At 46.6% G+C, this 132,048-nt stretch overlaps 6 protein-coding genes and 1 non-coding gene across 10 annotated transcripts; 2 read left to right on the plus strand and 5 right to left on the minus strand.

Moving 5' to 3' along the window:
* Nucleotides 1-5,355: 5,355 nt before the first annotated feature.
* Nucleotides 5,356-73,221, plus strand: USP24 (ubiquitin specific peptidase 24). 2 transcript variants are annotated; one of them, XM_061344743.1, is made up of 68 exons: nucleotides 5,356-5,829; nucleotides 19,573-19,738; nucleotides 20,694-20,761; nucleotides 22,239-22,382; nucleotides 23,242-23,364; nucleotides 24,233-24,268; nucleotides 24,840-24,905; nucleotides 26,370-26,435; nucleotides 27,072-27,146; nucleotides 27,900-28,058; nucleotides 28,942-29,056; nucleotides 29,567-29,670; nucleotides 30,812-30,919; nucleotides 31,966-32,061; nucleotides 32,163-32,324; nucleotides 33,535-33,579; nucleotides 34,129-34,236; nucleotides 34,863-35,012; nucleotides 35,707-35,838; nucleotides 36,626-36,737; nucleotides 36,996-37,072; nucleotides 38,207-38,347; nucleotides 38,495-38,548; nucleotides 38,737-38,852; nucleotides 39,484-39,550; nucleotides 39,719-39,829; nucleotides 40,228-40,326; nucleotides 40,408-40,578; nucleotides 41,194-41,279; nucleotides 41,428-41,521; nucleotides 41,774-41,929; nucleotides 44,230-44,327; nucleotides 45,686-45,781; nucleotides 45,938-46,166; nucleotides 47,036-47,195; nucleotides 47,463-47,618; nucleotides 48,147-48,217; nucleotides 48,923-49,083; nucleotides 50,255-50,316; nucleotides 50,661-50,852; nucleotides 51,145-51,262; nucleotides 52,590-52,734; nucleotides 53,120-53,239; nucleotides 53,479-53,604; nucleotides 53,807-53,905; nucleotides 54,107-54,189; nucleotides 54,360-54,501; nucleotides 54,906-55,025; nucleotides 55,409-55,629; nucleotides 56,041-56,165; nucleotides 56,842-56,983; nucleotides 57,300-57,450; nucleotides 58,772-58,867; nucleotides 59,528-59,631; nucleotides 60,239-60,352; nucleotides 61,099-61,195; nucleotides 61,888-62,004; nucleotides 62,605-62,697; nucleotides 63,227-63,329; nucleotides 64,119-64,240; nucleotides 65,394-65,507; nucleotides 65,791-65,856; nucleotides 66,130-66,196; nucleotides 68,236-68,314; nucleotides 68,905-68,980; nucleotides 70,045-70,131; nucleotides 70,454-70,564; nucleotides 70,733-73,221. In XM_061344743.1, exons 1-68 carry the CDS (start codon nucleotides 5,521-5,523, stop codon nucleotides 70,793-70,795), a joined length of 7,842 nt encoding a protein of 2,613 aa, XP_061200727.1. In that variant the 5' UTR covers nucleotides 5,356-5,520; the 3' UTR covers nucleotides 70,796-73,221. The 2 variants fall into 2 exon arrangements, with proteins under 2 accessions (XP_061200727.1, XP_061200728.1); XM_061344744.1 differs by lacking the exon at nucleotides 33,535-33,579.
* A 1,292-nt stretch (nucleotides 73,222-74,513) lies between these two features.
* On the minus strand, nucleotides 74,514-81,071 carry PCSK9 (proprotein convertase subtilisin/kexin type 9). 3 transcript variants are annotated; one of them, XR_009724121.1, is made up of 13 exons: nucleotides 80,341-80,527; nucleotides 80,040-80,228; nucleotides 79,830-79,953; nucleotides 79,579-79,712; nucleotides 78,954-79,095; nucleotides 78,682-78,878; nucleotides 78,332-78,515; nucleotides 77,491-77,661; nucleotides 77,061-77,209; nucleotides 76,798-76,963; nucleotides 76,395-76,576; nucleotides 75,603-75,895; nucleotides 74,514-74,525 (listed from the first exon to the last, which is right to left on the minus strand). XR_009724121.1 is itself a non-coding variant. In XM_061344742.1 (12 exons), the coding sequence occupies exons 2-12, from the start codon at nucleotides 80,061-80,063 to the stop codon at nucleotides 75,728-75,730; spliced, it is 1,641 nt and encodes a 546-aa protein (XP_061200726.1). In that variant the 5' UTR covers nucleotides 80,064-80,228; nucleotides 80,955-81,071; the 3' UTR covers nucleotides 74,928-75,727. The 3 variants fall into 3 exon arrangements, 2 of the variants coding, with proteins under 2 accessions (XP_061200726.1, XP_061200725.1); XM_061344742.1 differs by lacking the exons at nucleotides 74,514-74,525; nucleotides 80,341-80,527 and adding an exon at nucleotides 80,955-81,071 and having other exon boundaries at nucleotides 74,928-75,895; XM_061344741.1 differs by lacking the exon at nucleotides 74,514-74,525 and having other exon boundaries at nucleotides 74,928-75,895.
* Nucleotides 81,072-82,359: 1,288 nt separating this feature from the next.
* Nucleotides 82,360-82,430, minus strand: TRNAG-CCC (transfer RNA glycine (anticodon CCC)). Its single transcript has one exon. It is a non-coding gene; the product is annotated as a tRNA-Gly (tRNA).
* Nucleotides 82,431-84,269: 1,839 nt separating this feature from the next.
* Nucleotides 84,270-87,683, minus strand: BSND (barttin CLCNK type accessory subunit beta). The gene is made up of 4 exons (XM_061344717.1): nucleotides 87,341-87,683; nucleotides 86,275-86,354; nucleotides 85,649-85,888; nucleotides 84,270-84,961 (listed from the first exon to the last, which is right to left on the minus strand). Exons 1-4 carry the CDS (start codon nucleotides 87,515-87,517, stop codon nucleotides 84,700-84,702), a joined length of 759 nt encoding a protein of 252 aa, XP_061200701.1. The 5' UTR covers nucleotides 87,518-87,683; the 3' UTR covers nucleotides 84,270-84,699.
* A 1,405-nt stretch (nucleotides 87,684-89,088) lies between these two features.
* Nucleotides 89,089-96,731, minus strand: TMEM61 (transmembrane protein 61). The gene is made up of 3 exons (XM_061344718.1): nucleotides 96,619-96,731; nucleotides 92,322-92,735; nucleotides 89,089-89,452 (listed from the first exon to the last, which is right to left on the minus strand). Exons 1-3 carry the CDS (start codon nucleotides 96,729-96,731, stop codon nucleotides 89,164-89,166), a joined length of 816 nt encoding a protein of 271 aa, XP_061200702.1. The 3' UTR covers nucleotides 89,089-89,163.
* Nucleotides 96,732-109,217: 12,486 nt separating this feature from the next.
* Nucleotides 109,218-120,181, plus strand: DHCR24 (24-dehydrocholesterol reductase). The gene is made up of 9 exons (XM_061344745.1): nucleotides 109,218-109,550; nucleotides 110,797-110,952; nucleotides 111,466-111,571; nucleotides 111,859-111,977; nucleotides 112,068-112,331; nucleotides 113,116-113,259; nucleotides 114,733-114,930; nucleotides 115,710-115,888; nucleotides 118,062-120,181. The coding sequence occupies exons 1-9, from the start codon at nucleotides 109,320-109,322 to the stop codon at nucleotides 118,213-118,215; spliced, it is 1,551 nt and encodes a 516-aa protein (XP_061200729.1). The 5' UTR covers nucleotides 109,218-109,319; the 3' UTR covers nucleotides 118,216-120,181.
* Nucleotides 120,182-121,627: 1,446 nt separating this feature from the next.
* Nucleotides 121,628-129,038, minus strand: CIMAP2 (ciliary microtubule associated protein 2). The gene is made up of 9 exons (XM_061344719.1): nucleotides 128,929-129,038; nucleotides 128,523-128,615; nucleotides 128,314-128,427; nucleotides 128,105-128,233; nucleotides 127,879-128,019; nucleotides 127,311-127,469; nucleotides 126,521-126,649; nucleotides 123,391-123,521; nucleotides 121,628-121,881 (listed from the first exon to the last, which is right to left on the minus strand). Exons 1-9 carry the CDS (start codon nucleotides 128,938-128,940, stop codon nucleotides 121,758-121,760), a joined length of 1,032 nt encoding a protein of 343 aa, XP_061200703.1. The 5' UTR covers nucleotides 128,941-129,038; the 3' UTR covers nucleotides 121,628-121,757.
* Between the last annotated feature and the right edge of the window lie 3,010 nt (nucleotides 129,039-132,048).

Consider the following 132,048-nt stretch of genomic DNA (forward strand, 5'->3'; position numbering starts at 1 on the left):
GAAGTTCAGCCCCAGCTTTCATTTTCCACAGCTTGTTTCAGGAAGAATGAACAACCTCCTTACAATTGTTTCATTTCCCAGGCCAGAGCCGAGGAGATGTGTTGTGAGACCCATGAAACGGTCTGAGTTGAAGAGCTGAAAACAAACCCATACAGTGAAGCAGAGAGGGCAGATCTGCTCAGCCCCTGGAGTCAGCTGCTCTCTCCTTTCAGTCCTGTTTCCTTTAACATACTGTTCCACTCTTTTCACACTCACATCATGCTGTTCCATTCAAGGGAAACAGCATGAAACTTCATTTCTGTATTCAGGAGACTAGCGGGTACGCAGCTCCTGCCACAGAAAAAAACAACAGTCGTGGTTCAGCTCCTGTTCCCTTTGGGCACAAGAATAACAACAGGGACAGACTTTCTGGAGGAGGCACATCAACACCACGAGATCTGTTCACCTTTCTTCTTTCCCTTTCAGCCCCACTACAGTTTGAAGCAGTTGTAAAAATCAATGTTGAGGAGCTAATGATACTCCTCCATCCTCCTAGAAGGCTTGTTAGATATTCATCTCATAAGCACTGAATTAGAGCTAAATATTATAATTATGATTACTAGTGTACATGAATCCCAGCTTGAAACTAAGGTAAACTGCCTCTTTGCAAATCACTGCTGACAGCAGGCTTTGCCTTGGCTGTTACCCCAACACAAATCTCCTTTCTAGCAAGCCAAAAGCTGTGAAGGCAGCAAAAAACTCCTAGCATAGGCAAGTCTAAAGGTCTGTTGCATAAATCTGTTTAGCTGCTGCTTGTGAACAGACTCACACACTTCTTGTGCCTGCTAAAATCTTTGTTTGGTGTGAAGCTGCACAGCTACCTGAGGAGTTGAATGCATCAGTGCATCTACTTAGTTATCAGTCCATTGCAGCTGTGCTTTTCAGGTGGGTTACATAGTTCTTTACACACACTTTCAACCCTTCTGCTAAAGGCAACCAGACACCATCCATCAATATGCACAGGTAAGAAACATGATTTTCAGTAATTCAGGGGGATATACACTTTCTTAAAACCCACCTATTACATTTAGCTATAAATAAATCAGAAGCAGGAAGAAACTGGGTGAGGCAAGGAATAACAGGAGGGAAGGAAGGAAGGAAGGAAGGAAGGAAGGAAGGGAGGGAGGAAGGATAGATAGATAGATAGATAGATAGATAGATAGATAGATAGATAGATAGATAGATAGATAGAGTCATTCCAGAAAACCTAAATGAATTCTTCCCAATACTGTACAAAAGCTGGATTCTGTGACATCTCAGATACTCTTTCTTCAGGCAGTAAAGAATTCCTTTGCCCTGGCAGCCTGCTAAACCAAAAGAAGTGCCTTGCCCATCCAAACCATAAGATTAGGGAAACTTTTATAAACTTGTTCCTCTGTGCTTGGCATGTTTAGGTGGGCAGGGACCTGAGATCCAACTATATCAGGTGGCTAATCCCAAACCACTGACATCAGTGAGAGTGCTCTTGTTTCCAAATGAAGGAGCAGGGTTTCACACAGGCTCACACCCACTCCTCTTTCATTCAGCAACTGTGAAGGAGTTTATTCTAGCTACTGCAACACCAGTTTTCACACAACTCCGTGTTTATGTACCATATAGTGGTGGAGCCCTGTCACTAAATTTTGTCCTCATTTCCCTTTTTAGTTATTATTTATAAAAGTTTTATGAACAGTAACTTTTATATCCCACTAAACTTTCCTTGATAGTATATACCTATGGCATTTCTAACAAAAAAGGGAAAGACATGATAAAGACACTCCTTGATTTGGTGGCAACATAATAAACTACATTCTCTTCTATGAAAGTCTCAGGGTATACATGTAACAACTATGGCTACGAAGTTACAGCCAAGTAGGATATAAAATCAGGGCGGCAAAGGATGTTTTCCAATTACATCTTAGATTATGGTTAGAATTCCCCAACAGCTGTAAACAAGAAGGGAAGCCTCCAAGTTCAACAAGCCACAGAGTCACCTCTTAGTTTGGCTGCATCTCTATGTTCCACTAGAATAACACAGCTGTTTCTCTTTGAGAGAAAATGCTGTTATTTGCTGTTTAAATAGTGAGAGCACTATAAACACAGGCTGGCTTTAAAACAGGCTTAGGAAGAGAAGCATGAAAGCATTTTCAGCTAAAAAGACAAATTAACTGAACAGTCCTCCTGTAACATCCCTGCAAAAACATTACTGTAATCCTCCATCAAACCCTATTTTTAGGCTAACTGACAACACCACAGTCAACCCAAAGACCCAGGTTTGATGTCCCAGCATGACCACTTACCGAAACAGTTGTTTCTGTTCCAAAATGTCTCTTTTCTGTAACATGGGGGTTTCTTGTGTCCAGACACGCGTCAGGATACACATATGATGCGTTCTGTACAAAGTCACTACTTTCCATGAAGTGACACCACCAAGTAACTAGTGATCCCAGGCCTATGTGTCATATCAAACTGGCAATCACACAGCACAAACTCCAACAGCAGAACTTGAGGATCTTTGTTCTCCACTTTCTGTCCTTCCCTTATGCCTCCTCGTGCCCCACAAGGAAAGTCACTGCTTTTCTTGTTCTCTGTTAGACATGTTTGCTGTGCTCTTCCCTGCATCTTTTCTTTAAGTGGCAATGCAGGAAAAACATTTACAAACTGGGACTTCCAGGCTGAATAACTTGTGGAAAAGGTGCACCTCCATTCCTTCACTAAGCTGGAACATACAATCTTGTCCTTTAAGCAGTCTCAAGAGAGTTGCTGTCAGTGAAGTCGGCACAGGCTGATTTTAGGACCAGTACCCCTCACTGTCAGTTATGCTGAGCTGTTGTGTCCAAGTGTTACCCTTAAATATTGGCAAATTCAAATTCCCTTCAAACTTTCTTCAGAACAGCTGGACTATAAAGCACTGGTAACTCGATGTTATAGCACTCTCTTCTTTCTTAGCCACCTGGGATTACAACCAGTTCCTCCATTACTTTTGGTATGTTTTCATTAGTTAGCTCAGCTCAAATTTACAGGAGCACTTCCTTGAAATAAAGCTGAAAGCAATAATGACATCTAATAAAACATCTTACTTTTTCCTACAAACTTTTCTTCCATTAGCAAGGAAAAACGATGCCAACTGACTTCATCAGGCTGTGAGGATTAAACCGTTATTTATGATATGCTACAAAAATGAGAAAGTGTAATTTAAATGTGGGTCACGTGGGTAAGCAGTGAGTCAATATTCAGCATGCTAACTGAATGCATTTGAAGGGCTGGAATTTTGCTGAAGCCTGCCAAGCTTCAGCCATAACAGATTCTTGTTTCTTTTATAACTGGAGATCAGCGTGAATGAAAGGCCTTCCGTAGATCCAGAAGCTGAAGTTCAGAGTCAGATGTGTATTACACTGAATGCCAGCCTACCAAAAAACAAAACAGAAAAAGATCAATGAGCAAGACGAAGGAACTGTGGTTATTTTGGGGGTCATTATATGAGGAATATGAGACCACCAGTGGTATACTACAATCTGAAAGATAACCCATAACCCTGCCAGTCCAAAGTGATCCATCAGTTTTCTCTCTTTCCACAGAAAAATTCAGGAGCAGAGATAGAGAGACACTGAGCTCTGACAGTTAATGTAGGTTAGACACCTAAATACTATTGGGGTCGCCTACGCTTGAGTGTTTCCTTTACGCTGAATGTGATTTGTATCTAAGACTTCAGACAGCTTTCTAGACTCCTAACCCCGGTGCTTTTAGTGTTGTCAGCCACTGCTAACACAAAATAATTTACCAGAAAACATGAACTTCTGAAGACAAATGCATCCATGCAAATAACAGCCCTGACCTTGACAAATCTTGACATGTCTCCTCCTTCCCCCGCTTCTCTGGGCATAGAAAACACATTGTTAAAATGAGGTGCTAAATTTTGCCAGGGAGTTTGACAGAGATCCAGATCTACCAACTCTTGTGCAGTACCAGAATCCACTAAGTGTACTTAAGAAATATACAACTTATATTCTGCATTAGGCACTACAAATTTTTTATTTTTATAATATCTGTTTGCAGTCCATTTTGTATGGATTTACAATCACAGAATCCCAGACTGGTTTGCATTGGAAGGGACCTTAAAGCTCATCCAGCTCCAACCCCTGCCACAGGCAGGGACACCTTCCACTAGAGCAGCTTGCTCCAAGCCCCTGTGTCCAACCTGGCCTTGAACACTGCCAGGGATGGGGCAGCCACAGCTTCTCTGGGCACCCTGTGCCAGTGCCTCAGCACCCTCACAGGGAAGAGCTTCTGCCTCAGAGCTCATCTCAGTCTCCCCTCTGTCAGGTTCAAGCCATTCCCCTCGTCCTGTCCCTACAGGCCCTTGTCAAAAGCCCCTCTCCAGGTTTCTTGTGGCCCCTTTAGGCACTGGAGCTGCTCTAAGGTCTCCCTTTCAGGAGCCTTCTCTTCTCCAGGCTGACCCAGCCCAGGTCTCTCAGCCTGAATTCAGAGCACAGCTGCTCCTGCCCTCGCAGCATCTTCATGGCCTCCTCTGGAGATCTGCGTCTCGACTATATTGTACGTTTAAAAGTCACATTTATACAAAGAAACAATCTGGAAGCAGGCAGTGACAGCAACATTGGGACTGCAGCCAGAACCCAGCTTCTCATTGCACCCCTGTGATCCGTATTCTCCACTCGGACCAACCCCGTAGGCTACCACTCACCTCCTCCATCCCCAGCCCAGGCAGCAGGAGCCTTAAGCAGCAGCCAGCCCTTAGTTTCTCATTAAACCCCATCCTCATCACCTCAGACGGCACCTGCTCACCGCCCGCCCAGTCACCTCCGCCTGCGCCAGCCACTGCCTTCCCGCCTTCCCGCTTTCCCTCCTTGCCCGGCCTCCCCTCAGCAACCCCTCCTCCCGCCCTTCAAGGGCCTGTCGTGATTCGCCGTGAAAACCAGTCACCGCCCCGCCTGCCGTGCCCCTGCGGGGATCATTCCCTAGTAAAGACCGCAATTAAAGGAGGAACTACAGGCAGCGGGCAGGAGGCCGGCGGGGCCGCCCGCTCGCCGTTCCCTCTGGGCGGGCTCCGCCGCACAGCCCCGGGCCCAGCACTGAGGCACCACCACAGACCGCAGCGAGGGTCCCGTTCCCCTGGCAACACCGCCCCCCCTCACGTGACTCTTGTTGCTATGGCGACGGCCGCTACCGCCCCTCGCATCCACCACCCACCCCCCTTGCCAGTCCATTCATGCCCTCGCTGCGCCTCCAGCCCCGCCCCTGTCACGTGACGCGGGCCCGGCGTGCTCTCCCCCAGCCGGGCTTCGCCGCCGCTTCCGGGGCTGAGGGCGGGGCTAAGGGGGCGCGCTCCGGGGGGGGGGGGGCCGGCCGCGGCGGCGGTGGCGGCTGAGGGGAGAGGCGCGGCGCTCCCGTCAACATGGCGGCGCGCGGGGCGGGCAGCGCCTGAGCCCGGCCACCCTCGGTTCGCGGCTCCGTCCCGCTCCCCCGGCCCGGCCCGGCGCGGCCATGGAGAGCGAGGAGGAGCAGCACATGACCACGCTGCTCTGCATGGGCTTCTCGGACGCGGCCGCCATCCGCAAGGCCCTGCGCTTGGCCAAGAACGACATCAACGAGGCCGTGGCTCTGCTCACCAACGAGCGGCCCGGCCTCCACTACGGCGGCTATGAGCCCATGGAGAGCGGGCAGGGCCCGCCGGGCGGGCACGGCTCCCCCGCCGGCGGGCAGGGCCCCCGCGGCGGCGACGGGGACAGCGGCGGCGGCGGTGGAGGCGGCTTCGACCCGCCGCCCGCTTACCACGAAGTGGTGGAGACCGAGGTGAGCTGCGGCCTGCCCCGGGGCTGGCCTCCTGTCAGCCCTGTGGGAGCCCCCCCGGGAGCCTGCCTGCCTGCCTTAGGGGGTGCTGCGGACACGTGTGGGTCCCTGGGGTGTCCCCTCCGAGCGCTCCTTGCGGCTGCTGCAAGGTGAAGAGCACCCGGGCTTTTCTTTGGCATCCTAGGAATGTGTGGCTACCGTCAGGAGCACGGTTCCCCCCCTCCTCCCCTTGTCTTGTGCCGTCTTGCATAATCCGAGTGACTAATGACTGTCTAATTTTTTTGGGACTGTTTGCACAGTCTGGGTGTTACTTTGTATACCGTTTTATTTGGGTAAGCTGAGTATAAATTCTGCAGTACGGGTGCAGCCACTTCAAATATTGCCAAAATGCGGGCTTTAACTCATAAAATGTAGCTCTGTTGTAAGCACAGTAGAAAGATGTGAAGTAGACAGAAATGCTGCAGAACACCAGCATTTCCTGGGTTTTCTCCTTTCTCCTTGCCTGCCTTTCTCTATTCTCTCTTCCATCCTCTCGCAGAACTCTGACCTGCTCAGCCAGCGGATAGACTCTCGGTGCTTTCCCTGCTGCTTGGAACAGTGTTGGAGTGCTTAGCTGTAAAGCCTTTTCCTCCTCCAGGCCTTTTCCAAAACTTCCCAGAGTGCTCACATGGGAAGAGCTAATTAATAGTGTGCAGTCTATGGAGCTCATGGGGGTGAGAACACAGGAGTGGCCCTGCTGTGCTGTTCCAAAGGTCCACCTTGCATAGGCTCTGTCTCAAGTAGTGGTCAGTAATAGCAAATGCCTAAGCACGTGTCTTATAACCAGGGAGATTGATGTACCCTTCCAGGCTTCAGTGAACAGTATCCTGATGATTTCCTGTGCCAGAAATGTCATCTTTCTGTGTACATCTGTGCATGTATCTGCAAACGTGGATATGAAGAATACATGCACGTATCTTCGTCATAGCAGCACATGCAGAGATCATGCATAGCCTCATTGTATTGAAATCCGGTCTTGCAGAATAAAGATCCATGATCCTGTTTACTGAATTAACTGGGCTAGTCTCTTAGCTCATAGAAGCTGATGTGTGCATGTGGAGTAAGGTGATCTGCAGGATGGCATGTGTGCTGTGCAGAAGAGGAATCGCTGTTTACCTTCAGTGATAGAAGCAATGGGGAGCTGGTTTCTAACCTTTCCAGGGAAGGGTTGGGAATGAGTGAGAGTTCTGCTTGTTTGCATTCAGATGTCTGTCCCCACCAAGAGGGTGGATTTTCCTATCAGATCTAGTTGATTGGGACAATCTGGGTTGTCAGTGTGATATTTCAAGAGAAGCTGTCAGTGTAAACTTCAGAGAAGTGCTTTCTTCTCCCCTCTTCTTCCTATTACAAATGACACTTTGACAGCTCTGACTAAGAGGATTTTTTCCCCCCCCTATTATTTCAGCTTGTATGTCTGATCAAACTTAAGGCTTTATAGTTTCCTTTGCCACTCATGTTCTTTTCTGCTTTGACTCGTGTTCTTGTTAACCCATGGGAGGGAAACCAAAACATCTCAGTAGAGGCAAATGACTGCACAAAGATGGCATTTCAGAAGGACTGAGTGTTGAAAGCCAGGTTGGATGGGGCTTTAAGCAGCCTGCTCCAGTGGAAGGTGTCCCTGCCCGTGGCAGGAGGTTGGAACTGGATGAGCTTTAAGGTCACTTCCAACCCAAACTGTTCCGGGATTCTATGATTCTATGTTGTACATGAAGCTATATAAATTCAGGCCTCAATTTAGAGATTGGATTCATTGCATATGAGCATCTGTCAACTCCTGCACATGTATGCAGAACAGTATTTTTGTAAGAGTTATACCTGTACAAATCTTAAGACCTGGGGTTGCTTCCTGGGCTTTTTTTGGCTTGATATTGCAGTACAAGACAACAGCTTTTGATGTCTAAAAGAGAGAAAAATTATATATTCTTGGGGGGTTTATTCTGCACATAAATCTAGAACTATTTTAATAAACTACAGCTATTATTGAGGTGGTTAAACAGTAAGTAGTTTTCCATTTGACAGAAGCTTGTGGCAGATGAAGTGGTACAGAAAGCACAAATAGCTGTATTATTCATTGTAGTCACACACATTATGTTGAAACATATTGTACCCCGTACTAGCCTGTGAGAATTCAGATGTTATTTCTGGTTTTCTCCCTCTCAGTATCATCTCTCTTTTTTCTAACAGCTCTTAGAGCGTGTATTCCTCCTTCTCAACATAGTACCAGTTTTAACTTTTAGTCTGTGGGGAGATGTGTTACATTTTTGGTTTGGGGTTTGGATTTTACATATGAGCAACCCACATGAATGTGAGCCCTGCCTGTGGCAGGGGGTTGTTGGAACTGGAGGAGCTGTAAGGTCCCTTCCAACCCAAACCAGTCTGGGATTCTGTGATATTAATCAAAATAACACAATTATTAGAAATTATTAGAATGTTTTCCCCTAAGTAAATTTTCCCAGTCTATTAATTTTCTTCATGAACTGAAGTTAGGATCACATTTAAGTTAAAAATAACAAGAAAGCTTCAGTCGTTCTCAAGACATGTGTAACAGGTCTGAACTTTGTATTTACATTCTTTTTTTGGCTGAGTACAGTTTACCATGCATGTAGGAATAGATTGATGAATGATTAAACACTTTACATTTTCTCTAGTCAGTAATGAATCCATTGTGTCTGCTTATGTTTATTTGGTTTCTATTATATAATGTTAGAATCTGTTCAGTAAGCGTGTTTGATCAAAGAAAGGCTTGTCTGTTGGTTTCCTTTGAGAACAGCACAGCGACTAGATGCATATCATACTAGTAAAACCATGTTTTCTTTAGATAGTACAGTAAGATCTGTGTGAATTCTCTTTTCAGTGATCCAGACTACTGGTCTTCAGGGGTGTCTGGGAGTGTTGCAGAAGCCTGAATTTGGAGTAACTGGCCCAGAAGCAAGAGAGCTTCTGTGAGCTGGCCCGGCACACACTGTGCTTTCTCTGTGAGACTTGACATGAGCACATACAGCAATTGATTTTCACGAGGGCTAAAACTTCAGTTTCAGCAAGCTCTGATGTCTTCAGAAGAGCGTGTAATTGATGCAGTTATAAGTTAATAGCTGTGGTGTGCCTCTGGTGTTGGTGCTGGCATGACCATGATTAACTCAAAGGAAATGGCCAAGCAAACTTGGAAACACAAAGGGGGCTTCACATTCGTGTGAAATACCAGCAAGTTCAGCTTTAGCTTTACATTAGTTTTGAAGTTTTACCCTCCATAGTGCCAAACTGCTTTGACAGGCTGAGATCACCTGCTGTGACAAGAGGCACCTTTGCTTGGTTGACATAACTTCTGTCTTTATGTCTGTCAGCTGAGGTGAATCCGGTACATGCATTTTGGCAAGCAAGAATCTGGGATTTTTGTGCGTTCCTTTGACTTTTACAGTGTGGTTCTTTGATGAGTGGGGGCTGTGGAAGGGTGGTGTGTGCTCATCTTTTCCTATGACTGACAGATAAGCTGGTTTATGAACTGTTGCTAATTCCTTATGGTTTAAGACTATAAATGAACGTGATGACAGTGTCTGTCAGTGTGTCCGTGAATTGCCATGAGTGCCACAAGTGCTGGCTTTCACCAGCTGGGGAGGAATGGGATGGAGAAGAGCAGGCTAAATGAATGCGGGGATTATGACCAGAGAACCTAGAATTGGAGTAAGGGGTAGGAACCCACTTACGCTAAAATATTGAACATATAACAGTGGTTTATGTACCCTTTACTGAAATAATCTTGATTGGTTTTTAAACAGCTTCTGAGAGTCATTACTGTGACCTTTTGGGTAAATTGTGATGTATGGATTGTATTACCTTCCAGATATTCCTGTCTCCTTTAGCATATGCTCTTTTGATTTGTTTTCTTAAGATAAACTAGCTCAAAAGGCTCTTATACACCAGATTTTACAAGATAAAGCTTATAATAAAACTTGTTCAGGATTGCTTTTGAGGTGCTGTTTTGGTTTTAAGAGAAGGGGGTTTTGTAAAAGGAACGGTCCAGCAACGGTAGTAAGTAACGGTGCCAGGAACATTCTCACTAGTCATGCTGCAGAACTACTATGCTCAAAACCCTTCCTCTCCTCGTTATTAGAGCTCAGTACTGAAAGTGGCTCTGCCACAGATGTGCTGCATCATGGTGGGTGTGCAACAACCTCTGGTTTACCTTTTAGTGTGTAAAACAGGAATAATGGTGTGGGCCTTATTACAAATACCACAGACTTGTGAAGTTCTTTGATCCTTGAATGAAAGGAGTGGGATTTATTTAAAGAGAAAAATGGTATTTAGCCTTAAAGCAAATGAGATGGATCTCACACAACAATGTTATAAATTGAAAGCCAGCCTCTTGTTTTGTAAGTAGTGTTGAGCTTTGCAAAAGTGAATATTCCTGGCATTCTCATGTGGAAGTTTTACAGTGTGGCTTGTCTAGGAATTGGCCTTGTGAAACAATTAAGCAATCAAATAAAGCACTGTGGTGGATTCTGGCATTGAATCCCTGGCTGGATGCCATCAGAATGTCAAGTGGAATGAGTATTTTAACACTGCTGGTTTTCAAGCATCACTGTTTTCAAAAATCAGTGGTCCTGGTGTGGAACCTCTTTTTAGAGTCTGGTTATCTTAATGCTTTCTTGGATTTTGAAAGAAAATACCCTGGGTTTCATTACTGGTGTAACACAGGCTAATAAAGATGCTACGGGAAGTTAGGGAAAATAGGGATAATACTGAGAGGTGCAGTGGGTAAGCTCTGTTTCAAATAACTTGTTATCAGATAATGTGATAGAGTGTTCTTCAGGTTGAGACAAGTACTCTGTCTTTACTCTGTAATTACAGGTTCATCAGTGAAGGTGATGCCTTTGGGGTCATTGGAGGCAGGAGACAACTCTGTATAGCCAGCATTCAGCTGGGCAGGAAGTGTCTTTGGTACAATGTTCTCTGGAGGCATTTTCTGGTCATCTTCCCAGTTTACAGTGCTATTCTGTGGCAGCTGTTTAATAAGGAAGTGAAATACTGAGGAAGAATGAGAATAAAAACAAATTAGCCAGTGTTAGAAGTTAATTCCAGCAAATCATTTGGATTGCTTTTGGATTAAGGAACAGTAGCTCTTTGTACGAGGAGGGCAAAGATGCAAAGGAAGCGTCTGATTCTTTTGTAAGCTCTTATTTGGAAAAACCTATGTATTTGTTCAGCCATAGGAATGCTCTTTGGTGTGTATGTTTCAGTTATGCTTCATGGGCCAATTTAATATTAATTAAAATAAAGCCAGTGTGCTCAGTGTTTCTTGCCACTTGATCTTCCTGCTCACCGCTTCACAGCAGCTCTGGCTTCTCTTGTTCTGATGCCCAGCAGAGCAGTCTGGAGAGGCATGTGGAGGTTTTTCATCTTAGTTAATCACAATTTTGTAATTACACGTTGTAGAAGTTGATTTCAAACTCATTGTCGGCTGCTTTGTCGGTTCTGGCTACTGTCTCTCTGTAAATCAGTATCCATAGAACAGAAGTATAGATGAGTGCTCAGCAGTGTTATTGAATTAATCATCCCTTCCAGAGCCTGACCTTTGGTCACTAAAATGTTATAATAACTACTTTATTGTTTCTGCAGCACTTTTCTATTAATGCCTGTACTTTGGCAGAGGGAGCTGGAAGTATTGACTTAATTTGAAGTACTAAATGCTAAGCATTTGTGATTCATTGTTTTATTGTATTAAAGCACAGTGTTTATCTGATACCACACAAGATTATTGTGAGTTACTTGGAAATAAGCACAGGGATTTGTGCTTAGAAAAACTCAAGGGTTGGAAGGAGTATCAGAGTCTGGCTGTTTGTAGTTAATGCTGATGGATTAGGGTTTTTAAATATATCCACAGACAATACTGAAAACACATGGAGATAAGTATGTTTTCTTTGGTTCCTTGTGAATGGCATTCTTAACAGTGCTTTCTGTGACCTCTCCCTCACCTGCAGCTCGTTATCAACCTTTAAAATACCTTGCCAAAGGTGGTTGTAACAAATCTGTCTCAGATTTTACTGGGTGCAGTGGTAATAGTACTATAAACAGGCAAAGATATTCCTTTTTTAAGTTAAATGGATCTTTCAGTTCCAATCTGATTTTCACAGAGCCTCAGTTACTTTGTGCTGCTGTAATGTTTAGTACTGTATTTGTCTCGGAGCAAGTAGGCAAGTGCATAGGGGAATATTGCTTAGTAACATCACACCATCCCCCTGGAAGCCCGGGACACCAGTGCATACAGGGGCTGTAGAAAATCCCTAGTTAATTTCTAGCTTTGCTGACTTAGTTTTTGACTCTCCATTTCATACTGTGTTCTTATTCCCAGTCTTACACAGTTCTCAGTTGTGAGAGACGAGGGAAGGGGGGCAGGGAATGGGAGCCATGGGGTTTTGTGGTTGATAATATAATCCCTCACAGCTACTGAGAAGAGTTTAGTCTAGCCATGCATTCTCCATAGTGCACTTGCGCTGCTCTCAGTTAAGGTCAGTGTCCAAAACTCTCTGTTGAGAACATTTGCTGAATAAATCAATGTTCTTAGGACATCTTTATGGTCAGGTGAGTGTCAAAATCAGCTTCAGTTAGGTGGAATCTGTACCACAGGATTTATTTTCCTTTAGTGATAGACTGGTACCATCCCTTTATATTAACATGATGAAATACTAGTATTTTTCTTATGACAAGACTGCATTTGCTTGTATGAAGTAGTGCATAGTAAAACTGTGAACTAAATAGTTTAATTTCTGTGCAAAAAGAATAAACCATCCATATATTTCCCCAACAAGCTTACTTAGCAGACCAGAAATAACAAAAAGCATTGCTATCTATCACTGTAGGTGGAAATGTTGCATCCAGATCTTTTCCTGGAGGTGAAAATGTAAGGGCAAGATGCTGCATCTGTTTAGCACTTAAAACACTTAAACTGTTACTGTACTTTACAAACAAATGTCTCTTTGACTGTAAAATGTTTAGGAAATCACAGTGGGTTTCTGATTGCCAAATAACAAACATAATACAGAACTTCCATATATGACACCATTTTCTGAGGCTTACTGATGCTGTCATGCTCATAACAGAATACCAAGCTTGCTCTTTGCAATGTGGGTTTAGTGAGTTTTATCTGATGGCAAGAACAGGCAACTGGGAAATACTCTTCAGTTTTGTTCCCGCACTGCCACTTAACATGAGTTTAGAGTTCTTTAAGCTCCTGGAGGAGCAGTTTAAAAAAAGCACATAGGTTACAGGTATGAAAATGTACCAGTTTTTCCTCACCGTTCTTAGTGTCTTGAAGTGGTTGTCCGGTGGTCAATGGCTCAGTGTCCGGCTGGAGACCAGTTACGAGTGGTGTCCCTCAGGGATCGGTGTTGGGACCGGTCTTGTTTAACATCTTCATCGCTGACATGGACAGTGGGATTGAGTGCGCCCTCAGCAAGTTTGCCGATGACACCAAGCTGTGTGGTTCGGTTGATACGCTGGAGGGAAGGAATGCCATCCAGAGGGACCTTGACACGCTTGTGAGGTGGGCTGATGCCAGCCTCATGAAGTTTAACCATGCCAAGTGCAAGGTCCTACACCTGGGTCGGAGCAATCCCAGGCACAGCTACAGGCTGGGCAGAGAAGAGATTCAGAGCAGCCCTGCGGAGAAGGACTTGGGGGTGCTGGTCGATGAGAAAATGAACATGAGCCGGCTTCAGTGTGCGCTTGCAGCCCAGAAAGCAACCGTATCCTGGGCTGCATCAAAAGGAGCGTGACCAGCAGGTCGAAGGAGGTGATCCTGCCCCTTTACTCTGCTCTTGTGAGACCTCACCTGGAGTATTGTGTGCAGTTCTGGTGTCCTCAACATAAAAAGGACATGGAACTGTTGGAACAAGTCCAGAGGAGGGCCATGAGAATGATCAGGGGACTGGAGCACCTCCCATATGAAGATTGGCTGAGAAAGTTGGGGCTGTTCAGCCTGGAGAAGAGAAGGCTGCGTGGAGACCTCATAGCAGCCTTCCAGTATCTGAAGGGGGCCTATAGGGATGCTGGGGAGGGACTCTTCATTAGGGACTGTAGTGACAAGACAAGGGGTAATGGGTTAAAACTTAAACAGGGGAAGTTTAGATTGGATATAAGGAAGAAGTTCTTTACTGTAAGGGTGGTGAGGCACTGGAATGGGTTGCCCAAGGAAGCTGTGGATGCTTCATCCCTGGCAGTGTTCAAGGCCAGGTTGGACGAGGCCTTGGGTAATATGGTTTAGAGCGAGGTGTCCCTGCCCATGGCAGGGGGGTTGGAACTGGATGATCTTAAGGTCCTTTCCAACCCTAACTATTCTATGATTCTAAGTGTAAGTGCAGGGTGGTAGCTTTGATTTATTTGAAAGCCTTTTAATTCTTACCCTGTGATTTAGTTGTAGGTAAGAGAGTATCCTTCTCCTAGGAGTTAAAAGACTTGGTAGCAAGGCGTGAAAGTAGAAGCTGCTTTTAATCAGCAGTCTGCAGATGGAGGGGCTGTCAAGTCATGACTTCAGGATTCTCCCACAAATTGATGGACATAATAGATCAGAGAGCAGAGAAATGCTGTGCCAGTTTTTATGGGTATTTGATGTATTTCTCTTACCTTGCCTCCACCTGAGCATCTTGCAGTCCTCTGCAGACACCAGTGAATGGTTCATCAGCATGCTGTGGCAGAGGGAAGCATCTCTACTGACACTTTACAGCTGGGGAAGCTGAAGCATTAAGAAGTCCATTTTCTCCTTATTGCTCAGTATGTCTGGGCTAAAAACTGAAAGGTGCCCCTAGAATTTTTACCTTCTACTTCTGCCTTTAAGCATTTTTGTTGTTATTACTGCTTTTCAGAGCACTTAAATTTGGTCCTGTTACAGGTACGAGGTAACAAAATACAGTTGGGTTTTTTTTATCCTAACAACACAGTGAAGTATCAAAAATCAGTTTTCTTGCCTAAAAAAATGGTAGTCAGTTTGTGAAAATCGCTTATGAGAGGCATGAGGGAGAAGGGAACTGCTTGGTCTGTCTCTTAGAAAGTCTGATTCCATTGCTTGTTGAAAGAAACACAACACTGGGGTTTCTGTTTCATAAGTTATACTGCATTCAAGAGCAGACAATGGGACTTAGCCCTGGTGATAATAAAGCCTGCTGGTAGCCTTCTATCAAAATCAAATTCACAAATTTAAATGATAATTTGACTGTAATTTCATTACTAAGACTGCCAGTTAGCATCAAAGCACTCTCTTAAATTGCTTGTTATTTAATGTCAAGTGCCTGCTATGGTAAAAGTCAGTGGCTTTAGTTAAACAGTGTCTGACAGGTTCGTTAGTGAATACTGCAGGAATACATTTGGAAGCTTTGAATTGTGACCTTTTTGGCAATTAAAGTTAATTTATGTTTCTCTTTTTGTGTAAGGGCTAGTCTTTGTTCTGTGTTAGTCCTCCGTGGAAGGTTTTGTACTGCAGATTTAAGCAATACTTTATTGGTCAGATATCTAATCATTTTTGTTTATTTGGCCTTGCAGAAAACTATGGGAGGTGCCAGGTCCCCAGCGTGAGAATCTTGACTCAGTGCTTGAGACTTCATGGGAGGACAGGACTCGTGGGTGCCTGTGTGTGTATGTTTAGACATAACAGTGTTTTCACACCTTGAAAATAAGCCAAAAAAGTCAAGACTGCAAGAGTGGCAGGATCTTCAGGGCTTTTGTATAATAAGAAATACATCAGAAGGCATGGGAAATGATGTTAAAGGTTTGCTAGCAAATGTTTTTTGATCTCAAGACTTCAGCTGCAGAAGGGAGAATAGTCACAGGATGTGTGATGTGCACCATGATTCCGTTTCAGAGTACAGTGGATTCTTAACAGTCTTCTAGGCAGTTAATCTTTGGATGACCCATTGGCTGCCAGGCATAGGTTGGTTTTTTTGCTTTTCCCTGTTCTCTTGTTGAAGAGTATCCCTACAAATCCTTAACACGTCAGTCCAGTGTTCAGTCTGTTCAGCCAGAATTGCATAGTCAATGATTTAGGTCATCATCCACTGGCAGACATCATTCTGAGGTCATCTATTTGAGGAGAGGGAGGTAATTTCTAAATATATATTAAAAAACAACCAAACCAAACCTGTAATTCCCCAAATAAGAGACATAGAAAACCACCTTTTGGGAGGCTGTTGAGATTTCTTTTCATGCACAGCATACTCTTCACTAAAAGCTTTTATTTCACCTGTGTCAGTAGAGTCTGTAATGACAATTCCTGGCTCCTCAGTTACAAAGTGTGAATTGTGGCTATCTCCTCAGAGCTGTGTTGAATTTGTGAATGTCAACAGAGCAAGCAGGATCATCAGCCTGTGTTGGTTAGTGAACCAACATGAAATTATGCAAGAGCTGAGCTGACATTGCACCTTGCTGCAGCAAGTGCTTGGAAGAGCGCTACACAGATCGATTTCAGAGTTGGATGGTGAACAGTTTGGGATTTATCTTATAGAGAAGGATGAAAGAGCAGCTCTTCAAAGAGACTCATACTGGGTATATTGTAAGAAACAAAACTCAGTCTGCAGTAATGTAATCTGAACACTGCAGTAGTCTTTAAGAAAATCAGGGTATTAAATGTATTAATGGTTTGCAGGGGAAGTTGAGTTTTAAACTGTTCAGCCATTTATTTGAGACTGCTTTAGGCTTCACAGTAGCTGTGAAGCTACTTGTATGTGATGCCTTCTAAAATTAAGAAATAATTAAACTTGATAGTTGCTGGGGAGGGTTTTTAGTAGCTGAACACAGACAAGCAAGACTTGTTGCCTCTAAGTAGCAGTATGTGCCAAAGATGTGCTCCTTCAATGCAAATAGTTCCTATTGTTAGAGCAGTATTCGGATATCTCACACGTTATTTCTTGTTCAATAAAACATCTTTTCATTACACTGTTTGTAGACTCAATCCAGCAGTAGGCCAGGTGTGTCCTTAGCACAGTTCATGATGATGCCTCTATTTCTGGAACCTGAATATACAGTGAAGAACATGCCTCACTTCACTCTTCCCTGATGAGTTTCCGTATTACAGCCACTGGCAATCGCTTGTGTGGAAAGAGATAGATAAAGAGCAACAGTGCTTAGATGCAGCTGGGGAAGCAGAGCAACAGGTTAAGTTTTTCAGCAACAGTTGAAGGTCTACACTGATAATTGACTGCACCGCTTAAACTGTCCATTGCTATTACTGGTTAGTGATATTATTACTTAATGGGGATGCTTTCCTACAGGAATGGAGCAAACATAGCTCAGCTACTGTAGTCATTTGTTGAAATGTTGCTGTCCTTTACTGCAGGTTTAAGCAGAACCAAAATTGCTGAACATCTTGTAATTGGGGTTTATATTATACTCGGTCTACCTTCGTTAGTCTAATCATTGTATCCTACACTGTCACTGTAAGGGCTTTCTTTATAACTTCACATCTAATTTCTGCAGGAAATGGTTTTGTGTTCCGGATGGGTGTTCTTTACAAAAGCTGTAAACATAACTATTGTTTAGTTAATCAAAACAACAGGATAGTTCCTCGAAAACTTTTGCTTTTAAGCACTTTCAGTGCTTTTTCATTTAAACCATCAAACATTTCTTCTCCAGAACTTCAAAGTATTTAAAGAGGGCATGATTTGCTAAGCGTGAATGATAGGCTTCTATGCATAGTGCTGGATCAGGTGACTGCAGTTTCAGAAGTTGATACTCAGGTCTGTTAAAGTACAACTTCCCATAATGACAGACTTAGGACTAAATGTTTAGCAGAGGATTGGGAAAGGTGGCACGTTACTTCCCAAGCACTGACCTGTTGTTTATTTTCCTGAGCACTATTTTGTGTTCCATTGCTATGTATTTTACTGCTGCTCTCCAGAACCTGTTAGTAGGTCCAGCCACTGTGTGCTGTCGTCACCTGCACCACTGAGCTTTAAGGGGTAAGCTCTATACAATTGCTGCTTCCTTGGTTTAATATTTTTGAACCATTATGAAAGTGAATATGATACATTTGCTTTCCAATAAACAGGTCTAATCCTACAAAGAGCAAGTGCAGCGAGCTGGAAGCACACTTATCTGCGTACACTGATTTCATTCTTTGCATATCATGTTCTCATGAGTTCAGTCCTTTTTTTTTTTTTTGCTTTACTCCTTTCTGTTCTATTCACTTTCTTGACACTGCCTGTTTAGGTTTTTTTCACTCTTGAGTGTGTTTCCTGCTTGTCCTTCCTCCCTACATAGAATCAAAGAATGGTTTTTGTTAGAAAGGGCCATAAGATCATCCAGTTCCAACCCCCTGGCCGTGGGCAGAGACACCTCACAACTAGACCATGTCACCCAAGGCTCTGACCAACCTGGCCTTGAGCACTGCCAGGGATGGAGCATTTACTGCTTCTCTGGTCAGCCCATTCTGGTGCGTCACCACCCTCACAGTAAAGAATTTCTTCCTTATATCCAATCTAAACTTCCCCTGTTTAAGTTTTAACCCATTACCCCTTGTCCTATCACTGCAGTCCCTAATGAAGAGTCCCTCCCCAGCATCCCTATAGGCCCCCTTCAGATACTGGAAGGCTGCTATGAGGTCTCCACGCAGCCTTCTCTTCTCCAGCCCCAACTTTCTCATCCTATCCTCATACGGGAGGTGCTTGATCACCCTCGTGGCCTCCTCTGGACTTGCTCCAGCACATCCCTGGCTTCTCTCTCAGGGCGATCTTGTTACCATCACTGTGCTTCTGTTTTTGAACTGTTGTCTCTGACAGTTGCTCCGGGTTGCTGCCAGGCCTGATCCAGCCGTTCTGTCCTTCCTCTTCTTTGAGTTGTCAGCTCTTGTGAAGGCAGGCAAAAGGAGGCCATGTGAACTGCTTGACACCTCGGGTAGCTAGCGTCTGCGTGAGGTTAAAAAATAAACAAAAGGAAATAAATGGATAACTTGTCTGCTCTTTTCAGCTGAGGCAGTTACCTCATGTGGCACTGAGCAAAGAACATGGGGCTAATTCTGGGTGCTGCCTGTACGCAGAAATAGCTGCTGTTCAGTGGCGCTAGCAAAGAAACCAGTAAAGCTTAGCTGCAGGCATCTGCTTGCTTTTTCCCCTCTGCCTTCCAAAGCATTTTCCAGTAACGTAGTTTGACTTAGGAGAAGGACAATTGGAGTTTCCTTGTTGGAAAACTGTATTTGAGATGTAACTTACTCTTTCAGTAATCAGGTAGCAAAAAGAATCTTGATGTACTGGATTCTGACTTGTGTTTCTTAATGCGATGGGGTGAGAAGGTGATGAAATTGTCTTCCTTTAGAACAAACTATTCCATATTCTACAGCAGTTGCTGAACAGAGGATTAATATGCAGATGTCTGAAGATCAAGGCTTGTACTCTAGAGTCTCACAGGGACTGGAAGTACTTATCACTGGGCTCTAGGATCGGATATGCTGAGGAGCAAGATTTGCCACCTAAATAGAAATTGGTTAGCAATTAGTTATGTAAACACAGTAGTTATCACCTACATTAAATACATAAAGCTATGAAATCCCTTTAATTAACATTGAAATCTTAAGTTCTACTTTGAAAAACACAAGCAGCCTCAGGGCTGTTGCGAATTTGACATGCTTGTTAAAAGCACAGTTGCTTTTGCTGAAGCAACTAAATCCTTTAAAGCATCTAGGATAGAGAGAGCGATCAAATTGTTTCACTTGAACTTCCTTTTGATTCACAGAAAAATGATGAAAATGGGAATTGCTCCGGTGAAGGTATTGAGTTTCCAACAACAAACTTGTATGAACTGGAGAGCAGAGTTCTAACAGATCACTGGTCCATACCCTATAAGCGGGAGGAGTCTCTAGGCAAGTGCCTGATTGCATCCACCTACCTGGCAAGACTAGGTAAGTCCTCTTACTACATGTATAGACTATCTGTTCAAAGGATTTCACAGACAGTATGGGGGGCAGTTATGTCTTCTGTATTAATCGCCCATTTGTTTACTTGGCACCCTGCAGAATGATCACGTCTCTGTGGTTAACAGTGAACTGTTCTACCCAATGAACATTGGTTTCTTTTTCTCTAAAGTGATTTGTTTGCTTAGGCTTTTGAAAGAAGTGGAGCACATGTTTCTTTATGTTCTAATGGTTATAGGAATTACTGTTTTCCAGAGCTGAATTACTGGCTCTTTTTCCCTTTGTGCTGGTTATTTTCCAGTTGTAAAAACAAGCTGTCATCTAAATCCGTGCTGTACCACGCTTGTGTAACTGGTTGTTTTTCCCTAGTGAAATGCTTATACTGCATTAGACCTGAATGTGGCTTCTCTGTATTCAATACTTTGGCTGGAGTTACGAGTGTTATGGAGGCATCATGCCCAACAACTGGTATATAATGACTGCAAGGTAGTTTTTCCGTCATGCCTGATAGCAGACTAAAGGGATGTGATAATCTGTTGGAAGAGTGGAAGCTCTTAGATCTGGTTTGCTTCTTTGGTTCTCATATGTGTCAAAAGGCTGTGCTTATATTTGGGTTTGGCTGGAGACTGTGAAGCATCAGCAATGATCTGAAATTAGCACAAATTGTAAACTTGGGAGAAATATGTCTGGTACTAATGCTTGAAGACATTGTAAAAGGTGTAACATTGCAAAACTTGTTTCTAAAAGGCAAATTCTTTTAAGTCACACTTTTTTGTGGCTGATAAAGCCAGTTATGAATGAGCAATAGCATATTTATTACTGCGGGGTTTGGTTGGTGTTCCTAAAAACCTGCAGTGAACTCCTTAAGGTAATCTTTAATACGTGTGTGTGTATGTGTATATATATATTATACTTATAAAAAAGCATTCTCCTTTCTGTAAAGGTCTTTCTGATTCTGATGAGAATTGCAAGAGATTTATGGACAGATGCATGCCTGAAGCATTTAAAAAGGTAAGTAGATACAGTGGACCAATTCAGTGTTTCTTTGCATTGTTCATGGCTGAAATAGTGGCTTGTAATCAAGACATCAGAAACTATGCTAAGTAGTGAGTATGTTCTTAGATTAAAATCATGCTCAAATTACTTTCCTAGATAGCAATCACAGAGAGTTCCAGTTCTGCAGTTCTGGCCAATTCTGCACATAGCTTGTGTTGGCTTTTTGTTTGTTTTGTCCTTTGTACAATGGAGAGCTCTACAGTAATTTGCAGAGCCTAAAGACAGATATAAAGACCCTTGGATACATTAGAGGCACATTGGAATCAGATTTCCTTTAACTTTGTTCTTTCTGCTCCTTCTTTGGAGGGTTCCCAGATTCTTTCTTACCTCTTTTCACCTTCTGTTTAGAATTTGTCTTTCCCCTCAGTGCTTAATGCCTGATGGCCCCTGTGGCTTTTCTTCTCTGCCTTGCTGTGAATTTTCTCTGCAGAGCTCCCCAAACTTAATTTACTTCCCACTATTCCATACACTTTGGATACTGCCATAATTCCTTGCCCAGTTTTTAGACCATATGTATAAAAACATATGTACACCTTTATAAACTTAGTCCTAATCTTAAAATGCTGAGAATATATTTAAGGAAGATAGGAATTTAAGGGAAGAATTCTTTTCCTATTTGGCTGTTTGTGTAATAACCTTACATACAATGCTTTTATCTCACTTTTTTTGCATATTAACTAAACTAAAACTAAACTACACTGAAGTGTAGATTGCTCCTCCAGAAGGATTATCTCTAGGAATCCAAGTTCAGAATGTGCTGAATTACAGTTTGCTGAAATACTTGCAAGAAACTCTGCTAATGGTACAAAGAGCAATTGTATTTGAAGTATTAAGCTTTTTAACTGCTTATATTCTTACACAGCTAGCAGGAATTAAATTAACTTTGCAGCTGGAAGCTTAATGTCCTTTATAAACAACCACATTAGACGAGACATAAAGAACATGTCGCAGTAAGTGTGAAGGCAGCATTAAATACCTCTCTCTTCATGGTACATGTTCTTTGTTTTCCAATAGAAACTGCTCAGAAAGTGTGACTTGGTAAATGGTTATTATAGCTGAATCAGTGCAGCTTTGTGGCACGTCTCCTTGAAGATTTAATAGTTGCATGTTCAATCTGCAAACAAATTACTTCCATACTGGTTGTTCTTTGCAAAGGTTACAGTCTTTACTAGTGCGTGGAAATGGAAAACAGTTTGACACATTTTATTTTCTGTCATAAACTGATTTAAGGTGTTCTTCAAGGAAATTACAGATTTTATTAACTCTTAAGCCATTAGAGCATCTGAAAACCACACCAGACTGTGAGTAGTACACGCTAAGGAAACATTTGCTCTGAAAACAGTCTCTGGGGTGGGGGGCTGATAAATTTCTTCTGTTTTGTGATTGTGCTCAAACTTCAAAAAAAATTACTTCTCTTTTATTTTCTTCTTAGTTGTTGACATCCAGTGCCGTTCACAAATGGGGAACAGAAATCCATGAAGGAATATACAACATGCTTATGCTGCTAGTGGACCTGGTTGCAGAAAGAGTAAAACAAGATCCTATTCCTGTGGGCCTGCTTGGTGTACTTACAATGGTATTTGACTTTCTGGTGCCATTTCTACTATTTGGGTATTTATCATTTCATATTTGTGCTGCTGATGCTTTTTCTAACTATTTAACTTTTAGTGTATTGTCTTACAACCTGCAGCTATTGCTTGCTGCAGATTTTTAACATCCAGTATGCAATTCATAAAGGGGTGAGTGCTGTTCAAAAGTCCTTAAACCAAAGCTCTTAAAAAGAAAAATAACATCTGCTGTCATAGAATCACAGAATGGGTTGGGTTGGAAAGGAACTTAAGATCTTCTAGTTCCAAACCCCTGCCATGGGCAGGGGCACTTCACACTAGACCATGTCACCCAAGGCTCTGTCCAGCCTGGCCTTGAACACCGCCAGGGATGGGGCATTTACAGCTTATTTGGGCAACCCATTCCTGTGCCTCACCACACTCACAGTAAAGAACTTCTTCCTTATATCCAATCTAAATTTCCCCTGTTTTAAGTTTAAACCCATTCCCACTTGTCCTGTCACTACAGTCCCTGATGAAGTGTGACTCCCCAGCATCCTTGTAGGCCCCCTTCAGATACTGGAAGTGCTGTCACTCTGTCACTTCACTGTTTGTTTTTAAAACTGGTACTTTGAATTCATCTCCCCCTTTTACAGATCTCTGGCTCATGTGTAGTGAATGTTTCCTATTGAGTGGAAGCTTCAGGATGCTTTATACAGTCAGAACCAAGAGGCAGAATCAGGGGTCTTCTGTTAAACTTAATCGTTTTGCTGGATCTTTAACTGTCAGCCAGGGGAATACTCAACTGCAGAAGTCATATAGTATCAAGATATGCTTTGAGATTGGCATAAGCCATGCTGTTCATTGCCATGGGCTTTTTCTTTCAAGGCATTTAACCCTGACAATGAATATCATTTCAAGAACCGAATGAAGGTGTGCCAGAGAAACTGGGCGGAAGTCTTCGGGGAGGGGAACATGCATGCTGTCTCACCCATATCCACTTTTCAGAAGGTGAGTATGGCCATGACCTGTGTTTAAGTTAGATGTATTTGTTACAGGAACGGTTGTTTGGTTAGTTGGTATTTATAACATAAGAAAGCTTAAATGTGTCACCAAGAATTATAGCAAGTAGATCTTCAGATTATGTTGGTCTGTAGCAATGTATTTGTCCTCTTAAATTGTCCCAGTTCTCTCTTAGAGGCTGGATTTAGAAATTGGTGTACTTTCATGTCTAAAGTAGCACAATAACCAGATGGGTAGATCTGTTGCATCACAGGACTGACATCTGTTTGGCTGTTGAGTGTGAAATGACCAGGATAACTCAAAGTGTACAGTTCTAGCAGAGAATTTGTGCTTTTCTGGCAGGCAAGGATAGGATATCTTCAAGTCAGGCACACTACTGAGGAGGCAGTTCTTGAGGTTTGCACTGTCTTGTCACAGTTGTTCCAAATGGGTGGGTGCTAAAAAAGCATCAGTGGAGTTGATCTCTCCTTCAGGAAACAAGTTTGTGGCCATAGAAAGAAAATTCTACCTCTGCTGCTCTGGGAAAGGTCCTTTAGAAAGGCTCCACACTGCTAACGTGCTATAAATATAATTGATGTGAGTCAGCAGCCACAGTGTGTACTGTTGCCACAGCACGTGGTCAGTGATGTCAAGCAGAGTCCAAAAACAGATGATGCTAATGAGAACTAGCCAGAGCTGCAGCTACACGCTTGGTAAAGGAGCTGTTACAAACACATTGCTGGTTTCTTTGAAATCATAGTGCATGTATTTGAGGTGTTAGTGGGCTGAATACATCTGTCCAAATCTCTGTTTCAGAAGACAAATGTAGAGCATTGATGTTTCAGCTACTAATTTGTTAATGTTTTAATTGTTCAAGGAACCTCATGGCTGGCTGGTGGACCTGGTAAACAGGGTAGGTAAATGTAAACTGAGACCTGTAATTTGTCACCTGAATTCAGTGCTCTTTCAGAGGTAATTTCTTCTCCCCCCAGCTTGCTTTTTCACTCTTCACTTTTCTAACAACCACAAAAACCCCAGGTTTTTTTATCCTTCCTACATGTAGAGAAGGAGTCTTGCTAAATACATCTTGTTGAGTTGCTGCCTTCTCCCCTGAGCACCTCACCTAACACAATAGCTGTGACTAGGGGAAGTTGAGAGCTCAGCTTAGGTTGCAGTGCTGTTTCCCAGTCAGACATGCCAGGCCAGTTGCTGTATATGGCCTGGCTTTCTTCCCTATATCAATTTTTAACCAAAACAGAGTTTCTAGCTTGTTGTTTGAATAGGTACTGGATATAACTGCATTGCATTCCCTAGTGTGCTTCTAATTCCCATGGGAACATAAAGCTTGTGTTGAATGTGATGCTTCACAGTAAAGAATACTTGTTGGCGTCCCAGGAACTGTCAATCCCATATTTCCTATAATAGCTGATTTTAAAGATAAGCTACTGTAGTTCACTAACATAATACTGATGATTTTATTTCAGTTTGCAGAGTTGGGTGGATTTTCAGCAATTCAGTCCAAACTGAATTCAGAAGATATTGAACTTGGGGTAAGTTAATCTTCTGTCAGAAGACTTCTTCCTTTCCATTATGCATTCATGTAGAATTAGAAGTGTCGCTTTTGGCAGTGCTCTTACCTTTGATTTGGTACCAGAGCAACACTCCCACAGAGCCCTGGAGAACTGCTGTCAGACTGGAAGTTAAATGAGGTTGTGCATAAGAATCCTGACACAAGAGCTTTTGATACCACAGAAAAGAGGAGGGATTAGTGTATCTGGCTAACAGTCAGCCTTCTAGTTAGACATCAATCAATCTAGTTTCATTATACATTTGCCAGCTTGTCCCTGGTTTTCTGTTTAATTAATGTAGCTGCATTTAGCTTCAAGTGAGTTGACTTCTATCATTTATTACAGAAATCATTGTTAAAGGAAAAAAAAACCTTAGGAAGACAGACACTGTCTAATCCTGAGCAACTGTTCAAGAGCTGTGTCTAAAAACTGACTGGTTCAGCAGAGCTAAACTATATTCGGTGACAAAGCTTAACTGGTTCATTTTTTAGCTTCCTAACCTATATTCAAGAGACTTCAGAATCTTTCAAGCTTTGAAGAGCAAGGAGCTTAAGGGAAAAGATGTCATTTAGAATTTTGTCCCACAGTATAAAATCAGTCTGCTTTCAGTCAAGCACCATTTGGTGAGAATTCAACTTCTTTTCTTGGGATATTGATATTTGCTGCTTTATAAAGAGATAGGCTTATACATGAGCCTGACAGCAGAATAAGGCAACTCTGTTTAAGTCCCAGTCCTGCAATAGAAACTTTGACTTTGTTGACCCATTAATAACTGCTTGCTTAAGGAGGAAGTTGTGGGTCAGCATCACTCAATTCAGGCCTTTGACTGCAGTGGTGCACACTCAGTTTCACAGCTCTTGATCCAGTGTGAGAAGACGCAAATTTTGGTGTTATTTATTGGCAGACAAATGCCTTTATATGTTTAATTTCTTGATAAACATCACTTGAAAATCATGCATGGAAGAGATCTTGACATGTATCTGACACATTTACAAAAGTTTTCTCCCACTTAATGTTTTGGGAAAGAAATCTGCTGTATGGCTTTAACCTTAAGGCTTGGATTCACACGTCTTTTTGCTATAGAGAGCAACCAAAATGTGATGTGTCCTTTTCAATCTGTTTATTTCTGTCACTGAAACAGGATCAGACAGAGCAGACTGAACAGAATAGTGAGAGGACCAAGATCAGTGAAAACTGGGAAGGCATTTTTTATTTCAGGCAAAGACATATAATACATACTGCATGCCATGGAGTAAATCTGTTTCCTGAGCCATGTGTTGTTGTAAAGGACTTGCACACCAAAATGAATTTGTAGTAAATGACTGGGAACTGTTGTCTGAGATGAATGATACTTACTGACCTTAATTTGCCTTTTGTTACAGATCACTGTCTCTGAAAAGGTCTCCTATATGTGCACCTAAATACTCACTGTAATTTTTTTTTCAGGCAATCTCTGCGTTAGTTCAGCCATTTGGAGTTTGTGCAGAATATCTTAACTCTTCTGTAGTACAGGTAAAATGTCTTTGTTATGAGTTATCAGAGGACTGAAAACCAGTTTACAACTGTTTCGGTATGAAACTGATGACTAATTCAAAAAGCCTACAACTCACATTGCATGAAGTGCAAGAACCATTTTGAGCATCCTGAGGGTGATGGATAGAGGACAGCTATAGTGTTCAGATTCATTTTCTAAGCACAGTGATCCGTAGTCATGTATCTACATCTGCAACAGTGAGAAGCTTTGCCTCTGCCATTAGTAAACTGCATCAGTGTAAAGCATGTGGGAAAAGAATTTAGCCTGATGGGTGAATTATAAGTGACTGAAAGGCTTTATTTGAAGGGGAGGTAGTTTAGAAGCCACTGGGAGTCAGAGAGGCCTGTGCCTCTGATATGTTTAGAAAGGTTGATCTGTCCACCTTTTTTTGCAAACCCATATTATAGTGGTCTGAAATGGCTTCTTAACTCTAATTGCTTCTTTTTCTGGACTTAGCCAGCTGGATTGTTTTATGTATGTTGTAGGTGTTGCTTTCTGCCTAAGATAATTGTCACCTTTCAGCTAAGTATTTCATTTTGCTGAAGCCAGATCTTGTGAGTATTGTGATTGATTGCAGGAAACACGATTGTCATGCCTTTTCTCACATTCTTTAGCCCATGCTGGATCCAGTCATTCATAAAATGATTAAGTATGTGCAGAATGTAGAAGAGAAGGACTTGAAAGACAAGGTAATGCTTTATACATTAAATATTTAAGAACTTACTGTGTGTTTTGGCAATGTAGACTAGAACAATAGCTTTATTTTCATAAGCAAAAATGCAGCCTGTTCTGAATTCTGAATGGCACAGAACAAAATACATCTACCCAATTCCATTCAGCCCCCTTTTCCGTAAATACCTCATGTTATGACCCTTAAAGTATTTTACCTCTGTTACTATCAAATATGTTTTGTTGGTCCTCTTCTGCAGCAAGCTGCTCACTTCTGTAATGGATTTGAAGGTGCTTACTATCTTGCAGTCTGTTGTATGCACACAAGTTACAAGACTTTGAGTGTTACATTAGCTGTTTGCTTCTGAGAATTCAGCAATTCCTGATATTTTATGTCCATGTAACTTGTGACTACTTCCTGTGTTACCCTGAATTTGGCATTCAGGTCTATTAAGTTTTTAAGTGCTGACTTTTTACTTAGACTTAAATTGTGAATTGTAAATTGTAAAGTCTGCATAGTGGTGTAACTACATAGGAGCAATTTAGTGTACCAGATCTGCAGCAAAAAAAGTCCAATTTAACCAAAGCTTTTGTTGTCTTAAGGTGTCTAATGCACAAGTTATACTTTCAGATGTACATGGTACTGCATTTCATAGATTAAACAGTCTGTATGGGGTCACTAACCCTCCTCTTTGTCAGTCATTGAAGTCTGAAACAGAATAGCAGAAATAGCACTGCCTCTATTTGTCCTTTCTGTGTTTTGTTTTAAATAGAGACTAGTCAGTATCCCTGAGCTCTTGTCTGGTATCAAACTGCTGTGTATGCGCTTCCAACCCGATTTGGTAACGGCGGTAGATGACTTACGGCTGGACATCCTGTTGCGCATGCTAAAATCTCCTCACTTCAGTGCAAAAATGAATTCCCTCAAAGAAGTAGGTTTGCTTTTTTGGGGTGTGTGTGTCTGTGCATGTGTGAGGTGGGGTGAGTTGTTAAGAAGCCATTGAAACAGCAACCCTAAAAAATGAAATGGTACATGAACACTGTAGGAGCACCTAGGAGCCTGGGGCTTATGGACCAGAGCTCTTTGTGCTAAAATCTTATATCAAAGCAGAAGAAAACAGTTTCTTTTTGATGGCAGTTGTGGTTTAAGTGTAGTGTTGTTCATTCATCTCTTCCTTCAAGAATTTATATAATTGAATTGTCCCCCCAAAAAGAATGCATTGGTTTAGTGTGCAGCCATTGTAAGGCGTTTTAGAGTCCCTCTTTTGTGCTTTTATTTATGGGAAAACTGAAATGTTAAACCTCATTGCTGTTTGATTCTTAGTCATAAATGCTGTGTATCCTTGGTGAAGTTCTAAAAGTGCAGCTTTTGAAGGCTTTAGCAGAAAGGTACTCTTTCTCCCTGTAGTGAGGAGCCTGTATTGGATAAAAAAATAGGACACTGATTTGAGTGTAAGATGCAGAAGCCTGAAATAACCTACTTCTGGTATATCTGTAACTATACCTTGCAGAAATATACCTTTTCTGTGTCAGAATGAGAATAAGAATCTGCTGCATCAGAGGCTGATGATAAGGAGATGTTTCTGGGTAGCAGTTTGTTTTTAAACAGGTTATTAGAAAACAAAACCAAACACACACACACAAACCACACAATAAGACACCAACCAACCAAAAAAGCTCCAACACTTCCTGTGCTCAAAATATGTCAGGATTCACACCTAAGCTTCACAGTCAGCCTTTTGAATCGATTTCCATGTGTGCAAATGAAACACCTGTGGGAATCATTGTTAGAATCTCCCATTTTGCAATTTCTAGGTAACAAAATTAATAGAAGACAGCACTGTATCCAAGTCGGTGAAGAATGCAATAGATACAGACCGGTTACTAAACTGGCTGGTAGAGAACTCTGTCCTGTCCATTGCTCTAGAAGGTAAGCACTTTCAGAACGACTTTTGGGTGAGCTTTCACTGTATTTAACAATTTCATCTGTCCCTTTCAGTGCATCTTAATTAACAAAGGAGTTGAAGGGTTTTGTCATCTTCATATTGGAGTAAGGAAAACCCTGCAAATTCTGCTACTATCATCTAGTTCTATATTTGACATCTGCAGATGTCTTCTGTACCTGGGGATTTTGTTCTCAGTTTATCTTTGTATATTGTTAGGCTCTAGGAAATAGAAAAAGGACTTTTTTTCCAAGTAGTAATGTCCTGTAGGTGTGAACTGCTATAGAGGTATGAAGTGAGACAATATAAAAATAGAAAGAGCCTTGTTCTTCTTCTTTGGACTGATAAATTTCTTTGTAGCAGTAGAGAGAGAATTTTCCAGTGAAGGTAGAGCTTTGTTCTTCTCCCTTTTAAAATAACTTGTTTATTTTTAGGCTTTTAATGTCTCTAATACTGTTTTAAATCTGTTAACTTGGTTACCTTTCTTTGTTTGATAGGTAATATAGACCAAGCACAATACTGTGATCGTATAAAGGGAATTATTGAACTGCTGGGCAGTAAATTATCTCTAGATGAGCTCACAAAAATCTGGAGAATTCAGGTGAGCAACCAAGACTAGGCAGGTGTTTTTAGACTGTCTTACAAAAGCAAACGTTCTAATGGTGGGATTTTTTTAGCTGATAATATATGCACCTACTGCAAAGTGGAGGTGTTGAGATGTTAACAGTATAATTAATGCACAGGCTTTCTTCTGCTTCTTCCTTTACCATTTAAAATCAAGTGTTCTGACAATTTCTTGTAATACAGCTGTTAAATCTTACAATGAAGTTCAGTTCTTTGCAACAAGTGTTAAAGGGCTGTGAAAACACTTGGCTTGGAATAAGATGTTTTAAGCCTGAAACAGGTGATAGAGTGTTTGTCTAGACCAAAGACCATGCCTAAGGATATTAATTTTTATGACTGGAGGTACACATTTGAATGCAACTCACAGTGTGACTTTAAAGAGCAGGCTCACGAATTCCTGTTTAACTCCCTGTACATACATAGAATTGACTGACAAGTCATCTTTTCATATTCACTTTATTCGTATTCAACTTACTGCCGTGTAGGAAAGGTGGTTTGACTGCTTAATGCAAACACCACATGGAAATTTTGACCAGAGCCATAATGTGCTGCAGGAAATGGTTTTCTTCTCTGTGCAAACATTGAAGTTTTAGACTAAACTCACTTGACTCTGTCAGATCTGTGGTATATGCAGGCATGGCAGCAAGTTTTGCAAGCTTGGTAGAGCTGAAGTATAATTCTAGCTCACTTTTGTTCTTCTGGCTGTTGTTACCATGGTGCTCCCATCAGTGTGGGAGGAGATTTTGTATTGCTTGCTTTTGAGTAAAGCCTTAAAGGGTGTCGGAAATGGAGCACCCCACACATGAACTTAACCAAGAAATAAAAATGGTCGTGTCTGTGTTCCTGGCACCATACCTTACAGTGGTATGTGCAGCATCTTGAAGCTGGTATAATAATGGCAGATTAACTTGGTCTTTTCTGCTTTAGAACTACTTCCAAAGACCTCTCTGTCAGTGAAATGGGGAGCAGAGACAGTTACTCTTAGCTTGTGTTTCTGACATGTCATAACCTGTTACTCATTGTCATTAGTGTGAATAGCAGGGTAATGCTTACCTGAAGATTTTTCTTGATCTTATTTGGGATAAAGACTCCCTTTCTTGTGTTTTCCATCTTTTCAGTCAGGACAATCCTCCACTGTGATAGAAAACATACATACCATTATTGCTGCAGCTGCTGTGAAGTTTAGCTCTGATCAACTCAACCATTTATTTGTTCTAATCCAAAAGGTAAGTTTTCACATGAATTTTTTCAATTCCCTCCTTAGGGAATTCAGTTCCCTTAGGAATTGATAAGATGTACTTTTGCATCCAGCCTACCAAGAGGCAAATACCTTCAATACATTTATATTTTCTATATAAATATAAAATTGGCTACAAAAGTAACACTTTTAATACTGAGGTTTTTTGTGTGTTAACCTGAAGTCTGATCTGCTACCGTATTGCTGAGTGACTTAGATTTTAAGTACGTTGTTGTCAGGGTTTAATCCCAGCTGGCAGCTAAGTACCATGCAGCTGCTTGCTCACCACCCTGTGGAGGGATGGGAAGGAGAACTGAAAAAAGGTTGAGATAAGAACAGTTTAATAGGTAAAATATAGCCATTTAATAATAGTAATGAAGAGGGAGACAACAGAGAGAGAAATAAAACCCAAGACAGACAAATGATGCACAACACAATTACCTTCCACTGACCGATGCCCAGCCAGTCCCTGAGCAGCGATCTGCTCCTCCCAGCCAACTCCCCCTGGTTTATGTATTGAGCATAATGTTCTATGGGATAGAATATCCCTTTGGCTCATTCAGGTCAGCTGTCCTGGCTGTGCTCCCTCCTGGCCTCTTGTACTCCTCCTTGCTGGCAGAACATGAGAGACTGAAAAGGTCTTGACTTAGAGTAAGCACTACTGAGCAGCAACTAAAACATTGGTTTGTTATCAGCATTGTTCTCAAACTGGAGCCAAAACACAGCTACTAGGAAGAAAATTAACTCTATCCCACCTGAAACCAGGACACATATAGGCAGTGCTAAGGTACTTAAAGTGAGGTTTTATTATTATATTTAATCTCATATAGTTTATATTTGGAAAAAAAAAAATCATTGGGCAAATAAATACTTTAGCTCCCAGTAACAAAACTAAGGAAATATGCCTGGTGGAGACATCCTTGGTTGTATTTTGGTTTTCCTGCAGTAAAACAATTGTGAATTATCCCTTTTGTGAGACAGCAGACAAACAGTGCTTGCTGCTTTAATAGTGGATATTATTTCTTTGCTATACAGAGCTGGGAAACAGAGAGTGATAGAGTGCGGCAGAAGCTGTTGAGCCTCATAGGACGCATTGGTCGAGAAGCACGGGTGGAGACGACCACTGGAAAGGCATGTGAATGTTCTTTGTTTGGGGTTTTTCTTCATTAAACATCAGGTTGCTGGACTCTCTACTTCCTAGGTCCTGACTAGTCTTGCACTTCTTCCTCTAGGTGCTGGAGGTGCTTTGGGAGCTGGCTCATCTTCCAACATTACCATGTAGTCTTATTCAGCAAGCTTTGGAGGAACATCTGACAATCCTCAGTGATGCCTATGCAGTGAAAGAGGCAATCAAAAGAAGCTACATCATCAAATGCATAGAGGATATTAAGAGGGTTGGTTTATTATTTATCTTTTCCACAATGAAATGTTATCTAGTCTTGATGTTGCCCTTCCTTTCAAGATGCTCAAATTGCGTGTCCCATCTGTAAGTTCTTACCTTGGGGAGTCCACAAGAGGGGTAGGCTTTGTGTGAGCCCGTTTGTTGACCATGAGACTCAAAGTAAGTCTCTTGCCTTTGTTTTAAGCAAATTTTCAGCACAAGGAGTGATCAGTTTATGGGAAACTACCAGGATGGGCCCAAGGTTAGAATTTGCAAATGGAACCACTATAAAGGTATGTCAGTATTTTAACTGTCCCTTTCATGTGAAAATCTAGATTAGTTCTCTTTGAGCATGTGTTCTGGCATGACCATTAAGTCTCAAAATACAAATTGATAACTTAAATCCTAAGAGTTTTGTATTTTAACAAATACTTTAATAAAATACTTAAACTCTTTTCAGCTAACATAAAGAAGCCATTCCCGCAGCTACCTGTGCTAAGATGTTTCCTGGCAGCAGCAGCAGAGATGTGTATGGCTTAAAAAGACTGCATATATTCTCTCCTGCACTGCAGGCAGTTTTTCTTGAGGTCTGCAGGAATGCTCCTGTCTTTTTTCAGTCTGAAGAATACTGTAAATAAAGAAAAAGGCTTGTTCTTTTTTCATCCTTTTTTTTTCCATGATAAATCAGGTTTTGTCTGTGTTGCAGCATATGTAGAGGATTTTGGTTGTTCCGGAAGCAAAGTTTGTTGCTTCTTGATACTCATCACAGTTTTTTGTGTGTTTGTGTTTATGAATATGGATTTCGAACTTTGGGTTCTCAATGTCTTGTGAAACTTGCAGGTTTTTGTTTTGGATCTTCTCTTGTCCTTTCCTATTCTTGCATTCTTTTTAATTACATTCTGGCAAGGGCCTTTATAGCGGTGCTGCAGTGGGAAACACTAAGGGAAAGCTGTAATTGTAAGCTAGAAGGGATTGGGGTAACCATACAGCAGACTTTTAAAAGTACATCCTTTCTTTTATTGCCTTTTATTAGGGCATAAACTGGGAGGGAATGTAATATTAAGTCAGCATTCTCAAATACATGAGGGAGTCTTCAGTAGAGACCAGGTTACTTTAATCTCCCCGAGTGTGCAGGTGGTAGTGGTTGTTGTCAGTATTTAAACCAGACATCACTTCTCTACATAAGCAACCTCAGTACTGGTTTGTGTGGTCAAACTTTACAGAAAATGAAGCCTCCCAGAAAAGTGATGAGCAGTTCTAACAATGAGGTAGGAGGGTAATTCTTCACAGGATCTCTTTCAAAATGCAGCTTAAGTATCCTTTGCTTCCTATCAGAGGCTCCAATCAGAAGTTTCTTCTTGTCTCTCAACCCTCAGTAGTATTTCAGATTGTTCGTTCTGTTGTTCTTGTTTTAGCAGTAAGTAACATCATTTGACTGGATTTACCCTTCTATGCCCTAACAGGCCTGCTTCATCTCCTGTTATTAAGGAAGGTGGTGGTTATATCTCCCTGGTGCAACTTTTTGTCTGCTTAATTTGCATGTTCCCTAGCAAGGAGGTGGTACTTTGGGCTTAATAATAAGGACAGCAAAATGGCATATATGTGTCAAAGGATTTCTTGTACAAGTGAAGAAAGGCACCTTGAGTGTGTTCAGAAAGGGACCAGGAGCAAGTAACTGAAGCCTTCAGAGCTAGTAGATGTTGTTTTGAAACAGTAGGATTAATAGACATCATTAGGCTTCTAGGAGTCTTAAGAGGAAAGTTACTGTTGTTGAGCATGTACACATGTGTAATTGTTTTTACCTTTCCTACTACTAGTCATCCCAGCACAATAATCCTCAGTTTGTGTGGGTGGTGCCAGCATTACGTCAGCTCCATGAAATCACACGTTCCTTTATTAAGCAAACTTACCAAAAGCAAGACAAGGTAAGAATATGATGCTGAGATGATTTTTGAAGCCCTTGTTATGTCTATGTGGCTTTGCTTCTGTAGAATGTGAAAGTGGAATTTAGAAATGAGGGAAGGGGGGGAAAAATAGACTAAAACATACTTTGATAAGTAGAGTTTAGTGATGTAGCATAAACTGTTCAAGTATAGATGCTGTACGGTGTGCCATCCATTTGTTTGTGCATGTATACATATGTATAAATCTGTTTGCTGCATCAGGACTAATTCATTGTATTGTCAGCTTCCTGTAGAATAATTAACATGCTGTTAAGAAATGAACAGTGGCTAATGTTTAGACCAACTGCTTTGTAATTGAATTGACATTGACTATTAGAAAAGGGACTAAAGTACCAGCAAGTCACATGTGCTACACAGTGGATGAGCAGAGGGGTGGGACTTTGTTTGCCATCTGCAGCACATGTGTTTCAGCACATCCTGAAAGCACTAATGTAAGGAGGCTTTGGATGCTTGGATGGGGTACAGCTGACTGGGGGGGGGGGGGATGTCACACATTATTCCTTCCAATAAACATGTGCCTGTTTACCTATTCTCTTTAAAACCTCTCAATGTTATGTTTTGATTTGTGGTTGTTTTTTTTTGCCAAGAGCATTATTCAAGATTTAAAGAAAAACTTTGAAATAGTGAAGCTGGTGACAGGAAGCTTAATATCATGCCACCGTTTGGCTGCATCTGTGGCAGGTCCGGGAGGGCTTGTCGGAGCAACATTAGTGGATGGCCGATACACTTACCGAGAGGTACTGAACCCTGGGTTTCTTCCTACCTTATGTTTTGAAACCATGATGTAGTCTGTCACTGACCAAGCTGTGTAAGATTAGGTGATGTTTCATTTTGCAATTCACTGGTATATATGTTATCTCTGAGTAATTACACTGGTTTTTACAGTTCTGATACTTACTACTGGGGGTTGGTGTAGCCTTGTTATGTTATAGAACAAGGGTGGGCAAACATCACAATCCAAATGTCTTAGCAAAGTCTTTAACTGATCAAGAGCTGGATCTCCTTACCCCAGGGCTTCTGTCTCCAAGCTTGTGCAGCTTCCACCTTCTAGTTCAACTACCCTTCTAGAGACTATACCCTTGAATTTGGTGTGAAGCTCTTGGAACAGATTTGTTAGTTAGGAAATGGAAGCCACCTGATACTAGCTTATTGTTAGCTGTGATTTAGTAACTAGTATCAAATAACATCAATATCGGGAAATTAATAGCAAATCCAAGGGGATTTATGCTCCTTTTTAGAAAGGTAATAAAAAAGAAGTAATGCTTAAAATTATATAAAATAGAAATGAAACTGCAGTAGCAATTTTTGTTTTCCAGGCTTTGCAAAGTATATTGTTGTTTGACAGATAGGTTTGCTAAAGAGAATGCTCAGAGTTCTTGTTTCAGGGGGAAAAAAAGTCTTAAGCTTGAGTTTTTGTTTCTTCTTCCTCAGTATTTGGAAGCCCATCTAAAATTTTTGGCATTTTTTCTGCAAGAAGCCACCCTTTACTTGGGCTGGAATCGTGCCAGGGAGATCTGGGAGTGCCTTGTAACTGGCCAGGATGTTTGTGAGTTAGATCGAGAGGTAAGAAGTACTTGAGAAGTTGGTATCTGTGTTTGCAGAGTGGATCTTAATGGGTCAGGAATAACACGTGTGTTTGTTGAGACGTGCCAGACATAAGTAGTAAGCACTAATAATGCATTTTATATTCTTTATGAAAGCTAATGGAGCCACTGTTACATGTTCACTTATGACTAGGATGTTCTTTTAACATTCAATTTGACTGAGGGAGGAATGTTGGCCAGGAGATTAGTTTCAGGTTTATGGATACTGGTTTGAAAAGGGGTATGTGTAATTTTGCAATGGTAAGAGACATTCAGCATTGTTTGGGTGAAAGATGACTACAATTGTAGTGATAGGACAAGAGGTAATAGGTTCAAACTTTAACAGGGGAAGTTCAGGTTAGGTATAAGGAAGTTCTTTCCTGTTAGGGTGGTGAGGCACTGGAATGGGTTGCCCAGGGAGGTTGTGAATGCTCCATCCCTGGCAGTGTTCAAGGCCAGGTTGGACAGAGCCTTGGGTGATATGGTTTAGTGTGAGGCGTCCCTGCCTGTGGCAGGGGGGTTGGAACTGGATGATCTTAAGGTCCTTTCCAACCCGAACCATTCTATGATTCTATGAAGTACCCTAACACTGCAATACAGCCTTGTAACATGAGGTTACTGAGAGATTAGATTTTGAGCCTCTTGCTGTGGATAACATTTCTATAAGATAAGTTACTGTAATAGCTGATGCAGTTTGCCAGTGCTGTACAGAACTAAAGTACTTGCCATGACAGTGGGGTAAAAATACATCCACCTTTCTTTCACAGATGTGCTTTGAGTGGTTTACAAAAGGACAGCATGATCTAGAGAGTGATGTACAGCAACAGCTCTTCAAAGAGAAAATTCTTAAACTGGAGTCGTATGAAATTACTATGAATGGTAAGAAAATGGCTTCTGCCAACAGATTTGGTTTTGAAATATATACCACAGATTTGTTTTCTGAGCCTTTACATTAAATACATAACCGGTTCTGTAATTCAGGATAAGAAAGGGGCCTTTTTCTCTCATTTTGAGTTCTAATGGCTGCAGGGGAAAAGGTCATCTCCTGTATTTGGTAGCTTTGTTGTTTTTTTTTCAGAAAAGCATAGGAACTTAGCCTGACCTGAATAAAAACCTTGCACCTTTTTTCACTTCCAGGTTTTAGTTTATTTAAGACTTTCTTTGAAAATGTGAACCTGTGTGACCATCGACTGAAGAGGCAAGGAACTCAGCTGGTGAGTGTTCTGGCAAGCTCCTTCTTGTGTGCTGCCTGTGGCATCTTGGGGATGGGAGGAAGTGAGACAAGGATTCTTTAGCAGCTGTTTGACATGGTCATGTTTGTATTAATATCCAGGTCATCATTCTGGTATTGACACTGTGAAATTCTGAATCTTTAAACTCCACAATTACGACAGTTAAAATTCAGTAATTGATAGCTGGAAGCTGGTGTGTAGCTTCTAAAACTTTGCAGGAGGAATGGGTGGATATTAATACCTTTTTATTAATAATCATGAATTCTAATAAGCATTTTTTACTTCTCTCTAGCAGGGAAATATTCCTTTCTCTCCTTTATTTAGTCTTTAATTATTATTTTTCTTCTTTACAAGAGATTTAGGCTTAGAATCACAGAATGGTTTGGGTTGGAAAGGACTTTATCTAATTCCAACCCCCTGCCATGGGGAGGGACATCTCACCCTAGACCATGCTGCCCAAAGCTCTGTCCAGCCTGACCTTGAACACTGCCAGGGATGGAACATATACCACTTCTCTGGGCAACCCATTCCAGTGCCTCACCACCCTCAACAGTAAAGAGCTTCTTCCTTATATCCAACTGTATATCATATTCAAATTCCAACCTACAGTAATTTTTAACTCAACAATCCTTACATGTTTCCATTAAATTAATGGCTGTATGTTAAGTAGTTTTCCATAGGCATTTTAGATCTTTATCACAGAAATCTAACTTGAAACGAATATTTTTTTGCCAAGTATCATAGTAGGTTTGGTGATGGTTTATTATGTGGTTAGTTACCATGTTGACCTTTGTGAAACAAATTCCATTCCCAATTAAATTTCTCCATGCATTTGAGGTCTTTTATTTTTTAGTCGTCTTGACAGAGTAGTTTTTGGAACTTGTTTATCCACCTGCAATCAAACAATTTTTTTCTAGTGTAAGTATACAAATATGCAGCTATCGATTTCCCTTCACACTGTGCCAAACCTTGGCAGCATGTTGGAAAAGAAAATTCTAAAGGTTCAGTCAAAAGATGCTTTTCTAACAGGTGGAAGACTTGTTTTATTCCTGCAGTTCAACTCACCATTGTGTGAGAAATCCACTTGTGTTTTTATTGTTGTTCTTCCTTGCATAGAGTGTGGAAAAACTGGAATTAATAGGAATGGATTTCATTTGGAAAATTGCAATGGAGTCACCTGATGAAGAAATTGCCAATGAAGCTATTCAGTTGATAATAAATTACAGCTATATCAATCTAACTCCTAGATTGAAAAAGGTAGGCATGTATTTGTATGTAAAGTGCTTTCATGTTCATAGTCTTGATGCTCTGCAGGCTAAAGTGTGTGATTTGTTGGATTCTGTCTTAAGTAATTCCCATGATCTTGGTTTTAACTTCTAATTCATTTGTATGTTTTATCTTTAGGATTCAGTATCACTGCACAAGAAGTTCATTGCTGATTGCTACACACGATTAGAGGTAAAGGACACATTTTAATTGCTCTTGTACCTGCATCCTTTTTCAGTTTTGTATCTTAGAATAATTGACTATGATAACTCTACTTAAACAAAAACATTATTTCTGCAGATACTTCTTGTTCTCTTAGCTCTGCAGGACATGCTTATCATCCATGTAAACCAGCGTTTACACTCTGCTTTGTATTCTAGGCAGCCAGCTCTGCACTTGGAGGTCCAACATTAACACATGCTGTTACAAGAGCTACAAAAATGCTTACAGCAACTGCTATGCCTACGGTAGCAACATCAGTTCAGTCTCCTTACAGGTAGGTGTGCCTTTAAAAGAATAAATACAGCAGTAGACATTTGCTTCCAGCTGCTTCCCAGATGATTTTGAGCGCTAATTAAAAGTCTCAGTATTGGTGGTTGTATATCCTGGTGGTTTCTCAGCTGAATATTCCAATTATAGTGCAGTTTAAGTTCCAAAGAGACTTTGCAAAACCGGTTTTTAACAGAAATAATAAAAAAAAGCCAACACTTCCCCCTTCAATCTGCCAAAACCCAAACCACAAAACCCCTCATAAACCATTACCAACCAGCCTATTAGTCACATAATATTTCTGGGGCAGAAGGGTTTGGTTTTGTTGAGGTTGTTTTAAGTGGGAAAGAAAAGGATGGGTTTTCCTCCTCTAGCTCTAATGACTACCTAAATGTGTGTAGCTTAAGTAGATGAGCACAGGGTGGGACCGTAAGAAATATGAAGCTTCTTCTGAAGCTGGCTACATTTCCAGCAGTATAACACGAGCTTCTCGGGCTGTTTTCTTAGTTAGTTTCAAGTGAATTAACTCCAATTTTAAGGAGTTATATTTGGAAAGAGCCAGTTCATGGTAGTTATCTGTGAGTGCTGAAAATGAATTTCTGAGACAGGTTATGCTTGTTTTCAATGTTTGTCTCTAGGTCAACTAAACTTGTAATAATTGAGAGGCTGCTGCTGTTGGCAGAGCGTTACGTGATAACAATAGAGGTAAGATACAGCATTTCTTACTAGGCAAGAGTAAAAATACAATTTCTAGTATTAAAAACAATAAAAGTTACTTAAACCTATGCATCTCTGGTAACTTTGCTACATACAATCATAGAAATGTCTTTGTTTTCAAGGGTGATATTTATTGTCAAACTTTTCTTCCTGTAGGACCTTTACTCTGTTCCCCGAACTATTCTACCTCATGGTGCTTCTTTCCATGGGCATCTTTTAACACTTAATGTTACGTATGAGTCTACCAAAGATACCTTCACCATAGAGGTATGTGTGCACAGGTTACGTGTGTTTTACGTGTGCAGTGTGGATCATGTAGCTACTCTTGGGTTTTTGAGTGCCTGGATTGAGCAGAGTAAGCTGGTTTTGAGGGACTTAGTCAACTTGAAAACTCTTTGAAAACGTTAGATGTCTGTATAATGCTACTGTAACAGAAGTGTCTGTAGACTGAACGTATTTTGATCATCATGCTGGGTTGGGAAAAGGAGTTTGCTTGCTGTCAGTGATGGGCATTTGTACTGCTGTCCCACCCTGTCAGCCTTTCTTGTGGACAGTACCTTTACCACCCGATGCAGAGGAGCAGGAAGACTTTAATGGAAGATTTTTTTCTCTTGGAATTTAGTGCTTGAGCAGACTTCCTGAGCTAGTGCTGTTTCGTTTTCCAGGCACATAGCAATGAAACCGTAGGGAGCGTCAGGTGGAAGATAGCAAAGATGCTGAATTCGCCTGTGGATAATATACAGATATTTGCCAATGACAGCCTGGTATGTTAACTACAAACAATTCTCATTCTTTATGAAATTGAGTTTCTTTTCCAGAACTAAATGATTAATGTTTTCTTGCAGCTAACTGTAAACAAAGATCAGAAATTACTCCACCAACTGGGCTTCTCTGATGAACAAGTCCTTACAGTAAAAACATCAGGAAGCGGGACTCCATCAGGGAGCTCTGCAGATTCCTCAGCCAGTTCCAGCAATACCAGCAGTGTGTTTAGTTCATCCTATGCAATGGAACAGGTACAGTGTAATAACCTGAAACCTTCCCTCACGTTTTTCCTGGAGGGAGGATAGTTGGGGAAGACACAGCTGGGATGGAAGACTTAGAGACTTAGCTGTTCATATCAGCTTCAGTATCCAATCCTCAGTAGTCTGGTTTTGCCTTCAAACTGCAATTGAAACAAAGCATCTAAATACCTATTTGCCTTATGCATGCAGATTAGATTTTGTAACATATTTTCTCACCTTTTGTAGCCTGTTTAATTAATTTCTGCAGGGTCTTTTCAGCGATCAAGACCCCTATGATTGAACTTTGAGGTTGTATATTTGTCTAGGGGAGAGATTTCCACTATTAATAAAGCTGCACTATGAAAATAAACTAAGAAGGATCAACTAGTATGTTTGGCCCATTCCTGGTCTGCTTTGTATGTCAACCCTAATAGCTGACTTAGAAATTGGTTGTTAAAAGGGAAATGGGGTAATGTAAAAATGAAATGTTTCTCAGTCTAGAAAGCAGCTGGGATTTCTAAAGGCCAGGTTGGCCTCTGGGTTAATTGCTTGAGTGAAGAGCTCTCTTAAAATTACTTGCAAGAGAGTGGAGAGAAAAAAACCTTTGTATTTCTTCTTAATTCTCAGGAGAAGTCCCTCCCTGGAGTAGTCATGGCTCTCGTGTGTAATGTGTTTGATATGCTTTACCAGCTTGCCAATCTAGAGGAGCCAAGGTAAGCAAACTAAATGCTTATTAAATATTGAAGCAATGCTCACGCTGCAAAGTTGTAATAGCTGCTTACTTTGCAGTGTGTAGGCAGCCACCAGGCCACAGCATGGCTGAGCCCTGTTTTGCACAAGTAACTTCTGATAACTTTTCAGGATAACATTACGAGTGAGGAAACTCCTGCTCTTGATTCCCACTGACCCAGCTATTCAGGAGGCTCTTGATCAGCTTGATTCCCTGGGAAGGAAGGTATGGATTAAACAATAATTGATCTTGGTGATTTAAAAAGGAATTTGCTACCAGGTCTCTTAAATTCCTGTCAGATTATAATCTGTGAAGGGTTTGAAACTGCTGTAAAATAATGCTCATGTTAAGGATTATTGACTTACTTCCAAACAGCTGGAGGCAACAGTGTTATTACAGAGGTCATAGGAAATGCATTGCCAGTTACAACAAAATGTAGTGTCTCAAAATACCTCTTCTGTGGCTCTTTCCTCCTAGAAAACACTCCTATCAGAATCAAGTTCTCAGTCTTCAAAATCACCGTCCTTGTCTTCAAAACACCAACATCAGCCCAGTGCTAGTTCAATACTAGAAAGTCTTTTCAGATCCTTTGCTCCAGGCATGTCCACCTTCAGAGTGCTCTATAATTTAGAGGTAAGAAAACAAATCTGTTTCTTTCCACTTGTGTTTCTCAGCAGTAAAATTGAAGCAGTTCTAAGTTTCTTGGGCAGGAGTCCACCAACCAAGGTCATTGTGCAGAATGCAAATGTCATGTCATAGTCTGCTTCTGTGTATGTGACAAGTTCTGCATGGAAGAAAGAGGTAAAGAATTTCCCTTTAGAGACTTTACTGTGAAGCCAGGGCCCTCTTCTTGTGGAAGGAGTGTTATAAAGTAAGTGGAGAGGAGCAAAGAAGCATCAAAGTCTTTACAGTTTAGGTAAAATCCCTGCTTGAATCTCCAGAAACTCTGGATATGGGATTTTTAGTATATATTAAAAAAAAAGCTGGGTGTTTTAAAAATTAATGGGAGCTGTTTGGTTTAATTGGTTTTGCTTGATTTAATTTGAAAGAAAAAGAATGCTAACTTGCTTTCTATACAAGTCTATTGCTTTCTATACAAGTCTATTATAATCTGTAGAGACTCAGGAGGAATGTTTTTGAGAAGCATTTAACTCTGAAGAATTTTCAGTATCCAAATGTGCAGGGTTTTTACCCAGGAGCTTCTGGCCTGTTCTAGCTGTGCATGTAAAGTGAGTGGAATACATGCTATTTTTTAGCACTAAGTATTCTCCTGAGCAAGTTCTGCAGCCAAAACACTGGATTGGACCCTGTTAAAAGGCTCTTTCCAGCTGTTCAGTGCATGGTTTTTAAAGTGTATGAGAGTTCAGCTGGTGGTGTTATAGCAGTGTAGTCTGCACACTCTAGGAAGCTGGACAGTTTGTAGTTCTACTCGAAGGTCCCACTGTTTATAAGGACCCATAACAAATATGGTTTGAACAACTTGAAGTTGGAGGGCCAGTTGCCAGCAGCTTCAAAAACGATGGACAAAGTTAATCTCTTTCATTCCTGGTGCATGCCAAGATTGTTGTAGGGATTCTCTTGTAGTTGCTTTCCTTTGGTTCTCTGCAAGCTAATGTTAGCTCTTCATCCTCCTACTCTGTCATCACACTGCAGCATTAGGATTCCCCTTTTGCTGTACAGCTGGAAAGAAAGATACTTGATGATGCCTTTGAAATATGTTGACAAGTCCTGCAACTGAAAGCAAATGGTTTAGCATGTCACAGCAAGGGTATCTTGTTGAACTGGCAGGTTATATTACAGTGTGACGAGGCAGTTATCTGCTGCTGCTATGCCAGAGCAAATAATAAAAGCAAGTAATAAATTGCTTTTCTGGCAAAGGATGAGAAGTAGAAAATTGGATTAGGTGTGTAGATCACAGGAGTGGACTTACTCATCAAGCCCATTTAAGCCAATTGGAAGATGATTCCTGTGAGGAAAAGGAGGATGTGCTTTTCTTATCCCCTCTGCTGGTGATGTATTGGAAATATGGGAACCAGTTTGCACTGCTCTCTGACAAAATGTGCACAGGAAATTTGCAGAGCACATGAAAGGGATGAAAATTAAATGGTGCAGATGTTCAGGGTTGCAGCATGCAGTGCTGCGATAAGGTTTCATGTGTGGAACTCTGTAAGCCATTCTGACCTGTGAACCTGGAAAAGATGTGTTTTGTTTTCCTACATGCACCACTGTTGGCTGTACATGCCAAAGAGTTCTCAAGAAAGTAACTAAGTTCTGGGGATCTTCTGGGAGTTTGGGAGGGACTGGGGAGTTGTTTGGATGGTGTTTTGAGGGGTTTTGATGTAAAATGAAGTGAAATTGATGATTGGACATGAAATCTGGCCCACAGAGACCATAGACTTCCTTATGGCCATGTTTTGAGTGTAATTGCATTGTGTGAAGTTTAATGCTGACTTAAAACAGGAGGGATGATACAGTGGTGATAAGGTCCATAAAATTACCTGGACCATGTTTTACCAAAGGAAAAAAAAAAACCAGTGAAAGCAGTGTTCAAAGCAGTGAGTAAGCCACCTGTAGGGTGTTCTATGGGATATTGTCAAGTGAAAGCCTAGGAAGCATTTGGGCTCCTAAGGAGCTTCAGGCCTGACTGAGACTGAAGGTGTTTAATGTGCTAGAATATGCACTTCATGCTTTCCCTTAATGAGTAAACTGCAATAAGGAAAAAAATGCTATTTGGTACAGAGTAAATATCTGTAATAGTCATAGTTCTGAATATTTTAATGTGATTTCTCTTTACTGACTGCAGCTTCACATAAGTGCACTGTTAATTGTTTCATTTGTAGTGGTTTTTTTCCTGTTACACATTTAACCTTCAGCAGATTAATAATACTAAAAGGAGGAGAGTGTATATATGCTTCTTTATTCATTTATTCTAGGTACTGAGCTCCAAGCTGATGCCAACTGCAGATGATGAAATGGCAAGAAACTGTGCCAAGTCTTTCTGTGAAAACTTCCTCAGAGCAGGAGGGTTGAGGTTAGATGGCAAAATCTTGACTCAATTTCTGACACTTCATTTAGTTACCAGTTCCATGTGGTTTCTGCTTTCCACACTGTAGCACACAGGTACACCTGTAAGCTGCTTCCTCAGGGAAAAAGAAATCCACCCAAAGCTGTTATTTTTCAGTATCCACTGTCTGTAAAGCTACTGCCATAGTACGTGGTGTTAACCCCAGAATAAAGTTAGGCTTCACGGATAAGCTTGTGAAGTGTAGCTTTTAATAAGGTAGTTGATGTTTGGACAGTTAGCATTTAAGTGCTTCGGACCTGCAGAGCTCCTAGTGGACATTTTAAGGGGTCAGAGCATAGATACTGCAGTAGGAACCAGATTAAATTTTACAGTCTTCAAAATTGAGACCCTTCAGATAACAGTTGAGGCACACTGTGGGTGGTTTGGGATACCTACAGCACTGCTTGTGCTTGGGTCAGATTTATCAGGTGTTTGTTGCTCTTAGTAATTCTATCCGTGCCCCCTACTGGCATCCCATGGATCCTGAAGCATTTTCCAGCAGGAACAGAAAGCTTCTATCTGTAGATAGAAGCTCGCAGCCCAGAAAGCCAACCGTACCCTGGGCTGCATCAAAAGGAACGTGACCAGCAGGTTGAAGGAGCTGATCCTGCCCCTTTACTCTGCGCTTGTGAGACCTCACTTGGAGTATTGTGTACAGTTCTGGTGTCCTCAACATAAAAAGGACATGGAACTGTTGGAACCAGCCCAGAGGAGGCCACGAGGATGATCAGGGGACTGGAGCACCTCCCATATGAAGACAGGCTGAGAAAGTTGGGGCTGTTCAGCCTGGAGAAGAGAAGGCTGCGTGGAGACCTCATAGCAGCCTTCCAGTATCTGAAGGGGGCCTACAAGGACCCCAGAGAGGGACTCTACATCAGGAACTGTAGGGACAAGACAAGGGGTAATGGGTTAAAACATAAACAGGGGAAGTTTAGACTGGATATAAGGAAGAAGTGCTTTACTGTAAGGGTGGTGAGGCACTGGAATGGGTTGCCCAGGGAAACTGTGGATGCTCCATCCCTGGCAGTGTTCAAGGCCAGGTTGGACAGAGCCTTGAGTGAGATGGTTTAGTGTGAGGTTTCCCTGCCCATGGCAGGGGGTTGGAACTTGATGATCTTAAGGTCCTTTCCAACCCTAACTATTTTGTGATTCTATATAAGAGGGGAAAATGGGGATGTTAGCCCCCAAAGATGCCGGATTGGAAGTTTTAACTGTCACTCAGCTGACTGAGTAGGAGGAGGGGAAGACAGAGAGAAATTAATTGCAGCTCTCTCCTAATGTAAAACACTTCTAAATGGAGTCTGTTTTATTGATTTGTTTTTAAGTTTGGTGGTGAATGTGATGCAGAGAGATTCCATCCCATCAGAAGTAGACTATGAAACAAGACAGGGAGTCTATTCCATCTGCCTGCAACTTGCAAGGTATGTAATTGCTTTTCATTAGCGAAAGTGCTGCTTTCTTGGCTTTTAAGAGTGCAGCTTGTAATATTTAAGATTAATTGGTACTTTGAGTTCTGTTTCATTCACTTGCTGTGGACATTCCAAAACAAGCCTGATGTTTTTGCTCTGTGAATGTAGGTTCTTGCTTGTTGGCCAGACAATGCCTACCTTACTGGATGAGGATTTCATTAAAGATGGGGTAGAAGCATTGTCCTCACGCCCCTTCCGTAATGTCAGCCGACAAGCAAGTAGGCAGATGTCCATTTGTGGAACACCCGAGAAGTCATCCTACCGACAGCTCTCTGTGTCTGATAGATCCTCCATTAGGGTAGAAGAAATCATACCAGCAGCAAGAGTTGCCATACAAGTAAGGAAATGTTTGATGATTTATGGTCATGTAGCAGTGTCGTCTCCAGTGATAGCTCTATAACTCTTGGATTTTTAATCAAAACTTCACCTTTTACACAGGTTCTTTCCCAGGCTCCATTTAAAAGCCTCTGAAAATCCCAACTATCAGTATCTTATCCCAGTCTTGGCTGCAGATTTTAACATAGCCTCAGGAATTATTTTGGCAGTACAAAGGGAAGTAATACCCCAGAAGTGGATCTACACATAAATCTTACTTGTGATTTAGCTTTAGTTATCCTTTACTCTAAGATCTTAGTCATTTTCTGTGAATAGGAAGAAGGTTTCTGTTTGAATTTGTGGCTTATAGTCCATGTTTCTTTGAACCGCAAATTTCGGGCAAGTTTTTTGTTTCAAATAACGAAGTTAATTTTTAATGAGCTTGATGGTACCCTGGGGGAAAAATGAAATTCTTCTTTTCAATACCTTAGGAAAATGCTATTTTCCCCTTTATAGGCATGTATAGAAACTTCATAGTTCATGTAAAGAGCATGCTATGTTAGGTTCTTGGGCAGCGCTTCCCAGATGAATCTATGTGATTGTTCCCAGATGGGTCTATGTGATTGAAATCAGCATGCCTAACTCCAGATAGGTGAAAAAGATACCTACCCTAGTGAAGAACTTTAGCTACTTCCTATGAAGGCAACAATACTTATATCTCCTTGCAAACAGAAACTCTTGTATCCTTGAGCCTGCTTAGAAAAGAGGGAGGAAAACAAATCCAAATGTCAATTTGACATGATTCAGAAGATACATTCCTCATATCCTTCTGATTAATAAAGGCTATTAAATATTGACTGTAGAAATAACTGCTGTTTCTTGTTCCTTCAGACTATGGAGGTGAATGATTTCACTTCCACAGTGGCTTGCTTCATGAGGCTCTCTTGGGCTGCTGCTGCAGGACGACTGGATCTTGTGGGAAGTAGTCAGCCAATAAAAGAGAGTAACAGTTTATTTCCTGCTGGGATTCGAAATAGACTTAGCAGCTCAGGTAAGTTAACTGTGTCTCTAAACCAACCTAAAGAGAGCATTTGGCTTATGTTTAATTGAAACTGAATTTGTTGGAGTTGGACTCAGTGATTCTCTTGGGTCCCTTCCAATTTGGGGTATTATATGATTGAATGACACAAATCTGAACAAAATGCTGTACATTCATATTGCATTCGGAGAAGTTCTTGAAATTGCAGAGAACTGACCAGAAGCTGAAAACATCTGAAGAATGTAATGGAACACAGCACTTGTTCATCTTTTAATGCAGGAAGTAATTGCAGTTCAGGAAGTGAAGGAGAGCCGACTGCACTGCATGCTGGTATCTGTGTGCGACAGCAGTCTGTATCCACCAAAGATGCACTGATTGCTGGAGAAGCCTTGTCCCTCTTAGTAACCTGCCTTCAGCTACGCAGTCAGCAGCTAGGTATGAAATAGAATTGGATTACTCACTATTTGGAATATAAATAAATGGGGGAGGCTTTTGAAGACAGACAAGTACAAAAATATCATGAGAAACTTCTGGCTTTGTAAGCTGAGACAGGTTAAAAACACAAAACCTCATTAAAAATTACAGGGATTTCTTTATAGGACTGAAGAATAGGTGGCATGGAGCAAGGCATGTTTTGGGAAAGCTGATTTAACTGCCAGTATGTAAATATTTGCACTGGCTTTGAAGCATGTAATTGCTGCTGTTTGCATAGCTAATGCTTAGTACTTGAACCTTTGTGGACAGGAATTGTAGATACTGGTGGTGGTGAAAGGTGAAGGAAAATGCTGTTCTAATATGGTGCTAGAGGGAAGAGATGGGGAAATACCCAAATAGCCGTTACTGCTTTTCAGTGTTGATGGGGGTGATGCCCTCTGGGTGCTGTAGTGTATTGATATAAGACTCTATCTGGCTTATTTTTAATTATTTAAACATTTTAAATTATTTAAATTGTTTCTGTTCCAGGATCTTTTTACAATTTGCCTTGTGTTGCTGATTTCATCATTGACATACTGCTGGGATCACCAAGTGCTGAGGTGAGGCTCTGAAAGCTTCTTGTTATACTTCTGAAATGTCTAAACTTTGATTATTTAATATGGCCTGAAGATTAAATTGTTCATAACAGGCACTGCCAAAGGTTTTGGTATTTGAATGAATAAGCTTTGTATAACTGTTAGTAATTCCAGTATCTAGTGATGTGTTGATAGAAAATGCTGAAGTGTTGCATTCCTTAGGCTTGTTTAATCCGTGGGGTACCCAGGACTCTGCTGTCCTAAAAATACTCTCAATTTAATAAGGCAACTTCTGTAAAACTTTAGGAAAAAGTTCCAAGTAACTTTTCATCCCAGAAGATTTGGGTAAGTTTTAATGGACTTCTCTAAACTTCTGAGAAGTTCTCCCAGATGCTGCAACCCTCTTAAAATTCATTCTTTCTGATTTAAGATTATTCTGAATATTTTAAAATCTAGAGGTTTCAAGTCATGCTTACTTTATTTCATTGGATCTCATATATTTTACATGAAGTCTTTGCATCTTTTTGTCCTTATCCAAATTTATAATCTGTGTTTAATAAAGCGTCAGAGCTTTTAGCTCAGGGATGAAAGCAGATTCCTAAATCCCTATAGAGGAGCCCTGGCTGCAAAGCCCATAGTCTGGTTTACACAAGCTTTTCAATGTCTCTACCAAAACATAAGTGTATTTTTTGCAACCTTTGAGCAGCTGCTAATGTTTGACACTTACAGATTCGTCGTGTTGCCTGTGACCAGTTGTACACCCTTAGTCAGACAGATACATCAGCTCACCCAGATGTTCAAAAGCCAAACCAGTTTCTCCTGAGTGTTGTTCTTGGTGCCCAGCTGCCTCTTTGGTCACCAACCAGCATCATGAGAGGAATCAACCAGAGGTAAGTCAAATGCTTCTTTATTGAGGAAGCAAATCTGTTAACTTCTTAAGTAAGGAATGCTTTGGGAACTCTGAGGCACAGGGGATTAAGGCTTTGCAAGTCTGCTGAAAGTAGCCATCCCTTCACACCCCACATAGTTTTGGAAGAACGTAAATTGAAGGAAAGTAAAGCTGAATTCTCAAGGTACAACTCTTCTTCGGTGAACTCTTATAGTTCAGCTTCTTTGACTTACCAAATTAAACTGGCCTGCTCTTTCTCAGGTGTGGTCATGGGAATCAGAACCTGGCTGGAATAGAACATAGCATCATAGAATAGTTAGGATTGGAAAGGACCTTAAGGTCATCCAGATCCAACCCCCCTGCCATGGGCAGGGACACCTCACACTAAACCATCTCACCCAAGGCTCTGTCCAACCTGGCCTTGAGCACTGCCAGGAATGGAGCATTCACAACCTCCCTGGGCAACCCATTCCAGTGTCTCACCACCCTCATAGTAAAGAACTTCTTCTTTATATCCAGTTTAATCTTCCCCTGTTTTAAGTTTTAACCCATTACCCCTTGTCCTATCACTACAGTCCCTAATGAAGAGTCCCTCCCCAGCACCCTTAAATCCTTCCTCAGGCATAGTGGCAATCTTACAACAGTAACATTGAACTTATTTGATAGTATTTGCATGGGTCTGGATCAGAAACCAGTCCTGAAGGATCTGGTCTTTTCAGTGGTGTCTGGGCTCATGACTTCACCTGTTTTCTTCTTCTTTATGTTACCCATTACACCTTTAAAGCCTGTAGGTGTCAGTCCTGTTAACTTGTCCCTGACCAGCCAGAGGTTGTGGAATTTAACAGTAATTTTAAACATCAGTTTCTGAAGGAATCTGAATGGAGGAGTAACTGAGAAGTTAAAACCTGTTTTATCGTCATATGGTAATTAACTAAAATTGTTAAGAGGTAAAGGAAGAAATCAGGATTAAATGTTATCCTTAACATTCAGAAGTAGCTGTTGGAGAGGAGTTTGTTTTAAAGCTGCAGCATAAGGCACATGCAGAAGCATACCTAGGTAGCTGTGGGATTCTGGATTAGGTGGACAGAGCACACAGAGGCCTTAAAGGCAACTGCTTAGAAAGAAGTTTCTGCTTTTAAATTAAGCCTTTCTTCTGTTTGTACCCGTTTCAGACTTCTGTCCCAGTGTACAGAATACTTTGACCTGAGATGTCAGTTATTGGATGACCTCACATGTAAGTATGTACAGGCACACGTGCCATTCTAATGGCAGCTTCCAAACTTGTCTTCCTTATGGAGACAAGATGTAGAATTGCCTTTGCAGAGGGATAGCTACACTACAAACTCAATGTGACCTGCCAGTATGCTGGCTGTCCTGTGTTAATGCCTGTCATGGGCTGTTCTGGCATTGAGTTACAGCAAGGCAGCTTGCTCCTTTTGGAAAGTGAACTGAGTTCCTTTGTGGAAGTTACACTTCGTACACATTGTGGGGCAAACTAGACCATTACCAAACTGCTTGAAATTCTTTGTATTCTGCATTTAAAGAGCTGTTGATTTTTCTTTCCTCTTCCTCTTGCAGCATCAGAAATGGAACAGCTGAAGATAAGCCCAGCTGCCATGTTAGAAGATGAGATCACCTGGCTAGACAACTTCGAACCCAACCGCACAGCTGAGTGTGAGACCAGTGAAGCTGATAACATCCTGTTAGCAGGACACTTGAGGCTCATCAAGACTCTTCTTTCACTCTGTGGGGCAGAAAAGGAAATGGTTGGTAAGTATTCCTTTTTAATCTAAAGCGACTAGTGTGATTTCTGCATCAGCACTAACTGATGACTGTAGTAGACAGTGTGTGTGAAGACGTAACACATCAGTAGAAGTGATGCAGAGCTTTAAAGAGTAGTTTTGGCAGTACCTTTGTTGTACCTTTGACATCTGATGAAATATTTGGATCTTTTTGTTGGTGATACGGTGCTATTAAGTGATTTTGCTGTTACAGAACACCTTTTGACATTTGCAGTGATAATACAAGTGTTTAACAGTATGTGTGGGTTACTGTGTTACAGGCTCATCTTTGATTAAGCCATTGTTGGATGATTTCCTCTTCCGAGCATCCAGGATCATTCTCAATAGCCATTCTCCAGCAGGCAGTGCTGCAATCAGCCAGCAAGACTTCCATCCAAAGTAAAAACTGTTTGGTTTTTCTTTATGTTGGGTTTTGTCCTCATGAATGCAAATGTTGCACTGGGGCTACAGATGCTAGGATTTAATGCGAGTGTTGGAGTGTTTCCCTAGTCCTCTGCATTTCCTACATAAGTGCACAAATAGCATTTTAATAAGTTTTGTGTGACCCAAAATCTTTGCTTTTCTGTACTACCAGAGTCTGTGTACTGTTAAGGCATCAGTGATGAACTGCAAGCACAACTGAGCACTAGCTTCAAAGAGTACTCCTTTAGCTCATCCTCACTTGGGAAGTTGCCTAAATTGGAGCATGAGCAGGAAATTAATTGTCCAAGCCCCTTGTAAATGAGAATCTCAGAAGTTCCACTGTTTTCTTTTTCCCTTCAAAAGAAATGTGTTCTGCAAAAAGCTAACGCCAAGCAAGTCTCCTTGCACCTGACATAGCTGATAATAGTCCAGAATAAATCAAATGGAGGTGGGAAGAAGAGTGGGCTTTCTCTTTCCTGTCACACTTGCCTTCTGTTATTGCCATACAGTATCTGAAGGGGTGGGTAGATTAGCTCATGTGCAGTTTTGTGCAGCTGCAGCTGGATGACTTGCATGACACTGACTATTTGGTGTTCGAGTTGGATCAGGCATATTCCCACTGCCTTTCCACGTACCCTAAAGAAGGTTCCAGTTGGAGCATTTAGCAACCGTGAACTGAATAGGACTTGCTACACCTTAGTGTTTTGCTCCAGCTTTGCTCCATTGCAGTTAATCTCAAGCATGCTCTTTTGTTTGCTTAGAGTAAATAAAGCCTTTTCTTTGGCTCTTAGAAGAAAGGGCTAGAATGTTTGACGCACAGAAAAGAGCTAAGTAGACGTGTTTTGCACTGCTTGAAGCACAGGTTGGGTCTAAAGTCATCTCTCCTAGCAAGTTGTCTGGTCTAGCTCTTTCAAAGCTTGTATCCCTGTAAATAAGTCATTACGTCTGTATCAGTGTTACAGTGATAGAGAGTATCTGCCTGTCTCCTTCAATGTACAACCAGTTCTGTGTCTTTTTGGCATCTACTCTTCCTTGCTACTGAATGTTAACAAGTCTTTCCATGTCACTAAGGGAAGCTTATTTAAAGGAATGTTCCTGGTGCTGCTCCTGTGATTTGATTCTTCCCCCTTCCCCTTCCTCAAGAAAGAAAAAACAGCACTCTGCAGTCTCTCAGGAGTGTTCTATCATTTGAAGTGTTCCTTTTGAACATTAATTGTCACTTGTTCTGAGTAATGTGGCTTTCTGGAATTAGAAATAATTGAGTCATCTACAAAATAGATCTCAAATGTGGTTTTCTTTTTAGGTGCAGCACAGCAGATAGCCGATTAGCTGCTTATGAAGTGTTAGTAATGCTGGCTGATAGCTCACCTTCCAATCTCCAGCTTATTACAAAAGAGCTGCTTTCTATGCATCACCAGTGTGACCCTGCACTTACCAAGGAGTTTGATGTAAGCAAGAAGCCTTTTTTGATGTGTGTTAGCACGGGTTGGATTACTGTGTGTGATCCACTTAACTAGTGCATTCATGACGTTTCTATGGTCTTCAGTTTAAGATGACAAAACACAGGTTAGATTAAATGCAGACCCATGTGATCTTCCTCTGAAGCAAATGCTCCAGTGAGTCTGTTTTAAGCCATTAAGAGTTTTGTGCAAAGTGTTAAATAATTAAAACACCAAATATAGTGCTCTTGCAGTCTTTCAGAATTTATATTCCTGTTTTTTCATTAAACTGCTCTTAACAGCTTATATGATGGTGATTATAAAACCTATAGTATGTTGTTGGAGCCTCGTGCTTTTTATAACTTACTGGAACAAAAACTGTTTGTCATTCTAGTATCTTCCACCAGTGGACAGTCGTTCCATTTCAGGATTTGTGGGCCTGAAGAATGGTGGTGCTACTTGTTACATGAATGCCGTCTTCCAGCAGCTATATATGCAGCCAGGTCTTCCAGAGGTAATTGGTTTAACATCCATTAAAGTCCTTGTTTTGGAATGAATGTCACCTGAACTGCAAGTCCAGTTTAGCACCATTTATAAATGACTTGTTTAAATAAACCCAAAACTGTTTATGTATGTGTGCATAAATACATACACATGATAAATACATAAATTACAAGTTCTTGTTCTGTGTCATAACTTAAAGTAATAATTTTGCCAAGAACCAACTTCATAAGGTTATTTATTTCCTCCCAGGCTTTCCTTTCCATAGATGATGATACAGACAATCCAGATGACAATGTGTTCTATCAAGTTCAATCTCTTTTTGGTCATTTGATGGAAAGCAAGCTACAGTATTATGTACCTGAGAACTTCTGGAAGGTATTATGTCTTCTTGTTTAGGTTATAATAACATGAGTTATTTATTCAGCCTTTTCTCGTTGTAGAATATCTAGGTATAAGGTCAGTTCTACTTCAAAAAGTCGAAGCATTTAATAATAACTTTCTTCAAAAAAATCACTTTTTTCAGTGATGTGTATATGGAGGAACCACCTTTTCATATATATATTTATACTTTATATAGATTTTCAAGATGTGGAATAAGGAGCTATACGTTAGAGAGCAACAGGATGCTTACGAGTTCTTCACCAGTCTTATAGATCAAATGGATGAGTACCTCAAGGTAAAATCCTCAGGGATTTCTTTCCTTGTTTGTATGCATCTCCTTAGTACTTTTCCTCTCTTTCTCTGTTGTTCTTCAGAAAAGAAGGCAGAGAGACATTCAACTAGTATCCATAGTATTCAGAAGTTTAAAATTCCTATTGCTTTCATGGTCTTTCCCTGCAATACATCCAACTGATGTCTAACTTTACATCTCCAACAGAAAATAGGAAGAGACCAAATATTTAAGAATACATTTCAAGGGATCTTCTCTGATCAGAAGATCTGCAAGGACTGTCCTCACAGGTAACGTTAAATTACTTACAAAGTAATGGGCTCCTATAACTATTAACATAAGTAGGCCAAAATAGCATCACAGCTGTTGATAGCTATGGGGCAAATGCAATATTCTTTCCTAAGTGCAAGTCTTGTTAATTCGAGTTCTACTCTGTCAATGTTTTTCTCCTTGAATTTAGGTATGAGCGCGAGGAAGCCTTCATGGCTCTCAACCTAGGTGTGACTTCATGTCAAAGTCTGGAAATATCACTGGATCAGTTTGTTAGAGGAGAGGTTCTGGAAGGAAGCAATGCATACTACTGTGAAAAGTGCAAAGAAAAGGTATTAGTTCTTTGTGTATGTGAAAGAAGATTCAGCTGTAGCATGGTATTTTCTTCAGCATAGAAGCCATGCTTAGGCCCTGCTTACTCTTTCATGTTGAAGACACAATGAGAACATTAACTGCATGCAGACAGCATTCTTTCTTCCCTGTAACTCATATTGTGGACTGAACATTGAGGGGGATTGCATGGTGGTAAAATGTTCTGTAACATACCAGCCCACTGCACAAACTGTAATACCTGTACTCATATTTTGCCTGTAGGTATTACAGTCATGTGGCCACCCTGCCTCCGATGGCTGTGTTGTGCATTCATTCCATAGGGCTGGAATTGTGCATCTGTAGAAGAGCACTTCTGAATGTTTGAAGTATATAGATAGAGGTGATATCTTGTTTTCTTTTTAAGAGAACTACAGTGAAGCGCACGTGCATTAAGGTCTTACCTAGCCTGTTGGTGATTCACCTGATGAGATTCGGCTTTGACTGGGAGAGTGGACGTTCTATTAAATATGATGAGCAAATAAGGGTAAGAAAGCATTTCTTATGGCACACCCCTGCTGCTTTGTGGAGTGGGCTCTCACTCTTCCTGTTCATTCTTTCTTTTGCCTACATTTTGATACAGGGATTTTGAGTACACTTAAAACATGATCATGCTGCAGAAAATAAGTAGTTTTCCTCAGAGATTTCCTTGTCTGCAACATTCTTGGGGTCCTTTCAGAAAGCAAGATCAAAAACCTCCATAAACCATGAATACATTTAGTTTCTGTGTCATAATGACGAAAAGTTGAAGTACCATGTTTTTCTTTGAAGTTCCCAGTTTGGGAAGTATTAATACAATTCTCTTGAGTTTCCATTAAGCATGTACACGATGTGATCTCTGAGTTAATCTGAAATAATCTCTTTCAACAGTTTCCCTGGATGCTGAACATGGAACCTTACACTGTGTCAGGGATGGCTCGCCAGGACTCGTCCTCTGAAGTGGGAGACAACGGTAGAAACACAGATCAAGGAGGTGGAGGCTCCCCAAGGAAGAAAGTTGCCCCTACCGAAAACTATGAGCTTGTTGGTGTGATTGTTCACAGTGGCCAGGCACATGCAGGGCACTACTACTCCTTTATAAAGGATAGGAGGTAATGAACAAGAAGATTTGCTTGGGGGTGTTGAAAGTGGTCTAAAGACTGCTTGTTTTGGGAAGGTATAGTGAGCCATTCAGAGCTCTATGGGAATCACTCTTCCCTTTCTTAATGCCCAGTATTGTGAGTGTTAATAGCACAATGATATGGGACACCATATTATAAAAAGTCTCATCAATTCTCATGTACCTTGTACTGCAGTTTGAGGGCTTCCTGTGACACATAGGTGCAGGTGATGTGCTTCTATTTTTAATCACGCTTATTTGTTTAATGCAACTTTGATACTGTTAACTGTTAAAGCAAATGTGGGTTCAGGTTTGTCAATTCTAGGGTATCCAGGGTGGTTTGGTTTTTTACTAGACAATCAAGTGACTTTGTTTCTGTGTTTCTCTTCTGTTTGGATCACAGGGGCTGTGGAAAAGGAAAGTGGTATAAATTTAATGACACCGTTGTTGAAGAATTTGATTTAACTGATGAAACCCTGGAGTATGAATGTTTTGGTGGAGAGTATAGACCTAAAGTCTATGATCAATGTAAGCACTACTACAGATTGATTCACAGTAGCTTTATGTTTCATACTGGTTCTCAATAGAGGTAGAACTCAGTTCATTGTATGTACTTTGAGTTGCTTGGTCTAATAATCTTTATGAAGCAGGTTTTTTTCCCTAGGTCTTTACTGAAGGACATAACAGCTTGTATACAGCTTAATATTGATTGAACCATATCCACTGTTGTTCAGCACTTTGTAGACTTGGTAGCAGAGGAGATTCAGAAGTAAAATGGTACTTTGTGTCTAAAAAAAACCAAAAAGGCTTTCTTTTAGATGAGTGAAAATGATGGTGCATAGAACATGGTGTGGCATCACATAGTTAAACTTCTCAGCGCTTTAAGGAATTAATTCCAAATAGTTAGAATCATAGAATCATAGAATAGTTAGGGTTGGAAAGGACCTTAAGATCATCAAGTTCCAACTTCTCTGCCAGTATTAATTTGTTTCATAATTCTGACAGTTATCAGCTGCTTTTTGCAAAAAATGCTTTTTAATTCAGGTTTTTGTTATTTGCTAACATAGACTGATGTTTTGATCTGACAAATAGCCTTATAGTGCCACAATATACACTACTTGCACACCCAGTTTCACTTCCCCATAGGAATGAAAAAGGTACTAAGCCTTCAAAGGCCTTCATCGAATGCCTTTTCTCCCACCAGCTAACCCATACCCTGATGTGCGTCGGCGCTACTGGAATGCCTATATGCTGTTTTACCAGAGAGTGTCTGACCAGAACTCTCCAGTCTTACCAAAGAAAAGCCGAGTGAGTGTTGTGCGTCAGGAAGCTGAGGACCTCTCATTGTAAGTTCTTCTTGTGTCTATGAAGGTTTCTCGTATATCTAGTCTAGGAAATTGAGAGTTCCTGTTCAACAAATGACCCTTCTGTTGTTTTGGTTTTTAAGCTGCTTAATGAATGGCTTTGTTTTGCCTTTATAATTTCCTTTTCCATGCTGCTGTCACTATTGCAGTTAAGACACTCAAGCTGACAGCCTCAAGAAGTATTTTGACTCATCTATGTTTGCCTTAAGGTTACACTGGCTGTACTGGCACTTTAAACTTTGAACTGTAGATTTGTTGTAGGATTTTGTTATTCACTCTGAGCTTGTGTGTGTTTCAGATCTGCTCCATCTTCACCAGAAATCTCACCCCAGTCATCACCTCGACCCCATAGGCCCAACAGTGACCGCCTCTCCATCTTGACCAAGCTGGTTCGAAAAGGAGAGAAAAAAGGGCTTTTTGTAGAGAAAATGCCTGTGCGGATATATCAGGTAGATATATCAGTAGCAAGTGGCAACTGAATCCTGCTGCTAGGAAATTTAAGCACATAGTAAGAGGAACACAGGAACTTTGAAGGTGGCCTTGAAGTAATTCCATTGCAAGCAAAGCTAGGAAAGAATTCAGGTTTTCACATAGTTATTAATAAGCTGCTCAGTGGTCCGTTATTGTTAAGTTTTGCAGTCCCTTCTTATAAAACTGAGCCATCATTCTTTGCTTTGAAGAAACTGCAGGCAAATTATTCAAACATGAGATATGGCAGCAGTCAGCGTGCAAGCAGGGAGAGATAAGAGCAGAGAAGATGCTTCATTTGAAGTACACTTGAACAGTAATGGAGTTGATGGCAAATTACAGTCATCCTCAAGTTCTTGAGTTAACGAGAATGTAGAAAGTGGAGGAGAAGTAAGAGAAACAAAAACCAGCTTCAGTTCTGTTCATGTCTGTTAGTTTGTGTAATACTGAATAAGATCTCAAAGGGGAAAACACAGATATTGAAGGCAACTTTGCAAGTCAGGACTGAAAATAGAGGTGTGATGGCACTGGCAGAGCAGTGAGAGAACGGTAGAGCCTGAATATCCTCTGTCATAAGAGGAGCATCTCGATCAGCAGGCCTGCAGCTCTGGTCCATACAGGAGAGGGGACAGTCTTGCATATACTTGACTTTCTGAACCACACACAATCCTGCTGATCTGCACATACACAAGAGAGCCTACATCACATACACAGTCACAATAAGCTGCTGACTATGTGTGGCCCTCCAGTAGGGCTGTATCAGGCATTAATAACTACTTTAGGTATTCTTGCATCCAGCATTGTATTATTACAGTAAACAGAACTTGGCTCAGATTTATTGAGAGTCTTTCAGCAAAGTCTCTTTTGAAAAATGACAAATATTAATATCATTTAAATATATTATTGTGGATGCAGCTTATAATTACACCGTGGCTCCTTGCTCTGCACATGTAAATTTGCTAAGCAAGCCTTTCAGGTTAGAAGGATGTTCTCAGCTCTTTTATTAAAAGCCAGCAAAAAATGGAACTTATCAGCAACTTCCTGCTTTTTCTTTTCCCTTAATGGCCAAATGCTTATTAAGGCACTCATCTGTTCTCTTATGTTTTGTAATATCCTTGGATGTACAAATCTTGTAAGTCTCCTATCTGTATTTTCCCCTCCGCCAAAGCAGTGATTCAGAACATGAACAGGATAGGTCTGACACTGGTTTTTAAACACCACACGTATTTACATAAAATATGCAATTTTAGTTAGAGAAATGTACTTTGGCAGCATTTTAGGCTTTTTTGTCTTCTTTTACAGATGGTGAGAGATGAAAACTTGAAATTTATGAAAAACAGAGATGTATACAGTAGTGACTACTTCAGTTTTGTGCTGTCATTAGCTTCACTGAATGCTGTAAGTACCTAGATTTTCATCTTAAGAGTATTCAGAATATGTTGGGTCAGAGGGCCACAGCAACTATCTGGGTCACAACCAGAAAAACTGGAAGAGAAAGATTGACGTGGCTTTGCTTTTCCAGCTGAACAATCCATTATCTCTGGTAATTCTTATTCTATTTTATATATTAATAACAGCATCTGTCTCAAAGCAGACTCCAGCCTCCTGTTCTAGTAGTAGGAGAAACATTATGCCATAGTAAAAGTGATCAAATAACATGCAGCTTTTTTGGTGATACAAACTGAGCCCTAGAGACAGAAGCTCCTCTCTGTATGGAAAATCCAAAAGTTGGTGTTAGTCACCTCGAAGTTGATAGACTTACATAGGAAATACCATTTGCTAATTAAGTTCTTCTAGGTGGAGTAATAAATAAACCTGCATTTATTAACGTTATTAAATCCACAGATCTAGTGGGTCTTGCAGCAAGTTTGTTCCTGTTTTAGCATATTTGTTAACTAGCATAGTCAGCACTGGAGACTGTTTTTAGCACAGAAAAATGCTTTGGTTTGTTTTTCCAAATGAAGTCAATTACTTCAGTAGAACACATTGATGTGTTTAAGAGACAGTGTTTGTGCTGCAGGCATACTTCTGCTAAAGTAAACTTGACATTTCTTTCAGACTAAGGTAAAGCATCCTTATTACCCATGCATGGCAAAGGTGAGCTTACAGCTGGCAGTCCAGTTCCTCTTCCAAACCTATCTCCGAACCAAGAAGAAACTCAGGTAAGCTCTTGTTCTTGTACTGTAATAACAGACTATGAGGTTTTCATGCTTGTCGTACCTGCAGCATCTTGAAATCCTGAGGGTAGCATAGGCATTTACAGAAGTAGCAATACATGTGCTCAGGGAAGTTGTGAACGCTCCACCCCTGGCACTGTTCAAGGTCACGTTGGACAGAGCCTTGAGCAGCCTGGTATAGTGGGAGGCATCCCTGCCCATGGCAGGGGGTTGGCACTGGATGATTTTAAGGTCCTCTCCAACCTAAACCATTCTAGGATTCTATGATTCTGTGATTATCTGCTTTGCATTGGAATCCCATCACAAAGAAGTCTGAGAGAAGAAAGAGGGTCATGTATAACCTGACAGTTTGCTCACTGTCCCAGCTGTCTGTTATTTTGGTGGTAGTGCATTGGGCATGGAAAGGCTTTAATGGATTTAAAGGCAGCAAGTTGTTCCCAAATACTTCCCTAAATGTTTTTGTCTTAAGTCATCAAATGCACATTCAAGTAACGTAAGCATTCTTTCTCTTTAGCAATCAAGAAACATGGCTTCAGTTTTGGAGGGCTTTATTTCTCTTTCATTTCTGACAGTTATCCCTCTTTTGTTCAAGGGCTGATACAGAAGAATGGATTGCCACCATAGATGCACTGCTCTCCAAAAGCATTGATGCGTGTCAGTGGTTAGTTGAGTATTTCGTCGGGCCAGAGGGCCGGGAGCTTGTAAAGTAAGTGCTGTTAGTTCTGGGTTTGTGTCTCGTGCATGGATAAAGCTTCCTTATAACATGATGTGGCCTATACTGATGTATTCCCGTAGAGTTGTCTGTCTGCTTTCTTTAAACATCACTCTAGATAATCACTTGGGGGTTTATTTCTACTATTTTCTCTGGTTGTGCAGCTTTCTGAGTAACTGAAAACCTAGTAAAATAGTGCAGCATTATGTGGAGGAGGATGCAGATGTTTTATTCAGTGGAGTGTCTTGGAGTGTGCTTATGTCTAGTATAGTTTATGTCTAGTCACTCCTGGAAGTGAGAGGAAAGAAGAACATGGTGAAGGTGGTCGGGGTAAGTTAAATACTTACCTGACAAAGCTCAGATAAACTGGAAATAGTTTTCTCTCACCAAGCCCAAGATCAGCTAACAGGTGTCTTGAAAACACTGAAGACAAATGGTTGAAGATCTGATAAACTTAGAGGTATGCCAGTGTAAAGAAAATTCTATCTTAGAAGTTGCACTGAAAGACAGGGTCCTCTGATAGCCCTTTTGTTACTTGAATAAATAAGGAATATTATAGACCTCACTAGTGACAAGCAGGAGGGCAGGAAAATAACTTAAGGCTTCTCCACAGAAGTACAATACAAGACATATGTGGGCTGATATCCTTTTTTTAAATGACAAACAGGGCATTTAATCATAGTAACCGTGTGTACACGTTGATTCCAGTTCTCTTTGCAGCTTCGCCTTTTATCTTCCAGAACTTTCCTCCTGGAATGCAGTGTGAGGGAGGTGCGAGTTGCTGTAGCCACTATCCTTGAAAAAACCCTCGACAGTGCCTTGCTTTATCAGGAGAAGGTCAGTGTCACCTCATCACCAGTGATCCTGTTGGTTGTCTGTACCTCGTGGCTCTTGCTGTGTTTGCAGACAGTGCTGCGTGATTTGTAAATGCCATGGTGAAAGGCTCTTGTCTTGACCATGCTTCCATGATCTTCATTTCTTGAATAGGTTGATGCTGGTCTATTCCTGTCCTAGGTGGTAACATGCTACTGTCGTTCTCAGAATTTAAGTTCAAAGTATTACTTAAGCAATTCTGCCTGGTTTCAGCTTCTCTTATAAACTGGTATCACATACTCTGCTGATAGTTTGGAAAAGGTGTTTTCTCAAGATTCATTATCTTTCTGATTGAGAAATCAGCTTGATTTTTAACCAGTTCTCCTCCCTCCCTTAGAAGCCTATAGCAGCAGAAACTGAGTTATCTCATAAGTAGGATTGTTTTTAAAAGTTTAATTTTCTATTAGAAAATCTTGGCAAGTAAGTTTGGGAAGTGCAGTTTTGTTCCATTTTGCTGATCTTAGTAGGGAAGGCATCATTTGTAGATGTCATTTGTAGAATGTTAGAGATTTACCTATTTCCCTTGGGATTCCTGAACCAAATAATCTGTATGAAGCGAGCTCAAGTGTTACCTGTGTTCTGGTGTGTGCCTGTGGGTTGTCAGTGAGGGCTTGGACAACTCTTTAACATTCGAATTAATCATTTCTTTTCCACAGTTAAAAACTCTGCATCAATTACTGGAGGTGCTACTTGCTCTGCTGGATAAAGATGTACCTGAAAACTGTAAAAACTGTGCTCAGTACTTTTTGCTATTCAATAACTTTGTACAGAAGGTAAGAAACCATTGCTTTTTCATGCAGTTTTCATTTTAAAGGACAAGAGCAAAGCAGTTAGTCATCCATATTCGTAGAAGGTTTAAGCAGCCCAGTGAAACTCTTCCAGAACTTTAGTATTCTCTTTTTATTCCTTTTCTGAAAAGGAAATGGCTTTAAACACTAGATTAGAATAAAATCACACAAAAATACACCAGCAGAGTGTACTAATTCAAGATGTCATTTCCAGGATCTGAATAGAAATTGAAACTTAGTGTTCATGGGTTTTGTCCTATAGGAGGCAGAACAACTGAGTAGACAGGACTGTTTACCCCAGTATGGCTTCTCTCTATTCCCCTGTTCTTTTTTTCCTTTTTAATGTAACATTTATTTTGCATATACTGATTCTTATGCAACCTATGCAGTGTGCTCTATGCAGTCTGTGCAGTGTGCTCTCTATATGAGACAGCTTTTCAAAGGTGTGACTTACTGATCTGTATGATAATCTGTTTCATTTCTTAGAGTGGAAAATGCAGTGTTTAGGCCATGCAATTTACTGTAGCTCCCCAGAGCACTAATTTTCAAGCTACACAGGAATGTAACTTCTTATTGTCCATACAGCAGGGTATAAGGGCTAGCAGTCTTCTTCTCAGACACTCTGCTTTGAGGCACATGATCAACTTCCTCCTTGGCCCCAACCGGCAGAGTAATCAGGTAAAGATTATGTAGCATGTGTTGTGCTGTGGTTTGTCATTTCCATGGTTTTATGATGCTTAAATTAGGGATAAATGCTTTCCAGGTGGTAGGGTAGACTAATCCTTGGATTATTCTGCAAACTTCATGCAAGTGTTAGTCTGCCTATAGAATCATAGAATAGTTAGGGTTGGAAAGGACCTTAAGATCATCCAGTTCCAACCCCCCTGCCATGGGCAGGGACACCTCGCTCTAAACCATATTACTCAAGGCCTCGTCCAACCTGGCCTTGAACACTGCCAGGGATGGAGCATTCACAACCTCCCTGGACAACCTATTCCAGTGCCTCACTAACTACTATGCGTAGTTAGCATGGAAATAGCCATTTTGGCAGAAGTGAGCATCGTGTTTCTGATAATAACAAAATTTTCACCAGCTTCCAAGTATTAGACCATGGTAACGGACTGTTAAGGACGTTGCTTTGCTTTAGCTTAGCAGAACTAAACCAGGCGATAAACAGTTAATGAAACATCTCTTTTGTCTTAAACAGAATCGCAGGTGGAGTTCAGCACAAGCACGTGAGTTTGGATATCTTCACAACACTGTAGCACTTCTTGTTTTGCACTCTGACGTCTCCTCACAAAGAAATGTTGGTAAGAACTATGATTTTGCCTTCTGGTGGCTTTGCATTTCAGTTCCTTTGACTGGGAATAACTTAGTGAAGAAAATAGAATAACCTTGAATGTAAGGCAGTAATGGTTAGCATGTGTTTAATTACTGTTCATTTAGCTGTAAATGTACCAAGAGGCTGTGGCAAACAGATAGTATTACAGGCACTCGGGGAGGGAGGCTTGTGGAAATCCTGATAATGACATTATTGTGCCTTCTCCCCTCCCCTATATGCCTAAAAGCAATTTCCTAAGTCTGAGCTGATGAATAGCAAGACATGAAATACTCTCCTAGATATTTCTCCAGAGGCAGAAATTTCCAGATAAAGATAATAAAGGAATAAGTTGAGATCTTCAGTTTCCGGAAGGAAGAATTTCAAGTTGACTTTTGAAAGAATAACTTAATTTATCTCTAGGGTTAACAGTTTCCATAGTTGATGGAAAGTCAAATATCATAAAGTAAAAGAAGAATGATAAAACATTCTGAATTTGAATGTGCACCAGTGATAGGGAGTGAAACTAAAGCTCAAAGTACTGATAGTAAATAGGAACGTTTTGCTTTGACCTTCTTGCAGTTCATTTGCTGATGTCACTGAAGTAAATGACACTTCAGGTGTGTTAGAGATTACTTGGAACAGTATCATAGGAGCTGTAAGGTGGTTGAGGTGAATGTTATTAGAGACCATAATGATGCCAAATGAGCAGCAGTGTCTTTTTAAGGTGTGTAGAACAAACTAATTTATTAGTGGATTGTTTTTGTATTTGCTACTATAGCTCCTGGTCTCTTTAAGCAGCGTCCATCTCTAAGCATCACCGCTTCAGGTCCACTTCTGACGCTCCATGAAGAAGTGGAAGCCTTGTTATTCCTGTCGGAGGGAAAACCCTACTTAATGGAGGTATCTGTTCTAAATTGTGCCCAGCTTGAACCTAAAAGTTGGTCTGATGTGATTTGAACTATCCTTACATGAAAACACTGAGTATTAAAAAGCAGCCAGCTGGAGAGTGTGGTTATTATTTTGAGCCTAAACAAGAAGGCACTTATAGAATCATCGAATAGTTAGGGTTGGAAAGGACCCCAAGATCATCAAGTTCCAACCTCCCTGCCATGGGGAGGGAGACCTCACATTAAACCATGTCACCCAAGGCTCTGTCCAACCTGGCCTTGTACACTGCCAGGGATGGAGCATTCACCACCTCCCTGGGCAACCCATTCCAGTGCCTCACCACCCTAACAGGGAAGAATTTCCTCCTTATACCCAATCTAAACTTCCCCTGTTTAAGTTTGAACCCATTACCCCTTGTCCTATAACTACAGTCGGTAATGAAGAGTCCCTCCCCAGCATCCCTATAGGCCCCCTTCAGATACTGGAAGGCTGCTATGAGGTCTCCACGCAGCCTTCTCTTCTCCAGGCTGAACAGCCCCAACTTTCTCAGCCTGTCTCCATACGAGAGGTGCTCCAGTCCCCTGATCATCCTCGTGGCCTCCTCTGGACTTGTTCCAACAGATCCATGTCCTTTTTATGTTGAGGACACCAGAACTGCACACAATACTTCAAGTGAGGTCTCACAAGAGCAGAGTAGAGGGGCAGGATCACCTCCTTCGACCTTGTGGTCACACTCCTTTTGATGCAGCCCAGGATACAGTTGGCTTTTGGGCTGCAAGTGCACACTGCCAGCTCATGTTCATTTTCTCATGACCTCTTCTTATTCTAATATATTCCTAAGCGTAGGGGTCTGGTTTGAGAGTTTACAAAGACAGCAAAGGCAGCTGAACACATTTTGCAAGTGCCCATGCCCTCAGTTACCATCTCAGCCTGAGCAACTAACTTGAATTGTTCTGACTTACTGGTATCATGCTTGACCCAGGCCCTTGGAGGTGAGCAGCAGGAGCTGAATGGAGTGTTCTGAGGGCAGAGCTTCAGCTCACTGCACCGTGTGGAGCTAGGAGAAGAAGCTGCATCCTTCCTGGAAAAGACTAACATTCTATTACAAACTTACTTAAAAAGAATTATATGGCTGTGTCTGAAATTGTTTGCACTTTTCCCTTAGGTGATGTATGCGTTACGAGAGCTAACTGGATCTCTGTCAGTTCTCATTGAGATGGTGGTATATTGCTGCTTCTGTAATGAGCACTTTTCCTTTACTGTGCTACACTTCATCAAGGTAGGGAAATAATCAAGATAAGCTTTTTGCTTATCCATTTTTGCTCGGCACATTCCAAGTATTTCTTCTAGGCTTTCATCATACTGTGTCTTGTGGGTTATAATGACACTGGAATCAGTACAGTTTATTGGATTGGGGGGGAGGGTGTTGGTGGATTTGAGGGGTTTTGGGTTTTTGTTGCTTAAAACAACAAATTTCTCTAAAATCTGTAAAGCTGTCTTGTAATTCTTTGTGTCATCAACATACTTTACAATCTAAGTAACTTTATACATTTTACATACAGACTCAGCTAGAAACTGCTCCACCTCATGAACTGAAAAACATATTCCAGTTACTCCATGAGATACTGGTAGGTGAAGGGGAAAGACTTGTACAGAATAGACATTGTATCAGTGCATAATGAAAAGAGGCAGGACTGCCTTGGTCATTTCAACATCCACATATCTCTTAATCCTTCCGCTTGGAGTTTCTAATACTTTTAAATTAATGTCTTGATAATTCAATGATAAATGAAACTTCACAAGTCTTTCATGATTTTTTCATATTGAGGTGGTTTAAACCATTCCATAGAATAAATACAGGGATCACACACAACTTACTTTGATCTTTTCTTTCCTAACAGGTTATTGAAGACCCATTACAAGTAGAGCGCATCAAATTTGCCTTTGAAACTGAAAATGGATTAATAGGCAAGTAAGCCAGTGGGTGAACATTCCTGTCTCCTACTGACCTTGTGGTGATGATGGTTCATACCAGCTCCTAGTTTCCAGTCCTTCTGAACTGTTGTACTTCTCAGAGAAAACAACTCGACACGTTTGAGTTAGCCACCACCACTCTTAAGAAAATCCAAAATAAGTATTAGAATATTGGATTAATGGCAAAGTGGAAAGGAATTTAACTAGGAAAAATGAATTCTCTCCAGCAGCAGCAGTCAGTGAACCCAGAGAGGAGTGGTACTTATGTACTTAAAAGAGGTCAGCAACAGAACTAACTCTTCTGAGTAAGAAGCAGGTCAGGGTGTATGCATAAGGGGTGGGGGGAAGTATCTTGGATTAACTTAACAGAGTAGCTTTATGGATCCTGTAACCTTAAAATTTAGTTTTTGGTTTCTGCATATCTCAAGAAATTACCAATCTTTTTTGTTTTGTCAGCATCCTCATTACTATAAAAAGAAACTAGTTCAGCATGGAAGGATGATAATACTACTAAATGCAGGATAGACTCATAACCTAACAAGTGGCTCCCATTTGTTGCTGCTCATACAAAGTATTGTCTCTCTATTTGATGGAGCGAATTACTGAAGTTACTAAAGCATTCAAAAGCAACAGAAAAGTCCTAGAAGTGATGAGATCGTATTTCATGTGAATCTGGAGAGAAGGCTTTTGTGTGCAAGAGAAAGGTGGGGTGGCCACATGGTGCTCAAAGTGCACCTCTGATGAAGTAGTGCAGCATGAACACCTTTTTCAGAGCTGTTTGGACGGGGAGCTGCTTCAGATTGTGGCTTTCACCTGATTTTGGATTCTGTTTCACTAAGAAGGAATATTTAGCTTTGTTCTATTTCTTTCTTATACTGCTATAGTCTTCTGTTTAATAGTTTCTATGTATGACTGACAGAATATGCAGCAATGTAAGACAATAGCTAAGTGGTTATTTTATTTCTAGGTAAATTGGTCCCACTTGGACCAGTTCTATTCTGTAACTTGGGCAATGCGTGACCATTTTTTCCTCTGCAGAGGAAAGGTGCAATTATTCAATTGGGGTTTTATGCTGAAGGCTTCAAGAACTGACATGAGTTTTGGGTGTGGAAGTTGGACTTTTACCGTGCAGCTTCCTTGCAACAGCAATGAACAGCATCCAGTCTCCCTGCACTCACAGTGAGCTGTAACCTATCCATCACATTGGCTAGTTTTACTTCCAGAAAGGAAATCAGCAAATAATAGTTTTCTGTGGTCCTCACCAGGGTATTTGTGCATAATTAGCAGTACAGCAGTGCTGTCATTTTAACTGTCTGCTGTGCTTCAGCAGTAATTAAACTGACAATTGGCAGTTCCCTAGCAATTATTTGCCCACTTTAGAGGTTTCACTACAATGTTCTTCCCTGAGTGCTACGGACAGAGCAACTTTTGCATGGCAAATCTGATTGTGACAACTCTGTGGAAACCTTTGTGCTTCTCCTCACTTAATTCAGCTAAAGATGTGGGAATTCATGGTATAGAAAACTTCCTGGAAGGAATGGCCTGGGGTTTTGCTGGAGTCTCCATAGAAGAGTTTCATGGCTTTTGAATGCTGCTATCCTTGTTTGTGTGAGCAAGCTGTAAACATTCTTCTAGCTATGCAAATTCTGATCCAGGTGGAAGCTGGTGATCTGGTCCATTTATGTGGGTTTCAGGCAGTATTTTTTTCCCTTCAGATAGATGTAACCATAGTGATTATCTAATACAGAATGGATTATAGGGAAAGAACTGCATTAGGAGAGAACTGTTTAAAATTCAGGTACTGCATTTGAAAGAATTACTGCATTTTCACTTTGATCTATTTTTAATCCAATAGAGTTGTGGAAGTACTCAAAACTGGCAGCAATACAGCAGTGCTTAACACAGATACTCGTGCTAACATCTGTAAAGTAACTTCTGCCACCCAAGTTAAAATTCTGGCTTCATCCTTGTTATGTTTTCAGCCTGGCTGGTACACAGGAATCTGAATCTGTGTGTTTCTTCTCTCCCCACAGCCTTGATGCACCACAGCAACCACATAGACAGCAGCCGTTGTTACCAGTGTGTTAAGTTCCTTGTTACTTTGGCTCAGAAGTGAGTAATATGAGGTTTGGAATTTAACCTCATCCCCACCTTAGCCCCCTCTGTGACTATTTCGGCTGCTACTCTTTCTGCTTTTTATCAGCTTTATCTTGTGTTACTGTGATATAAGTGGTGCTCAAAGGTCTTGATAGTACATGTGCCAGTATGAAGTGGAATCTGTACTGATTAGCACCTGAGATGGATTTCTCTGTAACAGCTGATAATTGCTGTTCATAAAGGCAAAGGTCAGCTACATTCTGTAGAGTAGGAGCCTAGCATTAAGGCCAAGATAAATGTAACTGTCCCATACTTTAAAACATCAGGATTCCTAAATTCTCTGTTTAGAACTTGGCTTATGCCCCAGTAATGCACAGTTCTGAAATATGTGAGTCTTTGTAGCATACTACTTAGTGTAAGCTTTACTGGGCATTATTGCTCTTGCTAACTCAGTGTAACAGGGCTGTGCAGTTCAAGACAGAATTTGCAGTGACAGTAGTGCATCCAGAGGGCAGCAGCACAAAGACAAAGAAGTCTTTGCATTTCTTTTTAGGTTTGCCAGAATGCCTTGTTCATGACTAATGAATACCATTTCCATTTCCAAGGTGCCCTACAGCGAAAGATTACTTCAAGGAGAATTCCCACCATTGGAGTTGGGCTGTGCAGTGGCTACAGAAGAAGGTAATTTGGCTGGAACTTTACAGAGAAACTGTCACTTGTTTGCAATGAGGATTAGGAAATCTCCATCCTCTATATGATTCTGAGATGACTCTAAAGACAAAGTACAAGCCCCTTCGTTATTTACAGGGACAGTTTGGATGCAATTAAATCTGATGGCGTGTAAGAACATCAGTAAGCCCCCGTGTGTTTCAGGCATAAACGCATATACAGTGAATAAAACCGAGTGTAAATGGTTGTAATGATTACTCCTTACCATGTGGGAAGCTTTCAGTGCCACTGTATTCATGCTGGAAGGTTTCACTTCAAAAAGCAGCTTTCCTTTGCCTGTGTGTTGATGCAAGAGAATGCGTAAATGAGTGGATTCCTTACGGAATCATCGCAGCTTGGCACAAAACAGCTGTTGACACATACAGCTTTTTCCTCCCACACATTTAGTTTTTGTTCTTGGCCAACACATCTCTCATACGTACACAAGGACCCTTTGGAAACATAAAGCTCTGATGTGTCTGCAGTCAAGCAGGGCCATGCTTGGTCTCGCAGCACTGTATGTACAACACGATAACATCCTAGCTCCAGGCTGATTTCTGTCCTGACAGCTGCCAGCAGGCAGATGTTGGATACATGAACACCTACTGTACTGAACACGGGAAGCAGAATTAGTGGGATGCTTGCAGTGCAGCTGGCACAACCTGTTGCCACTCTTGAAACACAGTGCACTGACAGGGCTGGATAGTCCTGCTGTACCCATTTTTACTTCGTACTGGCTAATATAAACCCTGAATCCACCAGTTCTCAGCTGACACCCATTAACCTGCACACAAGTACAGTCACCAGATAAAGGGAGTTGGTTGCTAGTTTTCAGCTGAGGGGCAATAGTCTCTCTGACCATTCTGGCATGCATTAAAAGTGCATGCTTGTTCTTGCCCCAGATCTCCATCTCATTGCCAATGGATTCAGAAAGCTTGCTGCAGACTTGTTAGTTCTCCTACCATCACAAGTGGCTGAGGCTTTACACACGTAGAACTCATATAGCAATTTTGTGGTTTTCTTGCCTTTTTATGCAGATGTCTGAACATTATTGGGCTCCACAGAGTAACGTATCCAATGAAACATCAACGGCAAAAACCTTCCAGCGCACTATTTCAGCACAGGTATGTGTCACTCTGAGGAGATGATGTTAAACTTGGTTTATTTCCTTTTTTGCTTTTTAGTCAGCATCTTTGGTTTTGGCAACTTTAGCGTATTCCAGTGCACTTAAGACCGTTCTTCCTTTAGAAGGCCAGACCTTGGGCTTATTCCTGGAAAAGCTGACTGCTGAATGATGTTAGTCAATACCTCCCAATTACCTGTGGTGACTCGGCCATCTCATACAGCAGCTGTATTGTTTCAGAATCAACTTTAAGAACAAAATATATTATGAAATGAAGGTGTGACCATGGCTCATTACACTCTTTTGGACTTCTTCCAACCCAGGACACCCTGGCCTATGCCACAGCCTTGCTAAACGAGAAAGATCAGTCTGGAAGCAGTAATGGGTCAGAAAGTAGTCCAGCCAATGAGAACGGGGAGAGGCATCTGCAGCAGGTAACAACCAAATGAGGGCATGTTTGTCTTCTGTTGCATTGCTTTGTTAGACAGCTTGATCCTGGGGTTTGGGTCAGAAGCATCACTGAATGTAGACACAGTAACAATGTACCTAGCAAAAGTAACGTGCCATATCTTTCTCTCCCCATCCCTTGTGTGTATTGAAAGGGCTCAGAGTCTCCTATGATGATTGGTGAGCCTAAAAGTGACCTTGACGATGTTGACCCATAGAGGATACCTATGAACACAAGAACAGCTCCACTCAAAACATTTAATGCCTGGTACCTACTGAAACTGGAGTCCCGTTGCTTATGCCATTAGAACAGTCTGGAAGAGATGTGGCTTTGTAGGATCGGAGGCAATGCTGGAGGAGGTGGTTTCCCTGAAAGCTAAAAGCATTCTTTAGCCACGAAGGCTTCAGATCAATAAATGCTCTAGAAAGCTGCATCTTCGCCTGCAGTAGCTTTATGACAGTCCAGACACCGAAAACAGTTTGTCAAGAAGATTTTCTCAAATACACAAACGCTAGTGGTTGAATTTTTATGTGAACATTAAATGAGTGAATGTAAAACTGTTGCTTTTCTGTGATGCTGCAAAACAAAACCCTTCTTTTGGTTTTTATACAGGAAAACAAGAAAAAGAACAAAAACAAACAGCTTGCCCTTACGTATGGAGGGCAGATTTTTAATCTTTCTGATGATATTGAATAGGAATATTCCAATTTCTGTAAAGATGTGTGATGACTTACATTTCATTGTAAAATATTAGTTGAAGAATGGGTTTACATAAGGACTTCTCTATTTAATATGTCTCCCTGCTAATCTGTAAAGCTCGTGATGAGAAGGCTCAGCAAGATTGCTCTGTAAAGAGAGCGATCGGAACAGAATGGCTTGGTCAAGGAGCTCTGGAATGGGTCATGTTTTCTGGTACCCTTCCAAAACCATATGGGAAGGGCCATAAAAGCAAAGCTTTGTGCTGTAGCTATACAAGTGTTTATTATTAAAGGTCAATTTAAAGAAGAAAAAAGTTAATGAGTACTTCAAAAGAAGAAAAAGCACTTTAAGATGGAATTCTGTTACAGTTTTGCTCATTACATTTTTTTACCCTATGGAGACATATTGAATAAAACACAGTCTGGGTCATGGATCTGCAATCACTTGCTTGTGCTTTGAAGTTACTGAGAAAGTTGGTATTGGTTGTATATGATGAATAATTCCTTGAGTGAGTTGGAGACACTGTCATGCAGGTTTTATAGCAATTTTAACACGGGGAAAGAATGATTTGGCTTTCTTTGTACATTTTTCACTTGACCAGGCAACGTTTAAAATACCACAGCTCTTTTCGTTTGCTCAGAAACAACTGGAAACCAGTTGGGATGATTTGAGCGCAGTTTTGTTTTCCATGTCAAGTGCAGTTCAGTGATTTCTGGCTCTGGATATAAGCTTCTTTTTGTGCCATATAGCTCTTCATCTGTTGTACATTTTGCGTTTGTCGCCTTTTCTGCACTGCTTTTTGCCTTTATTTATGGATTCTGCCTTACTTTAAAAGAAAAATCCTAGGAACAAACATGCACAGAAATGGGGGACATCTTAAGGAGTGCCTGGGTACCTCCAGAAGAGAGAAATTTGCCAAGTTAAAGGCACAACCAGCCAAAAAGTGCCTTTTTCTTTTCCTTTTTACATACCGCTGCTGAAACCAGCAGCAGCAGCAGACAGCTTTTCACTCCTGTGCACTAATATTGAAGTTAACCAGTCATTTCACTGTTGGAAGTAACCATTGGATCTGATTCCAGCTGTACAGCTTTATAACTTATTGCGGGTCAAGGGAACCGTTGTCATCAACTGCACGTGCAAAAGAAGGAAGGGTGGCATTGTAGTGAACCTCTCACTTTCTTTTTCCAAACCATGTCTTCACAGACACGTGGCAGAGTTAGTGTTTTATAAATGTTTCTGATCGTGTGCTGGGACATTTTAAATGTGATGTTTTCAGTTAATTTTGGGTAACTCATTTTTCAACAGATAACCCCTTCTTCCTTCCCTCCCTACCCCTAATACTGTGTTAATGGGTCATCACGAGAAGTGAGGACGCAGCGGTGATGGAAGAAGCTGGTCACGTTCCTAAGGGTTGGCACCACTTGGCACTTCAGGTTCCTGTTATTTCCTATGGAAACAACGTCCTTGATTCACCACGGGCCCCAGGGAAGCATTGCTAAGAGAATTGCATCGGGATGGCTCATCACCACTGTATACTTGAAACCAATACAAACTTTTTCATGGTTCTGCTCACGCTTGTACAAAGTCAATGGTTATAATTTGCAATAAGATGATACCTGGTCCATTATTTTTGTTTCCAGCTGCTGTCATTTGAACCTGCTGAAGATTATTTTTTGGAAAATAGAGTTCAACAAAACTAGTTTTTGTGTAAATTGTGATGCATTTCTATGTTGTAATTTTTACTGCCAATCTTTTTGGATGAAAATGTTTTTATACAGCTTACACAATGTTCAGTGAAGAGCAGCCACAGCCTGCCTGTGAGCGTTTGGGAGATACTGTCCAAGTCATACATACAGACATTTGGCACTGGAAAAAATAGGCAGTCTTGATGAACAGTCTTGGGATTCCTGGTCAATGGAATAAAGTTATTCCTTTCACAGAAAACTAGTGTAATCTTTAGACTGCGCACACACTGCTACCCTGTTGTCTTGGTGATCCTCTTATCTTGAAACCTCTTAAGCCAGTCCTGCAGGTGATAAGCTCTGAGAGGTTGCTGTGATTCCCATTTTGGTTCCTGTCCAGAGTAAATCAAAGCAGCGGAGTGGCCCCTGGAGCCATATATCCTTATGCCATAGCATGTTCAAGTGCCCTGTCAGATTTGTATCTGTGTGCAGTTTCTTCTCCTGACCTTCTGAGCAGTGATTTACCCACACTTGCTGTCATGGGTTAGACTTTTACGTGTCAGATACTAAGATCTGCAGGTGAGCTGGGCTTGAATTAATGCTGCCTCTTGGTGTGAGGTGCAGAACGCTGGACACGCAGCAGTGCTACGGTGTCCTGCTCACCTATGCTGCCTTCGTAAGCAGAACTAGCTCAGACAGGGCTGACATCAAGGCTCTGCCTTTGTCTTCAACCCTAAGGACAAAGACTTCTCTGTTTCAAGCACAACCCAGCCTGTGCTCTCCAGTCATGGGAGCATGGACTGGGTATTGCAGACTGTGCTGACAGGCCTATCTGCAGCATCCCTGGGCTTAGAGCTGCCTTCTGACTGGAGAGGCTTTCCTGCCTACCCACATACACGATACTAAGCAAGGGCTGATCTAATAGTGTTCTCTTCCATCAGGCTTATGCATGCTTGAGCTAAGCTGCAAAAGCTCTGCCTGCCTTATTGTATGTGGAATGTGCTCACGGCCTGTGCTGGGAGCAGGCAGCAGCATCCTCCCCTCTCGCAGGGACGTCAGCAGAGGTGAAATAACCTGATGTGTGTGTTTTGAGAGGTTTAGGCATTAGTCTGCTGATAAATTACCAGCTGTGTCAGTGCTCCTCAGGAGCTCCTGTAACATCCCTTATTATTTTCCACTTCTTTGTGCAGAACTCAGATTATAGCTGATGAAATTATGGGCTGTAATTATATGCATGTTATATAATTACATGATTAGATTAGGGCTGGGCTCTTGCCACCGTGAGGTAACAAGTTAGAAATCACTGCAGCCTTTCAAAGAGCGGTGCTTCCTACTGGGTCTCTGTCTCCTCCTGCCAGATGAAGCTGGAGGAATGGTCTGTAAGGGTGGTTTTGATAGGGGAAAAATGCCCACCCCCGAATAGCCATAGTTTGACAGGCTAACCTGGTGCTTTAGTTCTACATCTCTCCTTAGGTAACACCACACTGATTATATATGGCAGTACCAGGAGGCTGCTAGTCACTGAAAACAAAGTGAGCCCAGCTTCTGCTGCTTCTGAGCTTGTCTCTGCTGCTGTGCATCTCTCAGAGCTTCCATGCGTTATCTTCTCCATGGGGCTTTGATGCTTGTCGAGTGAAGCCCAGTGTTAAGCATCAGCAACAAGAAGCACAAGGGCACGTTCCCAAAGCTGGGTCATGGTTTGTTTCCATAACTGGAAGCTCTTCCCACTGTTCTCTTCTTGCATGTGCATGGGCTCTGCGCCAGTCCTAGAGCCAACAGGAGGTTGCCCATGCTGTCTGCACTGACCTCTAAGGGGGCCATCGGTCACCCAGGGGCACTTTATACCCCAGGCAGGGATGAGGGCTCATTTGGGGGAGCAGCATCCCTGCCTGGTGGTGGGGGTCATCTCCCCCTTGCGCACTGCTTCCCCACGGGGTGTACATGAAGCCACACAAGGGATCGGATCTCCTGAGCACTGGTCTGTGAGGTTTATTTTAAAAAGACGTTTATAAAATGTTTATTTATAAAATTCCAAATAAATATTGAAGGTAAAAACCGCGCTACAACGGGAGCTTTTTGTTCTTGCTTGTCTGTTAGAGGAATTACAGCCACTCCTGGGTGTCTCGGGAAGACCTGACAGGGAAACTGTCGAAGCAAAGCAGAGCACCAACAGATCATTGCCTTAAGAACCAAAAAACCCCACTACCAAAGCAGTAGCTGACTGTAGCAATGCAGGTTAAGATCTAACCAAACAAGCAGACTGGTTAAACTAGAGCCCTTACACTTGACTAAAAAGCAATCCATTCTCCTGGGTAGATGGGTGAGCAAGTACAAAACTGTCCCAAAATAGCTAAGCTATGATTGTGGAGGGGCAAAGTGGCATCGACTGACGTGTAGTGAGCAACTAAGGAGGAAAGAAAGGAGCAATCCTCACCAGGGGACTGTTGTTTTAAAGCTAGAGGGGTTTGTCATGCTGGGTGATAACGCAAACAGCTTTGAGATGGCTCATACAGTTGGGGTGTTCATAGAGCTGGGAAGGATGCTGGGATCGCTCCTGGGATGCAGCAAGGGGCTGCTCGGAGACCTCTTACAAAGCCACCCTGGGCCTCAGCCCTGCTATGCAAGAGGGTGATGAGCTCGTACCCCACCATCACAGCAGCCCAAGCACGGAGGTTGCCAGCAGCTCAGCCCTGGGGAGGCTCTGAGCTGGGTGCTGATGGTCCAGCCCTGCCCTGCTTGGGCACACGTGTCTCCAGCTCAGCCCGTCCCTACTGCCGGCTGCGGCAGCAAATGGCAATGACCACAGCGGTGCTGCTGCCAGGGATGCTGGCTGCCACGCAGGCATCATCCACGGCGTAGGCCCCCATGGTGCCCGGGCTCTGGGAATGGGCATTGCAGCCCGTCAGCGTCCAGCCGGCATCACAGGACACAGTCACCTAATGGGGGAGAAGAGGTCATCTCCATTAACAGCAAAGGGGCACAGTCTGCCCATCCCTCGTGGTCCTCAGGGTGATGTAGTCAGTGTCACACGGAGCAATCCCACCTGGGGTGGTCCCAGTACAGGTCAGCAACTGGGGACACTGGTTGGGGTGGCTGCAGTAAGATGCTAAAACCAACCCCCATTAGGGCAGCAGAAGGACAAGCACAGATGGGGACACCATTAGAAAGGAGAATGCACCATCCTTAACAGGGGAGATACAGGTTACATATAAGGAAGTTCTTCCCTATGAGGGTGCTGAGGCACTGGCACAGGGTGCCCAGAGAAGCTGTGGCTGCCCCATCCCTGGCAGTGTTCAAGGCCAGGTTGGACACAGGGGCTTGGAGCAAGCTGCTCGAGTGGAAGGTGTCCCTGCCTGTGGCAGGGGTTGGAGCTGGGTGAGCTTTAAGGTCCCTTCCAACCCAAACCATTCCAAGGTTCCATGATTCTATCCCTACCTTCTCCACAGCATCCAGGGATGTGTGCTCCTTCACCCGGCACTCAAGGCTGGCAGCAGGGCAGCACAAGGCATGTGCCATCACCTCCATCCTGCTGGTGCAGTGACTGGGCTCCCTCTCCAGCCCTGCAACGGGTCTGCCACTGTCACCCAGTGCTGCGATGGGCGAGTGGAAGCTGCACCCTGTGAGAGGAGAGGGGCTGTCGGCACGGGGTGGCTGTGCCAGCATCCCAGTGCTGCATCACTGAAGGATGCTCCCACTGACCCCTGAGCCTTCCACACCTCCATGCATGCAGCACGCATCCCCCTTCCCCGTCATCCCAGCACTCAGACCCACCCAGGTCCCAAGGCTCTTCAGGAGCCAGCAGGCTGTAGGCTTGAGGGTCTGTAACCCACAGTGTTACCGGTCAGCACGTGGTCCCTCGGGGAGCAGCCGGCCCCTTCAGCCACCGTGGAGCTGGCGTTGATTTGGCACTTGTCCCTAGGCCATGTGCAGCACCGGGCGATGGCATAGACACCCTGGCCCCGGAAAGCATTGTGTGCCACGCACTGCTTCTGCCCGTCCTTCTCCTACGGCAGGGGCAGCACAGCATCACCGGGGTGCTCATGGGTTGGAGGACACCCCCCTGAGGCCAGCAGGCACCCCAGGGCCATGCCGAGCCCTCACCTCCATGTGCTCGCCCAGCCTCCTGCCGCTGCGGGAGAAGCTGGAGCAGCTGAGCATCTCCTCGGTGCCGGTGCAGCGAGCCACGGCCGTGGCGTGCCGGGTGAGCCCCGAGCGTGCCGACCACACCGAGCGGCAGAACAGCTGCTCCTCTGCAATGGGAACATGGGGCCAGTGCACACAGCACTCAGCCAGGTCTACCCCTGCCCTCTGCATGCGGCTGCGCTTGGGCTCGGCCATCCCAAGCACAGTTCAGTGAGGAATGTGCCTTGCCATAGAATCACGGAATGGTTTGGGTTGGAAAGGACCTTAAGGGCATCCAGTTCCAGCCCCCCACCATGCGCAGGGACACCTTGCATTAAACCATATTGCCCTGCTTTCACCCAGGTGCTGCTTTTCCTGCCGAGCACCCAGCAGGCAGTGAGGTCTTTACCTGCACCCAGGCGGGTGGGCAGCCCAGCCACGCTGTTGGGTGTCTGGAGCTGCTGCTCCTCAGGGAACCAGGCCACATCCATGATGTTCTTGGTGGCGAAGTGCAGGAGGCGCTGCCGGAGCTCGGCGAGGCTCAGCTGGGGCTCGGCGCTGAGCAGCATGGCTGCGATGCCTGCAGAGAGCAGGGGGTCACAGTGAGCACAAGGGGCCACAATACCCCTGAGCAGCATGGCTGCGATGCCTGCAGAGAGCAGGGGGTCACAGTGAGCACAAGGGGCCACAATACCCCTGAGCAGCATGGCTGCGATGCCTGCAGAGAGCAGGGGGTCACAGTGAGCACAAGGGGCCACAATACCCCTGAGCAGCATGGCTGCGATGCCTGCAGAGAGCAGGGGGTCACAGTGAGCACAAGGGGCCACAATACCCCTGAGCAGCATGGCTGCGATGCCTGCAGAGAGCAGGGGGTCACAGTGAGCACAAGGGGCCACAATACCCCTGAGCAGCATGGCAGCGATGCCTGCAGAGAGCAGGGGGTCACAGTGAGCACAAGGGGCCACAATACCCCTGAGCAGCATGGCAGCGATGCCTGCAGAGAGCAGGGGGTCACAGTGAGCACAAGGGGCCACAATACCCCTGAGCAGCACAACTCAAAAGGGACGGGAGAAGGAATCACTGCAACCCATTCCCCACACTCATGGGATGTGGGAGCTCTGTGCAGGCCGTAGCACCCATCCTGCCAAACCCAAGGCACTATAACACTCAAAGGCATCCCCAGCACAGGCAGGGGCATGCACCCAGGACCAGCATAGTGGAGGGCCAGCCCTGCTACCAGCCCAGCTCACCCGCCACGTGTGCAGCCGCCTGTGACGTCCCGCTCTGCGCCGTGAAGCACGTGCTGCAGTCGCTGGAGGCACCGATGATGTCGTCCCCCGGTGCAAACAGGTCCACGCAGCGGCCAAAGTTGGTGCCCAGGGTGCCGATGGAGGCGGGTTGGTCCTCGCTGTTGGTGGCACCGACCGTGATGACCTGCCAGGGCGGTGACAGAGGGAGATGGGGACAGGATGGGGTTGAAGCAAGATGCTCCAGTGGAAGGTGTCCCTGCCTATGGCAGGCGGTTGGAGCTGGATGAGCTTTAAGGTCCCTTCCAACCCCAGCCAACTTGGACAAGCCCAGGGACCCCCACAGCCCATACCTCTGGCTCGGATGCTGGTGAGTACAGGCAGGCATCATCCTTGTAGTTACCGGCAGCCGCAATCAGCACCACCCCGACCCGCGCCATCCGCCGGCAGCCGGCATTGAGCACTCGGCTGTAGGCACCGGCAAAGGGCAGCACCACCACCAGCGGTGCATAGGGCCGAGCCTCCATCGCCGCCTTGATGAACTCCAGGCCTGGGAGGGACAAGAGGAGGGATGGGAACCATCACAGGACGGGGATGAGGCGGGGGGAGCGCGCCCGTGACTCACCGGTGAGGGTCCCGCTGACCGTGCCCTTCCCCTGGCAGTTCAGCACACGGAGGCTGCGGATGTTGGCACCCGTGGCCACGCCGGCGTCGCGCCCGCCCAGCACCCCGGCCATGTGTGTCCCGTGGCTGTCACACTTGCCGGCCTGGGGCAGGCAACAGGGCTTTAACCCCTCTGCTCATTGCACCAAAGCAGGTTTGCAACCCCAGAGCATCCTCCCCAGCCCCATCCCATCCCTTGCGCTTTGCACCAGCTAAGAGAATAAATCCTTATGGACAGGGATGCAGGGAGCCTTCCCCAGGGCTGGCTCCTTAATGCAAGCAGTGATAACACCATGCATCCACTGCAGGGCACAAGCCCTGGCCCCCAGTGTGGAGTGCACCTCAGTTCCCTCTTGCAAAGACACCCTGACATGCACCCGTGCACCCCAAAACTGCTTTCCCCAGGCTCAACCACGGCTCCAAACTGAGGTCCCAACGTCCCCCAGGACCACAGCTCCCGCTCCTGCATGTCCTGCCTGGCATTTTGCCACAAGCCAAGTGTCTCTCTTGTCCTGGGAACCCCACAAGCCCGAGCAGGGTTTAGTGGGTACAGGGCTCTTCCCGGGCTGCAGCACCTCGGTGCTCACCTGCCTATGGAAGCGGGTGCCATCCTCCTCGGGAACGTTCTCAAAGTCAGTCACCAGCACCCTGCCCTCGATCTCCCGGTGGCTGCTCTGCACACTGGTGTCCAGCAGGTAAACCTCCACCAGGTCACCTTTATCTATCAGGGACACAGCCCAGGGTGGGGAGAGGAAGGAACCCACCACCACGGTCAGCCCAGACCGCTTGGGATGCTCCCATATCCCCGTGGGTCTCCTCCCCATGCCCCAGCGCTTACTGGGAGGGCTGTAGGCACTCGAGCCGGGCTGCGGGGGCACGATCCTGCCCAGGTTCCAGGGGATGCTCTGTGCAAAGACGTACGCATCCTCCTCGACGTACTCCACATGCGGCAGCTTCAGCGCCTGCCGGAGGAGACCCAGCGCCCGGCTTGGTGACCACACTCCTATACCCCCCTACGCTGGAGCTTCCTTCCACCCGCCCCACGCACCGTGTCCAGCACATCGCTGCTCATCTTCACCAGGAAGGCGGGCAGGAGGTGGAAGATGTGCAGCACCTCGCTCAGGTACCCTCGCCGAGCCGCCCGCGCCTGCAGCCTCCTCGCCGTGCCCCTCACCTCGGTCTCACCGCTGCCGGCCCGCAGCACCACCACGTACCGCCCGGGGAGCCGCCACGCCGCCTGCGGGGACACAGCGCTTCGGTCCGGGCTCACACACTCACAGGCGCACCCGCTTCCCACCATCACCACCATCACCGCCTCCCCTCCTTTCCGCCGCTCTCTGTCGCTTCACCTTCGCGGCGCGGTGGAAAGCGGCGGCTCCCGGCGGGGCGGCCCCGACGGCCGCTGCCTCCTCCTCGGCCTCCCCCAGCGCCCGCACCAGCTCCTCCGCCAGCTCCGCCGCCCCCCGCACCAGCAGCAGCGCCAGCAGCAGCGCCAGCGCCCGCGGGGCCATGCCCGCAGCCCGCCCCGACGCCCGCAGAGCCGCGGAGCTGCGCGGTCCCAGCGCGGCTCGGCTCCACTCGGCTCGGTTCGGCTCGGCTCGGCTCGGCTCGGCTCGGCTCGGATCGGATCGGCTCGGTTCGGCTCGGCTCGGCTCGGTTCGGCTCGGTTCGGCTCGGCTCGGCTCGGCTCGGCTCGGCTCGGATCGGATCGGCTCGGTTCGGCTCGGCTCGGCTCGGTTCGGCTCGGTTCGGCTCGGCTCGGCTCGGCTCGACGCGGCTCAGCGGGGCGGGGATCACGCCACCGCCGCCGGCCCCATCGGCCCACCCGGGCGGGTTAACCATTAACGGGAAGGGGAACGGGGGGGGGGGTCTTTACCCGGGGGTGAGGGGTCCCGAAGGGAGCTCAGCGCAGGCACCCAGGGACTATTCTCAGAAGGCTTTCATGTGCCTCTCGCTGGGTGACTTCAGAGGTACATTTCCATGGAAGCCTCTAATCCCGTTTGGGCATTTCTTACACCCCCGTCACGCAGAGCAAGCACTGGGGGTGAGGCTGGTGCTTTCCCATGGCTCTTCACCGCTGCTTTCCAGCTCTCCCCTCCCGCAGTGCCGGGCTCCCGTGGGGCCCCGCTATCCCGGGTGACCTTCAGCAAAGCCCTTCCCCTTCCCTGCTTTCGAGGGAAATGGGGATTTAGTGGGGTTTATTAGCTGTTTATAAGCTCCTCGGAGGTTATGTGTTTTATATGGGTGTATATGTGTTATATGGATGTATATGTGTTATATGGATGTATGTGTTTTATATGGATGCATATAAATGTAAATGTTTTATATGAATGTATTTGCTTTACATGGATGTATATGTTTTACAATGATGTGCATGGTTTATATGGATTTATACGTTTTATATGGATGTGCATGGCTTTAAACTGATGATGGAGGACAGATTTAGGTTAGATCTTAGGCAGAAGCCTTTCCCTGTGAGGGTGCTGAGGCGCTGGCACAGGGTGCCCAGAGAAGCTGTGGCTGCCCCATCCCTGGCAGTGTTCAAGGCCAGGTTGGACACAGGGGCTTGGAGCAAGCTGCTCTAGTGGAAGGGGTCCCTGCCCATGGCAAGGGTTGGAACTGGGTGAGCTTTAAGGTCCCTTCCAGCACAAACCATTCAATGATTGTATGACACTGTCAGGGCAGCTGCACACTGGGGAGCCCCGTTTTGAACGGGACAGTCCCCTGCTCCCTCCAGAGTTGCTCCCTTTCTTTTTGCACAGGGAACAAGCCATTTCCAAGGGATGGATGGAGAGAGCCCAGAAGGTGGATGAAGGTGGCAAAGCCCCCCCCCCTAGCCCTGCACATATCCTCACATGCTGAGCATCCTGGGGAGGTCTTGGCATGAATACCCAGCCCCAGTGCCTGTGCAGGGGGTGTGAGGGATGTCCAAGCCCCGCAGCCCTCTGGAAGGAGGGGATAGCTGTAGAAATACTATATTTTTAATGAAAATATATTCAGAAACAGCCCCAGACTTGCCCCCTGTAGAGAAGAGATGTGATTGATTGCCATCCTGGCACACAGGGTCGCTACTCGAGGCAGCTCCTGCTGCTGCAGACAGCAGCGGTACCCTCCGGCTGTGCCTGTGTCCTGTTGAAGAGGGAGGAAGAAGAGCGCAGAAAAGGCAATAGAGGAGATCCCAACAAGGGCAAAAAGGCCCCTAAATCCCTCCAACACGGGGGGGGGCTTGGAGGGGTCCTTCACAGAGGGCAGGGTGATGCTGGGATGGGAAGCCCCCGAGGCAAAATGTGCAGCACTCGCATCCCTGAGGTTTAGGGCAATTCAGTTCTTTCAGATACCGTTCAGAGCCGTAATTCGATAAGTAGCTTTGCACCAGCCGGGAATCGAACCCGGGTCGCAAGAATGGGAATCTTGCATGATACCACTACACCACTGGTGCGCTGCGGTGGTGATGCGCTGCGATGCTGGTGCCGTGGTCTCGGGTGAGCAGCATCAATAGCGACAGCAGCAGCAGCGGGACCCTTTCCCTTTCCCATCCCGTCCCTATCCTGTCCCCGTTCCATCCCCATCCCGTTCCCATCCTGTCCCCGTCCCTTCCCCATCCCGTTCCCTTCCAGTCCCCCAGTGAGGACCCCACGACAGCAGCCGTCCTGGGGGTTGCGTGGCCAGTCCCTGCCCGTGTTGTGACCGGGCTGGAGTGGGCGGGCAGCGGGGCCCTGAGCTTCTCGGAGCTGTAATGCCATGCAGGAATGTCCCGCTTCTCACAATGTTTAACCTCCATCCGAGCTGAACACTTTGGCTCCGGCAACCTCTGCGCTGGGGTTATCCCACCCTTAGGCATGGCAGGGATGCTTTATGGGGGATGCGGGGACCCAAATCCAGGGGGCTCCAGGGGGTTGGAGGCGCTGCGGTCCCCATCCCAGCCCTGCTCCTTCCCAATTAAAAGCTTTGGAAAATGAAGTTTCTTTGGCCATAAGTGGTAGAGTCCCAGGGCAGGAGATGGGCAGAAGCTCTATACACAGCTCCCACCCTCAACGCGAGCCAGAGCAGCGTCCTTCCCCAGGCACCCTCCCGACCTCCATGAGCATCCCTGCAGCCCTCATGGTCCCCCCCATGCCGGGAAGGACAGGCAGGGGTGGAGCAAGTGTAAACAGTTGGGTAACGCTTCCTCCGGGGCAGCTGCTCCCCATCCAGCCGGCAGTGTTTAGCAAACACCTTCGCTCCCCACCCTCCTGTTGCCCATAAACACCCGAGAGCTCGGGGTGCTGCCTGCCCTCTTCCCCTTGGCACTGCGGTGACCTGGAGGGGAGCTGCAGGGGCACCAGGAAGGAGCGAGGCTTCACGCAGAGCAGTGTCCTGAAGTGCCCTGGGTTGTACCCCGCCGGTGCAGGAAAGGATGGGGAGCGTTGTTTCCACAGCTCCCATGCTCCATTCCCCTCAGGTGCCAAGGGACAGCTTTGTCCCTGCCTTTGGGCTCATCAACCCACGTAACCTTGCTGAATCATAGAATCAATGAGGTTGGAAAAGACCTTTATGGTCAGGAGGTCCAACCATTACCCCAACACTGCCAAGGCCACCGCTAACCCATGGCACTGAGGGACTCATCTATACGGGGTGTGAACACCTGCAGGGACGGTGACTCCAGCACTGCTCTGGGCAGCCTGTTGCAAAGCCTGAGCACCCTTTGGGGCAGGAATTGTTCCTAACATCCAGTTTAAACCTCCCCTGGTGCAGCTTGAGGCCGTTTCCCCTTGTCCCATGCCTTGTTCCTTAGCAGCAGAGCCCAGCTCCCTACTGGCTCCACCCTCCTTTCAGGCAGTTGTAGGGAGCAATAAGGTCCACCCTGAGCCTTCTCCAGACTGAACCCCCCAGGTCCCTCAGCCGTTCCCCATCACACTTGAGCTCCAGGCCCTGCACCAGCTCCATTGCCCTTCCTTGGCCCTGCTCAATGTCTCTCTTGCAATGAGGGCCCCAGAACTGAACACAGGATTCAAGGCACTGAAGCTCTGCTCTACCAGCAGATGCGAGCTCCCAAACCTCCTGGGGCTGCAGCATCCCCCCCAGCTCTCCCAGAGCGGGGCGAGGGACTCAGCATCCTCTCACTGTTGGACCCGCTGATGCTCTGATCCCTGCAGAGGCTGAGCCAGGCAGATCCCCACAGCCCCCGGCAGCAGAAGGGCAGGCAGAGGTCACAGCTCTCACTGCCTGCTGACTGCGTGCTGCCAGCCCACTGCCCCCCCATCGCCCGTTCCCAGCATGAAGGCTGCTGCTGCAGGGGTCTCAGGACCTGATTTTAGTTCCAGGAGGCTTTAATGGGTGGGAAAAGGGCTTTTGGGACATCTCTGCCTCGTAAAGCCTGCCTGGGGCGAGCACACCTTTACCCACCTGCACCCCGATCCCGCTTCAAACAGCAAAGCTGATGCTTTCCCTTCCCAAGCACATGATTTAGCCTGGATCCTGCCCAGTCCAGTGTTCACCTGTCCACCCAATGGGTTCCAGAAGGATGCGGCCATGCTCCCCTTGGGTGGCATCCTCCCAAGCATCTGGGTAGGCACAAGGGGTGCAGCACGCACACAAGTCTCTGCGCTCCTCCACACTGCAGGTACTGCTCTTTAGGGGGGCAACCCAAGCCCCTTTCTTCCAGGCTGTGACATTTGTGTCCCCTCCATGAGCTGAGTCCATGCCAAGCATCCCTTCCCTCCAGGAAATCAGTTGTCAGGCTCAAAAAGGCAGTCATTATCCTTGAGCAGAGCATCCGGCCCCTCCTGGAGCCCGTAATAGAGGTCATCCTCCTCTGTGGTGCCTTTATGGGGGTGCTGTGCCCCAGCCGGGGTGCAGCCGGAGCGGGTGGATGGTGGGGTCCGGCCCCTTGGCACGGGGCTGCTGGGCACGGAGCCCTCCAGTGATGGTGTGTCCATGTCCTCCAGGAGGGATGCCAGTGGTGCGGCCCCCAGTGCCGGCCGGGATGGGCTGCGGGAGCAGGGGGATGAGGGGATGCACTAAACACAGCTGGAGACGGGGGCTGCTGGACCAGCAGCATGGTCCCAGCATCACCAGTCCCCTTAATGGGGGCCCTATCTCAGCCCCCAGTGCCTGCCTTTATGGGGATAACCTGCCTGCAGGTTCCTCCTTCTCCCCATGGGATGAACCAGTGATTCCCTGTGCCAGGGAGAAAGCAGAGCCTCCCATCCCAGCTGCAGCTGCACTTTGGTAGAGGAGGTGCCCAACTCTTAGATCCCAGTGCTGAATGGTGTCCCCCATCGCTTGCAAAGCACTTTTGAGACTTCCCAACCCAATGCATGAGCATCGTATGTGGTGTCTGATCTGAAGGACATGTACTGAGCATCTCATTTCTGTCTATGTCTGACCAGGAGCTTGGGATTTATTCCAGTGAGGGGCATTCTTTGTATTTATATTTATAAACTGAAATAAAAGCAAAACACGATCTACAACCAAAGGCAACCCAGATTTCCTCCCCATAAATAACCCAGTGCTGATGCTCCCCATGGGCCGAGGCACCATCCAGGCAGGGCTGGAATTCCAAAGGGGTCAGCAAAGACCCCTCTTCCTCCTCTTCCTCCTCTCCCTCCCTCCATACCAGTGGTCCAACCCCCCCAGTTTCCCCCCCTGCATCCCAGTCCCATGAGCATCACATACCAACTGCTGGGCGCTGCTTCCAGCTGAGGGGACAGCTCTTTGGGGGGGTCCCCAGCGCCCCCCAGCTCCTGGTGCACCTCTGCTCTGGCCTGCAGGGCTGGTTGGGAGCAGGCATGGGCTCTGTGCTGGGCAGGGGGGAGCAGGGCTGAGCCCAACCCCTGCATCTGGACCTGCTCATAGGAGGGCAGGCTTTTCTCATAGGCACTGCTGGCCTCTTGCTTGATGCCGGGTGTGAGCAAGCTGTGGGTAAAGGAGAGACAGGGGGTGATGAGCAGGACATGGACCCCTATGGAGATGCTCAGGGACATGAACGCAGGACTCCTTTAGGGGCCACCGAGGCCACATCACAGCAGCAGAGCCAGTGAGCCCTTGCAGGTGGTACCCACAGAGCACATCCGGATGCTTTGAACCCCTCAGCATCACCCAGGCTCCAGCCCTGGGGGGTTCATCCATCCCTTACCTCCCCCATGGGGCCCCTGCTTGTCATCCTTTGCTGCAATAGGTGTAGTTGTCCCCAGTGCCAGTGAGCTCGGACACTGCCCTTGTCCCCGAGGGCACACAGATAGCGGTGTGTACCCATGGAAACCCCCGCTAACAGGAGACCCGGGCAGGGTGCTGGGACCTACCGGGTGTCCTTGTCCAGCAGCACGATGGGTTTGTGCTCCAGGAACCGCTCAGCCTCAAGGTCCACAGGGATGAATGTTATCTGGGGGGGAAAGAGATGCATTGCCCTATGATGGGCATCATGGGGGGGCTCAACCCTGTTAGCACTAAAAGGGACCATGTCCCTTCAGGACAGTGTCCCTTCCGCTGGAAGTTGCTCTTTTCCCAGCACACTTGCTTGGAAATGGATTATTTTGCATGAGATCAATGAGGATTGAATGAACCCAGCACGGCCCCGCTCTCAGCACCTTGTCTGCAGGGGGGTCATGTGTGTCCCTGAGCCATGGGGGGGTCCCCGGGGCCCATAGGGTGCCCTGTCCTTGAGCCCTGAGCACGGTGACAAAGCCACCTCTGCCTCCTCACTGGGGCTGAGCTTGGCTTTGGGGGGAGCTGGGGTCAGCTTCACCCTGGTCCATGGGGACCCAGCCGGTCTCAGGGGTCCCACTTGGTGCTGGGGTCCCCTGTGCCACCCTGCACTTTGGGGTACAGCCGTGGGCCAGCCATCAGCTCCCAGGTGAGTGCCACAGCCTCTCCTGGGGAAAAGCCTTTCCTGCCAGCCCCATGTCCCAGGGCAGGGATGCTTGGCTGCTCTGCTGTGCCCTCTGCCAAGGAGACCCAGAGGTGAGGGTGTGCTCAGGGGCCAGGACCCTCTGGCATCCATAGCCACCACAGCCCCTTCTTTGGGAGCCCACCAAGGCCCTGATCCCCATGGGGGGAGCAGCATTTTGGGGGTTGCATGGAAGAGATGATTTCCTTGGGCTCGTTCCTCACTGCCTGCTTGGTATTGAAGCCGCAGGCTCGGGGAGGTGCAGGGGTACAGGGGGTGAAGGAAGGGAGCCGCATCCTGCAGGGGAGGTATAGCAGGGGACAAGCCTCCACCACCAGCACTTTTCTCTCTGGATCACTCAGATCTCCCCCGGGATCTGCCTCTATCCCAGCCAACAGATGGGAAAACCAAAGCACAGCCCAAGATACAAACCCAAACCCAGGCGAGCCCCCCGATGCGCACGGAGCCAGGATGGACCCTACCTTGGGGTAGCACTGGCACATGCTCCAGGTGATGCCCACAGCCACGAGCAGCACGCCCAGGGCGCAGAAGGTGATGTAGATCTGGGGCTTCTCCACGCTCATGATGAACATCCCCGTCATGACCAGGAAGAACCCCAGGATGATGAACCCGTAGCGGAAGGTCTTCTCCTCGGCCATGGGCTCCGGGTGGGAGAAGCAGGCGAGCAGAGATGCCGGGAAGCTCAGCGGGCGCTGAGCACACCTCCGGGGGGGGAAGGCAAGGAGAGGTTTCCTGCTCCGGAGGCTGCGGCTGGGCTGCGGGCTGAGCCCGGTCCTGCCCAGTTCTGAACGGGTTTGTAATGAATGCAAACACGGAGCCGCCGGTCACACTCCAGTGGAGCCGCCCGGCACGTGTCCGGGTAACCTTCCCTGCGGGCACACACCGATGGACCCCGCGCCTCGGGAAGGGATGGGGAGGGAGAGGGGGGCATGGAGGGTGGCTGGGCCCAATGGGACTTTCCCAGCTCTGAGGGCTGGAGCTGGGCATAAATCACAGCTGGCAGAGCCCCAAGTAATGGGAGCTGGCAGGGCCCCAAATAAAGGGATGCAGCACGTATTCCAGGGCTGCGGCAGGGAAGGGAGTGCTCCGGGGCCTGGATGGAGGCGGGTGGGTTGGGAGCCAGCAGCGGGGCTGTGAAGGGGAGGCTAAAGCCAGGGAAGGATGGAATGGGGTTGGTCCGCCTGTTCTGTGAGAACAGTGCCCACATGCCCTGCGTGTGCTTAAGATGGAGCTGGAGTGTTAAAAGGTGCCCCCTTCACATCGCACATCCGACAGCGGTGGTGGCTTTAATTCCCCTTCATTTTGATCCCTTGCTTGCTGCCCACATGGGAGCACATGTACCTGGCTTGTGAAAAGTGATCTATCATGTCATAAAGAATGTTTTATGTTGGCTGTGGCAGGAGCCCAGGGCAGCTCATTACTCTGGTGGGATGGAGCAACCAGCAGCAGCCCCTGGTGCAGTTGTCCATTCACACAATCCCAAACTGGTTTGGGTTGGAAGGGACCTTAAAGCTCATCCAGCTCCAACCCCTGCCACGGTCAGGGACACCTTCCACTGGAGCAGCTTGCTCCAAGCCCCTGTGTCCAACCTGGCCTTGAGCACTGCCAGGGATGGGGCAGCCACAGCTTCTCTGGGCACCCTGTGCCAGCGCCTCAGCACCCTCACAGGGAAGAGCTTCTGCCTAAGGGCTCATCCCAGCCTCCCATTGAACTCTGAGCCCATTCCCCCTGTCCTATCCCTGTTACTTGTACTTTAATCACCAAAATAAGGAGAAATAACATTTGCTGTGGGCAGTGCTGCACAGCCGGCCGTGGCGAGCAGGCAGGGGGCTGTGCCCTGTGCCCAGGGTGTCTTCATGGGACGCTGCCTGGAACACCAAGCGCGCTCGGATGCTCTGAACACGCACACGAGCCACTGAACATCTCCAAACCAACCGAAGCGATGCATGGGAAGTCAGCGTGCAGGGGAAGCAAGGTGGAAGGGATGGATACGGCTGGAAGGGGCAGGAGCAAACGGGGCTGCTTCTTCTCCTTGTGTTTCGCTGCAGGTGTTGCTCTTGCTGTGGGCGGGCAGCCCCAGGGAGGCTCGGAGCACGGGGTGCAAAGCATGTGCAACCGGCAGTGGTTTTATTACAAACACCAAGGCTTTCAACCATGCCCGTGGCACCCCCCGGCCCCGCTCCGGACGCATTCCCAAGGGACCCGCAGACGGCCCGCGGAGCCGCAGACCCTTTCCCCTCCTCACCCACAAGCAAAGGAAGGGGCTGGGTTTAAAGCCTCCAGCTCAGACCCCCCGGACGCTGATGTTTTCATAGCTGGGGGGGGGCGTTTCCTGCGGCTCCCCCGGGTCCTGCATCTCCATCCAGGACGGGCTGGGGCGGAACAAGGCGCTGTCGGAGGAGCTGCGGCGGCGGCCGCACTGCCAGCGCTCGTCCTCCTCCAGGTAGCGGTACAGGGGCGGAGTGAGCTCCTCCTCCTTGCCCCCCGGCGGGGGGATGTAGGCTGCGGTGTCGTGGGCAGGTCTGCAGGTCAGAGCCTCCTCGTAGGTGGGGATGGCGCTGGCGTCCCAGGAGCTGCAAGGGAAGATAAAACACAGCAGTGCGCCGGGTCAGCTGGAGCATCCCAGCGCTTGTGAACCAGAGCATCCTTGGGCCCCATCAAGCAGAGACAGCCCCATCAACTGGAGCATCCCAGCACCCATCAACTGGAGTAATTCAGAGCCCTGTCAACAAGAACATCCCCATGTCCCATCAACTGGAGCATCCCAGCACCCATCAACTGGAGCATCCCAGCACCCACCAACTGGAGTAATTCAGAGCCCTGTCAACAAGAACATCCCCATGTCCCATCAACTGGAGCATCCCAGCACCCACCAACTGGAGTAATTCAGAGCCCTGTCAACAAGAACATCCCCATGTCCCATCAACTGGAGCATCCCAGCACCCACCAACTGGAGTAATTCAGAGCCCTGTCAACAAGAACATCCCCATGTCCCATCAACTGGAGCATCCCAGCACCCACCAACTGGAGTAATTCAGAGCCCTGTCAACAAGAACATCCCCATGTCCCATCAACTGGAGCAACCCAGCACCCATCAACTGGAGCATCCCAGCACCCACCAACTGGAGCATCCCAGCACCCATCAACTGGAGTAATTCAGAGCCCTGTCAACAAGAACATCCCCATGTCCCATCAACTGGAGCATCCCGGTGCTCATTAACCAGAGTATCCCGGAGCACTATCAATCAGAGCATCCCTGTGTCCCATCAACTGGAGCCTCTCAGCCATCATCCCCACCCCCCATCTGCTGGAGCATCCATGAGCATGATAAGCACTTGTGTTTTGGGGATGGCACATGGGCAGGTTTTGCATGCCCAGGGTCAAGGCAAGCCCATGTCAGCCAGTTCCCAGCACCAGAAGGGTAGGGAGCCACGCAGGAGGAAGGGACCATCCATCAGACCTTGTGCCAAGGTCACACCACCCCATTCCCACTGTGTTTATAACCCCTGACCCAACACGAGGAAGGGCAGCCTGGCAAGGCAGCCTTGAAGAGCTCCTCCAGCATGGCCACAGAGCAGCAGAGGTGAAGGCTTTGGGGACATCTGCCCTCCCCCTTGTGCACTGTGCTGGGCAGGAGAGCATCCTCATCTCCTGCCTAACCCCACAGCACAGAGGCCGCCAAAGGAGCACTTTGGCACCAGGCATCCCACTTCCATGTGGTCCCACTCACCAGAGCCCTGCATGCACGGCCTGGAACCACTTCAGCAGCGCTTTGCTGAGCAAACACAGCTTGTGTACAGGGAAAACCTCCACCAACCTTTGCCCTGTGCCAGGTCCTGCTCAGCACCCTGGGTGCAGCCCCGAAGGCGAGGAGGGTTTGAAAGCAACCCAGCATCCTCTTGCTTTCGCACATAGAAACCCAGTGCTGTGCGCTCAGGGAGGCTGTGGGTATTGGAGAGGCACAGCTGGTCCAAAGGGAAAGCTGTGATGCTCCACTGGGATGCCTCCATATCCCACACCTACCGCTCCAAGCATCCGCACCACGGCCTTTGCCAAACAGGCTCGGCTCACAGAGGAATGCTGCCTTGGCGATGCAGAGAGGAGGGTTTCTCCCAGCAGAGGATGCTTTGCTGAGTGAATGCCAGCACAGCTGGGGCTGGAGGAGCTGCCACAGCGCCAGCAGCACCAGGAAGCTGCCTTCCCATTGGCATGGGAGCTCTGGGAAGGGGACATTCCTCATGGGAGGCACAGCAAAGCCCACCATGGGAGGAGGAAGCCTCCCTGCACTATCAGCCCGGCTCAGGCTCTCACCCCCGGATGCTCCAATGGGCACTGAAACCCCTGGAGAACCAGGAACGTGCTTCCCGCTCCCAATGAATTTTTAGGGATTCGTGTTCTTAAGAGCTTCTTTTCGTGCTGCTTTTCCCCAGAGCCCGATTCACGCCGGAGCCAAGAGCTCTGCTGTGACCCCATAGGGCAGCACTGGGAAGGGCCGGCTGGCTCCGCTTCCACAGCAGCCTCTGGAAAGGAAACCTTTCTGCTCAGAAAGCTTTTACATGGAGAAGTGGGAATAAAGCTCAGGCTCATGTAGGGGCAGTCTGGGGACACAACAAGCAGTGAGGGGTCTTTCCACACCCCAAAAGAGGCTTTGTAGAAGGACCCTTTGCCTGTGCTCCTGGTTTAAGGCCAATCCAAGGATTGTTGTCCTGTTCTTTTTGCCTTTTAACTCCCTTTTAACATAGACTTTGCTTCCATTAAAAGTGCCATAAACCCCCTTGTCCTCACAGAGCACTGAAGAACTGTGGTCCTGGGGAAGGTTTCAAAGCTGGAGGTCTGGATAAAGCACACACACACACACACACACACCCGAATCCAGACCTTCCTTCAGAAAACCAATGTAGTTTTCTGCTTCATGGCTCTGCTAAGGAGATGCTGCCTCGGCTGGTGATGGCCCTGCAGGGCAAGGAGAGCCATCTGCAGCTGAACTGGATGCGGGAGCAGCCAGTGTGGGCATGGAGAGTGCCTGCAGGGAGGGGAGGACCATAGAATCATCGAATGGTTGGGGTTGGAAGGGACCTTCAAAGCTCATCTGTTCCAATCCCCTGCAATGTCAGGGATATCTTCAACTGGATGAAGAACTGCATCCAGCCTGGCAGGGATGGTGCATCCACCGCCTCTCCGGGCAACCGGTGCCAGTGCTTCACCACCCTCATTGTAAAGAACGTCCAGCCTAAAATTTCCCCTCTTTCAGTTTAAAACCATCACCCCGGGAGCATCTGCTCATGGAGCGGGAGCAGAGCCCAGAATGGGGTCTGAGCAACAGCCAGCAGCACAGCGGCTTTACTGCTCATCTGAGCTCGTGAGCGCGCTTTGGTACCTGGCAGTGCTGGGTCAAACCCACCCTCACCTTCTCCCCACCAGCACCACAACGCAGGGCCCCACCTGCAGTTCCACTTCTCCGGAGGCTCCGCGGTGAAGTACTGCAGGTCCCTGGGGAAATGGTACTGGTAGCGCCGGGAAACCACCCTGGCGTTGGCTTTCACGGACCAGAGGAGCCCAAAGAGGAGCAGGATGCCGCCGATGCCGCAGCAGAAGAAGCTGATGGAGCGGAGCAGGGCGCTGGAGGAGGAGGAGCTGGGCACGGCCTCGGCCTCCCGGGGAGGCAGGAGGTGAGCGCCGGTGCTGGCTGATGATCCCACCTCCCCATCGCTCCACCAGGCGAAGCACAGCGTCCCCGTCACCAGCAGCACGGCCCCGGTGATGGTCATGCCATAGCGGAATGAGGCGGCCGCCATCCTTGGGAAGGAGGGTTTAGCAGGGGGGAAGAGGGAGGCAAGGCATGAGAGAGCCCAAGTCCTGCAAGACAAGAAAGGGGTTGAGCGGGATAAGGTCATGGAAGAGCTTCTAGAGGAGAAAACGACTGAGTTAGGACCTCTCTGAGGGTTGCAGATGCTTTAGCTAGATACTGGCCATCAGAAAAGGCATTCCCACATCTCAATGGGAAGCCCTTGTGTTGGATGCCAGTCTGGATCCCAACATCCTCATTTTCAATAGCAAGCAATGCTCCACGGAGGCAGGATGGAAGCCCCAGCCAGGGGAGCTATGGAGGCAGCTCCAGGGACTTGCATAGCTCTTGCCTTTGGGTTCTATTCCAGCTTTCCTCCGGAGCTTGGAGGAACGCCAGCAGGGTTTCTGATCAAAGCAAGGCTTATGGAAGAGGTTAAGGAGAGGGACATAAATTTCAGATGTGATCGCTCCCGCATTATCCATGCACATGGCTTCTCCTCTGAACCTGGGGGTACATCAGTGCTGCGGTGACAGGAGGTGTCTGGCATCCCTGCTCCAAAGCCCACAGCTCAGGGGACTTGGGGCTTTCTCAGGGCAAAGAGCCAAGCACACCTCTGAAAGCCACAGAGCTGCTATTTCAGGAGGGGAAAACCCCCCTCACGTGCTGACAAGGCAGAGGGACCTCACTTAGGGATGGCTCCTGAGACACCCAGAGAGCAGAGACCCCAGTGAGCATTCCCATCACTGATGGGGCCTGCTATAGCTGCTCTCCCTGCCACAGCCAAGCTGAGGGCAAGGATGGGAGCAGGAATCCATCCATACCTCCGTTAAAAGGCAGGAATGTGCTGGATGCAAGCTAAACCCTTGGAGAGGGTATGGCTTACCACTGAAGTAGGTGTTTGTGCTGTGCTGGTCGGGGCGGCTGAGGCAGCAGAGCACTGAGATCTAGGAGGCTTTGAGCAACCCACCCTGAGACACCCCGGAAGCAGGGAGCTGAAGGTGGGACAAACACCCTGATGCTGTCAAGGCTGCTCAGTCTTCATCCGGCACGGTCGATCCCATAGGGGTCCTCACCACCTTCACTACCCCTAGCAGGGTGGTTTGGGGTTGGTTTGACAAGCAAAGAGATGAGGCAGTGCCACGTGTTCCTGCTGGCTGGCACTGCTCAGCTCAGTGTCACAGCCACGGAAATGGGATCTCTGTGGGGCTCTCACTCCCCTTTGCCTTCTCCAGCAAACAACAAGCATCCAGGCTTGGGGATCCCCAGCTCCCAGCTAACCAGGCAGAAAACAGGACCCACCATGTCCCCCCTGGCTCTGCTCACTGCCCAGCAACAAGGCGCAGGTTCAGCTCCCACTTCTTGAGGGACAAAAAGCTTTGGATCATGTGGGAATCAAGCACCAGCATCCCCTTAGAGATCCAGTCCTGGATGACTCCTCTGGGAGGGTTTAGAGCTGTGGCAGTGCCAGTGGAGGGGCCGCACACCAGGGCACAGCCAGGATGGAGATGGGGCTCAAGCACAAAGGTGGATGGAAAGCTGAAGGATCCATGCTCCATCCCCTCCTCTGCCTTCATCACTTCACCTGCACGTCAGTGAAATGAGGATAACCTGGTGGCTTTGGTCTCTGTTCCTCCAGGCAGGGCTCTCCTCCTGCAGCAGGGACTTAAACTGCATCCTGAGATCTGGAAGCACCCAGCTGGAGCGGGCAGGGAGCAGAGCCCAGCATACACTTGCTGTGACCAAGGGCATGTGGAATTACATTATTTCAAGGCATTATTTATCAGATGGACCCACGAAATGGAAAGGACAAATTACTTCATAGTGAAAGACACACCAGCTGATCTAATCTACCTTTAATGAAGGAACCCCATGAGAAGTGGGATTTAGGAAACCTGCAGGAAGGCTGCAGGACTGGGAGCCCTGTGTCCTCCCAGTCCTCTGGAATGCTCTTATCCTATGGTCATGATCCCAAACTGATGCCCAGCCAGTGGTCCCCAGCATCATCCACAGGGACCCCCGGGGAAGGAGGTGATGGTCCTGGGCTGGGAGGAGGCAGAGCTTCCCCCCATGAATTCAGAGCCCCTGAATGGCTGGGGCTTGGATGAGCTGAGACAGAGAACAGGCTATCAGAGATGCTGTTAGGTGCTGTCAGGGATCAGCATCCTCCAACTCGCCTCCTGATGTGAGCAGGACACAGCAGGCAAGCTGGGCCTACACTGCCGTGCAGCCGTAGATGCTCAGAAGAGCGCAAGGACTCACCTGACCCGTGAATCCCGCTCCTTTTGAGAGCATCGCATCTTCCTGGCAGGTTTTCAGCCAATGTTCATAGAATCCCAGACTGGTTTGGGTTGGAAGGGACCTTAAACCTCATCCAGCTCCAACCCCCTGCCACAGGCAGGGACACCTTCCACTAGAGCAGCTTGCTCAAGGCCCTGTAAGCCACAGTCCACAATACCCCTATGGCACATCTCTCGCTCCAGCTGCATGGGAACGACAGGCCAACCCACACTGAAAGCCAGGACTGGAGCAGCACCAAGAGCTGGAACGTTTTGGGGTCAGCCTGGCGAGCTCTGGGAGATGCTGTGGTTCTCTGCTGCCTGGTTCTCTGCATCCCCGGCGCTGCGCACATCTGGGAGCGGTGGCAGTGAGGGGGAGGCGGATGTGGAGGGAAGGCGGGGAGCTCTGGCAGTGACGGATTGACAGCTCCAGAGAATAAACTGCTCTCTCTTGACGAGCCCAGCGCCGCGGGGAGCAGCGCTCAACGCTCCCCCAGCCTACTCGTGTTCCCACCGTGCGTGTGCAGAGGTGGCTCCTCCGTGCAGGGTGACATTGCCCCTTGCCAGCTCTCCTGAGCCTCCTTCCAAGCTCCACCACGTTTTCCTTAGCACAACCCCCTTTGGGAGAACAGGGCAAAAGACCAGGAAGGGAGACGTGAAACCAGCACAGGACCTGAGTTCCTGCTCCATAAGCCTGCCCATGGCTCCACTCCGGGACACTCAGCATCCCAGTGAGGTTTCCAAGGAGCGGCTGCCCCTCCAAAGACAGCTCCCAAACACCCGTCTCTACCTGCTGAGCCGCTCCAACGTTCTGTTCTCTCCTGTCTCCTCCTTTGACCTGCTTCGGAATAGCCTTCCCAAGGAAATAGACTTGTGTGTTGCATGTACAAACAACTACGAATGTTAATAGTTTACATAGTTCTACTAAGATGCTGAGAATAGCATCCCCCATATAAAGTTATGCAGATGGTGATTCATAGGGTCTACTAAGCATTACTCAGAAAAACACTCTTCTCCAGCTACAAGAGAAAACGAAAAGAGTTTTGAAACTCCCCCAGTGCCATCAAGACAAAACCCACCTCCATAGCCCATGTCCCTCCACGGCGCTGACAGCCTGTCCTGCTGCACGCCGTGTGGATGAAGACATTAAATGTGCCCAAAGGAACACCAGGGAGAGACACAGCGAACCATGAGGGTGTTATTAAGGAGATTCCTTCCTGCCTCTACCTGAATTTGGTGGTGTTATTATTATTATTATTATTACTATTATTATTATTATTGCTACTACTACTACTGTATTACTATTATCAGTTAGGGGATTGGTACCCATCCAGACCACAGTAATAACGATGCTTCCAGAGGAGCATCCCAGCCGCGCTGTGCCACCACCTCCCAAAGGCAGGCTCTGACGGAGGGGACCCCTCTCAGGACAAGGCACATGTAACCCCGCCGTGCTCCATCAGGACCAGTCCCCGCCTCTCCCGCCCCGACGGCGGCGACGCGAACCCCGCGTCCCCTCTCGAGCTGTGCCCATCACCCGGTGGCACCCCCGGGCCGGGGGCTGCGCTGCCCCCGCCGCCTCCCTCCCCTCGGGCACGGCCATCGCGGGGTGCCCGTGTCCGTGCCCGTGCCCGTGCCCGTGTCCCGCCGCCCGCGGACCCGCCGCCGTACTCACCCGCCGCCGCCAGCCCCGCTCCGGCCGAGCGGCGGCTCCCGCGGAGCCCGGCCCGCGGGGCGGGCGGGGCCGGGGGGCGGTGCGGGGCGGGAGGGGAGGGGGGATGCGCCCATCGGTCCCGTCGGGGCGGCGGCCCCGCGTTGCTCCCGGCTCCTCGGAGCGCGGTCCCGGTCCTGGGGGAATACAGAGGCAGTGAACGGAGAGGAACAAGAAGGCAAAGGCAGCGTGCGGCTGCCGGCGGCTTGGGCAGGAGGCGGCTTCCCCGTGCGAGTGCCGTGAGCGGGTCTGTGAGCACTGCTGCGTACGCTCAGGTTGGGGTTCCACAGGGTCAGGAAGCCCAGAGCCAGGTCACTCGGGGCCCAGGGGACAAGGGACTTCGAGAGACCGGTATCAGGCTCAGAGCCCATGAGAGGTACCCCGTGCATGGGACACTTGCACCCTGTGGTCATCACTACCCCATGGGTGGGACACCGCTGCTCTGTGCCCATGCTGCAGCACAGGGGGAAGGAATTCTTTACTATGAAACTCTTCGCTGTGAGGGTGCTGAGGCGCTGGCACAGGGTGCCCAGAGAAGCTGTGGCTGCCCCATCCCTGGCAGTGTTCAAGGGCAGGTTGGACACAGGGGCTTGGAGCAAGCTGCTCTAGTGGAAGGGGTCCCTGCCTGTGGCAGGGGATGGAACTGGATGAGTTTTAAGGTCCCTTCCAACCCAAACCAGTCTGGGGTTCTATGATCTCTGCCACACACTTCCTTTGTGACCACTTCAGTTTTCCTCACCTCTGTCAAACACCAGTATTGCTCCTAGCCCTGTTCCAGCTGGATCTTTTCACCCTGAGGCGTTCATGAGAGTACCTGGGTATCAAACAACCTGAGAACGCTCTGATCTGTGGTTCAGGGTGGTTCCTGTGACCGGCATCTGGATTCAGGCGCACTTCCTCATCACAGACCTGTCTGATCAACAATCACGCCACGCTGTGCTACTGCTGTGCACCCTCACGGCTCTGTTGCAGGCTGAGCATCACAGACACAGCAGCTGAATGCTGGGCTGCTGCTCCTCCTGCGTTGCTTGCAACTCCTCACCTTGCTGGCTCCAAAACAGCTCCGGGTTTATCTACACCGGCTTGCAGGGACTGATGCAAAGCCTCATCATGGAATCCATGCTTCCTGTGTGCTCAGCAGCCACCCAGCACAGCTGAGGGGCAGCCCCTTCTGCCTGCAGACACTGTGGAGGTTTGCAAGTGGTAAACTGAGGCATGAGGAGGGCTGGTTCACATGCAGCAGATTTGAGTCTCCATCACAGACAGCATGGGGTAGGGGTCCCTCACCCCACTCAGCCCCAGCATGGCTTCACCCCACTGGGCTGGCATGCAGCAATCCCTAACGATACATCCAAACACTATGATCCTTACTCCTTGGCAGGATGGAATTTGTCTCCAGAGATCCCAGGGGTGAACACCTGCATTCCTCTGTCGCAGATACGCCATTGCAGGGCACTCGCACTACCATCCATGAGTGATGCAGGCAGTGATGTGAATCACCAGTTCCCCTATTAAGGGACAATGAGACATCTGCTCATTACCTGTTCTGATATTATACTTGACTGAAGTATATGTCAAATGGCTCCTGAAGCACTTGTAGGTGGTGTTAGCCTGTGTGTGCTCATCCTAGCACAGGGCTGCAGAGAGTGAGGTAGCTCCGTCCCAATGCATCCTCCAGCCCCGTAACCATGTGCAATCTTCTGTCCTCCCCAGGGCGGTGGCCTGCAGGTGGCCACAAACCCATGGCAGATATCTCACATCAAGGCAAAGGCTGTAAGTGCTGAAAGGTACACCTCACCTTGGCCAAAGGGCATTATCCCCCTCTGGGGACTTCCCTGCTGGTGCACAAGGAGCAGCAACACACAGGGCACAGGGAAATGAAGTCAGTGTATGTGAAACATCCCATGCACAGCGAAACTGCAGCAGGGAAAACCAGAAGACACAAAAGACAGTTACAGCCCCTGCAAGAACAGGAACAAAGGAGGAACGTGCAAAGAGATTGTTCCAGTAATTGCCTCCCCCAGGTAAGGATGCTGCCTGATCAACGCTGCTGGCACGGAGAAGCGCTGCTTTTTGATTCACTGTTCACCCCATTTTGCTGCTGCAGCAAATGGCATGTAAAATACTGTATTTCACTGTATAATCAGGCTGAATAAGTCAGCTTTCTCCATACCTCTGTGTGTGTGTGTGCATGAGCTTTCTGCCCCATCACAACGAGGTGGTTGATAGCAGAGCACCAAGAGTGAATCTGGGTGCACCAGGGCACCGTGAGGAGCACAGGCTCCCTTCCAGGGCTCTCATACCTGTGATGGGAGTGCCAGCACACTGGGACAGCTCACAGGTCTCCATTGGTGACGTGGTACCCAAGCCACCCTCCCATGCCCCACTGTGCCAGGGTGCTGCCACCATGATGGAGCTAATAAAGATCCACTGATGAGGCTTTAGGGAACACATCTCTGCAGGCAGAATCCATAGAAACCCATAGAGAAGCCATTCTTTGGATTTCCCCTTAGCACAGGCCATTGGGCAGAGCAGAGGTGTGTGCAGCCTGCTAAGGGGCTGCAGAACATCTGGGATGTGCAGATGGGAAGGAGTTCCTGCACCCAGCACTGTAAAGCAAGGGGAAAACCTCCTGCTGCTTATCTGTGCCTTCATTTGCATCTCCTTAAAATGCCTAATTAGTTGTGTTAGTTGACATACTGGCTCAGGCACTCTTGCCTCATCCAGGCAGTAGATCCAGGCTTTGGAAACATTTGTCCTACATCTTCAAGCGATGCAATGTTCACCAGAGGGCTTATTTGGGGTTGAACCTGCAGCTGGCCATAGATCCTTATTGGTGGTTCTGCTGTATGGGGTTTGGGACTCCTCATTCTTGCTCTCCAGCAGGAAAAGCCTCATGTTTGGGCATGAGAAGGGATCATCCCCATGACCACGAGTGGTGTTTGCTTGGTTTGGCCAGACTCACCACAAAGTACCCTTCCTGTACTATGGTTTTGCCCTGAGCCTTTACTAACTCCAGAGGGACATTCTATACATAATATTACTTAGTTCCAGTGGCTTTTAGTGTATTTGAATGGTAACAGATGAGCAAGAGGTGTGTAAACTACACGCAGCTCAGTCACTTCTTTAATACCAGTTTTCAAAGTGGTTTCTGCACTGGCTATAGCCACCGCCTAGCAAACCTCTGGAACCAAACCCTCTCTTTTAAAGCTTAAATGTGTGCATAAGTGTCCTAACCAGCAGTTTGTAATGCTGCACCATGCTGAGGAGCATGGCTGTGGTGCAAAGTCCTGGGAATGGAGAAGTCCATAGAGAGTGGACTCATCCACAGAGAGCTTTATGGAGGAGCAGTGATTTCAAACCCCTTCTGTTCTTCATTCAGGACCTGTGTTAGTACAGGAGCTTCAGACTGATGTGACACCTTCCATTGAGGCTCTCACGTAGATAAACGGGTATGTTATAGCTGTGAGTTTCCTATAGGGGAAGTTTCTGTGTTGCAGATGGGGGCAGGAAGAGCTTAATAGGATCTTTGCACCAGAACCTGCGAAGGATTTGGAACTGGCCTACGAAGGAGCATGGAATGAAGGAGTTAAAACCTAGTCCTCTGCTCAGTCTTTACTCAGGCACGCTTCTCTTGCTCTCCTGGGGGTTTCAGGCTCAGGGAGGCCCCCTGTGCTGTGCGTGTCTCAGATGTGAGCTCCTCTCTCAGGGAAGAGGCCCTGCCGCTGTGCTAACACGCGCGTACCCCACCACCCGGTGCGTTTTACATGCTGCAGATGTTGTTCCTCTGCTCCAGCATGAGCTGCCGCTTGGCTCGCAGTGAAGGAACATTGATTTTCAGCCCTGCAGGCTCCCCAGTCAAGCCTGATGCTGGTCAGGAGTGCATCATCCCACCTGAGCAGAGCGAGCGAGCCAAGATGAGCACCGGCTGCTGAAACACAGCTTCGCTCCATGCGTTGAATATCGATGGCTGAGGCTCTTTGTGTATCCGTGATTCCAAATGCTGGTGCTCAAAAACCTGATGACCAAAGACAAAACTGGCTAAATTTGCTTTCCAGTAAACTCAGCGTTACACATAGGATGAACTACCCTGACATCCCTGAGCCCCTGTGCAGTCTTCATGTCTCTGCAGCACTCAGCTAGCACAGTGGTCTCCAGGGAGTAGATAGATAATGGGTTGGTTTGGGGCTTTTTTTCAGCACAGAAATGCAAAGAGAAGTTTAAAAGCAGCATTAATGATGATTTCTAGGAAAAGGATGGAGCAGCCATCTAGCTCATCCCTGGAGCTCATGTGTGGAGCCATAAAGAAGCCCAAGTGTCCAACACATCCTGACCCAGATGCTCCAGCTGGTTTCCTCTCCCAGTGCCCCTGTATTATCTCACTGCCTGGGTTGGCATCGGGCTGCCCACAAGCACTTGGTTACATCAGTGTGCTCTGCTGGGAGGTTGCTGACGGGCAGTATGCTGCCAGCAAACCTTGCAAACCTTCTGTTGGAAAAATGAGGAGATACACAAGGTGTGGCTGAAAGGAGAGGGAGCAGCTTTTGTTATCCCAAAGGATATATATAGCTGGGGAAAAAACAACACACTTTCAGGCACAAAACCCCTTTGCAGGTCAGAATATCTGGGGCAGCATCTGCTCTCTGAAGGTTACAGGTGGTGTTAAAGGTGCTGTGTTACTTGACCAGCTTAGGAGAAGATGGTGTTTACCTTGGTTCTCTTCAGTTCATGCCATGGGGTCTCTATTTCAAACAGCAAACCTCCTTATCCTTTCAGTAGCAGCGATGCTGCTCTGGCTGTACAGCTGTGCCCAAAGGCTTGTGTGCTCACTGCAAAGCTCACCTGCAGTGTTGCCTGCTGACCTAGTAAAGCTGTTAGTTCTACCTGCACATCTTGCCTCACTTTTAACCTGGAACGTTTGCATCTTCCTACCTGAGTTTCTAGGTAGCTGGAGACAAAGTCCTGAAGCAATGGCAGAGGAAATAAAGGGCTGAGACTGCTCCTTAATGGCATGAGAAGTGTCAGGCTGAGGATATCACCCATCTCCAGTGAAGCCCAGGGCAATGCCACAGCCCTCTCAGTGGTGAATTTGGCTCACGCTCTGGTTAGCTCTGCAGTCCCAGGCTCTCTGGAGTCTCCACTCCCAACATGTTCTCCTTTACTCCTGAAAGAAGCAGTGGATGGTTTCTCCTATGGAGGTGTCAGAGCAGGTTGCTCCTATCTGTTCCCTCAGTGAGTCAGAGAAACAGACCTCACACTGGTCTGCGAGCAGGGGAAGGATGTGAAAGTGAGTAACAGACACTTAACAAGATGCATGTGAAGAAGCAGATGGAAGACATCACCTAAATTACTTACCTTCAGACTGAAAACCAGGTCTCCATCTCCCATACCCAGTTACAGTCAGCATCTCACCCCTGAAACAGAGACCTGACACCTCTGATGGAGAACACGGGCTTCCTTTGCTTGACCTCCTGCTGAAGTCACCCAGGACCCAAAGAGTTAATCTTTCTCCCCAAAATACACCGTGTCCTTCCCTTAGCTAGGAGCTGGTCTGGCTACCCATCTGAAAGAGTAGTTTCACTTCTCCGGAGGTGTGAAGACTCCTGTGCTAGAAAACTGACAGTTCTCCCTGGCGGGTGACTCTCCCCATGCAGAGAGATGGAGCTCTCCTCCCTCCGTGACTCACTGTGCCACTTCCAGCGTGAGGGAGAGCTCATCCCACCCCTATAATCTGCATTAGTCTGGATGAGAACGGACACCTCAGTGAAACAGAAGTTGGGAGCTTATTACAGGGCTCTTGGCTGATCCTGGAGATAATGGTAATTAACCGCCCTGGGATGACAGTGCTTTAGTGCTGGCTGATCTCCAGGTGCTTTCCTTAAGCGTTTTGTAAAGTGCTGAGGATGGGGAGGGCAGAAGGAGACAGAAAGTGTTGGGAAGCGTGCCTGGGTTTTAACGTGAGACGGGATCTGCGTGTTTACCCCTTCTCCAATCTATCCTGGGAGCCACAGGATTTCTGTGTGTGGGTACAGAAAGGCCACTGCTCCCCATCAGCACGGGTTTGCAGCCACCACGTTTCTGTGCTAGAGGGATGAAGAAGTTCGGGGTTGTTGTGCCAGGAGGTACTGAAATCGCTGTCTTGTTTTACCAGTTATTGCTACAACCAAGGCTGCCAGAAGGGATTTGTCAGGACTCTCTTGTATCGAAGGAGACTGAGCAATCACACCCTCATCACCTTCCCTCACAGACACCTTTGCCAATCACTTCTTTGCAGGGGTGAGGACCAATCTATTTATTCAGTCCTCATCCTGAGGCTGTTCCGTGAGATGCTCCACAGGCAGGAGCACGTCTTGTCACTCTCCGTAGAAAGGGGCAGGAACCTCTTCTCAAAGCCTCCGGCTTCCTTCTGCTCAGCTCCGTGTATGTGGGAGTCGCTTCCCAACATGGATTGTCACCAAGGCACATCTGCCATCAGAAGGAGGCGAGAAGCTCAGGGGGAAGTAAATTGGCTTCACAGATACCAGCAGTCAGCTTTTGACCTGATTTCATACTGAGTTTTCTAGTGAAAAAGCCTATCAGCACAGCACTGAACCATATTAAATACGCCTCCATTTACCTTCAATAAGACCAATGTGATTCCTTATGATTGGAACAATGGTGTATTTTTGCCACCCTTAATTATTAACTTATCTGGCTGCAATCGCTTCGCTTATGAAAAGGATTTGCTGGGTGTAAGAGCTGTATGATGCTTGCATAACCAGCATTTAACTTTGGGGTTTTCAGCTGTTCTTTCCCTTTTTCACTGTGCTCGCAGCTTTTCTGTTTCTCTCTGGCATAGGTAAGGGCTAGATCCTACAGTTACACTGCTGGTTTTGGAGCACGGCCTGGAGTTTTATCAGTTGACATCATCTGGGACCAGGCCAGTGAAATGCTCTAAACGTTGAACTAAATGAAAGCAGACAGGTGACAGAGTGACAGCACCAGGGGAGAGAATGGCAATGGCCAAGGCAGTGAAAGTCTTGGCTTTATTTGGAGCAAAAGGGCCTGTGAGTACATCTGGTACCAGGAGGCCAAACACACACACATGGATTTGCTGGGAGCTGAGAAGAGGGGGGAAATTTGGCCTGTACAGCAAAACAGCTTCCAGTGTTCTCCTCTGGTGACATTGGCAAGCCTTCACCGTCACATCAGCCCTGAATGCTCTTTGCATGTTCCCACAGCATCTGCCACTCCAGACAAGAGCAGGCCAGAGGCAAATGATGGGAGAGGGTACCCTGGAGTCACTTCACAGCTGTCTTCACAGCAGAGTTCACCCTGAGCACCTTGGAGGCCACTGGCAAATGTGTCCAATTATACCATGGGTCCAAAATAATGTGTTTATTGCCTTCCAGTGATTGCAGCCCTTTTCTGATGCTCACCAACGCTGGTGTCCCCAGGATTTCACTGATGGAAGGAGACAGGACCACTGCCGCCTCTTGAACTGCATCTTCAGGCAGCCTCATGCCCTGCAGAGCCACTTGGAGTATTGTGTACAGTTCTGGTGTCCTCAACATAAAAAGGATATGGAACTGTTGGAACAAGTCCAGAGGAGGCCACGAGGATGATCAGGGGACTGGAGCACCTCCTGTATGAAGATAGGCTGAGAAAGTTGGGGCTGTTCAGCCTGGAGAAGAGAAGGCTGCGTGGAGACCTCATAGCAGCCTTCCAGTATCTGAAGGGGGCCTATAGGGATGCTGGGGATGGACTCTTCATTAGGGACTGTAGTGACAGGACAAGGGGTAATGGGTTAAAACTTAAACAGGGGAAGTTTAGATTGGATATAAGGAGGAAATTCTTTCCTGTGAGGGTGGTGAAGCACTGGAATGGGTTGCCCAGGGAGGTTGTGAATGCTCCATCCCTGGCAGTGTTCAAGGCCAGGTTGGACAGAGCCTTGGGTAATATGGTTTAGGGCGAGGTGTCCCTGCCCATGGCAGTGGGGTTGGAACTGGATGATCTTAAGGTCCTTTCCAACCCTAACTATTCTATGATTCTATGATGGTTGTCCATGAGCAACCCTCATTGCTCTTCCATTGTTCTCCTCCAATGCTCACCCATGAAGAGTGAAGCCTTCTTCAGTTTGTAGTTTCACTGCTGGAACCCCAGGTCCCTCAGTAACCAGCTCATCGTGCCCACTACCTTGCCACACCCGGTTCACTTTTGCTGCTGAGGACACTGGCCCCAGTGACAATGAGGGAAGGGCTGAATTCCTTTCCCAGCCTGGCTCTCTGTTTTGACAAGTGATTCCTTTTATAAACCCCAGACAGTGTGTCCTTTCACAGGCAGTTGTAAAGCTGGATTTAATACACAGCACAGGGAATACACAAAAGCTCTGGCACGTTCTGCAGCATGGGGGGTTTTGGTGGCTCTGTGAATGTGATGACCAGAATCTGACCTTGCCTCCTAACGCAGTGCATGGCCACCAAAGGATGGGCCCCATTCTGCCATCACTAATATTTCACTTCACAGCCTACATCTGCTTCATCCCAAGTTGATGTACTGGGGTCCCACATGCTGCCTGCAGTAACTCATTGCAGGAGGAGTGGGGCCACACAACATGGCCAGTATGCACACACGTAGGGTAGACCCCAAGCATCCTTGGTTCTTTGCCCCACCTTGCAGCACCAGGGTTACTCCTTCTTTGGTGAAGCCCTTCCCATGCAAACTGGGTGACCGCAGCCTTGAGAGGATGAGGGGAAGGGAAGGAAGAAAAAGCAAAGACACCCTGAGGATTAGGTGTGGAGACCCTGATCCATCACTGAAGTTGAACAAGTCCTTCCACTTTAGATCCACCTACACCTAAAATAGCCTAATCATCCTAAAAGTCTTGTGTAAGCCTTCAGACAGTGGTTCGCTTTCCCTGAGAGCAGACTGGCAGTTTCTAAAGGTACTATAGTCCTGCTGTCCCTTTTGGATGCATTTTTCAACAGCCAGCATTGCTCCTGCTGTCGCACTAAACCCTCTGCCTTCCTCCCCCTCAAGCCATCATGTATTTCTACTCCCTCACATGAAATAATGGTGAAACTCAGAAAGTGGATCCTAGATAATGGATATTCTATGGATAAATACCTTTCAGAAAACACCATCCTGGAAGCCAGGCAATTGAGCAACGTAAGATGAACCACATTCTTCCCATGCACCCTCCAAAGAGAGTGTTTTATAAGGTGCAGAAAGCAGGTTTGACGAGTCAAACATCAGTAGAAACGTCTCTGCTGTCTTTTGAAACTCTTGGGCCTTGCAAATGTGCATCCAGGTGGAGAAAGGCCACACGGAACCACTCCATTGCCAAAGACCCTGCTCTTCAGACAAGTAGGATCATCACACCAGCTATTTTCCTTCTAAGTTCACAGTATCTAAAGGATGTAGCACTGTTCTGCTTCGAATCCCCTATCCCTGCATATGTTTATGTGGTGTTAGGTGGGGTTTGGGCTTCTCCTGCATGGTGCAGCCCTGCTTTGGACGGCACAGAGCACTCCCCAGACCACTTTGGCTTTGAATCCTGCTGTGCCACAAAGCAACTTCTTCCTTTCAGAGGGAACAGATAAGTGTGCATCATCCCTCTGGAATATTCTGGCAGTGGTTCTGATATTGTCAGACTATGAAAGAGCTGATAACATCCCCCTGTATTTTCCTTTGAAGCCCTTCATGTAAAGTCTGACATTTGTCTTCAATCACTAGATGCACAAACGCTCTCCAGATTCATTCAGCCCCTATGCAGAACAACACGCCTCAATCCGCCGGTGTCCCACTGAAGCCCAACACTCCATCCTACATCCCCCAACCGGCTTTTCCTTCCAGGCGACCGATCATACTTGGGTTTCCCCTGTAGAGGGAGCTTCTCACCCATCACTTTGATCACCACTTTCCTCCAACCCTCTGAAACCACATCCCGTTTAGGACAGCACCACCTCTGTGCCAAACAAACACGCAGGTAGGTGATGAGGGAAATGTAGTCCTAACCCTTAGTAACCGTCTGTTGGCTTCCTTATTGAATTAAGGCGGCTTGCAGCCTTCCCAAGTTCCTTATTAGTTTTCATAACTACTACTATTAAAAGGCCCGTGCTTGTGAGAGCCTGGTACCACTTAGCAGCTCTGTGGCAGCCAGTGCCCAGGCTGTGAGAGCCTGAGTTAATAAAAGGGCTTTCTAATGCTTTTCAACGCCTGTCTTTGCTTCCACTGTCTCTTATGGAGAGAGAAGTCTGTAGCCAACTTTTGTCTGCATCTCAAACACTCTGTATGCTATTACCATCATCACCCCTTTAGCTGTCTCCTTAGGCAAACAGCTGCATCTTTTCATTGTTTCCTTGTCTAAAAGCCTTTATTACAAAGTCCTGAGTGGTAATGAATGGAGTCCTGCACAGTACTGGTATCTCAAGAGGAGATGGGCAGCTCTGGCTGTCAGTGGGACCGCTGCTCCGCTCCATGCACCTACACGAATCCCACCGGAGAGCTGATCCAGGCAGGAACAAGCATTGCTCTAAACCCCAGCTCAGTTCTTCAGTGGGATCAGCTCCCAACCTGTTCCACTGTGTGACAGCAGCAGCACTTGTACCGCACAGCATGCCCAGAACAGCACAAGTGGGTGGGTGGGATGGCAGGAGAGCGAGAAGAGGAAGGGAGCTGCTTTTTTAAGAAGCACCAACAGCTTAAACACACTTAAAATGATAATTCCACTGAAGAGAGCGGGGGTTTTAGCCTTGCAAAGGTACTGAGGGAATCTGAGCTTTTCCAACCAGATTTACACATGATGTTTTCTAAGCCCACATAGATTGTTGGAGGATGTTTTGCCCACACCTAAAATAACTAAAGCTGAGAGCATTTAAAACATGTGTCTCCCCTTCCCTCATCCCTTTCCGACTCCTGTATTTCCTATGACTGGCATTGCTAGGTACGCAGGCAATCATCTTAATGGTGATTCACTCGCTCCTCTGTTTCAAAGCACAGTTTCACATCGCGGTCTCTGAGCTCACCTACTTGCTGCCTAGGGCTTTACAAAAAGAAGAGCAGGACACGGGAAAACGTTGTAAAGGCTTTTAACAGGTCTTCATAAAAACAAATTCCAAATGCTGTTTACTCTGCAGGTATAAATATCCCCTTATGAATAAATGATGCTGTTATCCAGTCAGCCCTGCACTTGATCACATTCAGGCCAAGAAGAATTATTTAGCCCCTTCAGAGAGGTTAAAATAACCTCTCTTGGGGCATAGGAAACTTCTTTCCCATGCATAATTTCAGTCAGCAGATGAATTGGTAAATGAAAGCAGGTAACATCATCTCGCATGTAAGAAGGAAAAGAGCTAGTGGGCAGAGTAGGCACAAGGGCAACGAATGTAATTTGGCTGGGAATAAATTAAAGCTGGAATTGGGAGACCATTTCCCAATATCAGAGCTGTGAAGGTTCGGAGCAGTCTTTCAATAGGAGCAGTGGGGCACAACAAAGCCTCTGAGTTGTCCCAAGGATGCTGTAAGGTGTGGCTGCCTCCCATAGCACAGCTCTGAGCCTCAATGCTGCCGTCCCTCCCTCCCAGTTCAGTGCTCCCAAGTATCTCCTGTGGCAGCTAAAGCTAACCGTGAGTATTGGTCCTGCTGGCAAAGAGGGAGAGACCCCTGACGTGTTGGTGTGCTGTGTCACCGTGTTGGTGTGCTGTGTCACCGTGGTAGTGTCCTCACCAAACACCTCCATGCCACAAACCCAGCAGTGCTGTGGCAAGGTCCCTCTGGCTCTCTTGTGTCTGTGCTGCGTCTCCTGGGGTGGTCACTGCTGTTGGGGCGCATCTGCCACTGCCCTCTCAAAGAGCACACCTATCGAGGGGCTTAATGGGGTTTAGCTTATAAAAAGGCCGTATCTCCCTTACAGACTTCATGCATCCTCCCTGTTCCACCGTTCTGCCACGGTTTTGGACACCATAGCAGTGTTTTGGAGGGGGGTATCTCCTTCTTCCTTCCAGGAAGTGGATGGCACAGCACGCCTTGCTGTGGGAGATTCCTGCACTGACACCTAAACCACCACAAAGGAGCATGAGAGCCGTGCAGGAGGCCTTTCACTGCCGTCCCCCAACCCAAAGGCACCAGGGTGAGCCCCTTGCCCGCGGTACACTGACCACGGCAGCACCTCCGCCACCGAGCTCCCAGGGGCCTGTCCCCAGACCCAGAACCCCGCAGCCCTGACCGGGGGGGAGGTCCCCTCTCCCTCACCCCCTATCCCCTTCCCCACAACCCCAGAGTCCCTGTCCCCCACCTCACGACCCATCCCCAGCTCTGCCTCAGGCCTCAGACCGGGGCTCCGACCCCGCTCCCAGCCCTGCCCGGGTCCCCCCGCCCCGGCCCCGCTGCCCCATGGCGGGGGGGATCCCCCACAGAGGGGCCGGCGGCCGCTGCGATCCGATGAGGGCAGAGCGGGGCCCGCCGCGCTCAGCCAATCGGCGCCCTCAGCGCCTGGTCCGATCTCCCCGGAGCTCTCTCATTGGCCGCTCCCCTCCCCTCTCCTCACGGAGGAGGCCGGCGGCGGCCAATGGGGCGCGGGCGCGCGGGGGAGAGGGGCGTGGCCGGGCGGCGAGGGCGCGAGCGGCGGGCGCGGTATGGCGGGGTCCCGGCGGCCGTGAGGGAGCTGGTGCAGAGCGGCGGCCGCCATGTCTCCGGTGTGGTCGCTGGGAGCCGGGCTGCTCCTGCTGCTGCTGTGGGTGAGGCACCGCGGGCTGGAGGCCGTGCTGGTGCACCACCGCTGGGTCTTCGTCTGCCTCTTCCTCCTGCCGCTCTCCATCCTCTTCGACGTCTACTACCAGCTGCGCGCATGGGCCGTCTGGCGCCTCCACAGCGCCCCGAGGCTGCACGCACAGCGGGTCCGCCACATCCAAGCGCAGGTGAGGACCCCCCTGCTCTGACAGGGCAGAGCTGCCCCCCCATCCCCGGCCCGAGCCTCACCGGCGCTGGCCGGGGCCCCACCGCGACCAGCCCTCCCCTTCCCGTTTCCTCTCCTAAACGCGGCCGTGAATCCGGTTGCGGCAGCCGGAGGGGTGAAAGCAGACGAATAAAAGCCAGCCAGGGGTGTTTCTGCCCCTCCGTTATGGGTTTTCCTCTGTCTGAAACTCCTCGTGAAGTTGCGGCGTCAACATCTGGCAAGTCCAGATGTGTCCGTCCGGCTGCTGTCGCTGGCATCCTCAAGAGATGCGCTGTCGTGTCCCTGTGTGCTCCCATGGGTTAGGCACGTACCTGTGTGCGTGTGTAACATGGAAATGTCAGTCTCTGAATGCTGGCTTAATGCTGTGTTTTAATACCACTTCATCCTGCTTCTCGGTGTGGTTAGTTCCAGGAGGTGATTGAAAGGGGAAATACAACTCCTTCCACACATAAATGCAGATGTCTCTAGTGCTTCTGTGCTCTCTAGTATTTCTGTCACGTCTGCTGCTGTTTTCCCCCTTGACTCTCATGTTCATTGCAGATAGAGTTGGATATTAACATGCACGGAGTTACTCTTGAAGAGTTTGGGGCTGGGTTTTCAGTCACCAGCTGTGGTAGCAGTTGGGCTTTGAAGAGAATGCTGCACTTGATGGTTGTTCTCCAGATGTTAACCACTGGGGGTTTGCAGAATTCATGGATCAGATGTGTGGTTGACACATTTCCCTTCCCAGCTTTTCTCCCTTTGCCTGTTCATTTGCAGGCTCAGACCATTTTTGGGGGTGTTTAGGAGGAGGAATTGTTTCATTAAGCTTCACAGAACTAAGATTAGAGTATTTTTGGCAGTGATAATAGCTCCCCCAGAGGATAGGGTTTCCTGTTTTAAAACTCAGTTCTTTGCTAAGTTTTCTGAAGCCCCTCTGCAAACCCCCAAAGCTGTGGAGTATGTGTATGGTTATATATATGTAGAGAAATACTTTCTCTCCATAACTTAACTCTTATGGTGGTAGTTTATTTAGAGGTTCAAAGGTCTGCAGAGAGACTCCCAAAGCATCCCTTCTCAACACAGAGACATCCAAGCTTTGTTACTTGCAGGTTAACGTGCATGTAGAGGAGTAACAGTATTCCACAGAGAGGGAAAATGTTTCTGGTACACGTTATTGATGGCACATGTATGCCTTAGAGCATCACCTCAGTTGTCACCTCTTGCAGGTTCGGGAATGGAAAGATGAAGGCAGCAAAAGATACATGTGCACTGGCCGGCCTGGCTGGTTGACTGTGTCCCTGCGTGTTGGGAAGTATAAGAAGACTCATAAGAACATCATGATCAACTTAATGGATGTTCTGGAAGTGGACAGTGAAAGACAGGTAACAAATTCATCACAAAGCTTTTGTAATAATGAAGTTTACAGCTTTTATTTAACTACATTTGTAGCTGGAGAGATTTGATTCATAGAATCATAGAATAGTTAGGGTTGGAAAGGACCTTAAGATCATCTAGTTCCAACCCCCCTGCCATGGGCAGGGACACCATAAAGAACAAAGGATTGTTATAGCAGTAGATCCACCAGGCTTTACAGGGTGTGCTCGGATCATTCTACCCAAAAAAAACAGCATATGGAATTGCTTAGCTTTTCTGTGCTGAAGTCTAAAAGACCAGATTGATTTGTGGTTTGGGGGACTGAGCAACAAGATGTTGAGGCAGAGGAGGAATCACTAAACAGTTTCAACTATTTTTAGTCATGCTCTTAGGAAAGTAAGTCTGAATTCTGATAACAGATGGAAGCACAATCTAGTTGGCTGTGTTTTGTCATCCTTAATGCTGAACACTTAATTCATGTTTGGTGGGGGCAATTGGGTTGGGATTTTTTTGCTTTTTAGGTTGTTCGTGTGGAGCCTTTGGTGACCATGGGCCAGTTGACCGCATACCTGAATCCCATGGGCTGGACTATTCCTGTGGTACCAGAGCTTGATGATCTTACAGTAGGTAAGGGGTGTTTTGATGAGAGGAGACTCCCTGATTTTGCTGATAATGCAAAATGTCACTGCTTTTCATGCAGTAACCTGTTGCATTATTTTAAAGGTTCCAGAAGTACTCTGTTGAACCTGATGTTCTGTTGTGGTATTTATGTTGTAAGCGCTCCCTTTGTATTTATTTAGTTTTTAAATAGTCTTCAAAGCATGCCCAGAGCTCAAAAGTGGGGTTTTGTTCTCATAAAACACCTTACTTTCTCAATGTGTTTCATTTGATTTGTTATGTGCTCTCTTGATAAGGTGGCCTGATCATGGGAACTGGCATTGAGTCTTCATCCCACATCTATGGTCTTTTTCAACACACCTGTGTGGCCTATGAACTTGTTCTTGCTGATGGAAGCCTTGTGAGATGTTCACCAGTAAGACAAACTGTTCTTTTGCTATCATTTACAATGTCGTTGACAGTGTTCAGTGTGGATATATGATTGAGTATGACATACTTTTTGCAGACTGAAAATTCAGACCTATTTTATGCAGTGCCTTGGTCTTGTGGTACTCTGGGTTTCCTGGTTGCAGCAGAAATAAAAATGATTCCTGCCAAAAAATATGTCAAAATCCATTATAAGCCTGTGAGAGGACTGCAGAACATCTGTGAGAAGTTTACTGAAGAGTCAAAGAAAAAAGAGAATAGTTTTGTGGAAGGACTTGTGTATTCCTTGGAAGAAGCAGTCATCATGACAGGAGTCCTGACTGATGAAGCTGAGCCAAGCAAGGTAAGTAAGGGGAAGTTACAGAGAAAAAATACCCCCAAAGTTTAACTGAAGCTGTACTATATGCCAGTATAAAACCAGAATCATTATAAGATTGGAACAGTCTCTTCGCATGGGACTAAAAGTTAGATCCATCCATCATAATATTTTAAACTACAGCTCTGTGCTGCTACAACAGTCTTTATTCTAAATCTCTTCATCTGAGAACAAATGATCCACTCATTCCAGCTAATAATTTAATCTACAGCCTTTTCATTGCAGTACCTAAGGAGGAAGACAAGTGTCTTCTCTCATATGCAGAACAAGGCTGCTTTAAAGCACAGTTATTCAGGGTAATTCTTCCCTCAGCAAGCTTTTAATACAGCTCATGTTGGTAACACATCAGAGATGTTTACAGGAGGGACATGCCAGCTGCTCACTGCAGTCCTCCACCTGGATCTTTCTCCTTTGCCATATGAGACTTTCAGTTAACAATGGGTTGAGAGATTGGTATTTTAGGAATCCAGTTCTGTCACATTCATGGTCTCTTAATTAACTGGTAACAGCCAAGCCTTAGCAACGCTTATCTCAATTAAACCTTAGTGGCAAGAAAGAAAAGCAGCAGCCATGCATGTGGAGAACTGAAGGCTGCCTGGCTCTTTGGTGACAGTCTTGTTCACACTGTCACAGAGGGTGTAGCTTTGATTCTTCACAGTAAAGGAACTTGGGGACATACTTAATGTTGTCTAGTAAGGTGTTACTGTTTTCTGTGTTGGTGTTTGCTAAGGAATGTGTATTTTTCTTGCAGATAAACAGAATTGGCAACTACTACAAGCCTTGGTTCTTTAAGCACGTGGAGAAGTATCTGAAAGATGATAGGACTGGAACAGAATACATTCCCGCAAGACATTATTACCATCGACATACACGCAGTATCTTCTGGGAGCTGCAGGTGAGACCAGTCCCAGACTTAAAATAACATCTGCAGGAAGCTATTGTGCTCTTTCCCAGTGTCGGTACAATGTACCTTCTCCTTGGCAATGCTGCTGCCTTTCACGGCATTAAAAGCAGTGAAGTTTATGGCAAATTTAAAAGTCCTACATTTGGGCAAAACAAATGTGGTGTTAGATCATAACCTCCTGATTCCTGTTTAGTGCTTTTCTGAATTTAGACCTAAAGTACGTATCTCGGCGTTAAGCTTTTATACCTACAAAGTGATTGTCATGGTTTAAGCCCAACTGTAAATCAGAACCATGCAGCCTCTCTCTCACTCCCCGCCTTCCCTCCAAGCTCCCGGAAGGATGGGGAAGAGGATCAAAAGAATGTAACTCCCATGGGTTGAGATAAGAACAGTCCAGTAACTAAGGTCTAACACAAACCACTGCTGCTGCCACCAATAGTAATAATGGTAAGGGAAATAACAAGGGAAGAGAATACAACACCTCACCACCCACAGACTGATACCAGGCCCGACTGAGCAGTGAACTAGCCCTTCTGGGTAACTGCCCCCAGTTTATATACTGGGCATAACATGCTGTGGTATGGAATACCTGTGAGGTGTCCTGTCTCTGCTTCCTCCCGGCTTCCCCGCCCCCTTGGCAGAGCATGAGACTCACAAAGTCCTTGGTCAGACTAAACATTACTGAGCAGTGACTAAAAACATCAGTGTTATCAGCACTGTTCCCAGGCCAAAAGTCAAAACCACAGCGCTGCACCAGCTGCTAAGAAGGAGAAAAAATGACTGCTACTGCTGAACCCAGGACGGTGGCTTTGAATTACACATGGTGGGAAAAACATGACTGTGAAATCAGGGCTGAAAATTTTCCCTGTCTAAACTACGAATAGTAATTATGCAGTACGGTCATTACTTTGACTGGTCATTACTTTATTGAGATGTGCATTTACATAAAACTTTGTGTGGCATTTTGAAAGAGTCCCATTGCTACCTTTTCAATCTCTGGAGTGAGATACTGGATCTTTCCAGCTCCTGGAGAAGTTAAAGCAGCAGTTGCCTGTGCACAAAGTACTTAACATTTTATAGCTTTAAAAGTCTTTTAAAGAACTTACCTTGTGTGTGCTTATTCTTGCAAGAGTTCTGTAAGTTTAGCTTCTTATGCACTCCTTCCTTAGGTGTTTTAAGATAATCACTTACTGTTCTCTGAACTTCATTCTCTGAAGAGATTTGGGGCTGAGTAAGTTGTGATTTATATGATTGAAAATCAATCATTGTAACTAGAGGGGAGTTTGGGCCTGGCTGTGTAGCTAAACTCAGTCCAGGCCTCTCTTATTTGTTCATATTTATATTACAGTAGTTTAGCAAAAGTATCATCAGTTGAATTTGTTGAAAATCTGATTTAATATTGCTGAAGCATTGTCTTCTGGTTCACTTACACATTCTTAAGTGAAGCTTCTTTCCTCTTTCAAGGACATCATCCCCTTTGGCAATAACCCTGTTTTCCGTTACGTGTTTGGCTGGATGGTTCCTCCAAAAATCTCCTTGTTGAAACTCACCCAAGGAGAAGCTATTCGAAAGCTGTACGAGCAACACCACGTTGTACAGGACATGCTGGTGCCAATGAAGAGCCTTGAAAAATCTATCCAGACCTTCCACGATGACCTTAATGTAAGAACACAGGGGTTTAAAATGCAGGAAATCCCAGACTGTTTGTGATAAGAGCTGGGACTGTTGTTCATAAGGCACAATAGGGGGCTTGTGTAGAAGGTCGTGATTGTATCCCAGGGAGTGCTGTGCTTTGCCTTTGTGCAAGGCTGCAGAAGAAATGAACACAGTGAACAAATGAGGTTCAAACTTCAGTAGAAGGCCAGCACTTCAGAGAGATTTTATCACTTAGTGAAACTTGAACTTTGAGCCTTGGGTAACATGGCCTAGTGCGAGGCAGGGGGTTGGAACTGGATGTTCGTAAGTTCCTTGCCAACCCAAACCTCTCTGTGATGGCTGGTGGTCTCACTAAACCCCACCTGCAGGAACTGATTTCCTTTTATTGCTGAATTTAGTTAGTGTAAGAAGTACAAACTGGGAATTTCAATTTCAGACTGCCCTGGAAAAGAAAACTCCTCATTCTCTTTACTCAGAGTGTATTCAGTTGCTGCTTTGGGATGAGGGATGGTTTGATTTTGTTTCATTTCAAATACCTGAGGGGGAGGAGATGTAATTCTAGGAGGACACGGCACATATCCTGAGCAGCTCGATCTGATTCTGTTGTTATCATTAGCAAGTGCAGCTAAGAACCACAGCAAGACAATTGGAGAGGACGAGCTGTGCATGTTTCAATCCCAAGCTGGGAGGAAGTCCTCAACTCTTCATTTGTCACCTTTATTAGGAGATAGCTTAAAGGGTTCCTTGTTAAAGATAAGTGAAGATGTGTTTTCTTGCCTCTGCAGGTGTACCCTCTTTGGCTATGTCCTTTCATACTACCCAATAATCCTGGTATGGTCCATCCAAAAGGCGATGAAGCGGAACTCTACGTGGATATAGGAGCTTATGGAGAACCCAAAAGGAAACAATTTGAAGCCAGGGCTTCGATGAGGCAAATGGAAAAGTTTGTAAGAAGCGTGCATGGGTAAGGATCCCACTCCTTAGAATAGTAATAATGGCACAGAATTTACACCCTTGTGTTTTAAACAGTTATTTAATCCCACAGCACTTAAATATTGCAATAATTTAACCACCAGAGAACTGATTTTTATTAGCAATTTTGATGTTATGATTTGGAAATATGATTCACTTTTATGACTTTCTTGCAAAACCAAACCACTGGCTGGAGTTGTTGAGGTGTATTTGTGAGCTGGGTGGCTTCAGGTCACCTTTCAGCCCCAGGCTGCTCTGGGAGTGGAGTCTCTGCTGCAACAAAACTCATCCAAGCACCCACCCAGGTGCAGAAAGGCCTTGGCAGATTTGTGCTGACTGCACACAAAGCAGTTGCTGCCCATAAGCAGCTCTCAGCACGGCTCTTAGCCCTGCCCTCAGGAAGGCAACCACTGGGCTGCATGTATGGAGGCTGATGTCTTTCAGCTGGTTCAGAGCAGGGGCAGAGCAAGTGCTGTTTTGGCTGCAGTCCCTTCAGGAATGCCAGGGGCTGTCAAGGTTTGGACAGCTTCCCTGCCTCCCTGCCCTTGGGACTGTTGTGCTCCCTCAGTGTCATGCTGCAGCTCTGCCCCGTCCTTGTGCTGGCATGTCCTTGCAGAGGGAGGCCAGCCTTGACTCGTCCTTGTGCAGCGGTGGGAGCCTTTCCTCCCTCACAACTTGTACTTCCATAGCTTCCTTTTCCTTGCCCTGATTGCTATTACCCAGGGCCACAGTAGGCGTGAGATACGTGCCCACCATCTGTCACAGACTCCTGCCAGCCTCATTTGCTGTAGTAGTGTCAGTGGAGAAGCAGTTCCAGGCTTGTTTCTCAGGAACAAAAAACAACTACATGGTATTTTTACACCATCAGTACGATTTATCCCCATTTCTGCTTTGACCTACTTCTCAGTCTAATAGTGATTGTATCCCATGTGGCTCAGCACCAGTGGTGACTTTGCTTCGAGATGATTTGAAGAGTGTAAATGACTTTTAGCTGCTCTAAGTGATCTGCCAGAGAACAAAGCAACTGAAAGCTAATTTTAAGCTGTTTCTTTAATTAACTGGAAATCAAGCTTTTAATTTAAAGCTCTTTACTACAAAGTTTTGTCCCTTCTCTACCTGTCCCTGGGAAACAAACAAGGGATAAATGCTTAATCTCACAGTTTCATAATCACACACAACAAGAGAGCTTCCATGTAACAGTTTGTATTTTACTGCTGCATTTTGGAGAGCACAGGATGAAAGTGGGGAGTTGTCCACAGCTAAATAAGGGTTTCATTTAGTTCTGTAAATGGACCTTTGTTACACTCTGCTTCATTTACTCTATAACTTTATCTCCTCAGCCTGGTATATTCTCAATGTGCAGTTCAGAGAAGCTAAAAAGTCAAAGAATGCATTGCTGCATCTGCCTTGAATGCATTTTGTAACACAGACTAATACAAGATGCCAGGATTGCACCTCCACGGATCATAAGAAAGCGCGCAGAAAAAGCAATTCCTTTTTCTGAAGCTGGAATTGAAAGGGTTTGAATGGAAGAAAAGGCAAACAGGCCAAGAGCAGTTAGAAAAGTATTTGCCAGGGATAATTTAGGTTATGTGAGCGTTTCAAACTCTTCATTTGAGGGAACTTCTGGTTCTCTCCAGACTTGTGGTTCTGTGAACACAAGCTGTTAGCATACAAGTTGTCAGAAGATTTGGCTGCATGTGGTCAGAATCTCTAACTTGAACCACTGTTTTATACACATTTATTAGTCCTTCTTTTTGCAGTAACAAAACTAACGAAAGCATTGGTACATTGATGGCCAAAGAAAGGTTCTGAACCATGTTTTAAAAGCAACAGTTATTTTAACTGCTTTCTTTTCCCATCTTCCCCTTCACTAAAACGTTTCTAGCAGTATTCTGCTGTTTTCACCATTACACGTTATTTCCTTAAGGCAAAGAGATCATGGTAATGTTAAATCCACAAAATAACAATTGGCTGAGTGTTGCAGCATAATCCATGTGAGCAATTATATTTGCCTGCCTTTTAAAAGTGTTTTTAATTGGGGTTTTTTTGGGTTGAATATTTGCTGCCCTGACAATTTTCTTTCTACTTGAGATATCTTATGGCACAATTAATATGGTAATCATAACATCAAACAAAATGGTTTATTCTTCCCTCCTCTCCAGTTTCCAGATGCTGTATGCAGATTGCTACATGACCCGTGAGGAGTTCTGGGATATGTTTGATGGTTCCTTATACCACAAGCTGCGGGAGCAGATGAATTGCAAGGATGCCTTTCCAGAAGTGTATGACAAAATCTGCAAGGCTGCAAGGCACTGAGCCTGGGTGGTCTAACCAAGCAATCAGGGAAAGATGAATTTACATATAGCTAGTCAGTATATCCTTTAAAAACAAAAAAAGCTTTATTGCTGTCCAAATAAGCTCATTCTTGTTGATGTTTAAAGGTATGAATTCCTGCTTTATGGATTTATGTTTAGTATTTCTTTGTATGTTTTCCAATGGATTTTCCAAACTCAGAGTGATTGTTTTGAAGAGCTCTTCCAAGTGCTAGCCTTTGTATCTGATGTGACATGGGTGGATTCACCTATTTCCGAGCATAAGAAGAACAGTTGGAAAGGATGAAGATGCTGGAGTCACACCAGCTGCGTGCTATAGCTCGATGTAACGTGACTTCTGAAAACAGTAGGGAGGGTGCAGCAAGAGGTGCCAAAGCTGAACACGTTGTCACATTGATCACGATGTTTAAAACCGTTTGCCCCCAGTTGGTAACTGGTAGAACACCTCAGCAGCAGTACCATAACCTTCCAGCTGCTGTGTGGTGCTGTGCCATGTGGGTTGTACTGTGCTGTCGTGTCAGCAGAGCAGTGAAAACTCTGGCAGGGGCTTCAGTTTCAAAACGAAGCGTTGAGGTGTGAATAAAGCGCTTTTTACTTGTGCCTATCAGATCCGTTTTGATTGTAAAGCGTAAGTGGATGTAGGGTTTAGGTACTTTGTAGTTGGCTGACAGTGCATTGGGGGGTTGCCCCACGAGTATGTGTGTGCTGGCTTTGCAGACTACTGAAGAAATTGCTGCTATTTCATATAGCCAGGTTTTGATTTCAGGTTTTATTCATTGTGGGTCACTTTATGTGGATTTCTGGGGGTTGTTTTGGGGTTTTTTTGGGGGGGTTTGGTCGTTGCTTTATTTTAGTGCCTTATGAATACTTGGTTGGAGGAAGATATGGGTTATTTCAGACCATTCTGGCCTGGCCAGTAAGAAGAGGAAGTCCAGGCTTTCTTTACATGAGTTTTGTTAGAGCAAGTGGCTGTGGATAGGAACAACTGTGGTTGTGAATCTTGACACACACGAGCCTTGGTTCTGACTCGAGTCCCATTTTTGCTTTTTGTTTTAGCTGGATTAGGTTGATAGGCTTTGTAAAAGGACTGTTTCAGTCACCTGGAGAGGAAATCAGCAGCAAGTACTGCTCAGTCCCCCCTTCTGCTGCTTTTGGGTTCCAAACCAAGCCCATGTCTTGCCCAAGCAGTACTTAAACTTATTGCTTGAAACCTTACTGAGCTTGAGGGAGAAGAAAGTCATTTTCTTGTGTAGAGGGTAACATGAGGAATTTCTTAAACAGTTACCAGTGGGAGGCTTAATTTCTATGTGTGCTAAACCAATGATTTTATTTATTGATAGATGGATGTTTACTGTCCAGATGAAACCAATGATAAAGCAGTAACAAGAATCAGGTTGGCCTGGTACTCACACTGCATGCTTGTGTGCAGATAAGGTACCCTTTATGATCAAAACCCAGTGCAGGGGACTGGTAGTAGGGGCAGCCTTCAATGGGGAGACACAGCCTGTGCAGAGCAGGGCAGGAGCTGTGTCAGTGATCCAGAAGAGTCTGCTACACAGTCCCAGGGTGCAGGGGAAGGCAAAGGCTGATGCTCAGGGTGTAACCAGCCTTCCTGCCCCTTGTCCCTGGGGCAAAGCTACCATTTAGCCCAGAGTTTGTAAGATAACCTGCACAGAGCAAGATTGGGTTTGGTTAGCTTTTAAAGGGCCACGTTAAAACAGCTAGAGGATATGCAAATACTTTTCTTTAGGCTGTGTTTCTCTCACCTACGTGCTGATGATCTTTAGGTATGCACTGTATTTGGGTTTTCACTCCTTAATTTATTGGCAAACTTTGGATGATGCTGGGTACTGTAACTGTATCAGTCCCACACATGCACATGCATAATTGCTCTTACTTTTTGGTCGTATGGGCTGTTTAAAATAAAGATCTAGCCAGCATACTGCTCATAGGGGTGTCCTCTCGTGATTGCTTACTTTTCAACAGCTGCCAAGGTCGTTTCTCCTGCTTGCTGTCCTGTTTCAAATGGTCAGCCATCACTGGTGAGGAAGCATTGCTGTGTGCTGGGGAGGGGAGGACCCTGCTGCTGCAGACAGGGAAGGAATGGCTTTGAAGTCTGTGAGTCAACACTTATCTCTGCCCCAAGATACACTGTACAAAACAAACACCATACAGCTGAGCCTTAACCCTTCAGTGATGCCCCACTAACACCAGCTCACCTCGTAATTCCAGTTATCCTGATCTCCCCTACTTTCACCTCATTCTTTCCCTGTTGGATTTAGGTGCTACAGCTGTTCATAGCTACTTTATTCTTCTCCCTTCATGATAATAAACCTAATCCCTTGTTTGAATGAGCAGCCACAGAAGGGAGGATGAAGATTCAGGGCACTCTTTAGCCTGAGGAGTTTCACATCCACATCTCTTGGCTCAACATACCCTCACAGCAGCTGTGTGGGTTGTCAGAGCCCCTCCCATGGTCACAGCTTTGCATTCCCTTCCCAGGAGGAAGCTGCAGGCTTCTTCCTGAAATCCAGGCTGCCAAATGCCTCAGGCCCACTGAAACCACCTTCCTTTAATCACATCCCATGCTGGCCCTGGCCTACTGTGTGTCACAAGCCTCTTCTGCTGCCCCAGCGGTACCTCTGGAGCAAGCACTCACCCACATCCCTGCTTAGACGTTGCCTATCAGGGAACTCCTTCCTCTGCCTCTCCACAACAATCACCAGGACTTCCTTAACTGGCTGCAGTTCTACCTGTGCTCAGTTACCTTCCCCCACCAAAGGATAACTGCAAGTTAATTAGCATATTTAATTAGCCACAACTAATGTGTAATGACACCTCGATTTCATTATTCCAGTCTGGTCTAAACACTAGTGTGAGACTTCATAAAGCTTAATTCTAAGTGAACCAGTATACTCCCAGTGTATTTTTATGGCCATCCTCCTTTGCCACTGACACAACTCTGTTCCTTTTACTGTCTCCATCATGTCTAGGATTTAATATCCCCAAAAATGTGCAATGATGACATTAAATTCAACCCCAGTTCCCTCCCAGGCAGTGTTCAAGGCCAGCTTGGATGGGGCTTGGAGCAACCTGCTCTAGTGGAAGGCAGCACAGGACATACACACAGGCAGTTACTAAGGGTCGGGGTTACTACCCTGCTACTCTACAGCAGTGCACTTGCAGCCACAGCTCTCCTTGAGCCGTGTTGCTGGTCCAGCTGTGGTATCACAGATGCTGCTTCTTTAAGTAGCATCGTTTGAGCACAAGCCCTCAACACAATGAGCTGTGAGTGCCAGCAGACCACACTTCAGAGGATAGGCAGTGTCTGTCACCCTCTTCTGAAGCCTGTCACTTTGACAAAGCCCAAGGTGGAAATAATTACTGACAGAAAAGACTGTTCATTGAGTGTTTTATTAGCACAGGGCAAAACTTGAGCTGTTTCCAATCTCTTGACCTGCATGCCAACACGCTGCAAGCATTTCCATCTACCCTGTCTCCTCCGCTGCCGTGTCTGCCGTTTACTCACGGATCTGGGCTTTCCAACACCATCTTACTTTGGGAAGTGACTTCTTCAGAGGTATCCGGACAGCGTGGAGCAGATATCAAACCACACCAGTTGATTTTAGCAACAGGCTTGAGCCGCTCGCTGTGGAAAGAAGATGTGAGTCAGTGGGCGCAGATTACTGGCTGGATTAATCTTATTTGTCTTGAGACCAGAGGAGGCCATGGAGATGCTGCAAGGGCTGGAGCAGCTCTGCTCTGGAGCCAGGCTGGGAGAGCTGGGCTGGGGCAGCCTGGAGAAGAGAAGGCTCCTGAAGGGGAGACCTTAGAGCAGCTCCAGTGCCTAAAGGGGCTGCAGGAAACCTGGAGAGGGGCTTGGGACAAGGGCCTGTAGGGACAGGGCAAGGGGAATGGCTTGAACCTGCGGGGAGACTGAGCTGAGCTCTTAGGCAGAAGCTCTTCCCTGTGAGGGTGCTGAGGCGCTGGCACAGGGTGCCCAGAGAAGCTGTGGCTGCCCCATCCCTGGCAGTGCTCAAGGCCAGGTTGGACACAGGGGCTTGGAGCAAGCTGCTTCAGTGGAAGGGGTCCCTGCCTGTGGCAGGGGTTGGAGCTGGGTGAGCTTTAAGGTCCCTTCCAACCCCAACCAGTCAATGGTTCATAAGTCTTAACAAGCAAGGAGATGAAGAGTTCTCAAAAGCCTGACTGCTCCGTTAAAAGCACAGCTGTAACTTGATGTAACTTGGAGAGTGGTTCTGGAGCTGGTGCTGTTTGATCAGAGATGCGGTTGAATTCCAAGTCCTGCTCACTGTTCACATATCCTTTTATTCCTATTGGAAGATGAACAAAGCTGGGCAGTATTGAAAGCTTGATTCCATTCTGCCTCCTCCATCACAGGACAGCTGATTTCTGGTTGCTCCACTGAAAGCTGGCAGGTTATATTCAGCCAAGACTGATTTCTAGTTACTCTCTGGAGGTGAAGAAAGACCTTTGCAGAGCTGCCAGTGCCACCGCAGCAGCTTGCTGATCTTGGCCACAAGCACAGGTGAGAGCAGAGGCCTCTCATTAGTATCCTTCCTACCTGCATCACAGGGCTTTCACACTAGCAATTTCAAAGCCCTTTGTGGTGCAAGTGAGGTGTGTTATCCTCCCTTCTCACATGGGTAAACCGAGGCAGAGCCTGAGAAGGTGATTTCTGTTCAGGGTTGTTGAGCAGCCCAGTGCCAGCACTGGGAATGAGTCCAGGCAGCCTAATTATCCACCCACCTCCCAGTCCTTCCCAGGCTGCCTCCTCTAACTCAATGAAAACTACTAGCATACACCTCTGCTGCAGTTAAATTGCATTTCACAAGACACAACAACCACCTCAGCATCTCTCCTGTGCCTCAGGACCCAGTTCTTTAACCCTTCCCAAATCCCTATGCAGTAAGGAAGCACGAAGGGAAGGGAGAGATGCAGCAATACCAACCTCCCTGTCCACAGATGGACCCTGTGGTTGGGCTGGTGAGTGTTTCCCAGTCCCAGTGCATGATTTAGCTACATGATCATCCCATCTCACATCAGTTGTAGTGCCTGAGAGTCTCCACAGAGCTGCTCAAGGTGATTTATCTATAAGTCAGTGTGAAACCACTTACAGCCCCTTGTTTCTCAGACTTACAGCAAGTAGGCATCCCGCTCCAGGTTGCTCAGGTACCGCTGGCCATCACACTGGTACAGGGACTGGTATCTTATCTTCTGAGGGTACTTCTCATGCTTGGAGGTGTTGTAGCGACCAACGCCTACAGGGTTCTGAAAGGAAAAGGTCTCATGTGCTTCCCTGCCCATAGGCAGCACAGGGGATGTGAGTGGGGCAAAACCAGGTAGTGCCTGTGCACGGCCAGGGCTTCAGTTGCAAGACATCACAGAATCATCCAGGTTGGAAAAGACCTTTAACATCATTGAGTCCAACCATTAAACCAGCACTGCCCAAACCATCACTAACCCATGTCACTGACGGCCTCATCTACACATCTCTCAAATCCCTCCAGGGATGATGGATCCACCACATCCCTGTGCAGCCTGCTCCAATGCTTGACAACCCCTTCAGGGAAAAGGCTCTGGCTCCTCCTGTTTGTTGCCCATGCATTGGTGTAGATGCACTTCAGCTGGGCTCTTGATCCCACCACCCCTTTGCAGGGGAGAAGCCCTAATTCCTATGGGGCCATTCCCAGGTGCTTCCATGGTTTCTAACGCACCAGTGACCCTTGAGGCTTACCTGCCACATGGATCTCCATCCCCTACCTCCACTGAGTCAACAGACTAAAGGACTTTAAAAGCACACCATACCTCAAGCACTGGTGTGCTGCCCCTGGGTTTAGCCATAGGGATCCTGGGTCTATTCCTTTCCCCTTCAAACCTAGTTTAAAGCTCTTCCAATGAACCCTGCTAACTGCTGTCAAAGATCTTTCTTCCTCTTCCAAACAGGGATACCCCATCCATCACCAGCACGCTTGGTGGTGTGGAGACCAAGCCATGATCAAACATCCCCCAAAACTCTGCTGGTGACACCATGCTCAGAGCCAGGTATTGATCTGCTGGCTCTTCCTGCTTCTTCCCTGCAACTGGAAAGATAGATGAGAATACTACTTGAGCTTCTGATCCCTTAACAGTTATCCCAAGGCTCTGGAAGTGTCTCTGGATTGCCTTTGGCCTTCATGTTGCAGCAGCTGCCTATCTCAAAGATAATAATGGATAATAATCCAAGGGCCATACCAGGGTGGGAAGCCTTCTCCTCACATCCTTAACCAGCGCCCCAGGGAGGCAGCAGACTTCCCTGAGCAGTTCCAGTCTGCATACTGGGCCTTCTATTCCTTTCAGAAGAGGAGCCTCCTATGACAGTGACCCACCTTTTGTTTCCCTATGGAAGCAGTTTGCACCTCCAAGTTTGATGAACCATTGTCCTTGTTCAGTCCCACTTGCAGAGCCCCATAGCTACTATGTGGGGGCACGTGGGCAGGTGGGGTGGTCACAGAGGAGACGTCACCATTGCCAGTGGGTTATCTCCCTCTTGCCCTCCCTTGATACTCCACAGCCTTCCCTTTTCCAGAGCTCTATCCCAAAGCAGAGGAGCCCCTCTCCTGGGTGCCATAGGAACACTCACTGCTGCCCTCTGCTCCTGGCACAGGAGCCAGGCACACCCTGGCACTGGGATGCAAACGCATTTCAACTGGACCTCTGCCAGGGCCGCTGCATCAGCCATGGGGGGTGCAGAGCTTGGAGCAGCCATGGGTACCACGGCTCCCGGTTGAGCTGGTGCCAACAGCAGCACCACACCCTGGTTGTCTGCCCTGTTGGTGGGGCTCTTGGCACCTGGTGTGCCCTGGGGGCTTCTTTTATAGGTGCGGGGGTGCCGTTGCTGCTGCCCTGCCCAGGTGCCATCAGACGCCATGGCGCAAGCTGCCGGCTCCTGGCACCGTGAGGATGCTCAGGTTTGGGACACCCTCCTGCGCACCAGCTCTGTCACTGCTTGGGGACTGGTAGGGCAATGGGATGTATCTTACCCAAACTGAGCCTGTATTGAAGGGGAGGGGGGAGATGCATGGCAGGGGGTTGGAGCTGGGTGATCTTCAGGTCCTTCCCAACCCAAACCATTCTGTGATGCTATAATCAGTGTCAGCCCAACCAGTCCCCTTCATGAACAGTTCTTCTCATCACAGCTGTCCATAAAGAAGTCTGTAAGCTCTGCACACTCACTAGTCAGCCATAGCGAAGGGCTGCGCTGTCACAGCCTCCCCACTGGAATGTGATCTGTGAGTTCCTTCCCTAACAATTACAAAGGTGTGATCTTAAGGTCCTTTCCAACCCTAACCATTCTATGTCTTCATCCTTGACCTCTTTCAAGTTGTCTGTTCCCTGCTCAGCTGGATAAAGGAAGAAACCATGTGGAAGCCTGCTCCCCATCCCTAGCCAAGGTGGGCTATTTCAGGTTAAAGCTTTCCCCTGTCTGCTTTGAGGCCTTTAGGTTTTGTTCTGGTTCTCTGTAGGGAAGCTGCCAAGATGAATACAGCTCCAGGAATGGGTATGAAGGGAAGGGCTCCTACCTGCACTGTCCCTGCTGATGCTGCTAAAGGTAAAACTGGCTTCCAAGCAGCAGAATATGACTTTCTGGGAGGATACAAGCTGCTCCTGGCACCTAAAAGAACTCAATCTCGGCTGCCATCATCCATGAAGTGCATTTGCTTGCTTGCAGCTGATGCAGAGCAAATCTAATGGGAAGGGTTGTCTGAGCATCCCTTGAAAAGAGCAAAGGCCTGAGGGTGAAGGCAGAGATAATGTGGTCACTGCTGAGCTCCTGCCCCTCTGCTCACCTGCCTATGGACAGCACATGCTTGATGCTCAGCATGATGCTGTGCATTGGGGCATCTTCCCCCTGACCTGGCAGGTTGCCTTTATTCACCATTTATTCCATAGCAGCATGTTCTGGGCAAGAACAGCAGCAGCCAGAGAGGGGCTCATCTCCTCGCTAAAGGATGGGTATCTGGGCACATCACCCAAGTTTCCTTGATGGTGGGGAGAGAAAAGCCCCTCCTGAGGTCAGTCTGCTCTTCTATCACAGACACCTCCTCATGTGGCACTTCTGGGTCTGTTCAGAGGACAGAGGAGAGGAGAGACCCCTTACTCCGGCTCAGAGGAGTTTCATCCTCTCCCAGGGTGCTGGTAATGGACTGGGGATGGCCACAGAGGAAGCTCAGAGCCTGACTGTTGACTGCTCCTGCATCCCTCCCTCACTGCTGTATCCGTTCACTCACCTCATTCCCAGTAAAGAGGCGGTAGAAATTTCTGTCGAATCTCTTGGCAGTTGACCAGGATGGGGCTTGGCTGTTGCATGCTGATTTCCCAATGGGCTTCGGGCTGTAGGAGCCTGGGCCCATCACATTCTGTGCAGAAGAAAACGTGTTACAGTTCAGTTTGCTCATTAAATACAGTTCAGTTTGCCATTGCAAAATGTTGGAGAGTCAGCCAGCCAGCCATCCACCCATCCATCCATCCACACATCCACCCATCCATCCATCCATCCATCCATCCACGCACCCATCCATTCATCCATCCATCCATCCATCCATCCACCCATCCACCCACCCACCCATACATCCATCCACCCACCCACCCACACATCCATCCATCCATCCATCCAACCATCCATCCATCCATCCAACCATCCATCCATCCATCCATCTATCCATCCATCCATCCATCCATCCATCATCCATCCATCCAACCATCCATCCATCCATCCAACCATCCATCCATCCATCCAACCATCCATCCATCCATCCATCTATCCATCCATCTATCCATCCATCCATCCAAGCATACATACATCCATCCATCATCCATCCATCCAAGCATCCATCCATCCACCCATCCATCCATTCATCCAAGCACCCATCCATCCATCCATCCACCCACCCACCCATCCATCCATATATATATACATACATTCCCTGAGGCCCTAAAGCATCCCCACCCTAGGTACCCGCTGCCCCACCAGGGATGCTGGCGACACCATGGTGTGATGCCCCTGGTCCCACTGACTACCTTCCTTGGGCACTGGCTGAGTGTGAACCAGAAGATCCTCTCGGTGGGGCAGCCCAGGTCCCTCGGCAGGGTGCTGAAGCAGCCTTTCTTCTTGTTCTCATTCGACATCAGCTCATCCAGGAAACTCCTGACAGGGACAGTGACCACCTCAGAGCCTTTCTTCTGCTTCTGCTGGGACAAGGGAGCAGCACAAGAAGCTCAGCTGCTGCTGGTCTCTTGGTCCACGCTATCCATCCTGTGCAATGACAGCTCAGCCAAGCTCCTGCTCAAGGGAGCTGTGGCTGCCCCATCCCTGGCAGTGTTCAAGGCCAGGGGCTTGGAGCAAGCTGCTCTAGTGGAAGGGGTCCCTGCCTGTGGCAGGGGTTGGAACTGGATGAGCTTTAAGGTCCCTCCCAACCCAAACCATTCTGTGATTCTATGCATGAGCACATTCCTCCAAGGGAAGTCAAGGAACAAACCCCAACAGGACAGATGCTGGCAGATGCCTCGCTCCATCCCTACATGCCAGCAATGCCGCAGCTCACTGAGAACCCCCCCCATCCATGCGCTGGTCCCTGTGGCACCGCACCTCCAAGGCTCGACAGCCACCACCGGTGGGCTTCAGCCTCCCTCCCGGGACACGCCGGCAGGCTCTGGGGCTGCCCGCCCGCCACAGCCCCCGGCCGATGCTGCTCCGCAGGCTGTAGGTGCCAGGTCCCAGGCCGCTGCCCTGCAGGCACAAGGGAAAGGCTGCGCTCAGCGGTGGGATGGGGCCACCCCTAGAGCGTGTACCCAGGGCAAGGGGCAGGACTTGCCGCAGCCTCCATCAGTGCACACTTGGCCGTCCTGCTGTCCATCATCCCTCTGGTGCTGGCAGAGCGCTTGTCCCTCTCATCAAGCGGGACATAGGGGTTCCCATACGTGCCAGGCCCAGGGAAGCAGTCCTGCAGGAGAGATGGGGTGGCTGTAGGTTTGTTTTCCAAAGCCAAGTCCCCAGCGTGTCCCCTGTCAGGATGCGACGTACCCTGCGAGCATCTCGGAACCGCGCATCCCTCGTGTCGCAGATCCCTCGGATGCTGGTGGGACGCGTCTCCTGCAGGAAGTCCTTGATGTTGTACGTGCCTGGGCCCAGCCTATCCTGCAGGAGGACAGTGGGCAAGGGTGAGGATGGGTTTGGGCAGTGCTGCCTGCACCGCTCACCCCAGCACAGGGGGGATGAAACCCAGCCCTTACCTGGCGTTTACGCCTCTTCATGATCTCCTTGAACTGGAAATGGGGCAGCTGAATGAGCCGGGGGCCCTGCTCTGCTCTGGCTGCTGATTTCCCCTGCAACACAGAGCTGTCAGCACAAGGCTGAGCCCATCCTCAGCCAGCCACAGCCAGGCCAAGGGGAGATGGACGCAGGGATCTGCTGCTCCGCACCCAATCCTCCACGCTCTGTTCGCTGGCACCAGCGAGCTCCAGGATGAGCAGCCCCCATCCCACACTTCCACCCTGGAGCGACCCAGACTGTCATGTGCAAAAGAGCCCAGTGCAAGAAGCTGCTCCCCAGCAGCACAGGCAGTGTGGGAGGTGAGAACAGCTACACCATAAGTCCAGCCCTCCCTGTGCATCCATGCAAGCCCGGCCGTGGCCTCACCTGGCTGCCCATGCTCCCGAGCAGTGCCTGCAGCCCCGTGCAGGCAGCTCTGGTCCCCAAGGGCAACAGGGATGGTGCCAGCACTTGCCATGGCAGTCATCACCATGGCACCAGCATCACAGTAACACAGACTGTCCCCTCCCAGGCTGGTGGACAGCAGGGCCAAGGCAGGAGCCTGGTTGTTAACCTTTTGCCAAGCTAAAGGGCTGGACCCAACCATTTACCACGTGTTTATAGGGACAAGTTACCTCTAAGCTGCTAAAAAACACATTCCTAAAGCCAGTCCCACTTTGAGCAATGAAACGATGCTCTTGGTGCGGATGTCCTCTATGGAGCTGTATTTGCTGTGTCTGTGAGCACCGGCAGGTCTGGATCCACATCCATGAACAGCAGCCCCCTTAACACCCACGATGCTGCAGACAGAAGGACTGGGGAAGCAGTTCCCTGGCGCTGGGCTGCTGTTTGGTGCAGAAAGCAAGGTTTGCTGCTCAATCCCATCCACGCTTGCAGGCTGTGCTGGGTCCTGCTGAGGGTCAAAAGAGGTTGCCCACCTCCAACAGGACCCTGGCACTGCTCTGACAAGTCACCACGTCCTCCAATGCCTCACTGCAGTGGGTTCCCTGAGATTGAGCCCTCGGTTGCTTTGGCACCATGGACTGCTTTGAAGCAGTTGCCTTCTCTTCTTGTTCCCTCATTCATCTTCCCCTCAATCCTCAGTGGTTTTCCTCCTGGAAAGGCCCAGGGCAACGAGGGGAGGCCCCATATCGCAGCCGAGTCCCTCAGTCCCACCATGTGCAGGACATACCCCTCTCAGGCCATGCATTTGACCCCTGTGGCATAAATCAGTCCCCAGCAAAGCAGTGAGCAAGCAGCGCGGTGAGACAGGGACAGCAGAGCCTTTATTGGATTCCTCTGGCACAGCTGGAGGAAATAAGGGGCACAGGCAGGCTTTCAGGCACCGAGCCCCCGAGCATCCAGCCCTTCCCCTGATTTAACAGCAGGTATCAGCTCCCCTGCAGACCACGGCTCCTGTAAACCCTCCCGGTTAAAACACGGCACCAGAGGATCAATCCAAGGTGGGTTTGTGCCTTTGATCAGCGCAGCAGGCAGTGAGTCACTGATGGAAACGTGTTCTGCTTCTCTGGCTCTGGCCGGTGATGGAAGCACAGCCCATAGAGTCAGATGGGTTGGGTAAGGTCCTCCCTGAGCCTCCTCTTCTCCACACTGAACCCCCCAGGTCCCTCAGCCGTTCCCCATCACACTTGAGCTCCAGGCCCTGCACCAGCTCCATTGCCCTGCTCTGGCCCCACTCCAGCACCTCAATGTCTCTCTTGTAGTGAAGGGCTCGGAGCTGAACACAGGATTCAAGGTGCAGCAGGGGGACGATCACTGCCCTGACCCTGATACCACACTGGTGCTGATAGGGGCCAGGATGCTGGTGGCTTCTTCTTGGCCACCGCTGCTGACCAACACCCCCAGCTCCTCATAGGCAATAGAAATGGTGCCAGAAAACCCTCCTGCTATGAACTGCCTGGTGAAACCTTCCACTTCCTGGCCAAAGAGATGGCCAGAGGAAATGCAGGTCAGATCCTGGCTCCGGCACTGGGGGACTTCCCCCTGGATCACACAGAGTCACCCCACAGAGCTGGGTGATGCTCAAAACTCACCCAGGAACATCAAAAGGTGCTCTTTAACCCCTTAGTTTTGCCCATTTCCAGTCCCCTGTAAACATGAGCACAGTTAACATTTGTATTTCCCATCATAGAAGAATCACAAAGATCTCTTCAAACCCCATTTTAAAACAAGGACTCACTTCTTTGTATTCAAACAGGATCGTTTAACTCCTCATAAAATGAGGCTCAGTGAAGTGGTATCTCCTCCTCTTCAATATGTGCTTGCAACCACTCTTCCTGGTCGTATTAACATCCAGGTTTAACATCCTTTGAGGTTTAACATCCTTTGGGGTCGAGGCAGGAGGCTGAAAAGTGCAGTGTGGAGGTGCCAGGGGATGTCTGCCTGCCAGGTTGGACCAGAGAGAGCTGCAATGATGTAAGGAAAAGGCTTTTGGTTTCTCAGCCTGTCCCCAGGCGCGCTCCTATGGCCAAGAGGTTCAACCCCTGAACACATTAGGGGTGATGCCCCTGTGTCTTGAGACCAAGCACAGAAGGGGAGCAGATGGAGCGGCTGCTTCCAAGGACCCCATGATCACCAGGAATGAAATCAGGGTAGGCTTTCACTGCCCTGCCCAGTACTGACAGCCATGAGCCAGACTGGGGTCATGCTTTGGAGACTGGGGTGCTGGAGCTGGGTAAGCTGGCCTGGTGCTCTGGTGTACCATGGCATGGCCAACAAGCTGACCCACTGGGTGCTAGTGGTTGGGACTCATTCCATTCCATCACCTGGGCCCAGCCTGATGAGCCCCCTCTGCTCTCCACACCACATGAAGATGTACCTGTGAGATCTGGAACACAATAAGACAGGGCAGGCTGTTACTCCTCTCCCCAGAGCCCGATGGGGAATGTCATCCTCAGAGGCAGCCGCTGGTCTCTGTTTTCTCCTGACAGCCCCATTTTGTCCTGCCCCTCCTCTGCTTATTATTTATTGCTGTTACATGAGGGACACCGTGCAAGAACTATTCCTGGTGGATGAAACTCATGGACAAAGCCATGGAGTCTGATACCATACCCAAACTGTAGCTTTTAGGGGCCAACACCTGTGTGGCTGAAAAGCTGCTTCAAGCAGGCTCCATAGTGCCTCCTGGAGACACTGCCTGTGCTCCTTGCTCAGGTGAGGCTGAAGACAGAAGCGCTGATGCAGGAGGTGGAGCATCAGAAAGATGAGGAGAAATTCCCACTGCAGCGCCTGGAGCAGGAGCTGGGGGTGGTCTGCTGCAACCACACACTGCAGGTGATCCAGCTCTCCAAAGGCGTGATTGATTGGGAAGGATGGAGCCAGTGGAGCTGCTGTTGGAGGTAATGAAGGTCTGGAGATGATGAAGGTTGGCTCTTCCAAAGGCAGGATGGAGGAGAGGTCACGGTCCCTCCGAGTCATTGGGGTGGCAGAAAGCCTCTCCCATGAGCTCTCAGCACCTTCTCAGTTTTCTAAAACCTTGTTAATTAA

The sequence above is a fragment of the Neopsephotus bourkii genome, unplaced genomic scaffold, assembly GCF_033783945.1.
Source record: "Neopsephotus bourkii isolate Nb327-2 ecotype Australia unplaced genomic scaffold, CSIRO-AGI_Nbou_v1 NB_234, whole genome shotgun sequence".
In the NCBI taxonomy this organism is placed as follows: domain Eukaryota; kingdom Metazoa; phylum Chordata; class Aves; order Psittaciformes; family Psittacidae; genus Neopsephotus; species Neopsephotus bourkii.

Bases quoted from the DNA above. Each gene is read 5' to 3' on its own strand.
- PCSK9 (XM_061344741.1), bottom strand. From the start codon at position 80,502: ATGGCCCCGCGGGCGCTGGCGCTGCTGCTGGCGCTGCTGCTGGTGCGG. The intron at 79,096-79,578 runs GTGAGCACCGAG...TGCCTGCCCCAG, and splicing joins GCACCCGCTTCCATAGGCAG to GCCGGCAAGTGTGACAGCCA. The intron at 78,516-78,681 runs GTATGGGCTGTG...CCGCCCTGGCAG, and splicing joins CACCAGCATCCGAGCCAGAG to GTCATCACGGTCGGTGCCAC.
- TMEM61 (XM_061344718.1), bottom strand. From the start codon at position 96,731: ATGGGCGCATCCCCCCTCCCCTCCCGCCCCGCACCGCCCCCCGGCCCC. The intron at 92,736-96,618 runs GTGAGTACGGCG...CTTGTCTTGCAG, and splicing joins AGCGGGGCTGGCGGCGGCGG to GACTTGGGCTCTCTCATGCC. The intron at 89,453-92,321 runs GTGGGGCCCTGC...CTTCCCTTGCAG, and splicing joins CCGGAGAAGTGGAACTGCAG to CTCCTGGGACGCCAGCGCCA.
- DHCR24 (XM_061344745.1), top strand. From the start codon at position 109,320: ATGTCTCCGGTGTGGTCGCTGGGAGCCGGGCTGCTCCTGCTGCTGCTG. The intron at 112,332-113,115 runs GTAAGTAAGGGG...TTTTTCTTGCAG, and splicing joins ATGAAGCTGAGCCAAGCAAG to ATAAACAGAATTGGCAACTA. The intron at 113,260-114,732 runs GTGAGACCAGTC...TCCTCTTTCAAG, and splicing joins GTATCTTCTGGGAGCTGCAG to GACATCATCCCCTTTGGCAA.
- USP24 (XM_061344743.1), top strand. From the start codon at position 5,521: ATGGAGAGCGAGGAGGAGCAGCACATGACCACGCTGCTCTGCATGGGC. The intron at 49,084-50,254 runs GTAAGTCAAATG...TACCCGTTTCAG, and splicing joins ATGAGAGGAATCAACCAGAG to ACTTCTGTCCCAGTGTACAG. The intron at 54,502-54,905 runs GTATTAGTTCTT...TTTCTTTTTAAG, and splicing joins GTGAAAAGTGCAAAGAAAAG to AGAACTACAGTGAAGCGCAC.
- BSND (XM_061344717.1), bottom strand. From the start codon at position 87,517: ATGGCCGAGGAGAAGACCTTCCGCTACGGGTTCATCATCCTGGGGTTC. The intron at 86,355-87,340 runs GTAGGGTCCATC...TTTCCCCCCCAG, and splicing joins TGTGCCAGTGCTACCCCAAG to ATAACATTCATCCCTGTGGA. The intron at 84,962-85,648 runs GTATGTGATGCT...CTGCTCCCGCAG, and splicing joins GAAGCAGCGCCCAGCAGTTG to CCCATCCCGGCCGGCACTGG.
- CIMAP2 (XM_061344719.1), bottom strand. The intron at 128,234-128,313 runs GTACGTCGCATC...TCTCTCCTGCAG, and splicing joins GGTTCCGAGATGCTCGCAGG to GACTGCTTCCCTGGGCCTGG. The intron at 128,020-128,104 runs GCAAGTCCTGCC...TTGTGCCTGCAG, and splicing joins GTGCACTGATGGAGGCTGCG to GGCAGCGGCCTGGGACCTGG.